General features: G+C 43.4%; 3 protein-coding genes across 7 annotated transcripts in view; 2 read left to right on the forward strand and 1 right to left on the reverse strand.

Annotated features, from left to right (window-relative positions):
- The window catches only part of Marchf4 (membrane associated ring-CH-type finger 4), a 103,892-nt gene extending 99,871 nt beyond the window's left edge, over nucleotides 1-4,021 (reverse strand). Inside the window, exons 1-2 of one of the 2 annotated variants that reach the window (XM_047542837.1) lie at nucleotides 3,585-4,021; nucleotides 1,412-3,298 (exon numbers count right to left, since the gene is read on the reverse strand). In XM_047542837.1, coding sequence (XP_047398793.1) covers nucleotides 1,412-1,933 — 522 coding nt within the window. In that variant the 5' untranslated portion in view covers nucleotides 1,934-3,298; nucleotides 3,585-4,021. Of the gene's footprint in view, nucleotides 1-1,411 lie in introns of both variants that reach the window. The other variant, XM_047542838.1, reaches the window with a different exon arrangement.
- A 36,036-nt stretch (nucleotides 4,022-40,057) lies between these two features.
- Nucleotides 40,058-106,996, forward strand: Smarcal1 (SWI/SNF related, matrix associated, actin dependent regulator of chromatin, subfamily a like 1). 4 transcript variants are annotated; one of them, XR_007107699.1, is made up of 19 exons: nucleotides 40,058-40,226; nucleotides 41,242-41,276; nucleotides 41,683-42,569; nucleotides 43,249-43,299; nucleotides 47,532-47,744; nucleotides 50,407-50,457; nucleotides 53,897-54,080; nucleotides 57,661-57,811; nucleotides 59,269-59,427; nucleotides 62,458-62,523; nucleotides 70,173-70,313; nucleotides 74,078-74,293; nucleotides 86,024-86,094; nucleotides 89,163-89,265; nucleotides 93,637-93,819; nucleotides 95,026-95,126; nucleotides 96,085-96,181; nucleotides 99,691-99,949; nucleotides 106,869-106,996. XR_007107699.1 is itself a non-coding variant. In XM_047544655.1 (18 exons), exons 3-18 carry the CDS (start codon nucleotides 41,741-41,743, stop codon nucleotides 99,895-99,897), a joined length of 2,823 nt encoding a protein of 940 aa, XP_047400611.1. In that variant the 5' UTR covers nucleotides 40,058-40,226; nucleotides 41,242-41,276; nucleotides 41,683-41,740; the 3' UTR covers nucleotides 99,898-100,282. The 4 variants fall into 4 exon arrangements, 3 of the variants coding, with proteins under 3 accessions (XP_047400611.1, XP_047400614.1, XP_047400612.1); XM_047544655.1 differs by lacking the exon at nucleotides 106,869-106,996 and having other exon boundaries at nucleotides 99,691-100,282; XM_047544656.1 differs by lacking the exons at nucleotides 40,058-40,226; nucleotides 106,869-106,996 and adding an exon at nucleotides 40,381-40,507 and having other exon boundaries at nucleotides 99,691-100,282.
- Nucleotides 106,918-109,552, forward strand: Rpl37a (ribosomal protein L37a). The gene is made up of 4 exons (XM_047544659.1): nucleotides 106,918-107,059; nucleotides 107,409-107,537; nucleotides 107,917-107,999; nucleotides 109,442-109,552. The coding sequence occupies exons 1-4, from the start codon at nucleotides 107,057-107,059 to the stop codon at nucleotides 109,503-109,505; spliced, it is 279 nt and encodes a 92-aa protein (XP_047400615.1). The 5' UTR covers nucleotides 106,918-107,056; the 3' UTR covers nucleotides 109,506-109,552.
- Nucleotides 109,553-143,841: the final 34,289 nt, after the last annotated feature.

Consider the following 143,841-nt stretch of genomic DNA (forward strand, 5'->3'; position numbering starts at 1 on the left):
CCCTGTAGCATTGCCAGAGGCTCATCATTGGCAGTGGAGCAAAAGGCTGGAAGAAAGGTGTGGAGCAGGCATCCTGGACCTTCTCACCTAACAGGAGTTTTCAATTCTGGGCAACATTTCAATTGGTACTTCAGGTAATCCTAGTGACAAGGAGGAGGAACCCAACCCTCAGCTCTTCAGAGACATTTATTCATCCTGAGATTTATTTACTTTCCCTGAAAATTCCCAGGCTAGGCAGCCCCAGGCATCATGGGTCCTTGAAGTGCTTTGTCCATTCAGAGCAAAGAGAAAAAAATGAATGAAAATATCAACTAAGCCTGCATTGCACAGAGCAAGCCCTCAACAAGAACCAGGACTGGTCAGGAGCACTAAGGTGGCATTCTATTTCACTTGTTCAAGGCACACCCAGAAGTCTTCCCTCCACTTCAGGAAACTACCAAAGAGGAGGCCGAGGTGAGCAAAAGACCCTGCTCATGTTGGAATTGAATGTTCCTTTTCCTGCATCACTAATGAGATCAGGTGAGCCTTTTCTATCTGGGATTATCTGGAAACTATTTTCACAATTCATGACTTCTGAAGATTGTACACATGCTATCCAACATTTCAGACACTGGATTGTAAGTGGAGTAGCAAATGGGGTGTCTGCAAAAACCTGAATGGACAGAGTAGGGAGGACCTGCCAGATTTGAGAAAGGTGTCCTTCATGAGCTGCTTATCGTACCCTATCCTGGGTGGGGAAAGTTTAAAGGTCACTCTTTGTCAATGTACATTAGGCCTATGAAGGGGAATCAATATGACAGGATTCCCCACTTCCTTCTCCAGGTCCCTTAAACTCACTCTTACCCAGATTTGCCTACCCACTTTCAATATAGGAAAACTTGAGACCACCAAGAAGTGTTTTAGAAAACTGAGATAGTCTCAAAGTGGGAAAAAAAAGACTTAACTGGATATCAACCTATGATAACAGGGAAAGAGAACAAATTCTTGGCACACGTTCAGAGAGGGAAGAAGTTTGAAAGGATGGCTGAAGATGATCTGGGGAAGATGTTACTGGCAAGAAATCAGCAAAAAGGATTTCTTGGCAACAGGCCTGAACGTACCACCAAGTCCCTTCATCACATTGCTTTTGGATCTTTGATTAAGAGTGATGTTTATGGAATTTTTTGGATGCAGTTGAAGTCACTAGTATTGAGAGGAAAATGCAAAAACCCAGAGAACACAGAGCCACCAAACAGCTTCCATCAGAAACCAGACATCTATTGGACAAACTTCGCTACAAGAAACATCACTGAGGAGCTCTTAAAACTTACAGTCCTTGACACTGGCAACAGCATAATGGCTCCCAGAGCAAGCAGGTGAGTAGCAACCTGCAGGACCTGGAGATGTCACAAAGAAGGGGGAAAGGACTCACCTGTTCTGGTCCCTGGAAGCAGATGCGGCAGAGCGGAGTCCTCATACCACTGTCCAAGCTACTGCCCAGTGAGTAGCGGTCCTCAGCCTTCTTACAGAAGTCATCTGAGGAGGCACTGCTGAGCAGCGAGGCAGGTGGCTCTGTGGCTTGGCTACCCCAGTCATCTTCCACAGAAGAAGGTGGCAAAGGTGGTGGAGGTGGCAGAGGAGGGGTCTCCCTGCCCACCACTTCTCGAGGGCCCCTCCAGCCTGCCCACCCTCCGGTGCCCAGAGCCGGAAGGGTGTTGTTGTTGGCCGCCACACCGGGGGGCTGGGGGTCGCCGTGCATGGGCAGGGGCGCTGGAGTGGGGCGCCTCAGTAGGAAAACCTTCAGGTCATTGAAGAGCATGCGGCAGCGGCACTTGAGGAGACCCTGGTGGCGCAACATCTGGGGAGCTGGGGTGCACAATCCACAGCAGTACCAGCCACAGAAGCAGTAGCAGCACCACCACCACCAGAGCAGCCCACCCAGGGGCATCAGCATGTGCCCACAGAAAGCAGAGAACCCACGAGGGTGGCTGAAGTCTTTGAAGAGGTGGATAGGATGGGGCTTGGGGTCCACAGTGTTTCTGTGTTACTGGAGGAATCTCCTTTCTTACTGGTTCTTCTTACAACCCCTGCAAGCAGCAAATAAATTGCTCCCAAGACTGAGAACTGTGAGTCACTGATTCTGAACTCTACCTGAAAAATGCAAAACAAAAAAGTTTTCTTGCCTTTGCAGCCCAACCCCTCCTCAGACTTTGCTCAAAGTGTCTCCTTTCTGTCTTTGACCCCAGGACTCTGGAAGGAGCAGGGGGACTGAAGAAGTGTTGACGCTAAGCTGCTAGAAACTTAGGATCAATGTCTAATTTTTAAAAGTTCCCCAGGAAAAGATTACTGGTTTTTCTCGAACCCCTAGGCAGTGGTAAATCCCTTTCTTTTATATAAAAGGGTGGGGAAGATTATAAATCACATTTGCAGTGGACTGAGCTGGGTTTCCAGAAAACTAGCTCAATGAAGAATTGAGAGCTGCATGTGTGAGAGAGAAAAGGTAGTTTTCCTCAGGTAGTAGGAGGGAACTGGTTGAGGGGGAAAGGTGGGTGAGGAAAGGAGGCTAGAAGAAGTTTTAATTCTCCTGGGCAGAAAACTGGGGCAATTAACCCCCCGGAAGCACCAGAGTTGCTTTAAGAACAGTTGGGTGGAGGAGAGAAGGTTGCAGGCTAAATTGGGCAAGGGGGTTGTGCTTTGCCTATGCAGCCAAAGGCTACACAGAAGAGGGGAGAGCCAATTTGGTGAATAGAGGTGGGAAAATAGGGGGTGGGGGAGAGGAAAGGAAGGGAGAAAAAGAAAAGATCCTTTAACCCTCACAGGGCCACGTCCTTCTGAGAGTGAAGATCCTGGCTAGAGGAAGGGTGTGTATGGGGTTGGGAGAAGAGAAGGGGTAGAAGAGGGGCGTGTGGGAGGGGACGGGAGAAAGAAATAGTTACATTATCTCAGCCCCTAACCCACTCCTGCTGCAGTCTGTAAATCCGCGGCCCCCTCCCCTTGGTTCCATCAAAGGTCCCTTTGGGCGAGGTGGGAGAAGGGCAGATCCCGGCGAGCGAGTGGCCTCGCCTTCTTCTCCTCTTCCTCCTCTGGGTCGTTGTCACCCTCCTCTTGCTCTTGGTCTGCCCGCACCCGCCGCTGCTGCTGTGGCGGCAGAGGCGACTGCTGGTCGACGTCCGGGTGTCTCCGGGGCGGGGGCTGCTCGGGCTCGTCCTCTGGCTGCTGCCCGCCGTCCGGCGCGGTCGCGACTCCGGGCTTCATGATCCTCCTCCTCCTCCTCCTCTTTCCCGGGGGGCCGGCCCTGAGCCCCCGCGCCCGGGCAGTGCTGCCATGCAACCAGAGGCGAGGCAGGCGTGGGGGTGGGGGCGGTTGGGGAGTGAGGAGGGGGGATGATAAAAAATGAAATAACACTAATGTAATAATTCGATTCTCAAATAATCAGGAAAGAGTGCTTCTGGTGGGTGGGGGTGGAGGGCGGCTGCCAAGTCTTCTCGGCAGCTCTGCCCCCGCTACCCCCACCAAGGGCGGCCTCGCCGGCTCGGGGCCCCCACCCCCACCCCGCCCCTCCCTCCTTTCCGCTGCCTCTGGCTGGCTGGGCTCGCTGTTGCTACCTCTCCTCGCAGATGCAACGAGGTAAGGCTTGTTTGCGGTGCCAGCTGAAGGTGGGGAGGGGGAGGCGAAGCAGTGTGGCCGAGGTGGGAGGCAGCCGGCACTTGGCTCCAGCTTGGTCCTCGAGACTCCCCCAAACCGTGTACAGATATATCTCTTATAAAAGCTGAAAGGAAGCAAATCAGATTCCAGGCTGCTGCCAGGTGTTGTCTTCCGCCGTTGCTCAGCACCCGCCGCCGCGACTGCTGCCCCCCTGGCTCAGTTCCCAAAGGGGTGGTGCTGGCAGAGAGGTGGCGGGGCGGTAAGCTGGCGGTCCGAGGACTGGAAACAAGGTTGCTGGAGCGGAGAAGGCTCCCAGCGATCTCCACCGCCGCGGCCGAGGCCGCCGCCGCTGCATTCAGCACCCGGGGCGAGTGGACAGCTCCCACCCAGACCCCGCGCGTCACGCTAGTGGGGGCCTGACGCAGACGCCGCGGAGGGATGGAGGAGGGAAAGGAGACGAGAGGGAAAGAGGCTAGAGGGAGAGGGAGCAGGAGGAGGAGAAAGGAACTGTGCGAGGGAAGGGGATAGGGAGGGACCAAGGGAAAGGGAGGTAGCGAAGAGAGGGAGGGATTTAGGAAGGGAGGGAGGAGGGAACGAAGTGAAGAGTGAAAGGTAAAGGCAGAAAGGTAACTGGGATGGGGGGAGTGATTCAGGTACCAACTCCTGCATTTCCATCCAGGTGGAAACTGTCAGTATGGATGGTGCCGTTTGTAGGATTTCTGCCCATTTACTGTCACCGCTGCCTTCAATGCACGCACACAGAGACAGCTACCTCTCAACCAGAGTCCATGTCGGTGTTCATATAAACATTTAAAGTAGATATCCGTCTGCAAGCTTCGGAAAAGATAAAGTTTTGTGACTTCGGTATTGAAGCTGGGACTTGATGGAGACTAAGCCTTTCATGACTAAGACCTCATGAGAAAGAAACTCTTCAAACCCGCAAGCAAAAAGGACAATGCTAGCACCATTTTTGACAGTTTCTCCCTTGAATTTAAGTTCCAAAGGACAGGCTATTTATTTTGTTCGTTTGTTTTTGGTCCGTTTTGAGCCCATGTGGCATATAGTAAGGCAAATATTTGTTAAATGCCTTGTGGCCACCATCATTACAATCATCATTACTCTAAATCTAGTCCTTTTTCAATGTCAATCATAAGAAACCAGAGCAATATCACAGCCTCATCTTAACCAATATCCCCAACCTCCCCCAGATCCAAGCCTTTTACTGAGCCACCTGCAAGGAGTAATTTGAAATAGATTTTAATTTCCTCTCATTTTTCTACTTCTGACTCATGTCACCCTACCCTATCTCTCTCAAGGAGTTTATAGTGAGCAAAAAATTATCCCTCAATGTGCAGAGCTAGAGCAAGAAGGACACTTAAAATGGTTTGTGTAAATAACCCATATTTGTAGCTGTAGACGTTGGTCATTTAAAACTTAAAATTACTTCTTGACCTTTCTCATAAATCTACCTCTCTCTCTCTCTCTCTCTCTCTCTCTCTCTCTCTCTCTCTCTCACACACACACACACACACACACACACACTTCTAGGGTCATAGACTTGGGGAAGATATTCTAATGAGTCATCTATACAGCTGTGCTAATGTCTCTAGAAATACTGAAGCCAAAGACAAAGTGCCATGCAAAATCTCTGCACCAAAATATCATTGGCAAGAAGTTCAGCCCAATGAATCATAAGAAAACTATCCCTTTGCTGACATCTCCATGAATGATTCATTCCTTATAAACTCTAAGGAACAAGAATCTACATCTGGGTCTTGATTAACCCTGCATGGCTGCTTATCTGAATCATGCCCCAGTACCCACTATGGATGCTAAGACCCTGCCTAAGGTGAGTGGTTTGAGAATGATGGTGATGCTTTTAATAACTACAAAATAATGCTTAAATTATTGACATCTGTATGAACACTGTGCTGCAAAAGCAAACTTCTTTATTGAAAATCACCTGTGTTCCACATCACCCTGAATCTGCCTCTCGCATTGTGCAAATCACTATAAAAATGATCTCATTGTACATTCACCCTCCTTCATATGACTCAGAGCTCCTTGAAAGGATCAGTATTTATATTTGTATGAGCAGCACATAGCACCACACCTGGAGTCCAGTAGATGAACAAGAAAATAACTCTAAATGAATAAATATTTTTTTTATTCCACTGAAGTTACATATTTCTCCCCTTCGGTTTAGACACATACATGTGAGTGCTGTCATACATGACAGAATATCTGCTTTGTCTAAAATTGATGTTTATGGTTATGCTTATAAAATGCTAGTTCCAAATGTGTTATGCAAGTAAATTGAAGCAGGAAATAGAAAAGTCATATAAAGCCTACCTTCAGAGTCATGGAAATGGGTGATGCTCATAAGAAGACCATTTCTCCCAACACTTCCCCTGAAAGAATAAAGATTTGCATAAACAGAAAGTTGATAGGGATAAAACAATAACATTGTTTTTGGAGAGACTTAGAGGCTTGAGAGTTCTATTATGAATATAATGGGAATCCTGAAAAACATTTCACTGAGTTAGACTCTCCTTAGGTTGGTGTTGAATCATGAGCCCCAAGAGTAAAAACAACCATAAAGAAAATGTTAAATCAATGAATCTCCATTTAAACATTCAAGCAGTATTTACTGAACACCAATCATAGGTAAGGAATGGTATTGGAAGATAAAGAGAGTACAAAAATGAATTTGTTGGAATTGCATCTTCTAGCATCTAGTATTATAAATATGTATGTAACCATAACAAAAGGCAGATGATAATAAATGCTACAAAATATGAAAAGTTTTAGGAGTTCTCAGGATAGGGAGGTAATGCTTATAGTTTGGCAGCAATTAACAGAGGTAGGAAGGGAGGTGGAAGGAGGGCGGTGCAGATAGATGCCAAATCTCTAGGAAAGCTTTTTTCAAGAAATGACATTTGAACTGAGTTAAGATGTATAGAATTCAGAGGAAGAAAGCATATTCTTGGCAGCAGAAACACTGAATACTTTAGATATTCCATGTGGTTTGGCTGGAAGGGGTTGAAGCTAAATAGCTAGAAGTAAAGGCAGAAGGGTAGGCTGGAGCCAGATTATGGAAGGCTCTAGATGCTACTCTGGGGGGAGATTTATTCATTGACCAGGTGCTTGTTTTAATGGTTTTAAAGATTTGGAGCTAAAGGTGAAGGGCAAAAATAAACTTTATCACTGAGCAGGTTAATTAACTGGATGGAATTTCGTTGCTAACAGGTGGGAAGCAATCAATATTTTTCATTTCATGCCAGAAAGTTCTCAGTTCCTTAATAGATTTATTCCTTTAAACAAAGTTGTTTTCAGATATATTTCATTACATACAGAGATGTCAGGGTCATATAAATTAGAATACGAGTAGAAGAATGAGAGTCTGCAAGGAATTGTCTACAGGAAGAAATATTAGAAGACTCAAAGATTCAGACCCAATGACTCATTGTGAAGGCCACTGCACTTGATTCTCCAAACTCTAAATGGATTTCGGGCTGGTTGTTCTTGTTTCTTCTTTACCTATACAGATAGTACGAAGGTTACAGGGAATTTTACAGAGACTTAAAAAAAAAAAAAAAAAAAAAAGAGGTCAGGAAAGATTAGACAGTTCTGATCCTAAAATCCCACAGCAAAGGGTCAGACAAAGGCTAGAAGTCATACACCTTCTAATCCTCACTAAAATTGGCTTTCCCAAATTTTACTATACCCCAGTTGACTCTCCTCAAATATATAGCTCCTCAAGAGTAATTGCATAATTACTGTTAATAATAACCAAATACTGGACCTCATACTCTCTCCTAATGTACTCAGAAATGCCTGGGTGCTCATTAAAAATAGAAATTCTGAGGTGCCACCCCCAAGTCTACTGAATAAGAATTTCTCAGGGAGCAACCTGGGAATCCGTATTTTGACAAGTTACCCAAGTGATTTTTTTTTATCTTGAAAACTCCTTATGTGGCAGTTGTTATTTTCCACATTTTTCAGATAAGAAAAAGGAGACTTGAAATCTAAGGTCATGCAGTTGGTAAACACCAAAGATGAGATTCTAACAGAAGTTTCCCTGAACCTGAAGTCTGTGTTCTTCTTACTGTTTGACATTCCCTTTTAAATTAAATTTCCAAGTGCCACATGAAATCCCCATATAGTTATTTGTTGGCCATACTGAATTCCATGTCAAAAGATAGTTCAAAAGGTGGGTAAAGGAGCTTCTAAAATGTACCCCACAGATCCCTGCCTAGGGACATTGATGTCCTTATTTATTCCTCTCTTCTTGAGTGTTGTTGAACCTTATGACTTGTTTTTAAATAGAGTAGCAAAAGTGATGGGTGATACTTCAGAGATAAGGATGCTAACTTTGGTGACTTCCACCTTGCTGGCACTCTCTCTCTGGCTCTTCTCACTTACTCACTGTGATGGAAGCCAGTCGTCGCCGTGTTGGGATGGCCCTATGGAGAGGACTATGTAGTGAGGAATAAAGAACGTCCTTCAGCCAGCAAATGACAAGGAACAAAAGCTCTAAGTCCAACAGCCCGTGAGGGCTGAGTCTTGTCAATAACCATGTGAGTGAACTTTGCAGTAGATCCTTTCCCGGTTGAGCCTTGAGATGACTATGGCATTGGCCCATACACATCTTGACAACACCCACATGAAAGTGATGGAGTCGGGGAACCCAGCTCAGCCGTGCCTGAGTTCCTAACCCACAGAAACCATGGGATAAGTGAAGTTATTTTAAGCCCTCTGAACACTGTCACAGTTCTCACCACCAACACATATACAAAGATAACTACCTCCCCACCTGAGTGCATTTTGAATAGATATCAGTCTACAAACTTTAGAAGAGTTAAGGTTTCCAGAATTCCTCATTGAGCCTAAGGACATGGTGGAATCCCGAATGACTACAAACTCATGAGAAGGAAATGCTCAATAGGAAAGGAGAATTCTAGCACCATATTCATCCATTTCCTTTTCTAGAATTTAGAATTCATGGAGTAGGGATTATGTTTTGACATTAGGGCCTAGGTCAGTGATGGCATATAGTATGTGCTCAATAAATATTTATTGAAAAGATTATGCCCAGTATCACCACAGTCATCATTACTCCAAGTCTAGTCTTCTTTTACTTATGGATCATAAGAATCCAGAACAATATTACAGCCTCATCTTAGCCAATATCCTCAGCCTCCTCCTTATCTAAGCTTTTCACTGAGCCAGACAATGGGCAATTTGAAATGGATTTTAATTTCCTCTCCTAATTCTGCTCCTGACTCATATCACCCTACCCACATCCTTCTCAAGGAGTTTCTAGTAAACATAAAAGTGTCCCTAATGAAGTAGCACTCTGAGTTTTGGGGTCATTTGTTCCACTACAATTGATAATTCATAACTCATACATGAGGGCACGCAGAACATCAATCACTATGCCCATGCTTTCTGTGCCTCAAGGTACTTTACTCAGAACTAGGACAGAATTTGATAATTGATAAGGCAATGTGGGGGGCTGGGGAGATAGCTCAATTGGTAGAGTGCTTGTTTTGTAAGCACAAGGCCCTGGGTTCGATCCCCAGCACCCCAAAAAAAAAAAAAAAAAAAAGATAAGGCAATGCAATGTAAATGCAAGAACTCAACAGGAAGAAATAAGTATTTTGGTATACTTAATGGGTGAACTTGAATTCATGACCTAAGAGTGTGTCTTAAGGATCACCCCTAGAGCTTGTTAACAGTACAGATTCCTAGGTAGACCCTCACCTTCAGAGATATGGATTCAGTTTATCTAAGATTTAAGATATGCAGTTTTGGGCGTTCTTTGGATGATGTTTGAGGCATGTGGTACTTCTCTATTTTTCAGAAACTTGACAGAGGATAAAGCTCAGAGTCAGGGTCCCACCCTCCAGTTACCAGCACCCCCACAAGAGCAGGGCTAGCCACTCCCCTACCACAACATCTCAAGATACGAGTAAGTAAAGAGTAATTTATGAATCAGTATCAACAAGAGCTAACGTAGTGAAATGGAAAAGGTGCTGAATAGAGATGTGTTTATCCACCACTGGAACCCTATACTATTCCTAAGGATAGGGGTGCAGTAGGGAGCAAGACAGAGTAAGTCCCAGTGTAGAAAACAGATAAGCAAGTTAATAGAATAAGTTAATTTCCTATGGTGAGTGCCATAAGGAAACTAAACAGGGTAATGTGATAGGGAATGATTAGCATGAATATTGATGACTGAACATTGAAGGCAGGGAAGACTTTGCTGAATTTAGACCAAAAGGGGAAGAAGGAACTAATGACATAAAGATCTGATACAAAGAGTTCCAATCGAGAAGTCAGCAGCAGAGATGGGATGGCATGACGTATTAGGGGAACAGAAAAAAGGTAGGCGGGGGGAGGCAAGAGAATGAGGGAAGGGATGATGGAAGGTGAAATCAGAGAAGAGGGCTAGAATCCTGGGTAAGGTACTCTAACAGTGGGGAAGGAGGTGGCGATTAATTCTAAATGAGCGGGGAAGTCATGGAAGGATTAAGTCATTGGTTTCTGTTTTTTAAAAGACAACTTTGAAAATGGACTGGAAGTGAGCAAAAGTAGAAATATTTTTGCCAGTAATCAGCTCTGTGACTCCAGAGACTCGTTGCAAACATGGCTCTAGTTCCCCAATTGGTGAAACACTTGCTGGGGACCAAAAAGGCAATGTGATTCCTTCTAGTTGTCCCTGCTTCATGAAATACTCTGTGGTAACCTGAATTTGAACCAAGTTCTTCTACGTGAGTGGAACATAAGTCTCTGGTTTCCATCTCACCACATGCCATGGTCACTTGATAGCAGTTCTGTTCTTCCTCTTCCCCTCTAAGACTCCTGACTGGTTCCTGAAACCACCCAGATGGCTTTCTTCCCCCACCACATCCCAGACCAGAGCCATCTCCTGGGGGTTCCAGTTTGGGGATGCTCCTGAAAGGGGCATGATTGCTTTTTGTCAGCACCGGCCCTGATGCCCACCTCCTGTACCCACAACGTGTCAACTTCTCTAAGCTCTTTTTCTGGAAAGGCAAATGATATTATTAAATATTCAACAAGCCTGCCTGAGACAGTGGACATGATAGACGGAATTGCTTCTCAATTGTGCTGAGAGGGCAGCTGCTGGCTCATGGTCAGGCTGGGATGCAGGAGGGATGGTCTCAGCCAATGCTTCCCTGGTCTCTTCTGATGTGTCCACCCCACAAGTGGTTCCAGAATGGGAGGGCTTTTGTGCTTCATGAGGACAAAGGCCTCCATCTGTAGAACATTCCTCATTGATGACATTATCATCTTGTCTGAGTGACATGTGACTGTGCAAGGAAGTGTAAGTGTCTGAGAGGTACGTGTACACTCACATCTATAGTGCTTGGTTAAAATGTAATCCATATTTACCTCAAACTCCCCCAGCCGACATATGTATGACACCCACATCCTACTAACTTCAGCCCTGTGAACTAACCCATTGTAACAGGGCCCACTTAATTCAACATAGCTTTAAAAAGAGCCTGTTTTAAATGGCTACCCCATGTGCACATGTAGATCAATACCTAGACAGATAGAAATATTGATTTTTAGATACTTACATAACAATAATAAAACCTTGAATTTATAGACCCTCTTCTCCTGGGGAATTCGCAGGATGTGTCTAGTATTCTCTATGCAGAGAGCAGAAAGAATTTATGCATGAGATGTGAAGCAGAATTAATATAAACACAAAATCCTATAACATTCTTGTTTATATACCTCATGTATGCTGGGAATCTGAATCATATGCCATCTAAGATAAGAGAGACTTGGATTCTATAAATGATAACAATAATTTGTATGTAATACACACACATGCATTCTCTATAACTATGATCTAAACAACATTACCTGGAGGTTAAAATATCATAATTGCATTTTCTGCAATGTTTATCATTTTACCTTTTTGGATTAGATATAGTTATTAAAGTAGAAAGCTATTATTTTATGGATATATAATTGGTTAAAAATCCACTAAGCTATCCATTTAAAATTCATGTATTCTACTATATATAAGTAAATATCTCAGTATAAAAATGTAAGAAGAAATGAAGTTGCCTCTTAAACTCCAAGATAGAGTTTCATAAACTAGTGTCAGGGAAACAAAGTGTCCTTAGTAGATGGACCCATCTCAGAATTCTGTTAGTCCAGTCTTGATATTTGATAATTTATGATTGCATCATCTTAGCTGCTTGACTTAACCTGTGTTTGTTTCCTCGCCTGCAAACACAATGAACCCACCTCATAAAGCTGCGTAAAGATTAAATGGGGACGTTAATGTCAAACACTTTGCATGGTATCTGGAACATAACTCTCACCAGGAACCAGCTATTTCCATTATGATCATGGTTACCCCAACTCTTGCAGCAGCCTGAGACCACATGACACATAGCACCATTTATGGGCCACAACCTCTGCTCCCCACAACATCTGTGAAAGCAAAAAACAAATTCATTGTAATCAGAGGCCTAACTAATGATTTTTAATGTCCCAGTTGTCTAGCTCCATCCACAGCAGCCAAACCAATGAATTTTGGTCATTCATCTCCCCTGTGAGGCGCCATGTTTTCTAACTTCCCCAGCAGACAGTACAGCCTTTTCCTGTTGCCTTTTCCTTCCTGCTCTAGAGACTCCGCTTTCTGCCCCCGACCCATCCAGAAATTCCCCTTTGTTTACACCCTTGCAGTTATGCACACAGGAAAACTGGCCCAGTTGATGTTCTTTTCTACGTCGGTTGTGTGGGGCACCTGGGTGTGAGTGGGGAGTGTGTATGTGAACAACACCAGATCTGGATCTGCTTCCCAGGCATCCTAGGCATGCTCCTCAGTGCAAGTCACTTGACCCCTCACAGGTCTAGCTGCCTTATTTAGAGAATGGGACTGCTCCTGCCTACCTTGGAGGATTGTATGAGAATGGAAATAGAACCCACTTGCAAGATAAGTGCCTTGCACAATGCTGGCATTAGCACTATTGAAGAGAAGCAAAACGTAGTGCTAAATGAGGAACTTGCTGCAAATTCCTTACTTAGGTTTGCAGTTCTATTGGTCAGGGTAACTCCTTATTAGCTAAAATAAAATCCCATGCCTTCTTGAGAATGATTTTCACTCAGGGTTGGCTCTAGCTAGGGCTGGTAACATTTGTGCAATTTTTCACATACTTGGGAAATTTGAGCACATTATCTCTTACTGACAGACCATAATGACTGTAATAAACAGGGAAGCCTCTGTTCTAATAAACAAGTAATTATGGTTGACAATAAATGTGTAAACATGATGCTAATTAGCAGTTCTTCTCATAGCTGTTCATGGTTTGGGGACGTATGTACACATGTCTGGAAATCCAGGTAGGTCTGGTCACTCTGTGTTCTCATCCATGGATACATGAATATGTGAGCAATAGGTACCACCTTGTCAAAACACTTTTTTCAACACAAGTAGTCTTTACTCAAGAAAAAGAGGTCATTTTGGCATCCTGGTTTCCTATGTAATTCCTTTAAACTCAGGTTTCCTAGTAACCTTGTGTCATTCATTACACAAAATGCCTTTAGGTAATGTGGACACTGGCCTCCTTACGTTGGTTATTTATCTTTTTTGGAGGAAAGATACTTGAATTTTATTTTATTTTTATTTTTACAGACTACATTTTGATTCACTGTACACAAATGGGGTACATCATTTCGTTTCTATGGTTGTGCACGATGTAGATTCATACCATTTGTGTAATCATACATGTACATAGGGTAATGATGTCTGCCTCATTCCACCATTTTCATACCCCCCTCCCTCTCATTTCCCTCTACGTAATCTAAAGTTCCTCCATTCTTCTCTCACCCCCTACTCCCCACCCCATTATATATCATCATTCACTTATCAGGGAAAACATTTAGCCTTTCATTTTTTGGGATTGTCTTATTTCACTTAGCATGATATTCTCCAATTCCATCTATTTATCTGCATATGCCATAATATTATTCTTCTTTATAGCCAAATAATATTCCATTGTGTATACATACCACAGTTTCTTTATCCATTCATCTGTTGAAGGGCACCTAGGTTGGTTCCACAATCTAGCTATTGTGAATTGAGCTGCTATAAACATTGATGTGACTGTATTACTGTAGTGTGCTAATTTTAAGTCCTTTGGGTATAAATCAAGGAGTGGAATAACTGGGTCAAAAGGTGGATCCATTCCAAGTTTTCTGAGGATTCTGCACACTGCTTTTCAGAGAGGCTGCACCAAATGCAACTCCACCAGCAATGAAAAAGTGTGCCTTTTCCCCCACATCCTCACCAGCATCTTATTTGTGTTCTTGATAATAACCATTCCAGTTGGAGTAAGATGAAGTCTTAGAGTTACTTTAACTTGCATTTCTCTAATTACTAGTGATGTTGGACACTTTTTGGTTCTTTCCAAACTTAGATACAAAGACCTGGCCTTTCAGTTCTTGGGATTTCAGAGTGGTGGGTGATAGAGACCTGATAGAAGAAAGTGACTAAGATTTATAAACAATCTTAAAGTAACAAATTGTCCTTATAGCCCCAGGATAGAGAAAAACCACACAGAGAGACAATGATCCGAATGGCAGTTCTGTCCTGCTTTCAGCAGAGCTGTGGATTGGCACTTTTCTTCCAAATCACACAGCATTCCCATTTATGCATATGTAGAGATGGGCTGCAAAACTATGTTCAGTGAGGAGCAATCATAATTAATTCCCTGGCCAAGAGCAAACATCCTGGAGGCCCCATCTATAAATATTTCTTAAAGATGCCTCCTTTTAATTTTCTGTATTTTTTGGTTAATATGGAAACAAAGGAAAGATAGGTGTGATTCCCTAGACTCCCTTCCCTAACTCTTTTATTCCTCTAATAATAATAATCCTCACTGCTGTCACTTTTTATTTGTGTGTTTGTTTCCTTCTCTCATCCTTCCAAGGCTGTAACTTCAAGAAGTCTCCTTGGATAAGGACATGAGGAAAATCAGTATTGCCCAGTGGTGAAAGACACTGACTTATGGTTCAGAAAGACTTGGTTTCAATCCCAGCTCCTCCACTGTTTTCAGTTGGTACCAATTATGTTTTGCTGTAGTAACAAACAGCACCAACTTTTCAGTTTCTTAACATAATAAATGTTTAGTTTGCCTTCATACCAAGTCAGTGCAGGTCCAAGTGACTCTAGGACAGCAGCCTTCAAGTGGTGGATCAGCAATCCACTCCTCTTATGGCACCTCCACTTTAATACCTGCTTCCATGACCACGGTGGCACAAAAGCAAAGTTCTGAAACCACGCACCAGTTCTGAAATGTGTCAGTCCAACAGTGCCTCATCACCTAAAGTCACAACACACTGGCAAAACTAGACCCAAAGAAAAAGAGGTCATTTGGACCAATTGCAGAACCCGATTGCAATGAGAGATGGAAAATGTAGTTTTTCAGGTGTCCAGGTAAGGAAAGAGAATAGAAAATGTCTGTGACTACTAGTGATAACTACTGTAGCCACTGACCAGCTATTTGATCTTGGGCAACTTACTCAGTGCTCTGAGCCTCAGTTCCCTTATCTATAAAATGGGACAAGCAATAGTATCCTCATAATAGTTTGTTGTGAAAATTGAATGTAAGAAAGCACATTAAGTGTTTGGTACAATGTCTGGCACAGTGTATAAGAACTGCGCACCATGGTGCACACTGTCATCCAGAGACTTGAGAGGCTGACGCAGGAGGATTGCAAGGTCAGGCTCAGAAATTTAGCCATACATTGTCTCAAAATAAAATTTTAAAAGGACTGAGGATGTAGCTCAGTTGTGGAGGGTCTTTTGGATTCAATCCCCAGTAACACACACACACACACACACACACACACACACACACACGTAGGAAATGGTAGGCACTCTCATCAAATACAGTGTGGTTAGCACACTTTTTACTCGCTTAGATAATAGGGAAAAGTTGGCAGAATTTGGAAGGAGAGAGGAAGCATAACCCTCAACTCCATCGTTTTAACTATTAGGCATCTCAAGAAGGCCAGGTCCTAAAGAACAGGTATAAGTGTCTATTCTTTAGGTTCTTGAAGCATAGGGTGTGCTCACAGAAGTTTGTTTGTTTTTGGTACAAGTGATTGGACTCACAGGCAATTTACCACTGACCAGTGAGTGGACCCATGGGTAATTTACCTATAGCCCAGTCTTTTATTTTGAGACAAGTTTTCACTATGTTGCTGAAACTGGCCTCAAACCTGCAGTCCTCCTGCCTGAGCCTCCCCAGTTGCTGGGATCACAGGTGTGTGCCACCATGCTGTCATGGTAGTTTAGCATGAGTGGCCTTTGCCTATCACCTGCCCACCATATCAGTCAGGATCCTTGTAGGAACCAGATGACAGATATACTCAGAATTTCTCATATAGGTCTGTGCAGGTAACATTAAGGGAACCAGTGAGGCATCATCAAGAAGGTGCCATCAGGGCTGGGGATATAGCTCAGTTGGTTCAACCCCCCGGGTTCAACCCCCAGCACCGCAAAAAAAAAAAAGAAAGAAGCTGCCTTCAGGGAGTTAATGCCACCTTTAGCTCCGAAGGATGAAAGGAGAAAGTGATGCTATGTTCCTAACCAATAGAAGCACCAGTCATGGTGGGATGTAGCCACTGCCGGAACACTGAAAACTCGGAGGAAGCAGGAGGAGTAAATATCCCAATTTCTCCTTCCTTCCTTGATGATGCTACCCATTACCAAATCCAACTGAAAGCCACAGAACAGGGGAGTCTAGGTCTCTGGGAGACCAGCTTCCAGGGCAGAGGAATCATTTGGGTTGGGGACAAATAGTACACCTGCATCCCAGCTTCCCCTCTCTGTTCACTCTTCATAGCTGCCTCCTCCTCCTCTGCTCCTCCTGCTTTTACTTCCCTAGGTCAGCTGAGCATCTTCTTAGGTGAGAAGTACTACCAACTGGAGAAAATTAAAGCCACAGGACTTCCACCCACCAGGTGGAAGGAGCAATTCCCGGGTGTCATCCTCTAGCATTTCCAGACAGTCCCCCTAACCTTCTGCTGCTGCTCCTGCCATTTTGAGTCCAGGTGCAAGCATAATTCCTGTCCATGGCTCTCAGTGAGGGGTCTGGGTTTGGGAGGTGCTGTGTCTGGCCTCTCAGTTCCTGCTCTCCTTATGTTGACTACTAATCTTGGTTCTCTCCAGGGTAACACCCTTTCTCCCACCACTCTCAGCTCAAGTGCTCTAGGTAGAGTTGACTTAAGCCCAATCCAGAGGAGGCCCTAGGGTTCCTCAACCTCAGCACTTCTGACATTCTGGACAAGATAGTTCTTTGTTGTGTGGGGGAGGGACCGTCTATTGTTATGTGATGTTTAGCAGATCCCTGTCCTCTACCCATTAAATACCAGTAGCATCCTTCTTGGTGACAAAAATGGCTTTGGGTATTGTCAAGTAGCCCCAGTGGGACAACATCACCTGCTCCTGATTGAGAACCATGAGTTAAACTAACCATGGAAACTTTTATCCCACTTGGTAATGGTTGATTGAGGAACAGGCATGTGATGCAATTCTACTCGACAAGATATAAGGGAGATCTGCAGGAAGATTCTGGGAGATGTTTCCTTCTTAAGAAACAGCAGACGGAAGAGGTACTTTTTGTCTGTTTTGTGTTTGTTTTTGTTGTTTTGCACATTGTGGTGTCTTTATATGCCACTGGAACTTCAGCAGCTATTGTGTGAGTATGTGGGAGAATGGAGCTGAAAGTGAAGGAATGGAAAAATCCTGGCACTTTGATGACATTGTTGAGGCACTTAATTAACCACCCTGGATCTTACTCCATATTTGGATTTCTTGTTATGTGAAGTCAAGATTTTCCTTATTAAGTTACTTTGAATCAGATTTTCTGTTGTTGGGAGCTCAAATTATCCCAACTGGCATAGACTTCAGTATGGATATATGTAGGCCTGGGAGTTCCTGCAAGTTCTCTTCTCATCACAAAAGAAGCTTCTAGCTAAGACCTAAGAAAATACAGAGGATGCAGAGCTGAGGAGAGAGAGAGAGGAAGTAGGTTGTAGCAAAAATCACTTATATATATGATCCAATACATTTTCTTTGTTTAGTTCATTGGAGTTGGGATTTTTGTCTCTTGTAACAAAAGGTGATCTAACTGATGTGGATGGAATAGGAATAGAGCCCCTCGTGTGAGAAAGTGATCTCAGAGTAGACGAGGTATGTAAGTGCTTTGCATGCCAGTCTACTCAAATTAATCTAAACCCATTGTCTGTGTCTATACTGGCAAACAAAGCAGAATGAAGCACTAGTAACCCTCTCCCCGACCCCCAGCTTTCCCAAATAGGGCAAAGTACTTCTGCCTAGAATATTAATAAAATTGAGGAAAGAAGGGCCTCAGTTTTGGATGCTTCTCACAATTTCAAGTTCCACTGAATCACTGTAGATATTGCCTGAATGCTCCATATAGATATTTGATTGTGTTGGGTCACATGGAATCCATAAAAGGGTTAAAAGGAAACTTAGATGCAGTCTAAGTGATTTAATCTAATTACTTCATGGGAAGTGATTTCCAAGGTCACAAAGCAAATGGCAGAGCCAAGGCCAGGAACCACATCTCCTGACTGTTCATGTCCTACTCATTCTCCCTCAGCTCCTGTGTGTGATATTGGGTCCTATTTTCTGAACAGTCGAGGACATGTCCTAGTTATCCCAAAGTGTCTAAAGTCACTATCCCAGCACCCTTATCTTCCCAGGGAGTAGCACCCAGGGCAAACATGCTTTAAAATCTTCTCTCTGGAGCAGCTGTGTCTGCAGCCCAGGGAGGTACTGGGATGGGCAAGACCACTACCCTCAACTTGGACAGATGGCCAGTACAGAGAGACTGGTCCAGCAGCCTGCTGTCCTTCAGGCTCAGTCAAGCCAGCTGGATGCTGTAGAGGCAGAATAAGCAGAGACAGCACGGTAGGAGAATGAGCCCTCCTGGTGGCAGGAGGCACAGAACCTTTTCTGCCACCAAAAATTTAATCCAAATTCAAAGCTGACACACAGGTGGAGTGGGCGGGCCTCTGTGATTTGATGGGTTCTCTGAGGCTCTGCCTGCCTAAAAATATCTCCACTACCCACCTGCCTAGGACACCCTCCTTTCTTATCAGACCTGCAGTTCCTACCATTGAGTCACTAAGGTTTTAGATGATAAAGGATGGGGCCATGTTCCCCAGCAGGTCACCATTAAAAGAGGTTTCCTGGGAGTGAAAGGGAGGCCCTAGAGTGTGCCCCTTTTAGCACAAAGAGCTAACACTGCCAGGAGCTCAGAGAAGACTGAGTGGCCTGCTTTATAAATTTGCCTCCTCCTGAGGCACCAGTCACTCAATTCATTCATGCCCTATGGCCTGAGCCTTGAAGAAATTAGGCAGCAGGCTTTAAAGAAAATAAGGTTGTGAGCTTACAAGGAAAGCGCCAGGTTCTGCCTCTCCTCTGCAGTCCCATCTAGGGCTTGGCTTCTCCCCACTCTGGGAATCTGGGTCTGAGTTGCAGAACCTTTCCCCACGGGTCATGCAGCGTGACATCAGGGTGCTCCCGAAGCCGAGGGGGGCCCCTCTGAGTAGTTGTTTCTCCCTCAGTTCTTTCCCACTTTCTCTCACCCCTTGGCCAATTCCAGGAGGAAATTTTAAAACCGGCTGTGTTCGTTCCTGGAAGGCTACCCGAGGAGTAGAGAATGAAATACTGCAGGGCATGGGAGGGTGGTGGGGGAGACTCACCACCCTGTTGATTGGTTTTGTCCACACCATTCCCACAGGTGTGAGCCTCTGCTCTGCTCTGTCAGAGGCTGGAGCAAGGGAGAGAGACGGACAGGGTGGGTCAGAGGGGAACCGTTGCTGACAGAAACGGCCTGCCAGGAAGCAGAGTGATTAATGATCTTGGACTTGGGGAGCAGATAATGGCCAAAGGAGGGGATGGTGTTGATGGGGTTGGGAGTTGTGCTATGAATGTTTAAGCTCTGGTGTGAAGGGGAAGCTGTCTGAATACTCTAAAAGTTACTTAGTATATGACTTGTCCATGGGAATCAGGGTGGGCACCTTGATTTTGGTCAGGTTGTTCATTCATTCATTAACAAAGTGCACGTGGATAAGACTGGAGAAGTCAGTCAAAGGGACTGATTAATGCCAGACCATTTTGTGATTGTCTTATCTGAGCCAGACATACAGTAATGGGGAGGTGGGGGTGGAGTCTTGCCCTTGAAGCAAATAGATACTCTCATTGTCTGTTGTCCTGGCAAGAATTTAATTTGATGCTGGCTACAAGGATATAAAGAGAAAGTATTCATTTTCTCTAGAGTAGGGTATCTCTTCAGCTGGTGCCCCAAGGCCAGGAGAGGTCTGGGACATTTCCAGCATGAGTGCATGTTCAGGCAGCAGGAAGGCTGTCCTTTGTCAAATATAGGCAGTCTGGGAGCCAGGCAAGAAAACAGATCCTAATGATGAGACCCATACAAGGCAAGACAAGAGATTTTTGCAATTCTCAGTTTTCATAATTTCCTTCCCTTAACCCCAGACTTAGAGAAAAGTCTCTTTAAGATTTACAGCTAGGTCTCAGTGATGCTGTAGTCGCTGAGAGACTGACATCCATTTGGGACCAAGCAATGGATCAATGAGTAGTGTTTCGTTCCTGTAGGTCAAAGAGTAGAGTCAGTGGCGGTGGCGGTGACTGGGCAGCTGTACCTGGTGGGACTATCACGAGGATGGATGGATGAAGCTGTGGCTGAGAGATAAGATGGAGTGAAATACTCTCATGAACTTGTTCCCAGACGTCGGGGAGGCAGCACCCTGGGAAGCTCTCTGAAATGGTATGAGGGTCTCAATTCAGGCCACTGTGGTCTGAGGAGCTTTCTCTTATACATCCAACATGTCCTGAGGGGCCTGGCATCTTGTTGGGCTTAGGGACAGAGATGAATTAGACCCAATCCTGCCCTTCAGGGACCTCCCCCTCTGATGATGTTGCCCTGTCACTCCAGGCATCTGGAACAAGAGGCCCTGCGTCCTGGGCTCAGAGAGACTGCTTGCTTTCCTGTGAGTTGTTCATGATGCTCGGGCCCAGTTCAGGATCTGATTTCAGGAGCCAGAAGTTTGTAAAGTTTAAGGGTATCTGGATCAACCCTATGTTTTCATAGACTTGAAGATATTTGGATCCTTAGCAAAGGGGGCTCTATCTGCAAGTTGATATTGGAGCATTACCCTCATTCAGATGTTGAGGAAAGGAGGCGAGCCCTGTGGCCAAGAGAGCAACTCAGACCCCAGGATTCAAGTCTTGGTTCAAGCTCTGTTACCACAGGCACATTTCTGAGCCTCTCAAAGCCTCCATTTCCTCATCTGTAAAATGAGGACTGTAATGGCTTCAATTCCCAGAGAGTCTACTGAAGTTTAAATGAAGGAGATCAGGGTTAGGATTTAGTTCTTCATGTGGTACATTTAAGACACTCCATGGATTGTCATTATAAAAAGAAAGCATTTTCTTAAAACCTGTTGGAGTCAGGGTTAATTTACCTTTTTGTCCTGCTTCAGAGTACATGTCAGCTATGAAGACCACTGGATTTAGTAGCATTAGTCATTGGCAGTGATGAGATGATGCTTGTTGAAGCTCCTGATGCTCCCATTTCCCTGCTACTCTAGTGCTGTTCCTGTATCTCACAGAGTAGTATAATTCTGTTATAATACTCCAGGAAAGAGTGAGCATTCCACTTGTCTATTTTTGCATAATAAACTACCACAAAATTTAATGGCTCAAAACAACAACTGTATATTTATATTTCATGAATTTATGGGTCAAGAATTTGGGCAGGGCTCAGCTGGCTGATTCTTCTGCTCCACTTAGTGTTGACAGAAGTTACCTAGTGATACTCAGTTGGCAGATAGGCTGAGATGGACAGTCCAAGGTGATTTCATTCACTTGTCTGATGCCTTGGTGCAAATGACTGGAATTCTGGGCTCAGTTGGGATAATCAAATGCTAAAACATAACCTCTTCAGCATGGTAGCTTAAGGTAATTAGGCTTCTAATGTGGAGATCTGGACCTCTACAAGCTTGTGTTATAGGAGTATGAACTAGCTTCAGAATTCCCAAGACACTACTCTTACCATATTCTATCATAGGCCAATCAAGTCTCTAAGCCACCCTACTCAAGAAGGGAATTAGACTTTCAAAGGAAAGAGAAACAAAGAATGTTCAACCATCATTTAATCTACCAGAGGCAATAAGAGCATAAAGGTCAATATTTTTATATTAAAAAAATAAACAAATTATGGAGCAAGGTGGAAATATGTAATTGTTTATTCCCTATATTAATGAAGAAACTCTTGAAAGAAACCAGAAAGACAAATGTTGACAGGGTTTAGATTTCAGTATTTCAAAATTCATTGTAAACTAATGCAAAAAAAAAAAAGCTAGCCAGCCATAGTGGTGCATGCCTGTAATACCAGTGACTTGGGAGACTAAGGTGGGAAGGTCAGAAGTTTGAGGCTAGCCTGGACAAATCAGCAAGACTCTGACTCAATATAAAAAAAATAAAAGTTCTGGAGAAGTAGCTCAGTGGTAGAGCTCTTGCCTAGCATGTGCATAGCCCTGCATTCAATCCCAGCACAGAAACAAAACAAGAACAAAACTCGTTAACCCCAACAGAAAACTCAGACCAGACTTCCAAAGAAAAGAGTTTATTTGGGAGCATGTTGCAGAAGATTGCAATCTAGGATTCTAGTGCCTTGGTAAACTGTAGAGAGGTTGAAGCCTACTCTGGGAGGCAAATGAAAGCTAGGGTCTTTAAAGGCAAAATGAGGAGGAAAAGTTGTTTTGAGACAAAGAGAGTTGGTTCACTGCAGGAGGTGATGTCAGTTCACTAGGCAAATGTTTTTGCACATCTGACTAGCTGTCCCTGTGACTGGTACAGAGAGCTGTGGTTTGGTGCATTCTCTTGTGACGGTTCCTGTTGTCAATCAAATCAAGCATGAGGCCTCTCCTTTCATGGCCTCCTATTTCTGTTTAGCTGGGGTCTGACAAAGTTGTCTCTATTTCAGTTCTAAAAAGTTTATAAGCTCACACCAATAAACAAACAGCAACAACATGTAAGAGTTTAATATCTGTAAGGTAGAGAATTAAGACAAATTAATAAAAAATAAATTTAATGGAAAAATTAGGTGAAATAAATGAATAAAACAATTCCTCAAATAAAAAATATACTAATAACTATGCAGAAATATTCAACCTTGCTCCAAAAATAGAAACTAAAACCACTATAAGGTATTTTTTAATCTTATCAATTTAGACCAAACAAAAATATTCTATTAGATGCTGGCAAAGAGGTTGGGATATAGGCATTCTCCAAAAAATCCTGGAAATCAGCTCAATAAAGTATATTAAGATGTTTAAAATGTCATTTTACTCAATCCTCCAATTCCACCTAGAATTTATCCTAAGGAAATAATTATCAGTGTGCCCTAAGATTTAGGGACAAAGACATTCACTTTAGTATTGTGTAAAATAACAACCAAAAATATCAGAGGAAATCTAACAATCAAGAATTGCTCAAATAAATTATATTTTTACATATATATTTCTAGCATCCAGAACCATGAGAAAAAAATTTCTGTTGCTTGACCTACCCAGTATCTTGTAGTTTACAATATCCCTAGCAAACTAATACAGATCTGACCTTGTTCACCTGACAAGGATACCTGGCCTTAGCTGGCAGAATCAGTCTTGTTGGAACTGGGAATTGGACAATGAAAGACTGGGCCAGTGAGAATGCAAAGAATCATGGTGATTCCAAGGCAGACATGAGAACCAGGTGTAAACTAATGAGTGAGCAAAAGAAAGTGATCTGCAGGGAGCATACTGGAACAGATGAAGAGAGGAAACAGGGATGCCATGGGAGGGAGATTCTAAGGCCCCATGAGCCAGAGAGAGTAACTTTGGTGTCTTTTGGAGTTTAGTTCCCTGAATGTTCAGAGGCACTTTGTGCCCTGCAGGTTTCCCTGGAGTCCGCTTCAGCCTTTGATAAATACTCCCCTGGTCTGGGTCAGAGTGAATTTTCATTGTTTGCAACTCAAAGGGTATTGATGAGAGCAGTTAGGAAGAAAACACAGAAAAATGTTAGCACTGGATCTTTCCAAATGGTAGTTCTTATTTCAGCCTAAAACTTATCGCAGTTTCTAATTTTTCTGAAAGAAAATCATGTGTTTAATGTTCTAAGTTAACTAGACTAATTCACTTATTCATTCATTTAGAAAATAGTTACTGAAACAAATTTAAAAAAAAGAAAGGAAGGAAGGAAGGAAGGAAGGAAGGAAGGAAGGAAGAAAGAAAGAAAGAAAGAAAGAAAGAAAGGAAGAAAGAAAGAAAGAAAGAAAGGAAGAAAGAAAGAAACTAGTTACTGAGAACTTCCAGTGTGCTAGGCACTGATCTGGACCCTAGGAGAGCAAAGAACAAAACCCTCAAAAACCTTCACCCTCATGAAGCAAATGATAAAGAAGATGGACAAGTAAAATATATAGAATGTTAACTGGTGATAAGGATAATGGAGAAAATAAAGCCGGTGTGGGAGATGAAATTTTAGGTGAGGGAAAGGGTTTTCATTTTTAAAAAGGGTGACCAGAGAAGACTTCACCAAGAAGGTAAGGTTTGAACCAAGACTTGGAGGAGGTGAGGGTAGTGAACCGCTGAGTGTTCAGGAGAAAATACTCAATGTACTGGATGGTATTCACATTTTTGTTTCATTCCCTTACATATTGAGTAGGAGGGACTTGTATAACCAAAAAAATATTGTGGAGTATGACTTCTTAGACCAGGTCAAAGAAGCCATGGAGTCTTGCATCTTGTTCTCCTGGGTCACTCACTGAGGAGGGAAGATCATGCCTGGGTATGAGGTGTCTCATTCAGCCCCGTGGAGAGAGCCACATGGAGAATGAGAAGAATGGCCCGGGCACAGAGATCAACACATACTAAGTGTCTGAGGCAGGAGCGGGCCTGGCATGCTCCAGGAGAAGTAGGGTGGCCAGTGAATCTGAAGCAGAATGAAAAGAAGGGAGAGGACCAGGTGATGAAGACACAGGTAGAGAGAATGGGGGGCAGGCAGATCATCTAGGGTCTTGTAGGTCTTGGGAGAAGTTTGAGTTTTGGATATTTTATCTCCTGGGAGTAAATTTTCTCAAAACATGGTGACTTACAATGACAACAAACATCTATTACCTTGCAGTTTTAGTAGTTCAGGGTCTCTCGTGAGATTGCAATCAGGATGTTGGCCTGGGGCTATACCCATCTGAGGATTTTTTTGGCTGGTACTGGAACATCAGCTTCCAAAGTGAGACACTCAACAGGCCTGACAGGTTGGTACTGGCTGTTGGCAGGAGGCCTCAGCTCTCTCCATGTGACTCTCTCCACAAGGCTGAAAGAGAGACTTTTTGTAATAGGTATGCTCTTCCCTCCTCTGTGACCCAGAAGAACATGGATGGAAGCCTCCATGGCTCTTATGACCTGGTCTTAGAAGTCACACTCCACACACAATGTTCAGTCATATTTCTTTAGTTACACAAGTCAGTTCTATTCAATATGGGAGGGGCCTAACAAGAGTGTGAATACCAAACAGGAAGACCAAGACCCGTTTGGAATCTGGTTATCATAGTTATTCTGTTCAAATGATGATTTTCAAAAAATGCAAAGAGAAACAATTTGCCAAGTTTGATTGCATCCCTCTTCAGAGGGTTTAACGAGTGCAACCAAATTCAGGAACTTAACATTTCTCCAATTTTGACTTCCAATGAACCTAATCTATGGTGATGAATCTTCAGACTCTAAACCCTTTCCTGATAGATGATTTGCTCCCAAGTTGAGGGAATCTCATGGAGATTCTTTAGTTTCAAATAACAGAAACCAGCGTTAGTTGGTTTGAGCACACACACACAAAAAATCGAATTTTGACTGTTTCTATGATGTCTCACAGAAACCATGGAAGATTAAATTACTAAATCTCAAAGAGGCAGGAAATGAAATGTCCCTGGAGATCTCAGCACCTTTAGCTTGAAGTTCTTTTCTAGGAGGTGCCATTAATGTGACTCAGTCCTCATACCTCAGACTCCCTTCTATGGGTCAGGTATGGTTTGTTCCCCAAAGTATATCTGCTAGAAGCTCAGTCCCTGATTTAATGGTATTGAGAGGTGATGGAAACCTTAAGAGGTAGAGCAATTAAGAGTGTACAGCAACTGGGCCATTGAGGAAACCATCTGTGATGGGACTAATGCTCTCTCCCTGCCTCCCTTTCCCCCTTCTACTGTATGATACCGTCTACCATGAGATCCTCACTAGAAACCAATGCTGGCAACATACTCTTGGTTCTCTAGAACTATGAGCTAAATAAACCTCTTTTCTTTATAAAGTATTCAGTCTCAGGGTATTTTGTTAAGGCGACATAAAACAGACTAAGACACTCCCCATCTTTTCTTTCAAAATGCTAACTTTCTGTGAAAAAGCATATGATGGGCTTGAGTTGAGGCCCCACTTTCACCTAGACAGTTCACCTGTGGACAGGGAAGAAGTGACACAATTCTACAGTCGAGACTTACCTTGAGAATTGAATTTAAAAAGTTCCCAGACAGGAGTGAATGGGAACTGAGCAGCTACCCAAGAAATGTTTTCTTTTCTTTCCTTCTTCCCTTCTCTCTCTCCCTCCCTTCCTTTATTCCTTCCTTGTTTTTGGTACTAGAGATTTAAATGCTCTACCACTGAGCTACACCCCCAGTTCTTCTTTATTTTTATTTTGAGACATAATCTTGTTAAGTTCCCAAAACCGTCCTCAAACTTGTGATCTTTCTACCTCAGTTTCCCAAGTCACTGGGATTACAGGCATGTGCCATGACACCCAGCCACTTAAGAAATATTTTTATAAAGCTCATAAACATATTGTATGCAGATGGTCACTATTAAGATTTTATTGTGAAACTTTCTTTTTTGTATCAGCATGTGCATGTTTGTGTGTTTTCATATAAAACTATCTAATTATCATACTTAACAAAATGAACAAAAATTACTTCGTTTCTTCTATCCATTTAAATTCAGAATTTCTTGATTGTGTCAGGGCTTTTTGAAAAAAAAAACAACATCTAATTTAGTTTGATTTACATTTGAGTTCTTAGCCTAGCACAGGTCACTCCCTGGGAGGCATTTTGGAAAAGCCGTGGAGCGCTCTGGTTGCCCCAGTGATGCAAGGGACCGACTCCTGGAAAGTGGAGGTGGGATTCCAGGCAGGTCAATATTCTGCAATGATCTACCCCACACTCCACGCAGCTTCAAAAGTCCCATGGCTATTTATTGAGGTGGAAAAATTATCTATAGTCATTTGAGCTTCAGGATCTTTGCTTTTGTATATTCCTCCCTGAAATTGCTAAGAATACACAAAATTGAATTTCTTATATTTAATTTTCATATCTTCCTCCCTTAATTTTCTTTTATTATACACAGAGTATACAATAAGAATGGAACTTCTTGGCAAATTAAAGGAGGGATATACATTCCTTGTTTGGTTCAGTTCTTTGCCAGAGTTGTCTGCCATTTTGGAAAATCACATCCCTGACAACCAGGCTGTTCATGGTTATTGAGTTTCCAATTGCCTGCCTTAGTTTTCACTTCTAGTTGTCTTATTTGTGCTGGTTTTACTTTTAGAAAATAGTCTGTGACTGTTCTTTGTGTCTTCCAGCGTTGTCCTCCCTGGGCTGTTACCCATTGAAATGCATCCCTAAGTTTGATTCTGCTTGCTAGTCCTCTAAGTCCTTCTGGCCCTCCCCTTACCATGCACCGTTCTCTCCAGCTGCATTTGCCCTGGGGTAACATACTAGCAGTCAGGTTTGGTGGGAGGAGGGGCCAGGGTGGACATGGATTTTCTGAGCTTGCCTGGGCTTTGGCAGAAGGGGGCTAGGGAATACCCCTTCCGACCAGGTGGGGCTAACAGAGAGGAAGCACCTGGCAGCCCCAGGAGGGCAGGGCGGCCACCGTCATCCATAACAAAGCTTCTCCTTTGCAGCAGGTTTCATACTTGACTCCACTTCCCCGGCACCTCCACTGCACCAGCCACTGCATCAACTCTCTCACAAGTATTGAGGTCCCTTTATCACCCCCATTTTACAGGCAAGGAAACCAAGACCCCACCTCCACAGTGTGGAAAGGACACTGAGGCGTCTTCAGTGCCCTCATCCTGCTTCCAGCAAGCACTGGGTGGTCCTCGCCAAGCCCAGGCAGACAGACTCCTCCTCTTTTTTCTGTCCTCTCTGTCATTTTTGATGCAGGCTTGGAGAAGGAGGGTTGGGGGCGGGCAGAAAGAGTTCTGGCCAGATGGCAGGGTAATAAATGACTCTGATTTAATAATTTGTTGCTCTCCTTTTAATTAAAAGGCTTTTCCCTAAATGACTTGCTGATCACACAAACAGCACACACTGGTTGGGTGAGGACTGGGGGCCCAGGGAAATCTAGACTGAGAGGAAGAGTTGGATAAAGAGGTGCCAGATGGACAGAAGATGCCCACCCTCGAAGGGCCTGGCTCCAGGGACTCCCCTCTCTGCAGCTCTGAAAAGAGTGTGATCCATGACAGAGCCTTGGGGAACTGATTCTTCTCTGGGGCCTGCATTTGTGTGGAAGCTGACTTCGAATAGGGCTTTTGAATTTCTGAGGTCAAGATAGAGCGTCATTTTATTTATCATGTGACTCTGCACTCGATTTCCCCAAAGCCCCATCTGGCCTTGGGGAGTGATCAGATGGCCTTTGGAGTATTTTACATATATAATGTAACTTAGGCACCTGAGGTACAGGGGAGGTAGCGAGAGACAAGAGTGGGGTCCCCTTGGTTCAAACATCATACTGTTGATATCTGCAGCTGCCATCAAATGACAGTAGTGACAAGCTCCCTATTTCTTCTGAGCAACTGCAATTCATAAGTTCCTGTGACTAAAATCTACAGAAACGATCATACAGAGGCTTATTTTCAAAGCCTCAACTGTAATTAGAACACGTGATTGATAAAGTGCTAGCTAAAGACTTAGACTTTGAGTTTGCTCCTGAGGCATGGATTTTGTCAGTATTGATACCTGCCCCGAACTCTGAAAAGCATGGGAGAGTTAGACGGAGATGCCAAGCTCCACCAAGACATGTAGAGCACCTCACCGAAGGACTTCCAGCTCTTCTTCACAGATTCAAACTTGTTGAAAAGACCCCAAAGGCCATGCCATAAAGGAAAGCACCCTGTCAGTCTAAAATCCTCTGATAAATAATAAACTTTCTCTTTCAAGCATTATTTCATTCAGTTAATGGAATTTTCCTCAGCATCTGCGATTCTGTCAGATGGAATCATGCTTGTTAGGATAACTGCCATTTCCCTTTTGACTTCTGGAGGTCAAATTCCTACTTATCCCTAAAGGCCTGCTCCGTGTCACTTCATCCTCTTAGACAGACCCTCTTGCTCCATCCTCCCAATTCACCCTCCATCACAGCTCCTCACTAAATCCCATAATTTTGGGGTTTGGTTCTAGGGATTGTATCCAGGGGAACTCTACCACTGACCTAGATTTCCAGCCCTTTAATCCTTGTGTTTTTTCAGACAGGGTTTCAAATTGTTGAGGTTGGCCTCAAACTTTCGATCCTCCTCCCTCAGCCTCCTAAGTAGCTGTGATTACAATTATGCACCACTGAGCCCAGCTCCATAATTCCTTTGGTATTTTACTTTTGATGCATGCCTTCATGTTTTTTAGATTTTATTTGTTCTCTTTAGATATACATGACAGTAGAATATATTTTGACATATTATACACACATGGAGTACAACTTATTCTAATTAGGATCCCATTCTTGAGGTTGAACATGATGTGGAGTTACACTGGTTGTGTATTCATGTATGAACACAGGAAAGTTGCGTCTGTATTGTCTTTCCTATTCTCATCCCTCTGTCTTTCGCTTCATTCTCCTTTGTCTAATCCAATGAACTTCTATTCTTCCCCACCCCCCTCATTGTGGGTTAACATCCGCATATCAGAGAGAACATTTGGTCTTTGATTTTGGGGGGTTTGCTTATTTCACTTAGGATGATATTCTCATTTACTGGCAAATGTCATATTTTCTTTCTTATTTATGGCTGAGTAATATTCCATTGTGTATATGTACCACATTTTCTTTATATATTCCTCTGTTGAAGGGCACTAGGCTGGTTCGATGGCTTAGCTATTGTTGATACGTGCCTTCTAATCTATCAAGACAAACTTTATCTTTTTGGTGCTTTTTATTTGACCTGTGGGCAACAGTATTTTGCACATTATTATAGCTCTGCAGCATATTTTAAACATTAACAATAGAACAATGGCTTGCATTTATTGATTACTCATTGTATTCCAGAAAGTGAGTTAAGTGTTTCATATTATCTCATTTAATCCTAACAGGAAGTCTATGGGATAGGTATAATTATTTCTACATGGAGAAACAAAAATGTGAAGAGATCAACTTACTTTAAGAGAAATGCAAAGAAAAAAGTGCAGAGCAGTGTGTTCAGCATGCTGCCATTGGTACAAAAAGGAAGGGACAAAAATGCATGGCTTTTAAAAAATGGGCATAACATATATGGAAAAATACACAAGAAATGGATGGTATTGGTTAGTATTGGGAAAGGCATAGTAAGGCTGGGAGCCAGGGATGAGAGCAGAGCAGATTCAAGTTTGGGAGGCAATAAAGCTCAAACACTTGAGGACTTGCTTTCACAGGAAAAAATAACACAAAATTATAACTATAAAATTAGGTGCAGGACCTCGACTGGGTACATGCATCCAAGCAACTCTGAAGCCGCGCCCCTGCAGCTTCCTGCTTCACCTCTGTCTCCTGGGCAGACCTTTGTAAGAGTGTGGACTTTGAAGCATGTAAATGTATTCCCTATTCAAAAAATATAGTTTCTTAAATTAATATTTTTAAGGGTCATTTCTTCAATGGACAGTATAAAACAGCCCTTTAAAATGTTTCAAAAGGCAAATAACTGCGGGATTTGGGGGTACATGCCTGTAATTCCAGGTCTGGGGAGGCTGAGGCAGGAGGATCACAAGTTCAAAGCCAGCCCCAGCAACTTAGCAAGGCCCTAAGCAATTTAACTAGACCCTGTCTCAAAATTTTTTAAAAAGGTGGGGGGGCAGAGTGCTGGAATGTGGCTCAGCGGTTAAACGCCCCTGGGTTTAATCCCTGGTACAACGAAAAGCAAATAACTGAGTGTTTCCACTTGTCTACAAGCATGGAAGGGTGTGTCTAGAGCAAGCTGGAGGGGCCACTGGGAAGGAGTTCTGGAATTGTCCATTTAACGGAAGCAGGGCAATGGGAAGTGGGGATTTGCTTCCATAATCCAGAGGAGACTTGTGCTGGAAGTCTGAAAGGCTTTGAATATGGACTGGGTTACATATGATTTCTTTCACATATGGGGTTAAGAAAAAGCCAGTATGCTTTTCCAGAAGCTTACAAGAGAAATATAAAATAAAAACTAGAATAATATTGAGCTGATTGCTAAGAGGGGGCTGATTTCCTGGAAGCCAGTGCTAAGGACCAAGGAGGTGAGCAGCCGGGATGCTAATGCTTCTTCCCAAACGGAGCTGATGGCCGGTGGTTTTCTATTATTGCATCCAGGAGTAGGAGGCTCCTTACTGTAAGCTACCTAGAAAGCATTCAGGCTCTTAACTGCTCGATTAGGGTGCTTTACATTCGTGATGAATGGAATGGGTGTCTCTCCTTGAGTTAGTCGAGGTGCCTCCATCAAATGCAGATGTGAAGAGTTCTGCCGGCTGGGGAGAGTTGGCTCTGTGTCCTCACCACCCTGATGTGGGAACTGCAGCTCAGAGTCTGGCTCTGCAGGGCCCCCAGGTCGGGAGGGACATGAAATAGCCAGCAGCTCCCTCCATCTATCTCCCTCCCGTGGACACATCAAATCTGAACTTGTGGAGAATTTGGAGTGGACACTAAGAGAAATCTCCTGACAGTAAGAAATGCGAAATTCTGGAGGGAAGGAAAGGAGCTGCCTTTTCCTCAGATCCATAGAATCCCACTTCGGATGGGTATCTAGATGTCTAATTTAGCATGAATGCAGGATGCAGGCCCTAAGGCCTCTTAAAATATCTCCTATTCTTGAAATTCCTCAACAACTGAATGTCTTTTTGTTTGTTCCCGTCTTGCTTCATTTCGGTTAAGGGTAGATACCCCTTTCTTCTATTGAATATCATTCAGATATAAGGGGAGAAGGAAATCAGTGACCATAGAAATAAAAATCAAACAACTAAGGTTGCAAAAAGACTAGGAAAAGCAAATACAAAGTGTTTTGCTTGTACTCCCATTAAGAGCTGAACTCAAAACCAGGAGAAATTCAAAGCATATAGCAAACCACTGAAAATAAGCTTTGATTCCATGCTATGGGTAGACTGAATGGAGAGGAGCAGAGAAGGATAAAAAATAAATAAATGCAACATTAAATGGAAAAGAAAGCCACAGGAAGAGACAAAGCATAAGCATATAGAACCAAGAAGAGAGGAGCCCAAACAGGCTCAGGAGAGAAGAGGGAGAGGGAGGGACGCTAGCAAGCTTTCATGGAATATTATCTGCCCCCTTGTGGTTTTCAGGGACATTGCAGTTGGCCAATGACATCTAATCCAGTGTTAAATTCTCACATCTGTAGACAAATGGGGTATTACCACTTGGGCAATTTTTAATAGAATGAATAAAATTATATCAAGACAAAAGCTGGTGGCTGACCTCTGTCACAGGACCTAGAGAGCAGCATACTGTATCAGTGTAGAAACTAGGACATCTGAGATCCAGTGTAGGCTCCAATGTTAGCTATATCTTCGAACAAGCTACTTGACTTTCTTTTGCCTTCCTGTTTTCCTTTCATATTCATGAACAAACATAATTTTTATAAATTTTTTTCTGGTACTGGGGATTGAACTCGGGGCCCTCGGTCACGAAGCCACATCCCCAGCCCTATTTTGTGTTTTATTTAGAGAGAGGGTCTCACTGAGTTGCATAGGGCCTTGCTTTGTGGAAGCTGGCTTTGAACTCTCCAACCTCCTGTCTCGGCCTCTGGAATCACTGGGATTACAGGCATGCACTACGGTACCCTGCATGAATAAACATAATTTTTTGAATTCATATTTCTGTAAAGAAGCTGTCTAGTATATGAAAAAAAAGTAACAATCTAAAAGAAAGTTCCATGTACTACCTCAACTTTCTAAGGCAGGTTCATGTCCAGCACAGACAATGGGAAGGTCTGCGACAGTGTGTGTGGGACTCAGATGTTGGTGCTTTCCTAGGTGGAGATGTGGTGCTGGAGAATTCTTCTGCTACGGCTTGAATATAGTTTGTCCCTTCGAAAATTCGTGTTGAAATTAAATTCTCATTATGAGATATTAAGAGAGTTAATAATTATTAATATCAAAATAATATGATCATAATAATTAATATTCCCTCTTAAGAGGTGATGAGGGCCCTGCACCCATGATTAATGATTAATGAGATTAATGGATTAATGATGAGTAGGTTATGGGTTCTTGAGAGTGGGTCTGCTCTACAAGGCCATTTGGCATATGCTCCCGTCTCACCGGCTCTGTCCCAGGACTCTGCCAGCAAGGTCATCACCAGATGCAGCCCCTTGAACCTAGACCACAACTGTGAGTCCAGACAAACATCTTTTCTGCATAACTAACTCCGGCTGTGGTTTGTGTTGTTAGCAACAGAAAACAGATTAAGACTCCATCCAGACAGCCTCCCACCTGGCCATCAGTGCAGCCTTGGCTCTGCTCTCCGGGCTCCTGGTGACTCCCCCAGGGTCCTCCGGTTGGCCCCCTGCCTTCCTCCTTGCATTCTCCACTCCAGCAAGAGCAGCTTTCTGAGGCCACATCAGATCACACCATCCCGGTTAATTCCTTCAGGCGGCTTCCCACTGCTCCAAGCAAAAGCTAGACTTCTTTCTAGATTTGCAGGACCTGCAGCTTACCTGTCCTTCTCCTCCGCAGCCTCCCCTGCGGCTCTCCTGCTCGCACATGAGCCCAGCCATGCCAGCCTCTCAGCTTCCCAAACATGCCTGGCCTCGCTTGCTTGTGCAGTTATGCTGGCCTCTGCCTCTTGGGTCTGCTCGGCTAGGTCCTCCGTTCCCCGCCTGCCCTCGGGCCACCTTCCCTGAGCACTCTGAAGTAGCTCCCTCTGCAGTCCCTACTTGGGCCCTCTGCTTAGGTCCTGCACACCACTGTCACTTATCTGTTGCCTCCCCCTCCTTGTCCTTTTTTCGGGTCTGCCTTCTCAACTATACTGAATTCTACGAAGAAAGAGTGACAATTGGGGTTTTTTGGTGTGTGTGTGTGTGTGTTTTTTTTCTTTTTTTGTTTTGTTGTTGTTGTTGTTGTTGTTGTTTGTTTGGCTACTGGAGATTGAACCCAGCGCACTTTGTCACTGAACCACATCCCCAGCGCTTTATATTTATTTATTTTTTCGTATTTTGAGACTGGGTCTCGCTAAATTGCTCAGGGCCTTGAACTTGTGCTCCTCCTGCCTCGGCCTCTCAAGTTACATTAAGTGAGTAGATGAATGAATGGATGCATGAAGTGAAGTTTACAATATTGAAGGAACCCAAAAAGTGACACTTGGCAAGTCTAAGAACACTGGAACAGGGTGCAGAGGGGCTTGTAATTTGGCAAAGGCTGTACAAAGTGGTGAAAATGTGCCGGATTTGAGAGGGAGACTTGTGAAATAATCACAGTCACGAAACCCAAACAGTCAGAGGAATCAAGACGCTCGGGGACCCTGACACCAGACGATATTCTAGTGCGGCTCTGTCGTCGCACCACATTGAGAACGGGGGCGGGGCGCAGACAGGAGGAGGGAGGGGAACTGAACTGTCAGACCCTAAGCAATTAAGTCCATCAGGACGGAACACCCGCTAAGGAAGGTGAATTTCTTGGCTTATAAACCACATGGCTCCTCTGTGCTTTGGATATGCAAATGACGTTGCTGACAGGCGGCGAGGAAGGAGGGAACTGCCTCCTTCTCCCCCCAAAGCCGCGCATCTGCTGGCAGCCGCGTCACCGCGCTCCAGGTGTAATTAGCTGGGAGACGGCGTGCCCTTGAGATGGCTGTCAAAAACTCCCTTCCCAAAGGCTGTTACCCCTCTAGGGAATCAGCAAAGGAGGAAGGGGGAAGCCCAGCCCTCACATCGCCCGCAGGGAAGCCCCAGAGGGAGGTGTCATCTGTTGGAGGAGCCCAGACACAGGCTGTCAGGCAAGGGCAGGCAAGTCTGGACCTTTAATTACGGACTAGAAAGAGCCCTACTAGGAGACTGGGGTTCCTCTTTCCTGCCTGGCCTCTGCTTGGTCTGGTAAATCAGAGGCCCAACTAACCTCTCCGGGCTCGTTTGTTTACCTCTACAGGGAGATTAACACTCTTTAAGGTCCCTCCGAATTTTACTTTATGGATCAAGAAAAGAAAACTAGAAAGATCTCTGGAAATGTATCAGCAACACTGCTGTTATACTTTGTGGGCCTCAGAGTATACAAGGTGGAGAATTCAGAGTCATAGACAGGAAAGAATATGTCTTAGACACAGCACTTGTTCTCCAGGGACCTAGAGTCCCAGATAACCCCAAGATGATGCTGTGGAGTCCTGAGTTGAACCTGAGAATGACAAAGTCACACCACTTGGGGTCCTTTCAAAATCATTGCCATTTTGTGCCTGTAGTTTCATAGCAAAATTTCAGCAGGCTGTTGGAAGGAAGGGAAGCAGGGGCACTCTGACCTGAGAGGCAGAGGTGTTGCCGCACAACTGGAATCCCAACCTCTTGGGAGGCTGAGACAGGAGGATTGCAAGTTCAAGGCCAGCCTCAGCAATTTAGCAAGGCCCCAAGCAACTTAGTGAAACCCAGTCTCGAAATAAAAAAGGCTGAGGATATAGCTCAGTGGTAAATTGCCCCAGTGACCCCAGTATCCCCTCCCCACAAAAAGAGGTAGAAGCCAGTGATCTTTGGATGTAAGTAACAGACTTTGGTTAGTTATGCTCCTCCTTCTCCCTCCAAAATTAAGAATTCACTGTAAGGCTAAAAGTAGTTCACAAGAATAGCAGAATCAGGGCTCAGGAATGACAGGGCCAGGGGAACTCTGGTGGCAGGAACCAAGGAATAGTTCCCATTCCAAGTCATCCTGGCTGCAGCAGCACAATTGTTGGCTTCTGCCCCTCTTGTCACATCATCTCTAAGACCGAACTCCGGAAAGAGAGTCTAGTTCTTTCCACTTGATTCCTGCACTCCCTGCTTTGCCAGAGGGTCAGGCCCCTGGATTAACACTCTCCAAAGACTGTCTAAAATGGGGAGGGATAGTTACCCCAAAGAAAGATTAAAAAAAAAAAAAAAAAAAAAGATGCCCTTCTCCCTAAGCAGCTGGCGTTGGTGGAATCATGTCATTTCTCTGGGGTGGCATCCGGACTTCCATTGTCATTTGGCCACAGTGTACCCTCCCCAAGGGCCTTCTGCTGGGGACTGGCAAATACAGGCTGAAGAACCAACCACCTGTGCTCTGCCTGAAGGAAGCCCAGGATCAAGCTTGCTGAAGGCTGGAGGCTGCTGCTGTGAGCTGAATCGTCCTCCCCAAATTCATAGGTTCAAAGTCAAGGCCTCAATGTGACTGTATGTGGAGGCAGGGCCTACGGGGAGGTAGTTAGGTAAAATGAGGTCATAAGGGTGGGGCTCTGACATGACAGCATTAGTTTTCATAGGAAGAGACATCAGAGGGTGTGCTTTCTCCCCTCTCTTTCCCTCTCTCTTCTCCCTCCCTCCCTCCCTCTCTCTCTCCTGCCCTCCTGCAAAGTGAAGATACATCCAGGAAAAGAGTCTTACCAGAAACAAAATCTGACCTTGGACTTCCCTGCTCCCAGAAGATAAATTTCTGTTGATTAAGCTGCCTGGTCTATGGTATTTTGTTACAGCAACCTGAGCTAACACAGGTGCCATAGGAACCAGCAGGTGATCTGGGTTAATTCCCTTACTTATGAAACCAGGCCATAAAAAGCCCTGTAGGTTGGGGGTGTGGTTCAGTGGTAGAGCCCTTGCCTAGTATGTGTGAGGCCCAGAACCACGGAAAACTAAATAATTTTTTAAAAATAATAAATCCCTTCTAGCTTTAAAATTCAATGTACCCACATATCTGTGAATCATCTGTCAACGCATATGTGTTTGCTGCACAGCTTAATCCAGAGCCACTCACAGTAGGAATGGACTGCTTTTACGAATGCAGATAAAACACAGAACACCCAGTTAAATCTGAATTTCAGATGAACAATGAATCCTTTTTTAGTATACATATGTCCTGTGCGAAATGTGGGACAAATATTTGGGACATTTGCTAAATCTGGCAATTCTAGCTATTTGACTTCTATTCTCCAAATACTGTAACCCGAGGAAGGGACAGAACTGAACTTGACTTATCTCTAGATTCTCTTACAATAGTGTCTGCTACATTTTCAGGTTTACGAATTGAACATAATTGGATTTCTTTTTTTAAAGAGAGGAAAATAACTTTCTATTTTGCCAGAAAAGTGTGCTTATACAACTATTAGCACTTTGCTAAAGAAAAACCAGTTGAACATTAAAAACTAGAAAACTCTATAAGATTTTACATTTAATGATAAAAATTTAGCTTCATAAAAGACTTTGTGTGTGATGCTGGGGAACGGAACTCAAGACCCCACACATGCTAGGCAAGTGCTCCACCACTGAGCTATGACCACAGATGACTTCTTGACTCTTTTGCTTTAGCTGCCAGGAAACTCAGAGGTAAACTGGAACTCAATATACAACTGTAAATTATCTTTTTGATGGGTGGAATACTAGGGATTGAACCCAAGGGTGCTTAACCACTCAGCCACATCCTCAGCCTTTTTATTTTATTATTATTATTGTTTATTTTGAGACAGGGTCTTGCTAAGTTGTTTAGGGTCTTGCTAAGTTTCTGAGGCTGGCCTCCAACTTACAATCCTCCTGCCTTGGCCTACCAAGTCACTAGAATTATAAGAGTACACCACCACGCCCATCTCATTATAAATTATCTTAAGAATTTCTGAAGTATAGAAAAATTTTTTTAAAAAGAAAATAGTATTACCTCAACCAGTGAAGCTGTTAATAGAGCAAAAAATGTGGGTATTTGAGTGGGGTCTTATTACTTTCTGAAGATGACTTTTATACTGAAATTTTTTTTGTTTTTTGATGATGGGGGTTGAACCCAGGGCATTGTGCATGCAAGACAAGCACTCTACCAACTGAGCTATATACCCAGCCCCTGAATTCTTAAAGGTAGAAATGTAATCACAGTTTTAGTTCAATCCCAGACTTACCAAATTGGATTTCTGGGGGTAAGATCCTTGAATTTATAGAAATTCTAGCATCCAAGATTAGGATCCACTGATCCTCATGTCCTTTTAGAATGCACCAAAGGGCATATTTTATAGGTGAGACAACTGAGGCCCAGGAGAATGAACGAACTGTCCTGTGGGTCAGTGGCAGGCATGGCTGCAATGCACAGCACTGTTTTCTTAGCAAATGAACTGATTCTGTTGGGGCAGGAAGGGCAGTGGCAGGAACTCATGGTTTAGTTTCTATTCACATTGTATAGCAGGAAATGGGTGATGGATGTGGAGAAGGGAAAGATCTAAGATTATCTTGAAAAATAGCAACATCCCTTTCCCATGGATTCTGGGATTTCACAGTTCACTAAGCATTTCCCCCCATATTACCTCGCTTCAAATCCAACTCTAATAATGAGATTTAACAGGTGGTATTATTTTCTATGTTTTTTTTTTTTTTTCCACCTAGTACAGGGGCTTGAACCCAAGGGTGCTTTACCACTGAGTCACATCCCAGTACTGAGTCACTGGATTACAGGAATGCCACTGCACCTTGCTTGTTTTATACCTTTTCAAATAAGAAAATGAAAGCATAGTCACTGTGGTTCCAAAACCAATGAAAGAGAGTTGAGAGCCAGGTACAGTGGTGCACACCTGTAATCCCAGTGACTTGAGAGGCTGAGGCAGGAGAATTACAAGTTTACAAAATCAAGGCCAGCCTCAGCAACTTAGCAAGACCTTGAGCAACTTAGTGAGACCCTGTCTCAAAATAAAAATTAAAAAGTGCTGAGGTTATGGCTCAGTGGTTAAAAAAAAAAGGAAAACTGAAATTTGAATGCTTTCTCCTCCAGAACCGTAGGATAGGCCAATGTCTTTGCCACTTAAAAAATGATTTGTTGTTTCAAGTCACACAAATTCTACATGATTATCAAAGAAAATTCAAATAATTCAGAAAAATATAGTTTAAAAGGTTGCATCCCACACTACCCTGTTTCTGAATAGCTTGATGAGCTTTTGAGTTTCCTTTCCCAGGCTTTTTTTTTTTTTTAATGTTTACATGCATTTATAGAGGACTTCTTTTCTACTTTTCTTTTTTTAATGGATCAAACTGCATACATTGCTGTGCTTCCCTTTTTAAAATATGTCTTGACTATTTTTCAAATCTTTAAGTAGAGATTTATTTCTTTGTTTTAAATTATCCATGTCTGAAAACAGAATCAAAGCAATTTTTACAGGTGTATAAATGATAGAGGAATAAAACACCATCAATATATAGTAATGGAGTTGATTGCAGAAGGAAAAGGTGCTTGTGCTCAGAAATGAGGTAAACTAACTTTAATGTGTCCAATAAAAGCAGGGGCTTCAGAATCAGAATCACAAAATAGCCTAATAAGGCTTTGAGATAGTTTCGGAATAGCTCTGGTTCCATTTTCCCTATCTGTAAAATGGGGATGACAATAATCTGTGTTCCATAAATTGAAGTATGGATTTAATGAGATAATCCAAATTAATGTTCAACACAATGACTGATGATAACAATGACAACAACCATGACAATGATAATGACGATGCTAATTCTCCTTTGGTCCAGGAAGGGCTGGAGCAGCGGATGGAATTTAAATTGCTAAGATTGCAATACTAGGAATAGATGTTCCGAGAGATACTTTTGTTAAGAGCTACCGAATCAGTTTGGTTGTCTGGGATGCCTTCTGAAAACAGCTCTAACAGCGAAACTCCTGCTTTGGAAACCTCAACATCCTAAGTTTTCAGGATTCTGAGCTACTTAACCTTTCGAGGAACTAAGAACTACAACTCCCAGGGTGCACCACTCAGGCCCAGCCCCCGACGCTGCGATTCTTCTTCTTGCTAGGCTCCTGGATGAACTACAAATCCCAGAAGGCCATGCAGCACCCGTCTTATCATTCTCACTATCTGAGACGGAACTGCAGCCGCATTGCCCTCTGGGAAGAGTAGTTCGGTCGTAACCAAGTCCGCCGGGCCTGGGTGCTGTAATAAGGCGGCAGGACTGGCAGTGCTTGAGTTCCAGTTCCCCTAACCGTCCAGCCAGAGAGTAAACTGGCTGGGGAGGGCTCTGGAGACGCGCTTGGGCCTCGGGTTCCGCTGCGAAGACGGAGCGTTCTAGGCCTCACCAGGTGAGAGGGTGCACCGGGAAGAAAGCGACGGAGGCGGACGAGACCAAATGTCAGCCTGGAGGAGGGAACGGACCAAGGGCAAGGGAGAATCCAATTGGAAAAATAGGGCGGGGTGGGAGGCGCACCTAGGCCGAGACTCCGGCCAAGGGAGGCAGAGGGGCTATGTGGTGGTATGGCTTTATGAATCGGGGCTGCTCGGTGGCATCTCATCCCAGGGCCTCACCTCTCGGGACCAAGGGAGGCAATTGACTCATCAGGCCTTGGACCTGGGGAGTTCGGAAGTGAGGAGAGCCCCTGGTTGGAAAGTTAGGCAGGGGGCTGTTACCCAGGAAGACAGCTGCTGTGCACAGGGAACAAAGTCTTTTCCTAATCCTTCCTAAATTTTTGGTGAAGGAGGTGTAACGTCTCAGAGGGTCGATGTTTTGGGGGGTCCTGGCTAAAGGGAGCCACAGCAGTGAAGGAAACCTTTGAGCCCTCCAGCTCCTCTCATAGGCCTAACTGTGCTACCGAAGTACTCCCGACTTGGTTTGAGCACTGCATGGCTTTACGCTGGCGGAAGCTTAGTCTGAACTGAGCAGAGAAATTGGTGTCCAGCTCCTTGGTTCTAGGATATTGTAAAACTGCCCAGTAGGAAAATCTGGAGTGTAAACTCAGAGTGTAAATTACCAACGATCCTCCTTGATAATAAATGCCTATATCTCTGGAGTGTGTCATGGAAATAGAACTGTACTGTACCCTGAATTAGCAGTGGGTTACTGCTAGTGAGATTACTGTTGGATTTTCCTTTTTTCTTTGTCTTTATGTGGCATCTGGATTTTGTAAAATGAGCATTACTTTTTTTTTCTCATTTTTCTGAGTCACTGGGCTTTTACATTTTGGAAGTCAGATACTAACACCAGTGGCTCTGTCTTGCACTCGGCCACATACAAATTGATACCAGGGATAAGAGAATTGAATGCAAAGAGGAAGTTAGTGTGTGATCTATGTGAGACTAATGCTCTTTTCCTTCTTCCAGGCTGAAAAGAGACTAGTAGCAAGTGTCACACCATGGTATGTGGTTGTTTGGTCTATTTCAGTCAAATCCATTATCCTTTCTAGTTTAAAATGTCACCTTTCTCATTATCTGATGGATTTAGATTACACAGAAGAACTTTCTTCAGATCTGATAACTCACTGGCTGGGAATGGGAATGAGAAAAATACTGCAATTGAAATACCTTTTTAGCTTTGAGCTTGCTTTGTCTTCAGGATCATTACATTTGCATATACTACCTACTACCTGTGTGTGTGTGTGTGTGTGTGTGTGCGTGTGCGCGCGCGCGCTTTTTTAAAATTACGAAACTGTAATATACACTTTAGTTGTGCTTCTTATGCATTTCCTGAGACAAAATCTTGTTAAAATAAAGGTTAGGAGTATAGCATACTTAAGTGTTTATTTCAATCCTTTTCTTTCACAGCTTTTGCCAATTTTCCAATTGAAGCTCAACGTTCCTTCATAAGCATTTCCCTGTTAAAATGTCCTTGACCCTTACAGAGGAGCAGAGAAAAAAAATTGAAGAGAATCGACAAAAGGCTCTGGCCCGCAGAGCTGAGAAGTTAATAGCAGAACAGCCTCCAAGCACAGCAGTGAGCTCCTCTCTTGCTACCAACCCTTCCCAGTCCAAGCAAGGCTATTCCCAGAATCTCCCAAAAGAGCCTTCTAAGCCAGTAAGCCATGGTGTCATTTTCAAGCAACAGAATCTCAGCAGTTCATCTCAGGGTGACCAAAGACCTCATAATTCCCAGCATTTGCAGCTCAGCACACCAGAGCAGCCTAAGGGGACATGGAAGAACCAAGAAGGGATGTCCACAGCCTGCCCAAGCTACAGCCCACCAAATCAAAAAACTCCTGCTGAACTCTCTCCACCTTTGGCACAAAGCCCTCCAAATGTCCCTAACCAACTCCTCTTGGGCTGTAAGTTAGGTCCAGGTCACCCTCAGACTGCACATAAGATTGAATCAACACCCCTTGCTAACTCAGCTCATGAACCTTTGGTTGAAGCAAAGAGGTCCCAGGAGACACCAGCTTCCTCCTCTGGACAGCCTCCCTGGGATCCTAAATTAGAGGCTAAGGCAGTGAAACCTTCCACCTCGAGGCAGAACATTCCTAACATCCATTATGGCTCAGGGGGTGTGACACCCAGAACAGAAGGAAGATTCCAACAGAAATTGGGGACCTCACTCCAAAAAACAGTAAGCTCCACAAAGGGAAAGTGCATAAGGAATGGAGATCGTTTCCGGGTACAGATTGGCTATAATGAGAAGCTCCTCGCAGTGTTTAAGCGTCTGCCCAGCAGAAGTTATGGTAATGAGGCTTTTGTTCTGCAGATGTTTTTTCTATTTTTGGAGTCTCTTCTAATCTAACAGTTTCTCATAAATATTAAGAGTGCATTGGCACATTCCGTCCATCCAGTTATTAAAACTTGTTCTATTTTTGCTATTGTTTCCCTGTATAATAGACATTGCCTCAAACAGCTGCCAAACTTAGGAGCTACTGCATGGCCATAGGGAGAACAGCTGAATATTTACCAAGAAGCCAGTTTCTTTGCCAGGTGTTTTGCATGGATTGCAGGATTTAAGCCTAAAACCATTTGTTTCAAATATGTAAATCCTCCACCCCCCATTTAAAAAGCGATGGCACGGCTAGGTTGATTGATGTGGAGGGGAGAGCCGGGTTGTGGCTCTCTTGCCCATATCTGAGAGTGACTGGTCTTCGTGTTGCTTGGCCTGACTTACACTAGGATGCAGAGGAACTGAGTTCTCATCCTCACTGCCCTCAGCCTTCTTAAGTAAGGCCCAAACTTCCCACGTCCTGATTTGAAACAAAATAATTACCTTTATTTGCTACTTCTGCAGAGATTTTGTGAATCAGTAGGGGCTTGCAGCTCAACTATTTTGATCTTGGCATTTGTTTAGAAAACAAGCTTATTGAGTGCTCAAGTGCAAATTAAAATAAGAATCATCAGCCTTCTGTTTTATTTCAGATGCTGCCACCAAGACGTGGGACTTCAGCATGTCCGACTACAATGCCTTGAGTAAGTGAGTATGTCATTGTCCCCGGTGGGCGGAGATCCCTGCATCAGAAGGTCTAGCTCATGGTGTGCACCTCCCCATTCTCCTTCCCACTATGGCCAACCTAAGAAGGTGGCTCCTTGGGCAAAGTTCATTGTTCATATTAATAAGAACTAACTTTTTTTTTTTTTTTTTTGGTACTGAGGATGGGCACTTTACCTTGGAGCTACATCCCCAGTCCCTTTTTTATTTTATTTGGAGGCAGATTCTCATTAAGTTCCTGAGACTGGCCTCAAGCTTGTGCCCCTCCTGCCTCAGCCTCCCAACTCACTGGAATTATAGGTGTGGGCCACCACACTCAGCTAAGAGCTATTATTTAATGGTACCTTCTATGCATTGGGCTGTTCTAAGTCCTAAGTTATGCTAACTCCTTATAGCAACCATTTTACAGATAAGAAAACGGTTCCAGAAAGGATGAGCAACTAATACAGGGTCACACAGTTAACAAGTTTCCTCTGGGATTCATACCATAGAGTGCATGTTTCCACTGGACAGTGCCAGCGCCAGCAGTTACAGGCAGCTGTACAGCGTCCTGCTTCTGGAAAGATCACAGTTCAGCACACAGCCCCAGATCCTCTGTGGCCAGAAGGCTGGAGAGTGCTGAGAGGGGTTGCCTTGGCCAGAGCCAGCAGACGCCGTGTCTGCTTGTTATCAACCTCTGGATTCACCTCTCTCTTTGGAGCTTTTGTTGACTATATTATGTAAAAGTTTTTGTCCCCTCTTCCTGGTGCCTGCAGCCTACTCCTGTCCACAAAACAGCCCCAGGTCCTTTCATCTCCCATTTTACTCATCCCTCCTAGTAGCATTTCTATACTTACCCTTCCCCTGCCCAGCTCAAAAAAGGGAAAGGTAGGATACATGCTCAGATCACTTCTGTGTCCATTTGGGGCATGAGGCAGAACTCTTTGAGGTCAGCAGTACAGTTTCTGGGAGTTGATAGGACAGCCCCTGCAGAATTTCCTGGTTCTCTCCTTGGCCTTGGCCTCTTGAAATGCATGTTTTGGTAGTCTCTGGAGCATTAGTTTTCTAGGGCTGTCTTAACACAGATAGAATAGGGGTAGGGATGGAGGGCTTACACCTAGAAGTATATTTCCTCACAATCTGGGAGAAAAGAGGTCTGAGATCAAGGTGTGTGCAGAATTGATTTCTTCAGGGGCCTCTCTTTGACTTGCAGATGGACAGCTTCTCTCTGTGTCCTCCCATGGCCAAATCTCTGGGGTCTTTCTTCTTATGAGGACACCAGTCATACTGGATCAGGGCCCTCCCTGATGACCTCATATAACTTTAAAAGCTCTATCTCACAGTCTTATTCTGAGATACTTGGAGTTAGGAACCCAGCATAAATTTTGGAGGGACATAATTCAGCCCATGACGTGGCTGGTAGGAAGCCCACTTTTTAATCTATTTGTACCATGTTGGAAGGAGAGTCACTGATCTGGGCTAAGATTGTTGGTCTTGCCAGTTGTGCAGTAATCCCAGTGATTCAGGAAACTGAGACAGGAGGATCACAAGTTCGGGGCCAGCCTTAGCAACTAGTAAGGCTCTCAGCAACTTAGTGAGACCCTGTCACAAAATTGAAAATTTTAAAAAAGGGGCTGGTACAAAAAAAAAAAAAAAAAAAAAGATTGCTGGTCTTGACATCTGGTATTTTCATAGTTGCTCTTTTGAAACCTGTGATTTCCGCTGCATCAGTTTTTGTTTATTTTGTTGTCTTTTTGCTTCTATTTTCTGACCACAATGCTTGGTGAGAGATGACTCTGCTTTTGCAAATTCATTTAGATTTTCTGTGTGGAATGATTGCTTTTGGTGTTGATGCTCATATTTTTGTTTTGTTTTTGCAGCACTGGGGATTGAACCCAGGGAAGCTCTACCGTGGAGCCACATCCCCAGTCCTTTTTGTTTTTTATTTTGTGCTAGGGTCTTGTTAAGTTGCTGAGACTGTCCTTGAACCTGTAATCCTCCTGCCTCTGCCTCTGGAATCATATTGTATTTTTTGAAAACAGTGTTTATTGGGTCCAAAATTCACTATGTAACTTTTAGGTGAAGTTTCCTGAATTATTTGGCTTTTCTGCCTTGAAATCTCCTGCAACAATTTTGGAGTTGTGAATTTGTCCTTGTATGTCTAATTTTCCTAAAGGTTCATGGTTGTTCTGTCATTTCAATAACTATACATTGTGTGTGTGTGTGTGTGTATTTTTCCCCCCTGGACGAGGGATCAAACCCTGGTCCTTGCACAGGCTAGGCCAGTGTTCTACCACAGAGCTACATCCCCAGCCCAGAGTTCGCTTTTTTAACCCTACCACACACCCATTGTAGAATAGAAAGATAGAGCATTAACACACAGAGAAGAAAAACTGGGCCTTGTAATCTCCCCACTCAGCCACTATTAACATTTTGGTTTTGTTCCTTCCAGCCTTTTATTATGGATTAAAAGAAATAATTACATTTATATGTAATTTTTATCTTGCCTTTTGATTTACTATTTTAGCATAAGCCTTTTTATTTTTTATTTATTTCAGTATAAGCCTTTTTATTTTTAATTTATTTATTTATTTTGGTACCAGGAATTGAACCCAAGGGTGCTTAATCACTGAGCCACATCCCCACCCCTTTTAATTTAATTTAATTTTTATTTTTTATATTTTTATTTTGAGAAAAGGGCTCACTAAGTTGTTTGGAGCCTTGCTGCATTATTTTAATTAATGTTAGCAGTTAATTGTGAGTGATGTAAATGCAGGTGCCTTTACAATAATGTGCCCTTGTGACCTTCAGAAAATGATTTCATAAGCCAGGCGGGGTGGTGCATGCCTGTAATCTCAGTGGCTCTGGAGGCTGAGGCAGGATGATCACTAGTTCATAGCTAGCCTCAGCAACTTAGAGAGGCCCTAAGCAACTTAGAGAGACCCTGTCTCTAAATAAAATATAAAAAGGACTGGGGTTGAGTGCCCCTGGTTCAATCCCTGGTACCAAAAAATAAAAACTACAACAACAAAATGATTTTATATTATTGATCCTAATAGTGTTTTTTCAACTTTTTCGTGTTTTCCAAAATTTCTAAAAAAATTACTTACTGCTTAGTATTCAGTTGTATGAATGTGCCGTAGGTTATTTGAATCATTTTCTTACTGTTTAATTTGCTCCCATTTCCCCCAGTCTTCCAGCTATGAGGAGCACCTCTGTGCACAAGAATATGTCTGTGTTTTCAGTTGCTACTTGGCATAGATTCCCAGAAGTTGGATCATTATGATCACTTTTTAGAGCTCAAGTGTAACTGCCAAGTTTTCCCCAAAGGTTTTATTCCCAACTAGCAGATGTCTGATTGTTTTTTCTGCAACTTTGATAAATAAAAAACAACTTCTTGTATTTCCTAGTATTTGTGGAGTTGGGCATTTCTTCAAATGTTTCCTGCCATTTTTCCTGCTTTATTGAGTTGGTTACATTTATATCCTTTTATTTCATGGCCTTACTATTTTTCTAAGTGTGAGCTTGGTTCCTGTTTCTTGGAAGTGTCTTTCCTCGGTTGTCTTGCCTTTCGGTGCAGTTTGTTTCTGTCAGTTTGGTTGTATGCAGGCAGATCCACAAAATGCAGCAGTGGTACATGAAATTATGTTCTGAACCATGTGTTCTGTCAGTGACAGAGCAGTGACCTGGGAATAGGGTTAAATCGGCGATTTGTGCTGTGTTGACTTCAGTGGCTTCTCCAATACTATGTCAGAAATTACCCAAGGTTACTCATCAGTGAACTGCTTCCCCTTGTTCATTTCTGAATTCTATATTTTTTAATTTAAAAAACTTGATTAGAAGAATTATATTCTGTGTGTGTGTGTGTGTGTGTGTGTGTGTGTGTGTGTGTGTGCGTGTGTGTATTTATTCTAAGAGGGGTCCTGCTGCATTGCCTGGTTTGGCCTCAATCTCCTGGGTTCAAGAGATCCTTTTGCCTTTGCTTACCACATAGCTGGGACTATGGGTGTGCATCATGCAACTGTCACTTTCAATAAGTATGGAAATTCCTAAAGCCCCAATTAAAGGACCCTGGCAAACCTTCCTAATCTAACAGTATCTCTTCTCATCTCTCTGCTGCATACCCTGTCCCTAACTACTTCTCTCTTCCTTTGCTTGCCCTGTCACCCTAGGCCACATGAAAGTTGCCCAGAATTGTCCATCTTGTCACTTCTGTCTTTTTCTTCTTCCACAGTGAAAGCTGCTCAGTGCCTCCCCACAGTCACCCTGGAGCCATTGGAAGGGGTCAGTGGCAGCAGTGGGGGACAGGCCAGCCTTCCTTCAGCTCCATCCCTTGCCTTTGTCAAAGGGAGATGCATGCTCATCTCCCGGACCCGCTTCGAGGTAGACGTCAGCTATTCAGAGGACCTGATCGCGGTATTTAAACAGATGGATTCCAGGAAATACGGCAAGTAATTGGTCTCCATGTTATTCCTAGGATATAGGGTGGTCTGTGATCCCAGCAAAGTGTCTCCATTTTTATTAAAAAATTACTTTTTTTCTTTTTTTGGTGCTAGAGTTTGAACCCAAAGGTGCTTTACCACTGAGCCATATCGCCAGCCCTTTTTATTTTTTAAATTTGAGACAGGGTCTTTCTGAGTCACTTAGGGCCTTGCTGAGTTTCTGAGGCTGACCTCAAACTTGCCATCCTCCTGCCTCAACCTCCCAAGTTGCTGGGATTACAGGTGTGTTCCAGTGCACTGAGCTCAAAAATGACTTTCTTGATAGAGCCTTCCTATTCTGCCTCTGTCACTATAAAGATGATACTTCACTTGTTCCAGATGGTGAACACATAGTGGGGACTGTTTTATTCTTAAGGTCTCCTGAGAGAAAACTCACCAATTTTCCCCAGTCACCTGGTCCGTGCCATCTTCGTAGAAATAGGTAAATTCCTGTTTAAGCCATTAAAAAGCATGTATTTCCATTTTAGCCTTAGCTGAGCACAAAAACAGTGGTTGCCCTTAAGACTATGCCTTTCCGTAGATAATGACAGTGGTTTGCAAACCTGAGCATTCATGGTAACCACCTGTACTATTTGTTAAAATATGGCTTGTTGGACCCACATTTCTGATTCTGTAGCTCTAGAGCAGGGAAAAGAAAAAGGAATATTTCCAACAAGTTCCCTGGTGCTGCTACTGGTCAGGGGCCCACAGTGCCTTTGTCTGCAAACGCTGCTGGGTCTGCACTCTGGCTGCTCATGAGCTTCTCTGGGCTGCTTCAGAAACACTGGTGCTTCCTTCACACCCAGAGATGCTGATTTAATTGTTCTGAGTTGGGGTCTAGGCCTTGGTGTTTTTAAAAATCTTCAAGCAAACCTAATAATCAGACCAGACTGAAAACCACAGGCCAAAGCAGAGAACTTTTGCTTTATTTTTTGTGACGTTCTTCAAAAGCTGCCCATTCAGAATAGGTCAGGGGCAACTTTGGAATCTGGACTCCTGGGGCTCATCTTGAGTTTCATCCTCAGCCCAGCCCATAGTGTTTTTAAAAAAAGATTTGAATTTTATAGATTAATGTTCTCCCATTCTTGGGAGGGTTCTAGTCTTTTCTTAGGCTAGTAGAAAGCAAACCCTGGAAACGTGCCTGTGAGGTCCACATTCAGAGAAGGTCACAGAAGATACCACTGTGGAATCTCTGCTCTTAAGAGCTTAGATCAGAACCTGGGCTCCAGGGAGCCCATGGTGCCTACCAGGTTTTAGCTGAGGAGCCTGGCTGCTCAGCAGGGCATAGGTCTGGGGGTGCCAAGCCCTGTCAGGTCATGAAGTGAGCTGCTCACGTGAGACCTGGGATTCCCCGCGCCTCGTCTGCTCAGGTGTTTGGCTGCAGCTTGTGGTGATCCTTAAAAGGGCCATGATCTGTGTCTGCCACCCACCTGTGAAATCACATTCCCAGCCTGGTTTGCTATAGGTGAGTGGATAAGACTGAAATGTCAACAGCTCATCCTGTGCACACCCAAACGTCTAGAAACTGTGGTGGGATTCTTGGCCACAGCTTTCACTCCTGGGTTTTCCCTCTTGCTGCCCTGCCACCATCAGAGCAAGCTGAAATCAGACAGAGGCTTCCTCTGCTACCCCTGCATTCAAGATCATCTGTGTCTGGTTCTCCCATCGGTGACACCTAGACTTCCTCACTTTTTCCTTCCTCAATTTTGGGCCTATGTCCATGGTGCTTTTTCCTGACAACCTTGCTTTAGAAGTGACAGTGGAGGGAAAAGTTGACTTTCACTGCCCAGATAACATTTACAAAATCCAAGCCTTCTTGATTTTCTCAAAGGGTAAATTATTAGGGAAACCCCTCTAATTAAAAAATTAGCCACGGCTGGGTAGTAAGGTGCTCCCCCTTTTTAGTTAGCATTGTGTGTAATTAATGCTACACTGTACCATTTAGCAGAAGACACAGTAGTAACAGTAACCATATCTTAAGAACCTGCTTTCTGAGCGTCCATTGTTTTCCAGGCATACTTTGTAAGCATTTTATGTGTAAATTCCATGTAATCCTCACAGTAACCCTGTAGTGGCCTCACTTTTCAGATATAGGAACTGAGGCACAGATGTGTTACAGAGCTTGTCCAAGATCACACAGCAGTAAGAGGCAGAGTTATAATTTGAATGTAGGTGGTTTATTTCCATCATGGAAAATGGAGCTAATATCAGCCCACATGGAGTTGTGAGGGCAGGTGAGATGGCACCAGGGTTTCTCTTGGCACAGTGTCTGACTTGATGTAAGTGCCAAGTAAGTGTAAGCTACAGTTGTCACCCCCTGTTGGGTATTCAGGGCATTTGTGACCTGGGCTATCCTTAGTCATGTGTCCTGTGGCACCTTTTATCACAGCCCTTGTAGCCCAGGATCCTTGTCGTCTCTGCTCGTCCTTCCTCTTAGTGTTCATGGATGCTTCAAGGGCAAGTGTTCTTTGTTCCTTTATTCCGGGTGCCTAGCGCAGGACCAGCCACGTCACTGGAGTTTAGTGGAGGCTTAGGAAGCCAGGGAGGGAGTGAGTGAGTGAGTGCTGACTTAGCAGGAGGGCCATGTGTCCTGTCGGCTTGCTTATTTATTTTCTCTTCTCATTGCAGATGTCAATACCAGGAAATGGAACTTTCTCTTGGAAGAGCACAATAAACTGAGTGAGAAGCCCACCTTGCTGTTTTTATATCGTCCTGTTTTTAAGATTTAATAGTCTTTAAATTTAAGTCTTTGAAGAGTCTCCTTCTCCCTCTGCTGTAGTAACCTCAGTAACCCTTCCTGAAGACAGGGTAGGTGAAAGTGAGATGTTCTCAGGCAACTTTGTTCACGTCCAGTGACAAGCGGCTTTGTGACAGCCCACCTGGATGTAGGGCTCTTCATCCCTAAGGGCGAGATGCTGCTGTTAAAATCCCTGAGGCCTGAGAAACGGTGCCTTCATAGAAGTGGCATGGATGTGAGGAACCAGTGGTGAGCTGGGTTGCTTAGCCTAGGTGAGAGTCGTCTTAGATGGCCTCCAGGAACAGGCTCTCAGCTTACTTCTAGAAGAAGCAGCTCAAGCAAGTAGGAGAGTCTCTGTGGTCCTCAGCTTTGTAACAGGCTGCATTCTGTAGACACGGGAGTTTAGACCAGGGGACTTCAGCATTTTAACAGATGCCGCAGAGGCTGACCAGAAGAAGGAGGTGTGTATACTGGTGAAAGAATGGGATGCTTGCTGGGCACAGTGGCACATGCCTGTAATCCTAGTGGCTCGGCAGACTGAAGCAGGATGGTGAGTTCAAAGTCAGCCTCAGCAATTTTGCGAAACCCTGTCTCAAAATTTCAAAAAAATGGACTGGGGATGTGGCTCACAGGTTAAGTGCCCTGGGTTTATCCCTAGAACCAAGGAGAAAAAAAAAAAAAAAAAGAGAGAGAGAGAGAGAGAAGGGGATGCAGTGTGGCTTCTCATTTTTCTTCTGTGTGCCCTGCTTAGATGGGACAGTAAATTCTAATGCGCCTGAGAAAGAGGGGCATGGTCATGTCTTGACCTGTCCTGGAGCTGACGTGCCCATGCTGCTCATCTTCCAGGCTGTGAGGATTCTGCAGCGGGGTGCGCTGGTTCCCTCTGCTCGGCCCCCTGTGGACTTGCTGGGCCTCCCAGACAGTGGGAGGAGGTGTGCGTTGGCCATCACAGAAGAGACCTGACCCACCCCTGGGAGCTGGGGCCCCCTGACCTTCTTGCTCCTCAGACTAGGGCTTTAAGGAAGAGGGAAAAGCTGAGTTCCTTCTCCGTGTCTCCTGTTTTGTGGCTTAATGTGTGATGTGCGGTAGATATTTCAACATCCTGGGTCTTATTTGTCCCTTCCGTTTAAATAAAAAAAAAGGAATCTAAAGGAATCTAATCTTTAATCTTTATCTGTCTTACTGACAGGCATTACATGTAAGGATGTAAGGAAAGGCTTTTGGGTCTTTGAGGAAGGATTTGCTATAAACTTCAAGGTTAATTTTGAATATGAGGTGATGCTATTTAGTATCAGTAAATGCTGACCGAGGCAGGAGGATGCCGTCCGTCCAGCTCTCTGGCTGCTGCTATTTTCAGTTTGTGACTCGGCGGGAACTATTTGACCAAAGTTAAATTTTTGATGAGAAATAAGAGTTCTTTCCTCTTACCTCCATCTTTCAACCAAGAAAGATACATAAATATGTTAACTAAAAAGACTGACTTTTACGGAATGATGAACAGCAGGATACTTCTAGCATTTGCAGATGAACGTAATACTAAAAAACCATGACTTCTGACTTACATAGCATTGTGTAGTAATTCCTAATCTTTTGTGGGCTGTAGAGTCCTTAAACTATCTAATAAATATGGTTGGTTCTTCATCCAGAAAAGTGCACATATTGAGCACAGATATAAGTTTGCATTGCACTTTAATAATTCCATGGATTTTGTGTTAATAATTCTGATTTAGAGTTTTTACCTGCTTTCTCAGCATTATGAAGTCTCAGGGAGATAAGACTGATCCTCTCCATTTCACAGATGGAAGAAAGCTTAGACCCAGGAAAGAAAGGAGTTGCTTTCCTTCTTGGGAGCATTGAAGGGTCACAGTAAAGTCAGTGTCAGAAATAAGACTAAAATCGCTATCTGCATTTGTAATAACCTGACCCATTAGGAAATTTAGAAGCCATCCCGTGAACTAAGAAGCCAGGGAGGGAAGACACTGCAAAATGTAGCAGTTCCCAGTTCATTTCCAATTCCATCATTAACACTGTAGGCCTGGGAAATGTGATCTTCCCTCCTCACCCTGAGTAGTCTCCTCCCTCATGTGTGAAATTAGATCACTGACCCGAGCTAGTGAGCATGTGCTTGTCAAACTAATGCAGAAATGGCAGTGAGACCTGAGTATATAAATGCCCTTCTGTGGCATGGTAGCAGTTATTTTCTCCAGTAAAGTGAATCTAAAAGCTGTCCTGCTCTCCTTTCAAGTGCCTTGTGTCCTTCTGCCGGCAGTGAGATTGGCATGTGGCCTCTTGTTTCCCCCGGCTGTCACAGTCCAGAAGGGTTCTCAACAATCTTGTCTTGTCAGCTGCTATTTGAAAACATTCACATCTCTCAGCTGTGTGGCTAGTAGCATTCTGCCAAAGAGCTTTTCACAGAAATGACTTCTAGGTGACTCATGAGGCCAGGCACACATGCTTGTCATCTCTCGGCACCAAAGAAAGGGCAGTAGAGACAGTGGTTCACAGGAATGGCAGCCTTCTCACAAACATACCCAGCTGGCTGAACTAGCAGCATGGGATTTTGGAGACAGTAGCTGGTAGGAAACAGTAGATGTGTCCCCCGCCTTCCCCCACACCCCCATTTGGAATAGCTAAAAGAACATAGTGCTTACAAAGTACCACATTTCACATCAGCCCTTAGCTTTCATCGGGTATTTGAGTTCTGAAGATCTCTAGGATTAAAATGAAAATGGTTTTTGCAAGTACATGGAGTGCTCAGTCTCCTGGAGAGTGCAGAAATCAGCATGCTCAGATTTAATTTGGAGATACAAGATGTATTTCTACGTTAATATGGATAGCCCGTTTTATATTAAAGCTGCCAGCCTTCCCTAATTTCCTATAATGGTGATTCTGTTCATGGAAATGGTTTCCAGAAATAACAGGTACTTAGGTTTAGTGAAGGACAGAAATGGATTTAAATATATTGAAAATACAAAGCAATTGAAGGTAGCGGTGACAGCTCAGCCCTCCATCTTTACTTAGGTATTTTGGGGAGTGATGAGCTAATGGTTGGGCCTGAAGACTTGGACCACCTGTGAGGATATTAAGAACACATCTGATCATGCCTGACTGTATGGAATAGAGGACCAATAACCATAGAATTTCAAGTAATAGTGGGTAGAAATAAAATACTTCTTGTTTCTCTTTTAGTTATCCTTTCCTGGATACCTAAGGGCAATTAGCCCACTGGTGGGTTACTGTGACCCCAATTTGCATCTAGCCTTTTTGAGAAGATGACTTGTAGCAGAACCTGTTCAGCTATGTATCTGAAGCCCTTTTTCCTTCATCATGTCTCTTGGGCTTGACCTTCTGGCTCACACGCCTCTCTGTTCTTCTTTCCAGTTACAAGGGTACGCGGCCTCCCACAGGTTCAGCTGGATCCTCTGCCCAAGACTATCACCCTGGCATTTGCTTCTCAGCTTGAGAAGACATCTCTCCATCCTGCTGATGTTCCTGATGCAGACCTTTCTGGAGTGGACACCAAGCTCGTGTCTAATCTGATGCCCTTTCAGAGAGCTGGAGTCAAGTAGGTTCTTTCGCACTCTCTTGCACAAATTTCATCACTCACCAAGGACTGGGTTCAGATGCTTCCTCTTTTCTGGATACTCATCTTGCATGGTTGACTAAAAACTCCTAGGCATTAAACAGTCAGTTGTGCAGTTACCAGAGCCTTGTTATAACCATTGATTTCAAATTCCATGAATTAACCAGGACTCTGGATTGCAGGTGTGCAGAGACCCAATTCAAAGTAGTTTTAACAGAAATGCATGTGATGGAAAATCCATCATCTCTAAAGATCTCATCGGGACTCTCTGGTCCTCTCATCACTCTGCTTTCTTCTTGGCTTGCACTGTTCTCACCCAGACACTCCTCTTAGTGACAATTAGTGATATTGTGGACTTCCAGCTTGCCTTCCATTAGCTCAGCAACCCAGCCCAAGCCTATTTTTCCTGGTGGATCTGACACTGCAGTGGGTTGGTTTAATGTTGATGCTGGAACCAATCATGTGGCCTTGGAGGCTTGAAGTCTTGCTGGGTAGATCTTCCTTGGATCCAGTGGGTAGGGCCTGTGACACCTGAATTACTTGGTCTGAGAGCGGAAAGTCAGGGTGACCTTATTATGGAAAGGAAAAAGATCAAGTCATATCCTGACCTTTTTTCCCAGAGTGTCTTGGGAGAAACAAGTGATAGTTTTCAACTTACCTTCTCATGAAAATATGGGATTTGAAGGAGAGAAAAGAGGAGATCTTGATGGTCTGTCCAGAAGTAATAGGAGTTAGAGCTATTATTCGGCAGCATAGCTGGAGACAGAGCCCATGCAAGGGAGGGAACCCAAGTTCTCAGTGGAGCTGACAAACTGCAGAGCTGCTCGCCTGTAACCCGAGTGGTGCTCAGGTACAAGCTCAGCTATGCTCTGAGCAAATTCTCTTCTCTCCGTACTCTTTGGACACAACTGCCCTTGTATCCCCGTGGTTTCAGCCCTGCCTGTCACCCCTGTTCTCCTTTCCCCTCCAGCTTCCATCTCTCTTAGAAGAACTGACTTCGAAGAACTTCTTGCTTTGCCATTTCGGTCCTTCATGTGTTGAAGTGTCCTTCAGGCCTCGTTTTCATGAGGCTCAGGGTGGTTTATTCTTTGATATTTCTTCTTCTGGCTTCTTCACCAGACCTGAGGCAGGTGGCTGAGCCCCACCCTCTGAGCAGCCCGTCTGCTGTATCCACGTTCTTCATGCTCTATTAGAGATCCTTTGGCACTTGGTGGATGCTGGTCTTGGCAGCTCACCCCATTACCCTGAGGGAGGCATATGTGAGAGACATCAAGCCAGATGTGCATGCGACCACAGCTGTAGCCACAGGACTGGACGGGTTAGAAGCTTTCATCTTTTTCACGGTATATGGTTGTAAAGCTACTATGGTCCTTGTAGCCTTTCTTCAGAGCTTCCTAATTAAATTCAGTTTTTAACTTTCAGTCTCTGAACAGTTAGAGGTGTAGTTTTGGGGGATGTGAGCTGTCCATTCCTGTTCTGTTTTTTAATATAAGGACTATGTTGAACATACCTTGATATTTACATAGCAGAACCTCTTAGACATATCAGCTTCTGCTAATATATAACTGATCCCATTCAGCAGATGAATGCATCCAGGACCAGAAAGAGTCCCTTACCTAAAGTCACTCAGCTGCAGAGTTGGCATTGAGACTCAAGTCTGTGGCTTCTGATGATGCATGGCATTTCTTTTCCTTTCCTACCAAATTAGAAAAGACGCATGTGGCTGTGTTGCTCTGTTATCCAGACCTTTTCTTTGTTCTCGTGTTTTGGAGACTTCGTTCCTTAGTTGGGCCACCTCAGGGCAGGGGAGGGGGAAGAAAGTGAAGTTTGGGGGTCTGTTCTGCTTTGAAAATGACCAGATGGACCAAGCCATCTGGAAGTTGTGGGTGGCACAGCCGAGGAGGCTGAGACAAAAGGCACTCAAAGGGAGCCGGGTTCTCCGTGGATTTCGTTTCTTGGGTACTGCCTGTCCTTCCTGGCCACCAATTTTGCAAGTCAGAAAATGAAGTGAAAAGATGAAATTTTCACACCCGCCCTCCTTGTTTATCTGTGCTGTGGGTAGATCCCAGAACTGGCCGGGAAGATTTTATAAAGCAGGTGTGCGGGAGGCAGCCAGTCCTGTAGGGGACAAGAGAGTGGCATCCTGCTGCCTCCTCCCAGCAGCCAAGGCTGGGGCTACAAGAAGGGTCACTCCCTCTCACCCAGGTAGCTGTTGTTGGGAGGACAGGGAAGTCCCATGACATGGCATGTAGGAAGTCCCATGATTTCCCTCATCCTACATGCTGCTGGGCTTTGGGCATGCTAACCTCAGGTCCCCAGAGAGCTACTGCTTAGTTTCCAGGAAATCAGAAAGGCCAAATGCAGCTTAGAATCCTTACAGACTCCACCAGATGCAGGTTAGAAGACATTACTTTCTCTTTTTCCTACATGAGAATTAAATAAAAAGCTGTTCTACCTGCTGTTTATCATGTTTCTGAGCAAATGGTTAGTTTTTAGGAATTAGATGAAAGAGGACTGGGGTTTGGAGCAGGGGACCAGATGCCTGGCATTTGGGATCCTTTAAGCTTCTCACTGATTTGTCTAGTGACTCAAGCAGGTCTTTTTGCTGTTTGTGCCTTGGACATTTTTCTCGTTTTTGTGGAATAATAGTTATAAATTGACCACTTCTTGGTGCTTATGAAGGTACCAGACAGTATCTTAAACACGATGAATATCGTCTCCGTCGGTCCTCCCCGCACCCTGTGTGCGGGCACTCCTGCTATTCCCTCTTCACTGCCAAGGGTGCATAAAGGGGTGCAACTGCTAAGTGGTGCAAGTGGGATTCCAACATAGACCAGGGTGGCTCCAAAATGGTGAAGTCCCCCTCGTGTGCACACTCCTAGCGTTTGTAGAACCTAAGGCTTCAGGACCTGGCTGCTGCCAGTGGAGGAGAACCCTGCGCTGAGGCTGAGCTCCTTCTTCGACACTCACTCTGGCCCCCACCCTCTTCCCGGTGCACCCTCCTCCTCTTCAGCATTTTCCGTCTCTGCCAGCTCTGCCCTCTGCTTATATGCATATGAAGCGCACTCAGATCTTCAGAAAGCTTTATTTTTAACCCCTCTGACTCGTCTTTCTTTCTGTTCTTCCTGGGCAGATTTCCCAAGTGAGTCACTGCCCTGGTGATGGATGGCTGAGCTTGCCCCACCTTCGTGTTCCCGTGGGCTGACTCCTTTCACTGAAACCTTCCCTCCTCTGAGTCTTCCTCCCTCATGAGTCCTCTCTTGGAACCCTTCCCCTCGGCTCCCACAGCCAGATTAAATTGCCTTCTAGGTCTTCTCCTCACCACTTGGCCACCATTCCATATTTTCCCTTGGTTGACTCCCTCTCTCTTTTCATTTTATACTGCCCCCAGATCCACTCCTGCCCTTTCCTCTTCTGGGGGCAAATCTTGCTGCAAGTAGTGCCCGAGCTGGCCAGGACAGCCTGCACCATGTTTCCTGCTTTTGGTAGTGGCGGGTTGACGGACATGGGATGTACTAGAACACATGTACTGAGCTGCTGACTCTCCTTTGTATGCTTGCAGTTTTGCCATAGCAAAAAGAGGTCGCCTGCTGCTTGCTGATGACATGGGACTGGGAAAGACCATCCAAGCCATCTGTATAGCGGCCTTCTACCGGAAGGAATGGCCACTCCTGGTGGTGGTACCGTCCTCTGTGCGCTTCACCTGGGAGCAGGTTGATTCTCTTTGTATTGGAATCTTAAGAAAGAAGGTTTTCCTTGATACGAGAATAACAAAAGAATGGGTTGGAAACAAGGCCTTGAATCTCTGAAGGTCTTGTCTCAAGTGAAGATCAGAAGAAAGATGAGCTGGCAGCCTGCAGGCAGGCTTATATTTTCTGAATTAGTCAGGTTGTACTTTAGGGAAGAAAGTCAAGGACTCATCACCTTAGGGGCATCAGCTGGTTCAACAGTGGACACTTCCAGTACCTCTGTTCCCTCTGTATGCAAATTAATATGTTCCATTTGTACCACACTTTATTCTAAAATAACTTTGCTTCCTTAATCCCATGACACAAGACAGTGACCCCCTTTACAAATGAGCAAACTAAATCTCAAATGGGTTAAGCACCATGCATCCTGTTAGTGAGGGGCAGAGTGGGACTCGAAGACCCCTCTTGACTTATTGGCTCAGTGTTTTGTACTCAATAGAAGGCGGTATGGGTGGGATGTTCCCTGTCACCCAGGTCACCTTATGGATGGAGAACCTGACATGAACGTTGAGTTATCGAATCCCTGTAAGCAAACACAGCAAAGAAGGAAGACCTAGCTCATTAGCCATAGCTTTTCCTGACTTTGTCAGCCTTGTGCTTCCTTATACATGCCTTCTTCCTGAGGTCTCTGTGAGCTGTGATGGAAGGAAGTTGCTCTTCCTGCTGCTGGTCAGCCTAATGCCAGATGTGCCATCCTTACCAAAGAGAAGGCAAAAACTTTTAAAAATGTGTGTTGAGACAATACATTTTTTTGCTATCTATATGATCTGAATTCTGTCAACACCTGCGGACAGCAACCATTCAGTCAGTACCCTGTGTGTGTTAGATTCCCTTAGTACCCCAGAAGTTCCAGGGAAGAGTCAGGTAGATGGTTACAAGCAGGACCAAGACTAGGGAAAAGGCCAGCACCCCCATCCTCAGAACAGTGCAGCCCAGGCAGTGCCGGGACGTGCATGGTCACCCAGCATTGATGGGGTGCCCAGCAACCTTCCACTGGCTCCAGGGAGCAAGTTTGACTAGGGTTGCTGGGGAGAGCAGGTGGTTTTGTAGAAAATATTTATATAAACACTTCCGTCATCATCAGTAAACGCTTAAGAGTTTGCCTTCAGTGTACCAGGCTCTCCTAAGTCCTTTATAAAATTCTTAGGAAGAATCATATTCTTCCCCAGCAGAAACTTCCTGTCTGTTTAGACCACAGAGATGAAACCCAGAGGCATCACAAGTGCTTGCTGACAAGGGAAGGGGCGTTTTATCAGGGGCAATGAAGGGGCATGGAGGGTTAGAGGGAGGTGGAGAAAGCAAGGAGGTGGAGAAACCAGATGTGCTTTTCAGGGAATGATAAAATCGGTCCATACTGAGAGCTCTGGAGAGGGCTGGGTAGTCACTATTTATTGGGTTTTGCTCTCCCCTGTCATCCACAGGCCTTCCTTCAGTGGCTGCCATCTCTGAGCCCAGATAGCATCAACGTGGTAGTGAATGGGAAGGGCCACCTGACAGCTGGCTTGGTCAACATAGTCAGTTTTGACCTTCTTAGCAAATTGGAAAAACAGCTAAAGACCCCTTTCAAGGTCGTCATCATTGTAAGTGACTTGCAAAGTCTTCAAGTACTTTATCTCTGTGGAATCGCTTGGAAATTTCTAGAGGGATCTGTAATCTCATTGAGCCTTTCTCAGTTTCTAGAGGACTAGAAATCAGTGTTTTTATTTTGTTAGAGAGCTGACATTTGATTCCTCTCAAATAGCAGTTCTCAACCCTGGTCGCATGTTAGCATTTACTGGGGAGCTTTTTTTCTCCTTTTTTAAAATGTTAGCAGTTTTTTAAAATTTTGTTTTGTTTTTTTGGTGCATTATAATCGTACATAATGATGGGATTTGTTGTTACATATTTGAACATGCACACAACATGCTGATATAATTTGGCTAATATAATTTCCTGGGTAGCTTGTTAAAATTGAGGTTGAATGCATCTGTGCTAGGGTTTCTAGCCTATCTCTCCTATAGCTTGAGTCTGCAGTTGAGGCCAGCACCTTGACATCTGGGGCTCCAGGACAGCAGCCTGGACAGTTAGGGTGTGTGCCCTCAGTGGTGCCATTTTGTCAGAGTAACTCAGAGATACTGTTCAATAATAAGTTACCTTTCAGCCAATATAAAGACACCCTGCTTCCCCAAAACCAAACCAAACCAAACAAACAAATAAACATAAAAAGCACCTTTTACTGGAGTTGGTTTTTAAAACAAAGTCTTTGCTAGAGCCTGCTCCCAGATCCCACAGCACATCTTTCAGTTCCTGCTTTCCTTCCTTCGCAGCTCATGCACTCATGAGGAAAGTCTGGGCAGACTTGGTACCCAGCCAGCTCTGTCAGAACTGAATGTGTCAACATAGTTCCCAAATCAAAACATCGTGGGAGCTCAGACAAGGGAAGGAGAAGACAATTGCTGACCTCAGGGGCTCTCTTCCCATGTTCTAGACATGAGAACCACACTGTGTTCTTGGCATAAGCAAACAGAAATGTACATTTTTTTTTCCCCAAAGCTATAAGGTGACAAGTCTTTGGGGGAGCCATTTCTAGTTTGGCACAAATTCAATGGCTTAAAAACTGTTAGCATCCAAGTGAAATGAAAACATTAGAAAAATATCCCACTCGTCTAGCATGCACAAGAATCTGGGTTCAATTCCTAGTAGCATAAAAAATTTTTTTTTAAAACAAAAAAGAGTATTCCAGGGTGGAAGGCGATGGGTCTGGAGCGTGGGGAGCAGAACACCTTCATTTCTTGTGTGCCCCCTTGTATGAGGTGCTTCATCTATAACCATGGATCTTCCCAGAGCCCCTGAGCCAGTATCATCTTTTATTCTTGAGTTATCCCTTCACAGCTAATGGAACTGACAGCGGCAGTGGGGGATCATTCCCTCAGACAGAAAGCTAACAATGTAGAGAATCATTGTTTAAAGCTGGTTGCATCTGGCTTCAGAATTTGTTTTTCTGTTTCTGCCATGAATTTTTTGGCAAACATTGGTTTGTTCTTTAGTGAAGTAAGAGCCCTGTCCTCTTGTGACTTCAAAGAAACATTGTAGAAAGTAATATAGTGACAACCCTGTCATGTCATGCTTCTTAGAAGCAGTTTGGTTTCAAGCCATTGCTTAGGACATGTTTTCACCCATTAGTCAGAGGGCCTGGTCCCTTTATGTCCTTGCACTTTCTGTGATTCCTCTCTATGAAGAGAGAAGTCCCATGACTGTGCCAAGGACTTGTCATGAAACCAGAGCATGACTGTTTCTAGAGACTGTCTTGACACTTTGGGGGGCATCTCATGCTTCCCTCCATTATGCTGTTGAGGCCCTCTTTGTTCATCGCAGCTGAAATGGAACAGGAGTCCTCATAGATTTCATAGAGACAGAGCTGGAGTCTTTTTAGTACCCCCTATTCATAGGACAGCTGCAAGGAATCTAAGTGTCAGGACTGATCCAAGGGCTGTGTGTGTTAGCCCATGTAAGACAGCATGCATGAGGCTCTGGGTTCTGTCACTGATGCCATGGGCGCAGAAAATATGTATATAACACACACACATATATTTTAAATATATGTGTGTGTGTGTGTGAGTGTGTGTATGTGTGTATCAACCTCATACATTAAGAACTATCATTATATCCATTTTGCAGGTGGAGAAACTGGCTCCACAGAGAGGTCAGTTAGTTTTCAGAGTCACGTGGCAAAGAACTAGAATGTGTACCAACCTAGAAACTTTTCCCTCAGGTACTAATAATGTAGTAGTATAACTCATTTGACTTTAGAAAATATGACAAATTCTGTTTGCTTATGCACAGAATGCAGAGCTGTAAGTAATCATGCTCCATGTTCTGAACATAATAGCGAGTTCCTGGAGGACAGGGCTCATCCTCTTCTTTCTCAGTCCCCACAGGGCTTTATTCACACCCACCCCAGTGATAGCACTGACTGATCAGTTGTCAGTGTGTCCAACATTCTCGCTGTACTGCTGGCCCCTGGGGCAGGTGCTGGACACACGTTGGGTCTTTAGCATTCTTTAGTCCTGTGCCACATAGATATGTGGTGCCTTTTATGAAACAGTAAACCAATTTTCAGGGGCTTGTTCATCCAAGTAGCCTCCAAGGGGGCAGGGATTCACTAATCCCACCTTGTTAGTGGAAAGGGTCCCCAGAAAGATATAAGTGACTTGCCAAGACTACTGTAGTAAAGAAGCCACCCCAGGGCCCTGGGTCTTTCCCTGGCCCCCTGTGCCGTCTCCTTGAATGAGAACGTGCCATGGCATGTGTACACATGGAAAATGCCAGGCCAGCCAGCGGTGCATGCCTGTAATCCCAGGGGCTCAGGAGGCTGAGGCAGGAGAATCATAGTTCAAAGCCAGCCTCAGCAAAAGTGAGGCACTAAGCAACTCACTGAGACCCTGTCTCTAAATAAAATATAAAATAGGGATGGGGATGTGGCTCAGTGGTCAAGTGCCCCTGAATTCAATATCTGGTACCAAGAAAAAAAAAAAAAAGAGAGAAAATGCCAGGCCAGGGTCAAGCTTGAGGTGGGCTTGCTGTGTCCCTTAGGACTGAGCCTTGTTCACCCACATGGCTGTTTCTTTCAGGATGAATCTCATTTCCTCAAAAATATCAAGACTGCCCGCTGTCGAGCAGCTGTACCCATCCTAAAGGTGAGTGCTGATGAGAAGAGTTGGGGTTTGTGCCCGCTGGGCCTGAGACCTGCAGTGTTGCTCAGATGTGTGGTGTTGCTGGTAGAGCCATTGCTGTCCCGGCCTGTGAGCTGTGGATGGGTGGGATTCAGGATTGTCTGAGGACATCTGTCCTTGGGGTTTGGTGCCAGTTCCATTTTCCTTCCTGATGTCCTTCTAAGGACTCAGTAGTCCAGTTGAAGACCCGTTGAAGGTCACAGGCTAGGTTGGGACAGGACTCCAGCATTCTCCTCTGGCTTCCTTCCTGGGTAGGGGAGAGCCTGTAGCAGCTTATCCACTAAGCATCTCAGAAGAAACTGAGTCACATGTAGTGGCACAGCTGTCAAGGTGTTGGGAACCGAGAAGTTGACTTAGCCAAACCTAGGACCAGCCAGGGCCAGTGGGTATCAGCAGGAAGCCCTGGCAGAGCTGAGACTTTCCTTGTAAGCCTGTCAGTCACCTTTCAGTGCTCTCTGGGCTTCCTTGGCTCACAGGAGGGCTGGCTGTCCACATTCTTTTCTGTGGGGTTCTGCACTAGTTCCTGAGCACCTGGATGGCAAGAGTTGTGCTTCAGAGCAGGAGGGGTGGGAATGAGTCGAGGGTCAGGCCTTTCCCTACTCACGTCTGGCATGCTGTGTAGGCTGTGTTCCTCTGGCACTCTTGTCAGTCTCTTGGTCCCTTAGCCCTCACAGAGGAGGTAGGCGCCAGATTTCCTTCTGTCTTCTTAGGGTGAGTTCTTTTCCCAATGTGAAGTGTGGATTATGAAAGTAGTGTTTTCTCTCATGCAAGTTAGAAGTCTCACAATGACTTTGGAGGAACCTACTGTAGTTGATGTAGACTGAGCAAGTTTATCATGTACTCTATTTAGCCAGCCTTTATGTTACTCCAGTGTTTTGAAACTGCAGCTTTTATTGTTTAAAATGAGTTACCTAAACTAAGGAAAACAAATTTGCTGATTATTAGTCAAATTTAGCATTTGACAATTAGTTTAATTTCCCCACCTGTTTTTGTTAGCTTTGTGTCATTATGACGAAAAGACCTGACAAGACTAACTTGGCAGAGGAAAAGTTTATGTTGGCTGATGGTTTTAGAGATTCAGTTCATGGTTGGTGGACTCCATAGCTCTGGGGCTCGAGATGAGGCAGAGGATCATGGCAGAAGGGTGTGGTGGAAGAAAGCAGCTCAGGATGTTGCGACCAGGAAGTATAGCGAGAGCTCTGCTCACTGGAACAAAATATAAAACTCTCAGTGACCTTTTCCTCCAGCCATACCCTTCCTGCCAACAGTTACTACCCAGTTAATCCATATGTGAATTAATCCATTTATTAGGTCAACAGCTTTAAATTTAATCATTTTGCCTCTGAGCATTCTTGCATTGTTTCACATGAGCTTTTGGGAGACACCTCATGTCTAACCTATAATACAGCCACCCCCAAAACACAACATGAATGTCCACTCATTTCAAGATTTAATTTTATTAAGGAGTAACAGGTAATATGATGCATCTTCCAAGTCAGGGTTATGTCATATGCTTCAAACCTAAAAATAAAAGTTTTTTACTTTAAAAGGCTTGATTTTCTGCTGACATTACCTAAAAATATGTATATATTGATAGCCATTTATGGACATATAATGAGATGTCTTTCCATCTTTGGAGAGGCTTTAATATGTTTTATTTATAAATATGTTAACAGGTCTTGGTACCGTGGTTCCAGTATTACAGACAAAGCTAAAATTAAATCTGTACCCCTGATGACAAAAGGATTGCACAGTAGTTAGATCATGTCATTAAAGTGGTAGTATGAAAGCTTCTTGCCCATGTGGCCATTGCCTGGTTGGGCACTTAGAACTATGTAGTAGGTTCCGAAATAGGTGTCGCTGAGCCAGACCTTTGGAACATATACATCTTTAATATCTTAAGCATATTTCAAAGTGACATATTTAAAACAAATCTTTAAACTGCTGACTAGTACACATTATTCTACGTTGGCTGTAGACGTGGGTGAATTAATATTTTAAAGTAGGAGCTATGCACATGACCTGCTGTCCATGAAGGTGTCTTGAGGTAACATTGGCTTCATATAATGCTGGGCAGTGGAAGGATTGGGGTAAACGAGTCGGGCGTGGCTTCTTCCGCATTCTGTTCAGTAAACCTTTTGCTCTCTTTGCTATATTTTTGTCTAGATCAGAATTGCTCAGTCTTGGTGCTATTGGTACTTTGGGTTGAATGATTCTTTGGCTGTCCCATTTATGGTAGGATGTTTAATAACATCCTTGGCCTCTATACACTAGATTCCAGTAGGACTTCCGGCTGTGATAATCAACATTGTCTCCAGATGTTTCCCAGCATCCTACTTCCAAACCCATTGAGAACCACTGACCTAAATGCTCTAAGAAATGAAACTGAATGCTTTAGGAATAAGAAAATAGTTGGGAGGAAGCAAAGTATGTCTTTGAAAAGCCACCTAATGTGCAAATTTAGTGCCACTAGATCGTTCCTCTAATGGTACATCTCTTAGAACTATATTCTGGGCCTGTAATTCCAGCGACTCAGGAGGCTGAGGCAGGAGGATCTCAAATTCAAAGTCAACCTCAGCAACTTAGTAAGACCCTGTATCAAAATAAAATATAAAAGGGCTGGGGATGTGGCTCAGTGGTTAAGTGCCCCTGGGTCTAATCCCCAGTACTAAAACAAAACAAAACAAAAAACCCTGTATTCTGATAATGAATATCACAATATATTTTCAGAACATGTGCTTCATATTATCATACAGCCTGTGAGGTAGCAGGGTCAGATTGTGCCAGAAATGTGAGTTTTGTAAGTGATGACAGCAGTCAGCATATAGAGGTTGTGTTGTTATCTCATAAGAAACTGGTCTCATTGTCCCATGGGAAATGGGACCTCTTTCTTTCCCCAAAGCACTGTTTGCCTGGGTTACTATTACTAAATCAAGTGGCTTAGTCTCTAAGTAAGTATATAGTGTACATAAATGTATGAAAGTAGGCAAAACAGAAAACTCTAAAGGACAATATTAAAACCTGAAAACCACTGTTAACAGTGTGGCTGTTTTTGTGACATGCCGATTGTAGGGCAAGATGGTGGTTTTTAGTGATGTGGAGCACGCCATTCCGTAAACACGTCCTGTAGTTTAACCTTCAGCATCAGCCTTGGTCCTTACCCCTCTTTGTTGTTACAAATAATTGAGCAATGAACGTCTTCCATCTATGTGTACTTGGCATGCTTATCCTTCAGGACAAAGTCCCACAAGAGAGTTGCTTGGTTCTCAGGCCTTCTGTGGAGCCTCTGAGTGCAGCCTGGCCAGGCAGAACCATTTTCATTCCCATTCAGCCTGTGTCCGGGCCCTTCCCCACAGGACACCAGCTCTGAGGCTTATCAATGCTCTTTTGAGCATCAAGTGTGTGTGCTCAGGTTTTTCGTTTGTTAGTTTAATTGGTTTTGTTTACACTGATTTTGTTGCTGTTGCTGTTAAATCACTATAATAACAAAATTCCATTTTTTAAAGAGGAAAGGCCCCCAGAACCCACTACCCTTTTTTAATAAATACTGTTTCTCTTTCCTTTGAGTAGAGTGCAGTTTCTAATGATGAGCTAGATGAGAGATTGGCTAAAATGGTCAGTCTTCTTCTTTTTCCTTTTTTATTTAAGTAGTTCAAATAGATGATAAGTTCAAATGTATGAAAGGAAGGATGGTGAAAACTACACCTTTCTCCTGCCTCGGGCTCCCGTCTCTCATCCCTCTCCCCAGGCAGCCACACCAGATTTCTGTGGAGGTGGGTGTTTCCTTCCTCCCGCAGGCTGTCTGTCCCATAGCCACTGCTTTATACCTACCTTTTTCCCCTTAGTAACATGTCTTGAAAATCATTCCTTGTTATTCCAAAGGATTCTCCCTCTTCCTTACAAATAGCATTATTGTGTAAATCCATCAAAATATGAATCTTGTTCCCTTTGGATGGATTTGTAACTAAATCGTAGCTCTTACAATGCTGAAACTTGTTACATGATACAGAAGCAGGCAGTAGAGAACTCAGACCCCTGCATCTGGAAGAGATGGCTCTCTGCTTCCTTCAGGCCAGAGAGGAAAGGGGCATCAGCTGAAGGGTTCTATTTTTTCCCCCTGGTGTGACAAGTCTACAGGTGAAGTCCTATTCTGGTTTATTTCCTTAAGTTCATTACAGAGCCAGACTTAAAAAGGAAATTATTGGCATCTGATACTTAAGGAAAAAAGAGACTGTGTTTTCTAGAAAATCCACCTTAGTATTTAATTTTCACGTGTGTATTATCTTAATACCTGTACACAAGTGGTTTGCAGGCCTTAGAGCTCATAATAGCATAACTTTAATCAGCTATAATTATCATTTTCTGTATTATCATTAGAGCAACTTGGTATTTTGAATCAGTACACCTGTAGTCAGTCTTCATTCTTTCCTGTTCCAACCCAAGGACTCCCTTAACTGTGGCATCACGATTTCTTTGTTAGCAGAGTGATACTATGTAGCTTGAAATCATTATCATGCAAGTCAGTTTATTCATGTCAGTACCTTTCAGGCTTTTTGGAACATGGGGGAGGACCTAGAGCAATCATTTCACTTACATGAAATATGCTGACCTAATCAGAGGCTCAGAAAGACTGATCACTAGGTGTCACTGAGTGGTAGGTGGACTTTGGCTGGTACCAGGGGTGGCTTCTGGTCAGCAGTGGCCATAACTATGCTGTTTGTCTTGGTTTGGTCTTGTTTGTTCTGGGGAGCACTGCTCAGGGTCAAAGCAAAGCACAGAACCCAGTCCCCTTCCTAGATTCCCATTTTTGGGTCCATCCTGCACCTCAGGCCTTGAATTTTGCTGTTTCTCCTTGTGGGGGGTCATTATCGTCCTGCATGTATTTTTGATCTGGGTACTTTTGGTCACGTGCCCTAAGTTTTGCTTGCCATTGTCCTTATTTTTGAAGACTCTGTAATGACTTTGGAACGACTTTAATGGCTGCATTGTTCCTGCCTCATCAGGGTTAATGAGAGTCGGACAGTTGGGTGTCATGGACGTGGTCTTCTCTCTGATGTTACCTGCCTTCTTTGTGTCTTATTTCTAAATTGAGAATATTGCATTAAGCTTATTTAGAGGACTATTAGGAATAATACGGAGTAAAAGAATGGGACTGAGCTTTGGGGAGCATGACTTTATTCCTGCCCTAGGTGTTGGTGAAGGATGCTATAAGCCAATGAGAATAATTCAGCAAACAAATTACTGGATCAGTTGGAATGAAAAAGAGAGATAACAGTGGAAAGTGATGAATAGTTTTAAACTGTTTCTTGTATGAACCTAAAAAAACTTTAGCACCTTTCTCTGCAGTAGAAAATTCTCTGGCCTCATATTTTAAAACCTATGTAAAGGTTATCTATTTGAATAACCACATAGGATTCTCCTTGTTAATTTGACTTACTGTCCTGCTAGCAACCTGTTCTGCAGGGCTTTCCCACACCCAGCCCAGGAAACCAAACCTATCTTTGAAGGTTATCTGCCCCCAACACTCTGCTCATGAATCACACCAAGCAGAAATTATTTTTTCCCATTGTTCCATTGTAGCTTTCTAGATGCTGCTTTTCCTTAGCCAGGGGTTAATTGTCACGTTCAGGTTAGTGTTGATTTATCTGGCTTTATGCATTTATGTTTTCCTAGCTTGAAAGTTCTCTGAGATGGAAGCATATAAATCATATAAATCATTTGCAGCTGAGTGTGTATTAAAGGCCTTATAGGTGACAGCGACGATAGGACAACATGTTGAGGCTGAGCAGGGAGCAGGCTCAGTCAGTTGGTAACAGATGAGATGCTGTTCTGCTTTCTTTTCCAAGCCGACTTTTTTCTCTGTTCTGCTTTTTAATACCCACGTCCATTGCACGGCTCCTGTCACTCTGGTCTGGGACGTGTGTGAGAGAAGTGACTCAGTATTATATCAACTGCATCCTATAAATGTTCCCCAGGAGATCCTGGAATTAGTCACCAGGAACACGAGCTGGTTTGGCCCAGGCTCCATCTCTGGGCAAGCACAGTGACATGGCGAGTGGGTTTGGGATGATGGCAGGTCTTTTCTTGTCTATAGGACCTTTTCATCTTGTCCCTTTCATTGAAATGGTCTTACGCCAGGGTGAGAGATGCTGCAGACATCATTGAGGAAACCCATTGTTATTTTAATGAGGCTGCATTAAACCGTGCAGGAAATTAGAAGGTCCGAGTAATTGAACTGTAGAAAATTATGGCTGGAGAAATGCGTATCTCTCCCTTCAAAATGGAATTTGTTTTGGCAGTGGCTGAGAGGGCAAAAGTGCATTTTGAGAATTGTGTATATTGTATATTTATACGGAATCATTTTTCTTCCCACTGCTACACCTTTATTTATTTATTTTCCTGAGGCAGCATATCCATTTAAAAACCTAATTTCCTCCCGGAGGAGATTTACTTGATGCCATTGCCTTCTATTACTGTCATTAGCTCAAGGTTACAGTGGTTAACAAGCTGTTTCTAGACAACTGTACTCCAGGTAGGGTCCCTTCCCAGAGCTGAAATGAATTTTCCCTCAGGTAATTTGTGGTGATATTAAATTCCAACAGAGCAGAAGTGTCCCCTTGTTCAATCTGAGAAGCACAGGATTTGGGTCTGATCTCCTTGGGGCAGGTTGCTGTTAGGGTAGCAGAGAACTTGGAGTCATCATTAAAATTTGACTATTTCCGTCCTGGCCACACTGACCATGCTGCTGCAGACCTGGGCTGAATGTAAGGAATGTGGATCTGGGTACTGCCGTTTAAAGTCCCTATTAATTGCAAAATGAGCTGGAGTCAAGGACCTCTAGGCTTGAACCAAGGTGAAGATAGGGGGTCCTTTTATTCCTTAAAGAACATCACATGGAGGCTATACACAGGCAATCTCTGTCACTTCCTCCAGGTCCTAACAGTGTCATTATCTGATAGTAAATTCAACTTGAATATCAGAAATCCATTCTTCAGAAGTTCAGACCTGTTGCTCTTACCCACTTCCAGTTCCAGTGCTGAGTTCTTTGTGTTTACTCCACGTTCCCTGTGACACTAACTAGCTTCCTTCTGAATTTCTCTCGGCATTCAGTGAAGATTTGATTACTTAACTTTGTGCCAGGCACCAAATGCTGCAGGAAATAAAGGGAACTCAGCCCAGTCTTTGACTTCCAGAAGCTTCCCGTGTAGTCGGGGAGTCGGAAAAGAAAATGTTAAGTGCTGTGATGGCAGCCAGGAAGGTCTTAGGGAAAAGGAGGAATGTCTAACTGTATCAGCATCTCCATTAGGTCCTCACAACTCACAGGGACTCTTTCTGGTCATTGTGCCCTTACGTCGGGATCCCAGGTTGTCCGCCACACAGAGTTCTGGAGTAAGACTGATCCTCAGTATCTTTGGAGTCTAGATCTACCCTTGTTTCTGTGATGTTTAAACTTGAGAACTGCCAGCAGTGAGAGGCCAGGGAAGGTGGTCAGACCGAATTCCAGGGGAGTTTGCTCTTCTTGGTGGCATCTAGCTCCTGCCTCATGGACGCTTTGGACACTCCCTGCGTTCTTCTTCCTGTATTCAGGGCCTCTCTGGCTGTTTTTCTTCCAGGTTGCCAAGAGAGTGATCTTACTGTCAGGCACCCCAGCCATGTCCCGACCTGCAGAGCTCTACACGCAGATCATTGCAGTCAAGCCAACTTTTTTCCCTCAGTTTCATGCCTTTGGACTTCGCTACTGTGATGCCAAACAGGTATTTATTCTTTCTTTCCTCCAAGCCCACCCATCCCTTGCCCTGGCTTTGAAACCTACCTTTCTGTCTGTCTTTCTCTCTCTCTTTTCCTGGTACTGGGGATCAGACCCAGGGCCTTGCACACTTGTACTCTGCCACTGAGCTACATCTCCAGGCCCTACCTTTTTGGTTGTGCTGGGTATTGAACCCAGGCTTTGCACATGCTGGGCAAGTGCTCTACCACTGAGCTACACATCCAACCTCAGTTCCTTTCTTTGGCAGTGGTATGAGTGAGCCAAGGGAAAGGGACCAGGGAACAAATCAGGATTTGAGTTCATGTTTGCCTCTAACCCCCACCTTGGAGTATTCTCAAGGGTAAGATGAAATTGATATCTCCTAGTTTCAGTGTTTGTGGTGATTCCAAGGCAGTGTTTTCTAAGAAAGGGGCCAGAAGCTAACGTGCAGGTGTGAAGCTCTGAGAGCCAGCAGCCCTGGCCTGAGCTCACAGCTCCTGCACAAGGCGTGGTGCTGGGACTGTAGAGGAAAAGTCCATGCCAGAAGTTAGCTCCAGAGAAGGACACTAAGGTGAGTTAGAGGTGAGGCCTGAGAAGAGACAAGAAAGTAGGTGAGGTGGCAAGGTTGCTTGGCATGGGAGGAATATGAAGTGAAAAAAAGCCTTATCTGTACAGAAAGGGGAAGGAGAACCTTTGAGCAGGTAGAGTAGAAGTGTGATTCCAAGATGCCTTGTGAGGGCTTTTCTCAGTGAGCCTTTGCCCATAAGTGGTGACTCAGTGCATTGCTGCCTGGTCAGTAGGCAGCAGCCTCTCATTGCTTCTATGAATACAGAGGTACCTCCACACAGCTTCGGCACAACCTCAATTTTCCAGAAATGGCAGGGGCAGCCTTGTAAACAGAAATGCATTGCACTCAATATCTCCATTTATGAATTCATGTTTTCAGACCTTAATTATTCTTATTTTGTGATCAAATCAAAATACACTGAGCCCCTGTTTGCATCAGTGACACTGATACTTGGAGAAATGGTTGTAGCTACTCACCAGCAATCTGTGAGGGCAAATCCCTTCTATGCAAGTTCATGATTGTTTGTTACATCATTATTATGATTATGATTATGATTATTTTGGTACCAGGGTTTGAACCCAGGGGCGCTTAACCATTGAGCCATATCCCCCAGACCGTTTTTTTTTTTTTTTTAATTGAGACAGGGTCTCAGTAAGTTGCTTAGGGGTCTCACTAAGTTGCTGAGGCTGGCTTTGAACTTGGGATCCTCCTGCCTCAGCCTCCTGAGTAGCTGGGATTACAGGCATGTACCACTGTGCCTGGCTGTTAGCTATATTTTAAAAATATTTTTTAAGGGGAAAAAAATTCAGATATTTAGAAAATATCCACTTACATGCAAAGTACTTACATTGTCAATTGTAGTGCTTTGACAAGTTAATTGCAAAACTGGTTGTTGAGGCAGGAAATTTCTCAAATTATTAAATGTATTTAAAAGTCATATACTTTACCAGGTGTGATAGTACATACCTGTAGTCCAGCCCTTGGAAGGCTGAGGGAGGAGGATTGCTTGAGCCCAGGAGTTCAAGATCAGCCTGGACAACAGAGTGAACAGAAAACAAACACCATACACTTCTCTAACAAAATCTGCAACTCACTTTGCCCATGGACTAATCCAGATTAGATTGCTGGTGTATAATTTTTTGTAAATATATCTTTTTAGTTGTAGGTAGACACAATACCTTATTTTATTTTTATGTGGAGCTGAGGATTGAACCCACTGCCTCACATGTTCTTGGCGAGCACTGTACAACTAAGCCACAACCCCAGTCCCTGATGTATAGTTTTCATGTGTGATTTGCAAATATTCAACTTCTAAAGCTATTTCCTTCAACTAGCTGGGTCTGTAGCTGGTGATGGAAGGAGCCAAAAGTGGGATTTGTCATTTTCCCTCTCTAGACTCTTCTTACCTGAGTTCTCATTATCAGGCCGGCCCCTGCCCAGTTTCTTGCACCAGAAACAGGGGCATCATCCGTGACCACTCCCATTCCAGTCTGCTCTCATCCCACCCCTACTTCGGAGAAGGGCAGTTAGTTCCTTTCTCTTCATCCTTCCTTACCCAGCCCCGTGTCTGGGATTAGGAAAGTTTTCAATATGAGCTTATTGGATTATGATTATTCCAATGTCCAATTTTAAATCTATCGTATTTGGAATTTTAACCTACAAGATTAAAAGGAACAACATTAAACTTAGGAGCATGATATGCAAGTTAATTATGATATCCACTTGTTCCCAGCATTTTTTTTAATGCAGTCCAAAAGGCAGGCTGCTTTTTTTCCCCTGCCAGCTTCATGCATTAAGATGGACCCATGCTGAGCTCATTTGCTGTCTCCTGGCTGTCCTAGGTATTTGCTGAGAACTTCCAGTTGATTTCAGAGGGGTGGATTTTTTTGTTTTTGTTTTGTTTTGTTTTGTTTGTTTGTTTGTTTGTTTTGTGGTACTGTGGTTGAACTGTGGACCTCACATATGCTCTGCCACTGAGCTACAGCCCGAGTCCAATTTCAGAGGTGCGTTTTTTTTTTTTTTTTAAAGAAGAAACATTTTTTTAACATACCTTTATTTAATTAATTAATGTATTTTTAAGTGGTGCTGAGGATCGAACCTAGTGCCTCCCAGGTACTCTACCACTGAGCTAGGACCCCAACCCAAGAAACAATTTCGAGTCATTTATTTCTCCACCTTTGAACATCTCTTTATTCTCTATTTCACATAGATCTACAGGACCCTACCCTGTCTCCACCATTATGGTAGACCCTCTGACCATCTGAAGCTAGCAAGCCTACCCTCTCCCCTCAGGAAGCTCACAGTCCAGGGGATTATAGAGCCAGAGGGGATGGAGCAGCTGGAAATGCAAAGCAGCAGACACACTGGCTCACCAGAGTTGTGCAGTCTGTGGAAATCAGCCCTGTCTCTAGCAATATTATTAGTGAAAGACAGGGTCTCTTATTTTATTACTGATTTTTTTTTTTCCAGTGCTGGGGATTAAACCCAGATCCTTATGCATGCTAGGCAAGTGTTCTGCTGAGCTACACTCCCAGCCAGGGTTTTTATTTTAATTGCTGACATCTTCTCTAGCCATGTGAGAGGGAATAGACATTTGAGTTCACTGCCTCCTAGGAACTACAGAATGAGGGACTCATGTTTGTAAGGGACTTCCCAGGTGCTCCCAAACCCTCTGATTTCAGCCAACCTGGCACAAGCTTGTGTTCTGGCCCCTTCTGCCAAGATGAGCCTCCATCACCCACAGCAACACCATAGTTGCATTCGCTTTGTTGTACTTGGTTGGGTGCTGAAACCCATACTGAGAAATAGTAGTTTTTAGATCCTTCTAAGTTTCATCCAATAAAGATATTACTGACATTGTTCATTGCACTGTGCAGTGGAGTCTGAAGGGCAACCTCGGGGAAGACGTATGACTCTCTTTAGTTTACAGTAATAGTCGGACAAGCCAAGGTTTTTGTCTTTTAATAAAACAAACACCGAGTTGTTGGACATTTTGTATTTGTAGCTGGCAAGGTTAGTGCCAGATTGTGGAATGATTTGTGTTCACCTCATGCCTGGCTTTTTCCTTTTCTTTTTCTCAGTTTTCTTATCTAGGGTTCATCTATCTCTAGAAGTTCTCTGAACAAAGAGCAGGTGGTGAGGAGAAGACAGTCCTGCCTTTTGCTCCTGGCCTGTGAGCAATCTAACCTGGTCTTTGTCCCCAGATGTCCTGGGGCTGGGACTACTCAGGCTCCTCCAACCTCGGAGAGCTAAAGCTCCTGCTGGAAGAAGCGATCATGCTGCGACGCCTCAAGTCCGACGTCCTTTCCCAGCTGCCAGCCAAACAGCGCAAGACGGTGGTGGTCTCCCCTGGGCGGATCAGTGCCAGGGCCAGAGCCACCCTGAATGCTGCAGCCATGGAAATGACCAAGGGCCAAACTGTGAGTGTGGGGCTGGCGAGGGATTTGGAAACAGACATGTCCACTGGGATTCCTTCCTGTAAAACACTTGCTGCACAGGATCCCAAGTTCTCTGAACTTACCTTTCCAGCACCATTTCCACTTCCCTGGACGGGAAGAGCCAGTCCAGTTTATTTCTCAGCCTGCCTGATCTGTTTTGAAAATCTCTTATTTGTGGTTTTACATGTGTGTGCATCACTGTTAACCTATGGTCATACAGATAAACCCAGAGCAGTGGCAGAAGGGTGATATGTATTTTGAATATTTCAAAAAAAGTTGGAATTTATGTTTAGTAAATTTTGAGAATGCCTTGGTGTGGTAACAGTTGTTAGAGAATTAGTCCTACACGTATTTGATACGTAGTTAACCCTCTAGTCATTCTACTTTGTGTTAGAAACACAAATGGACATTTACATAACAGAATTTTCAAACCCTCTAAACCTTTGTGTGTGTGTGTGTGTGTGTGTATGTGTATGTATGGGTGTGTGTGTTACTGGGAATTGAACCCAGGACCTTGCACATACTGGCAAGTGTTTTACCACTGAATTACATCATCAGCCCTTCTTTTTTTTTTTTTTATTTTTTTTTATTTTTTATTTTTTTACATTTACATAGGGTAATGATGTTTATTTTATTTTTCCCCTCCCCCCACCCCTCCCACCCCTCTTTTCCCTCTACACAGTCCTTCTTTCCTTCATTCTTGCCGCTCTCCTTAGCCTAACTCTAAACCTAACCCTAAACCTAATGCTAGCCCCTCCCACCCCCCATTATATGTCCTCATCCACTTATCAGCGAGATCATTCGTCCTTTAGTTTTTTGAGATTGGCTTATCTCACTTAGCATGATATTCTCCAATTTCGACCATTTGCCTACAAATGCCATAATTTTATCATTCTTCATTGCGGAGTAATATTCCATTGTATAAATATGCCACAGTTTCTTTATCCATTCATCAACTGAAGGGCATCTAGGTTGGTTCCACAATCTGGCTATGGTGAATTGAGCAGCAATGAACATTGATGTGGCTGTATCTCTGTAGTATGCTGATTTTAAGTCCTTTGGGTATAGGCCAAGGAGTAGGATAGCTGGGTCAAATGGTGTTTCCATTCCAAGCTTTCTGAGGAATCTCCACACTGCTTTCCAGAGTGGCTGCACTAATTTGCAACCCCACCAGCAATGTATGAGTGTTCCTTTTTCACCACATCCTCGCCAACACCTATTGTTGCTTGTATTCTTGATAATCGCCATTCTAATTGGGGTGAGATGAAATCTTAGGGTAGTTTTGATTTGCATTTCCCTTATTACTAGGGATGTTGAACATTTTTTCATATATCTGGTGATTACTTGTACATCTTCTTCTGTGAAGTGTCTGTTCATTTCCTTAGCCCATTTGTTGATTGGATTATTTGTATTCTTCGTGTAGAGTTTTTTGAGTTCTTTATAGATTCTGGAAATTAGCGCTCTATCTGAGGTATGGTTGGCAAAGATATTCTCCCACTCTGTAGGCTCTCTCTTCACATTTCTGATAGTTTCCTTTGCTGAGAGAAAGCTTTTTAGTTTGAATCTATCCCAGTTGTTTATTCTTGCTTTTATTTCTTGTGCTATGGGAGTCCTGTTAAGGAAATCTGATCCTGAGCCAACAAGTTGAAGATTTGGACCTACTTTTTCTTCTATAAGATGCAGGGTCTCTGGTCTGATTCCGAGGTCCTTGATCCATTTTGAGTTGAGTTTTGTGTAGGGTGAGAGATAGGGGTTTAATTTCATTCTATTGCATATGGTTTTCCAGTTTTCCCAGCACCATTTGTTGAAGAGGCTATCTTTTCTCCATTGCATATTGTTGGAACCTTTGTCTAGTATGAGAAAATTGTATTTATTTGGGTTTGTGTCCATGTCCTCTATTCTGTACCATTGATCTACCTGTCTATTTTGGTACCAATACCATGCCGTTTTTGTTACTATTGCTTTGTAGTAGAGTTGAAGATCTGGTATTGCAATACCCCCTGCTTCGCTCTTGCTACTGAGGATTGCTTTAGCTATTCTAGGTTTTTTATTCTTCCAGATGAATTTCATAATTGCTTGCTCTATTTCTGCAAGGTACATCATTGGGATTTTAATTGGAATTGCATTGAATCTGTATAGAACTTTAGGTAGTATAGCCATTTTGACAATATTAATTCTGCCTATCCAGGAACATGGGAGATCTTTCCATCTTCTAAGGTTTTCTTGAATTTCTTTCTTTAGTGTTCTGTAGTTCTCATTGTAGAGGTCTTTCACCTCTTTTGTGAGATTGATTCCCAAGTATTTTATTTTTTTCCGATGCTATTGTGAATGGGGTAGTTTTCCTAATTTCTCTTTCTGAAGATTCATCACTTATGTATAAAAATGCATTGGATTTATGAGCATTGATCTTGTAACCTGCTACTTTACTGAATTCACTTATGAGTTCTAAAAGTTTCCTGGTGGAATTTCCAGGTTCCTCTAAATATATAATCATGTCATCAGCGAACAGGGATAGTTTGAGTTCTTCTTTTCCTATTCGTATCCCTTTAATTTCTTTGGTTTGTCTGATTGCTCTGGCTAGAGTCTCAAGGACGATGTTGAATAGAAGCAGTGAAAGAGGGCATCCCTGCCTTGTTCCAGTTTTTAGGGGGAACGCTTTCAGTTTTTCACCATTTAGAATGATATTAGCCATGGGCTTAGCGTAGATTGCCTTTATAATGTTTAGGAATGTTCCCACTACCCCAATTTTTTCTAGTGTTTTGAGCATGAAGGGATGCTGTATTTTATCAAATGCTTTTTCTGCATCTATTGAAATAATCATGTGATTCTTAACTTTAAGTCTGTTGATATGGTGAATGACATTTATTGATTTCCGAATGTTGAACCAACCTTGCATTCCTGGGATAAAACCCACTTGATCGTGGTGCACTATCTTTTTAATATATATTTGTATGCGATTTGCTAAAATTTTGTTGAGAATTTTTGCATCGATATTCATTAAGGATATTGGTCTGAAATTTTCTTTCCTCGATGTGTCTCTGTCTGGTTTAGGTATCAGGGTGATATTGGCTTCATAGAACGAGTTTGGTAGGGTTCTCTCCTCTTCTATTTCATGGAATAGTTTGAGAAGTATTGGAATGAGCTCTTCTTTAAAGGTTTTGTAGAACTCGGCTGAGAACCCATCTGGTCCTGGACTTTTCTTTGTTGGTAGGCTTTTGATGACCTCTTCTATTTCATTGCTTGAAATTGGTTTATTTAAGTTGTGTATGTCCTCCTCGTTCAGTTTAGGTAGTTCATATGTCTCTAGAAATTTGTTGATGTCTTCGAGGTTTTCTGTTTTGTTGGAGTATAAATTTTCGAAATAGCTTCTAATTATGTTTTGTATTTCACTCGTGTCTGTTGTGATGTTTCCTTGTTCATTCCGAATTTTAGTAATTTGAGTTTTCTCCCTCTTTCTCTTTGTTAGTGTGGCTAAGGGTTTATCAATTTTATTTATTTTTTCAAAGAACCAACTATTTATTTTGTTAATTTTTCCAATTGTTTCTTTTGTTTCGATTTCGTTGATTTCGGCTCTGATTTTAACTATTTCCTGTCTTCTACTACTTTTGGTATTGGTCTGCTCTTCTTTTTCTAGTGCTTTGAGCTGTAGTGTTAAGTTGTTTATTTGTTGATTTCTACTTCTTTTTTTGAATGCACCCCATGAAAGAAATCTTCCTCTAAGTACTGCTTTCATAGTGTCCCAGAGATTTTGATATGATGTGTCTTTGTTCTCGTTTACTTCTAAGAATTTTTTTATTTCCCTCCTGATGTCTTCTGTTATCCATTCATCATATAATAGTGTATTATTTAGTCTCCAGGTATTGGAGAAGTTTCTGTTTTTTATTCTGTCATTTATTTCTAATTTCAATCCATTATGATCTGATAGAGTACAAGGTAGTATCTCTATCTTCTTGTATTTGCTAACAGTAGCTTTGTGGCATAAAATATGGTCTATTTTAGAGAAGGATCCATGTGCTGCTGAGAAGAAAGTGTATTCGTTCTTTGTTGGATGGTATATTCTATATATGTCCGTTAAGTCTAAATTGCTGATTGTGTTGTTGAGATCTGTAGTTTCTTTATTCAATTTTTGTTTGGACGATCTATCCAGTGGTGAGAGAGGTGTGTTAAAATCGCCTAGTATTATTGTGTTATGGTCTATTTGAATTCTGTAATTGAGAAGGATTTGTTTGACGTACGTGGATGAGCCAATGTTCGGGGCATAGATATTTATGATTGTTATGTCTTGCTGATTTATGCTTCCCTTAAGCAGCATGTAATGTCCTTCTTTATCCCTTCTGATTAGTTTTGGTTTGAAGTCCACATTATCTGAGATGAGGATGGATACTCCAGCTTTTTTGCTGTGTCCGTGTGCATGGTATGTTTTTCCCCATCCTTTCACCTTTAGTCTATGGGTGTCTCTTTCTATGAGGTGAGTCTCTTGCAGGCAGCATATTGTTGGATTTTTCTTTTTAATCCAATCTGCCAGTCTGTGTCTTTTGATTGATGAATTCAGGCCATTAACATTCAGGGTTATTATTGTGATATGATTTGTATTCCCAGTCAATTGACTCATATTTGTTTTTGACATGATTTGGTTTCTCCTTTATTTGGCTATTCCTTTAGGCTAGCGCCTCCTGTTGCTGATTTGCATCGTTGTTTTTCATCTCTTCCTCATGGAATATTTTGCTGAGAATGTTCTGTAATGCTGGCTTTCTTTTTGTAAATTCCTTTAGCTTTTGTTTATCATGGAAGGATCTTATTTCATCGTCAAATTTGAAGGTAAGTTTTGCTGGGTATAAGATTCTTGGTTGGCATCGTTTTCTTTCAGGGCTTGGTATATGTTGTTCCAGGCCCTTCTAGCTTTTAGGGTCTGGATTGAAAAATCTGCTGATATTCTTATTGGTTTTCCTCTGAATGTAATTTGATTCTTTTCTCTCACGGCCTTTAAAATTCTGTCTTTATTTTGTATGTTAGGTATTTTCATAATAATGTGCCTTGGTGTGGGTCTGTTGTAATTTTGTATGTTTGGAGTTCTATAAGCCTCTTGTACTTGGTTTTCCATTTCATTCTTCAGATTTGGGAAATTTTCTGTTATTATTTCATTGAATAGATTGTTCATTCCTTTGGTTTGTTTCTCTAAGCCTTCCTCAATCCCAATAATTCTTAAATTTGGCCTTTTCATGATATCCCATAATTCTTTTAGATTCTGTTCATGATTTCTTACCATCTTTTCTGTTTGGCCAACTTTGCTTTCAAGATTAAATAATTTGTCTTCAATGTCTGAGGTTCTCTCTTCCACATGTTCTATCCTATTGGTTATGCTTTCTATGGAGTTTTTAACTTGGTTTATTGTTTCCTTCATTTCAAGGATTTCAGTTTGGTTTTTTTTCAGTATCTCTAACTCTTTATTGAAATGATCTCTTGCTTCCCGTATTTGGTCTTTTAACTGTTGATTGGTGCGATCATTTAATGCCTGCATTTGCTCTTTCATCTCCTCCTTCAATGCCTGCATTTGCTCTTTCATCTCCTCATTAGCTTCCCTGATCGTTTTAATTACGTACATTCTGAACTCCCTTTCTGACATTTCTTCTGTTGTGCTGTCATTGGGTTTTATTGATGTAGTATCTAGGTTTGTTTGGGACATTTTCTTCCCTTGTTTTCTCATATTGGTCAGTTGTCAGTGGGACCCTGAGATATTGCAGTTTTCCGCTACTGGCTTATAGTGTCCTGGTAGATTTCCAGTGTATCACCTCCCAGCCTTCAGTAGCCAGATGTCTTGGAGGAATCTGATAAAGCAGCTCATCCGAAGAAAACTGCCCCTAGCCCCCTACTGGTTCCACGGTTTGGAACTGGCTCTGTGCGGAAATGCTCTCACTGTGGGTCTGCGCCGTGCAGCTGGCCGTGTGGGAGGAGCCCACTGCCGGAGTGTGGAAGGCTACCTTGGGAAGACTCTAGCTGCCCTGCCCAGCTCCAATAAGCCACCTCTATCTGGGCCTGCCACCCAGGCCGAGCTTTACCCAGTGGGCAGACTCACCTGTGGCTCTATTTCAGTCCGAGTCTCTCAATGCCTCCCCTTCTTAACTCCAGGGTTCTGGAGCGACTAGGGGTGCAGTCTCCCTCTAGGCCGCCATCTTGGATCGCCCCGTGAAGAGAGCCTGCAGCCGGAGTGGGCAGAGCCGCCTGAAGAGGTCTCTGGCTGCCCTGCCCTAATCCCAGAGGCTGCTTGCTGATCGCGGCTCTCCACTGGTTCGTTGCCGGAGTACGTTGCGCTGCACTGGCTCCGGGACTCGGAGCTTGTTCTGGTCAGAAAGGCTCTCACTAGCGGGCCAGTTCCGTTCCGAGAACCTGGAGAAGCTGGCTGTGTGGGCGGGGCCCACCGCTGGAGTGCGCAGGGCTGCCTGTGAATGACTCTAGCTGCCCTGCCCGGCTCCGATAAGCCACCTCTATCTGGGCCTGCCACCCTGGCCGAGCTTTACCCAGTGGGCAGACTCACCCGTGGCTCTATTTCAGTCCGAGTCTCTCAATGCCTCCCCTTCTTAACTCCTGGGTTCTGGAGCGACCGGGGGTGCAGTCTCCCTCTAGGCCGCCATCTTGGATGGCCTCGTGAAGAGAGCCTGCAGCCGGAGTGGGCAGAGCCGCCTGAAGAGGTCTCTGGCTGCCCTGCCCTAATCCCAGAGGCTGCCTGCGGATCGCGGCTCTCCGCTGGTTCGTTGCCGGAGTACGCTGCGCTGCAGGGGCTCCGGGACTCGGAGCTTGTTCTGGTCAGAAAGGCTCTCACTAGCGGGCCAGTTCCGTTCCGAGAACCTGGAGAAGCTGGCTGTCATCAGCCCTTCTTAAATTTTATTTCAAGACAAGGTCTGACGAAATACTGCCCAGACTGGACTTGAACTTGTGGTCCTCTGCCTCAACCGCCCAAGTAGCTGGGATGCAGGAGTGTGCTAAGACTTTAAACTTTAATCCTACTTATATACAGCTATTTATGATAGGAAGTTGACACCCCCATTTTTCAGAGAAGGAGAACAGCTCACAGAGGCTGCAGTTTGCCTACGGTCTCACGGCTGCTCCACAGCAGCACCAAGGCTAGAACCAAGTCTTTTACCCTGTGATTAGGGCCCTTCCCACTGTAGTGTTTCATCTTTTCAAAATACTTTTATTTCGTCTCCAGTGTCACACTTTACTAAGTGCTATGTTATCCATACTTCTTTCATTTCTGTCCTCTTGGGATAAAACTTTGTAATTTTCATTGGCAAGAAAGTAACGATAATGTATAATTTTTGACATAATCACAAAGCATTACTTGGGCTTGATATTGCTCCATACAAAGAAACTTAAACACAGATGAGATCTCAGCCCTCTGGGATATTACAAAGGAAATAAGAATGACAGCAAATAATATGTGTGATGTTTTAGTGTTATTTTATCAGGTCATGGGCAAAACTAACTGTTTTAAGAAACGATAGGATAGAAGATGCGCTCGTAAATTGTCACACCATTTAATTTATGCTGTGTTACATATGATAATCTGGATGGTCCCAAGGAAATGAGCAAGCATAATCTCCTTGCTGTGAAGTTTTCAAAGTTCAGAAGAACTGACATGGACATGTAGAACTGTGTTCTCAAATTATATTTCAGTAGAACCAGGTACTGTATTGCTAAAATCAATCTTGGAGGTCCTTTCCTGATTGAGATAAAAATTCAGTGAATGGGGACTGGGAATGTAGCTCACTGGTAGAGTGCTTGCCTGGTATGCATGAAGCCCTGGGTTCAATCCCAAGCACTGCAAAAAAGAAAGAAAATAAGAAAAAAATTTAGTGCGTGGAATTTTTTTCTCAATTTTTTTCTTGTACAGTTATATTATTATTCTTATTTTTTACTTTACCACTGATCTACATCCCCAGTCCTTTTTATTTTTTTATTTTGAGACAGAGTCTTGCTAAATTGCTCAGTTGGTTAGGGCCTTCCTAAGTTGCCCAGGCTGGCCTCAAATTTTCAATCCTCCTGCCTCAGCCTCCAGAGTCACTGGGATTATAGGCATGTGCCACCACACCCACCTATCACAGTAAGTCTATTATATTAATGGAAAAAATTTCAAAAAAATTCAGACATGAGCTGATGTGAAGATCTGAATAGTTAAAAAATGCTGTCGTTTGCTAGTAAAGTTGCTCCTTTTGTATGTGGGGATGAAGGAAGTCTATCTGTGTTTTTTGGGAATCCCCAGAAAATACCCTTGCTTGTACCTGGCCCACCTCCTAAGCCAGTTTGGGAACAGCCACTGTAGACAACTAAAAAAGCAATTAGTGAACATTTGAATCAAGAAGGAAAGTTGCATTTACTAGCTGGGAAGCATTGTGTATTACAGCCAAGATGAAAAAGAAAAACACAAGCATTGGGAATTCTGTACTTGGTACAGCAGGGTTTGAAGACATTTTTAAAACTCCTGCTGTTTGTATAGTTTTTCAAGTTACGTGAGTGACTCTTTCCAAAATGATTTCAGATGCAACCTGAAAGTTTAATATTAGAGTTTATTGGTGATATGAAGTTAAGGTAAGCCATGAAAATGAAGACTGTTGGGTGTTTTACAACTTTTGATCCCTTAAATTTGGGGGATGTTTTAATATTTTTATATCTAGGAAGGGGAGCCACACCTGCCTTTGTGCTGAGGAAGAACATAAGAATGAGCCAGTTGCTCAGGGTCCTGCCTATTGTGTGATTATCATCTTTGTCTTATAAACTCCCTGGAGTCTTTACTTTGTTTTGCAGATTATGAAAATAAAGCCCAAATTGCAGTGTCATTTTTTAAGACTCCAGCTGAGAAAGAGCCCAGTGCTCTTCTCAATCCCGCACTTGAGAGTTGCCGTCTGCTTCCCTGGAGTCTTAGACAAATTGCTTCTGTCTGAAAGATAGAAATTGAGTCGGTACAGATTCCCTTCAGTGTCTTACTAAAACCAGATACTAAATTCTTTTCGATAGTAAGTCCTTGAAATCTTGATGCCCTTTTGTATTCTTTAATATAAATTCATTTTTATAATGGATTCGAGTAGAAAGTGAACTTGTGGGGTTTCTGGTTTGAACCATTGAAAACTTTCTGCTTCTAAAGCCACTGATGTGGTGCACTTGTAACCCATGAATCCAAGCAGGAGCATCGCCCTCACTTCCTGCAGAGACTGGAGCTAGCATTGGCTGGGGTCGGACTGGATGACCAGAGACATCCCTTCCAAACCCTGGCCGAAAGAGTTGAACTGGGTAATGGTGCTTTCTTGATTGAGTCAAATAAGGAGGCCCTGTCCTCTACTGAAGCTCACCCCCCCCACACACACTAGTCTGTCTCTCTCTCACACACATACGCACACACACACACACACACACACAAGTTCTTGTTGCTACTTTTTTTTTTTTTAAATACTTTTACTTTATTTATTTAATTTTATGTGGTGCTGAGGATGGAACCCAGTGCTGCTAGGCGAGCACTCCCCAACTGAGTGACAACCCCAGCCCCTACTTTTTTTAGCCCCATTTCCCTGGAGCTCTGCTGAGCCCTGCTGATCAGCCTGTCGGGAGTTAATTCTTTGTTCTTCACATCTTTCCATCTGGAGGAGGACGTTAAAAAAAAAAAAAAATGTTTCAAGTCACAGAAGCCAAGGTGAAGTGCCAATTTATAAAATGTAATGTTATAATGAAAGCTTTTTCTCATTTGTCAGCTGAAATAATAGATAGCACTTCACAGGCTAAGGAAAGCTGACTGTAATCATCTTTTGTCTAAAGCCATTTTTTGATCAGCAAGACCAGAAGCAGAAAAATAGAGCAAGTCCACACAGACTTCCTGGTGGCAATATCAGTTCACCCTTGTCATTTGGCAATCCATTCAAATTTCCAACATAGAAAATAAATTTGAAAACTCCAGTGGATCTAATTTAATAAAAGTCTAGGCGGCAGGTACAAAGAATTCAGGTTATTTAAAATTTCCTGGCCCGTAGCTAGCAAAAGAAGTGAGATCATTAATGAAGGTTGGTTTTTTGTTTTGTTTTGTTTTGTTTTTGGCAAGATAAAGCTATTATTTCTCCCACATTCAAAATATGATAGTACAGGGCTGAGAAATATCACTCAGTGGTCAAGCACTTGCCCAGCTTTTAGTAGCAGTGCAACAAGATCACTTGACATTTTGCCTCACTTTCTTCATCTCTGCAGATGGGGATAATATACCTCATAGCAATGTGGATTATTAAATGAGTTAATGCACTTATATATCTTAGAACACTCTCTGGCCCTTAGTAAGTAATACATAAATGTTATTGTTTTATTGCTGTATTATAAAAATATATTATCACATAATTTTAGCATATAGTATAAGATACATTATTGTGTAATAAGTTTTATATGTGTGTGTGTATGTGTATATATATATATATATATGTTTGTATTTTAAAAGCAGGATCATACAAACACACATCAAGTGGGGAAAAAAAAAAAATCATAAAACTTCCAGGAAGACTTTTCTGTATTATTAAGTGTTCTTTTAAAGCATAGTTTTTGTTTGTTTGTTTGTTTAGCTCTCAACTTCCCTTTCAACAGAAACATCAGCAGAAAGAAGCCCTCATTGTCTTCAACAGAGCGGCTGAAGCTAAAAAATCCCTTTTTTTTTTTTTTTTTTTGGTAGTACTGGCGATTGAACCCAGGGACACTCTACAACTGAGCTACATCCCCAGACCTTTTAATTTTTATTCTTTGAGACAGAGTCTGGCAAAGTTGCCCAGGCTGGCCTCAAACTTGCAATTCTCCTGCCTCAGCCTCCCGTGTCACTGCTATTACAGGCATGCACCACCCCATGTCTGGCTAAAATATGGTATTTAAGGACTATTGTGTTTTCTCACATAGCAGTATTATATTTTTGCCAATCATTTTTAGTTGAAACTTTAAGTTATTTTCAGTCACTCTTTGAGTAGTACTTCACTAAAAAGGACCACAGCACTGCCTTACCAGTTGTGGTAAGAGGAGCTTTGCTGGGAGGTCAGAGTGATCACAGCTGTCCCCTGTGTTAGCACCTTTATATGTGTATTTGGCACTCTTTATTAGGATCCATTTAGATATAAATCGTAGAGAGAGCATGGTTTCTTCTCCCAGGCAGGGAAGTCCCTTCTATGGGAGGCAGACTAAAAACACAGGAGTACTGGTTTTGAAATGGTTTTTCAACAGTCAAGGCCAGATGAGGTTGATTTTAGTAAGTTGTGGACAGAGGTGAGCCTGGTGGTCAGTGGGGCACAGACATGACATGACAGAAGAAAATGAGGGGGCAAAAATTAATTTGGGCAAAAGCCACATGTAGTTGTCACTGCCCTGGAGTAAATAGGTGTGAGTGGTCACATCTCAGCGGATCCCATGAGTCTGATGTGTGCGGTGAAGCCCCCCCTGAAATGCCTTCCCAAAGATCTTTTATATTCCTTGTCTCCTTGGATTTCTACAGCAGTTCTCAGAGAATGACAGGTAGGTATAATGCTGACTCTGCCAGAGCCCAGGCAGTCCCTAGGACTTGGCAGAGGAAACAAGTCAGTCAGAGTCTGGGGTCTCTGACTCGATGACTGGGGGTGAAGATCGGTAAAGCTGGGTAGCAGTAGTTGGGTCAGCTTATCCCAGAGCCCCCTGGGTGGGAGCTGAAGCTCTCAACTTCCGTTTCCACAGAAACAGCAGCAGAAAGAAGCCCTCATTGTCTTCTTCAACAGAACGGCTGAAGCGAAAATCCCATGTGTCATGTAAGTAGTCACCGTGTGTCAACCTGTCCTTTTCTTTTCACTCTCTTTTGTCTTAAAAGAAAAAAAAAATTATTCCCTCAGTCTGCCAGGATGGTTTTACTGCCAAGAAGTGATCAGAGATTGGAATTATAGCTGCCTTGAAAACAAGTTTCAGGCCCGTGGCCTCATCACCCTCAAGACGTGAGTCGCCCAGTACCAGAGCCACAGCAGGCTGCGCCTGGAGTCCCCAAGAGAGCCTGTCTTGACCCAAGTGGACTGGGGTTACTTAAAAGGAGGGTGGACTTGACACACGTGAAAAGGCAAAGTTTTTCTTTTGCTTGAAGAACTGTGGTCACTTGCCTTTAGGAGAACAATTAGAGGGAGAAGCAGCCTTTGGGGATATTCTGGTCTCCAAAGACATTAGGTTTCAGCCATTATAAAAAAAAAAAAAAGGACAAAAGTCTAAGTTTGTTCAAAAGATAAAGAGTGAGTGGCCGTTGTCACACTTAGTTCTCTTTCTGCCTAAACTAAAGCTGAAGTAATAATTTCTATTTTTAGAATGGTTCACTGGGTTTAAAAAAAGAAAAAACACCTCAATTGTCTGCCTTTCTTAAAGAAACAAAAGCCCACTCATGTTCAGATTTCCCTGTTGGTAACTTGAGGGAATTCTAATGATGTGCAGTTTGCCTGGTTTTCTTTCTTCCTTTTTTTTTTTTTTTTTTTTTTTTTTTGTTTAACATTCATGTGGAGCTCTGGCAGGATAAAGCCCAAGTGATTAAATTACAATCAAAATGAATTTTGTGTGGGTCGAGTGGAGCCAGTCTGGCTGTGGAGACTGAGACGGATGGATAATTGAGAAACACACCCCTGCCCACACTCTCCCTTGGCCCTTGGGTCCCTGCCCTTAACTGTAGGGGGAGTCCCTACCTCACTCAAAGCCAGGCTGTCCCACGGGAGGCCTGCTGACCATCTCCCCTTCACCCCTGGGCGCTATCCTTTCCATTTATGATCCTGTTACAAGCCTCATGAACTCCAGATGTGGTTTTTAATGGCCTGGAAACGTCTCTCTCAGAAACCAGTCTGAATTCCCCCACCGCGCTGCTCTCGCGTGCTTCTGAGTAACGGGGTGAGGAGGTGAGTTCTCCGCCTGGTTCCCTCAGCCCGTGACCTACAAAATCCAGGGTCTGTGGGTGCCTCTCTCCGGAGGCAAAGGGCCGACAGCCACATGCTCCCTTAGAGTTTTAAGTCAAGGCATTTTACCATCTCGCCTTTTACTTTGGCCATACCTTACACATACTTCTTCAAAATTCCTGTGATGAGTTGTACAGTGTTTTATAGTTTCCAAACCATTTTACCTGTATTAAATCATTTCACATTTACAGTATCTCTGTAGAATTGGTACAATAAATCACATTGGCCCTGTTTTTAAAATGCAGAGTATATCTCCTGTAAGTCACTGGGACTCCAAGTCACACATCTGGTTAGTGGAAATTAGACTGTAAATTAAAAAAAAAAAAAAAAAAAACCCTTAGTTCCCTCTGCTTGCTGCCCCCGCCCCTGCTGTTGTTGGTTTTCACTTTAATGGGCATCTTTAGTATAACAGACCAGCTTGTTGTGGGCAGCAGATAGTTCTAGTCTGGTAACTGAGGGATTTGTAGTGAGAGCAATAATCGTGTCAGATGTGGAAGGAGAAAGGCATTAGGGAAATTGGGGCCAGAGGTTTTTGTAGGTTTACCAAGGTGATTTCATGGCCCTGTGACTCTTGGCTCTGTAACAACAAACTTTTTTACTTATATCATGGCAAATTTTATGTCTCTCAAAATAATTAAGTAGATTTGGTTTGTTCATCAGTTCATGAGTTGAACTCAAACCTTGGTCCATCGTAGTATTATTTGAAAATAATTCTTGGGTGTTTAGAGGACAGTCGTACCCTTCCACACCTGCCGGTATTAGGAAGCTGTTGGGATTTGCCCTTCCTTAAGGAAGGCCCCAGACATGCTCTTGTGCCCTTGTCTGAGGATGACCTCAGGTGGGGCAATTGTTCCTGTGACCGGGGGAGCTCACTTTCCCAGCACTGTGAGCAGTGGTCACCTGTGCTGGCTTTCCTCTTCTTTGGGTTATGAACTCTCTGTGGGCAAGCCCAGTGAGGATCTGGTGACTGGGTGACTCCCTACTGTGTAGCTCCCCAGGCGCAGCAGCTTCCTTTAAGCCAGGGCTTAAAGATAAGAAATAGGAAGTTAAGATAAGTTAAGCATAGTGGATATAGGAAGAAGTAAAAGAAGACCAAGCAAATGAAATCCTCTCCACCATATTTCTTAGACTTGGATAATTTAGTCACCACAGACTTAACTGTGGGCTCTGTCATCTGAGGTATAAGTGGCAGAGAGCTGGAGAGTCTTTCCTGAATGTCTCTTTAAGTATTGCTATTTACATCTCAGTAAGCTTCCAGAAACTTTCATACGGTCAAGAATCTCTGCACTCGCAGTTTGGGAGGCTGAGGCAGGAGGATTGTGAGTTCAAAGCCAGCCTTGCAAAAGTGAGATGCTAAGCAACTCAATGAGACCCTGTCTCTAAATACAATACAAAATAGAGCTGGGGATGTGGCTCAGTGGTCAAGTGCACTTGAGTTCAATCCCCAGTATTCCCCCTGCAAAAAAAAAAGAATCCCTGAACTCACTACCTAGGTATTTCACATTTACTTTGCATATTTGTATTGAAAACAGGTTATCGTTAAAGTAGCAGCTTAAGTTAAAACTGTTAATTATCTTCCATGACCCCTGTTAGTAAGAATGTGTCCATAACATGCCCAAGACTAATGAAGCATAAGAAAACTTCCATTTATTTACGTATGTGAGATGGCTAAAAGTACAGAGCTCTCCCTGCACATGGCAGAAGATGGCTTCACTGCCGCTGCTCATTTACTTCTGTTCATATGAGGGAGGCGGGCAGAGGTCAGCTCTCATCCAAGGGAGTGGGTGAGCTGGGGAGGGCAGGTACCTTGAAGTTATCTGTTCTCAATGTGGCCTCTTCAATTAATCTCAATTGATCAGTTTGTGTTTAATCTATTTTCTTGTCATTATCGAATGCAGTGAATACATCCTGGACCTTCTGGAAAGTGGAAGAGAGAAGTTTCTAGTGTTTGCACACCATAAGGTGGTTTTGGATGCAATTACCAAGGAACTTGAGAGAAAGGTAATCCTTTTGAAATTCAACACAAAGAATTTATGTGCCAAGTTGTTCTGAGCTTAGTTCAGGTTTAAGCAAAGAAGTGAGGTGATGGTCGAGACATTCTGAAGAAGAGTGCTTAGTTATAGGAATACAGTGGGGTCAGAGTACTTGCCCAGCTTGGTCACTTAACTTACTCTGTGCTCTAAACAGTCTTGCTTTAGGAGCATCCCCAGTGACTCTTCCTTTATTGTATGCACAGAACTACAGAGCTTGCCAGAAAGGAGAGGGCAAATAGTGTTCTCTTCTGGGGCGATAAGAATTATATGAATATCCTTTTTTCTTTTCTCCCTCCTCATTACTAAGTGCTTTTATTAACCACATACAGCAGCGTGAAGACTTCAGTATGAAGTTCTATGACTGTCATGAAAGTGAGCAAAAGATACCTAGAGGGATTTTTTAAATTTTTTACTCTGAGACAGGGTCTCACTAAGTTGCCCATGCTGACCTCAAACTTGCAATCCTCCTGTCAAGGTTATTTTCTAACTAAAATATTTAGGTCCAGCCAGGTGTGGTAGCACATGCCTGAATCCCAGAGACTGGTGGAACTGAAGAAAGAGATTTGCAATTTTGAGGTCAGCCTTGGCAATACAGTGAGACCCTGTCTCAAAATTTTAAAAAAATAAAAAGGGCTGGGGATGTAGCTGAGTAGTAGAGTGCCCCCAGGTTCGCTCCCCAGTACCACAAAAAATAAAGTAAAACATCCCCTTCCTTCTTACCCAGAGATGATTTCACTATTGTGAAATTAGTGTGGATTCTTCCTCTCCATATTGGCAAACTTTACTCTGAAAGTTTGTATCCTCAGAGAATGTATAGTCTCCTTTTGTAGATGTTTTTAAATGGGCATGAATGGTAGCATAGTGTAGGTGTCCTGCAGTTTGCAGTTTGCTCTTTTGCCTGACATCGTTCTTGAGATTTCTCCCCACTCTGTGACGTGGGGTTCCTGCACTTCAGCTGCTGAGTAGTATCTCTTTGGATGACTGCACAGCAGTTTACCTGTCCTCCTGCTGAGGGACATGGCAATTTTATTTATGGTTTTTGCTATTGTGTGAGTATTTGTGTGTGTGTGTGTGTGTGTGTGTGTGTGTGTGTGTGTATCTGTGTATTTCTGTTGCCATCTGTATGACCAGGCATGATCTTGCATGGCCATTGGATAGGCTTATGTTCAGTTTTACTAGATATCATCAAATTGTTCTCTAAGGTGGTTACTCAGAGGGGCTACATCCCCAGCCCATTTTATTTTTTTTTATTTTGAGACAGTGTCTTGCTAAGTTGTTTAAGGTCTCCCTAAATTTCTGAGACTGGCCTTGAGCTTGCCTCAGCCCCCCGAGTTGCTGGGATTACAGGTGAGTGCCACCATACCCTGTCATTACTCACATTTATAATCCCACCATCAGGTGTAAGAATACTTGCTGTTCTGCATGTACATCAGCACTTGATATTATCAAACTTCTACTCTTACCAATCCAGTGAAATAAAATCTTATTGCATTCTTGCTTTAATTTGCATTTCTCTGACTACCAGTGAAATATGTGTCCTTTATGTTATTAGTCATCTGGTCTTTCTTCTCTGAGTATTCTTCTTGGTACCCTTTGCCTGTTTTTCTGTTGGACTGTTTTGTCTTTTTGTTGATTTAGAAAATTTCTGTATAAATTCTGGATATTAATCATTTGTAAGTTCTTTCTTATTTTTTCATTTCATTTAAGTTTCTATTTAACCAAAGTTTTAAAATTTTACTTTAGGTTTTAATTATATTTTATTTTACTCATTTTTTCTTTGTGACTTGTGCTTTTTGTGACTGATTTATGTAATCTTTCCCCATGTGAGGCTATGAAGATATTCTTTTATTTTTTTTGTCTGAAAGTTGTAGAGGTGGATCTTTAATGCACTCGGGTTTGATTTTTGCATATGAAATGATGCAAGAAGCAGGCCAGTAAGATTAAAAGCTATAACCCTTGGGTTAAAACTAGAGCCTTGGGTGTCCTCAAGAAACCCAAGACAATTCATTAGAACACTTAGAAGGCATAAGAGTTTTGTAGGCTTCTTGGATTCCAAATAAATATAATAAAATAAATTATTTTTTTAAATAAACCAGCTGTATCTGGTTAGTAAATGTAATGGGGAAGGTAAGTTCACAGCAACAGAAAATAGAAAGTGCCTATTAATCTCACCCCAAAATTACAGAAATTAATGAAGACTTGGAAAGACTTGTGCCAGGCTCCTCTTTGAAAAGCCTAAAAAGTATAAAAATGCCAGTCCTTCCCAAATTAATTTTATCAGTTTAGTTTAGTTCTAATAAAACTCCAACTGGATTTGTTTAAAGAGGGCATCATACTACAAGACTGAAGTACATCGCAAAAAACAATCAGGAGAGATATCTGAGGAAGCTTTGAAAAGAACAGTGTTAGATTTGTCCCTCCAGATATATACAGTCTCTTAATGGTTTTTAGCACCAGCACTTAAAACTGAATCATGCAGGTCCAGGAACTGGTGGCCATGTGGGTGGAATAGTATGGAGAATTATATAAATGGAAAGCAAAGATAATAATCAAGGAATCATCACAAATCAGATTTAATTTACTCAATACATAAAGTTTGTGTATTTGGCTAGGTAGTTGAGGAGGGAAGAGGACTTAAATGAAACTCACCTCAGGATTTACCATATTAAATTCCAGATGAATCAAGGATCCGAAAAACCCTAAGTATAGAAGAAGTTATAGATGAACATGTAACTAATCATGGGATGGGGATAAAGTTACAAAGGAAAAACTGACTGAAGTTATCCAGATGTACAAATTCATTCTGTCACACACAGCAGTGTTAACAGTTATTTTGTGTATTTGGCATATTTTGGTAGGGCAGTTTGGAAAAAAAAAGTTAATATAGGGAAATAAGAAAGGGAGATCTATATGACAGACAAATAATGACAATTACATGTAAAAATAATGCTGACTCAGTAGAAAGTATATGACTAGAAAAGTATAAGACTCTGAATTAGGTTGTATTTCTTAGAGTTTTATACAAATGTGCAATTATTGAATATGTACTCTTTTTTGGCCTGGTTTCTTTTTCTCAGCTTATTTCGGGATTATCCTTGTTTTTCCCTGTTTAGTGCTGAATCCATTGTGTAGCTATCCCACAGGGGGTTCTGTTTTGTTTTGTTTTGTTTTTGTTTTAACTCATTCACCTGTTGATGGCCATCTGCCAACCACTCATTTTTTGGGGAAAATTAGAAACCCACTGTATTTTTAGAAATAGAAGAATGGCTTAATCATGCCATTGTTGCATAATGAAATATAGCCATTAAAAATAAGAATTTAGGAAACTTTTAAGTAGTTTACTTCATTTACAGTATATTTGTTGGGAAAAAATAGTATGGTAGTACACATTGAGAAAAGAGAACAGAAAAGAACAGCTTTGAAAGATTAGTAATACCTGTTTCCTTACAGTGTTTATCATTTGAAACAAATAAATGTTCCTTAAAAGAAATGCTAAACTAAACAAGCAGTTACCAAACAATCCAGCAGTTGATCCCTGGATATTTACATAGAAAAATGAAAACTTATGATTGCACAGAAACCTGTATGCAGATGTTTTTAGCTGTTTTGTCTCTAGTAGCTCCAAATTGGACCTGCCCAGATGTCCTTCAGCAGATGAGATTTTGAACTACGGTACGTAGGTACCTTGCAGTACTTTTCTGCAGACTGCCAATGTGGGCAGCAGCATGGATGAATCTCCACAGAATGATGTTGAGTCAGCAAAGTCCCCCAAAGTAACACATTCTGGTTGCGTTTCTTCAACAGTCACGAAATGAAACATTGTAGAAATGCAGGACAGATTAGTGCCTGTCAGAAGTGGAGGGTGGGGAGAAGAGAGGTGAGTATGATTCTCAAAGAGCCACAAAAGGATCCTTATGATGTTGGAACCATTCTGCATCTTGACTGTGGAGGTGAATACGTGAAAACCTACTGGAGTGGCAAAACTGTAGAACACAAACGCACGTGTGCGCACGCGCGCGCACACGCGCGCACACACACACACGCACAGGGGGGATCTGAAGCCCAGCGGACTGCATCAAAGTCAGATCCCTGGTTGTGGTATGTACCACAGTTTCACAAAGTGATACCACGGCAGGAAGCTGGGCACAGAGGATCTCTGTATTCTCTCTTATCATGGCGTATGAATATATAGATTTTCATTTTAAAAGCAGCAAAGCCCTGAGAGCAGAGGGCTGAACATCAGCGTAGTGTGGCCCGTGGGGCCCTGGTCAGGTGTGGCTGACTCAGCAACCACTGGGCACTGTAGCAGCCTACCTCAGTCTCCCCCTTGTCCTCACAGCACGTGCCACACATCCGCATCGATGGCTCCACTTCCTCGGCGGACCGAGAGGACCTGTGCCGGCAGTTCCAGCTGTCTGAGAGGCACGCAGTGGCAGTACTGTCCATCACTGCTGCCAACATGGGCCTTACCTTCTCCTCTGCTGACCTGGTGGTGTTCGCCGAGCTGTTTTGGAACCCAGGGGTGAGGAACAGTAGCCCGGACCTCCCGTGGGCACGCTGGCGGGGCAGCCAGGGAGCCAGCACCGGTCGGGAAGACCTGGTTTCTGCGCACCTTCCCCAGTGCCACTTGCTTTCCTTCTGTTTCCACTTGTCCTCCTAACGGTGTTTATGCTCTCACAGGTCAGTTCTCACTCCTTTTAAACACAACACATCTGTTGGCTAGTTTTTAGGTCTTCACAGCAACCTGTCAGATTGTTGACTTCATCTTATCAGTGGACAAATCAGAGTGGACAGAGAGCCCAGTAGCAAGCCAGGACTGCACAGCTGTACGTCAAGGGGCATGTGTGGCGCCAGGAGCAGCCCGGGCCTCTAGTCTTCCACCTAGGCTCCTTTTATTAACTGTCACTGTGAGCTGCTATAGCCAAGAGGAACTCCCGATGATGCCCTGGTGCTCCCTGAACACCACCGTGTATCCCTGGCCACACCTAATCAAGGGGTGGCTCTAGCAGCAGATATGTCATTTGTTTGAACTCAGAATTTCCTCCTAAGCTTCAGAAAAAAGTGATTTCCTCTCTGATGTGGTGTGGTTTCACTGGCCGCATCAGCAACTTAATGGACTTCTAGATTGAAGCCATTCATACCAAAAACAGTAAACAGTGCTCTTGATTTTAGTTATTTATTATGGGGCTTCCTGTTATATGAGAACACCACACCACACTCTACTCATGTATGGATGTGATGTTTCTAGCTATTGTTTTTCCTTTTTTCTTTTCTTTTTTTCTTTTTTGGTTTGTTGCTAGGAACTGAACCCAGGTCTCACACGTAGTAAGCAAGCACTCTTACCACTGAGCCACATCCCCAGCCCCTGCTTCTAGCTGTTTAGAACCTGACTTTTCATTTCCCAGAGACAAGAAGTGGAAATGTGCCAGGCTTCTGTCATTTGCCCCTGCACACAGCCTATCAGCAGAGCCTCCGCCCTCTCCACTCACAGCACCTAGTGCAGTGCCCAACACCAGAAAGCCGCTCCCAGGTTCCCGCTGCAGGTTCTAGGTTCCACCAAGGTTGTTTGGTTCTCTTGTTAGAGGGCAGGTTGTCTGCAGTTCTAAGAGATGGCGAAATGCCTTGAGGAGGAAGGGGTGAGGTGGGGCTCGGGAACAGGAGGCCACCTGTGTGGTAGACTGGACTGTGTCAGGCCTTCACCTACCTGCCTTGATCCCCGTGCATGCAGGTGCTAATCCAGGCTGAGGACCGGGTGCACCGCATTGGGCAGACCAGCTCCGTGGGCATTCACTACCTGGTGGCCAAAGGCACAGCAGATGACTACCTCTGGTATGCCGGTTGGGTGGCCTGGATTTGGAGCTGAGCAAGGTTGGACACAGGATGTGTTTTTTTGCTCTTTAAGTGCTTCTGTTCTTGCTGAGGGCTTTGGGAATCCACAAAGATTAGCAACGCCTCCCACTTTCACAACCACGTTTGGCCTCCATCACTAGCATTCCCTGGGACTTGCAGGGCGTTGGAGGGAATCTTGCAGTAATAAAGGGAGCTGACTCCTTCATCACTGGCCTGAGACCCAGAAAGGAACTGATTAGGAATTGATTATGATGAAACAGATGGGATTTGGCTTATAAAATGTTCTGTTCGCAGCCGGAAGGGATTGTTACGACAGGGTCAACCTCCTCTTCTCTTTCATATGTGATATGATAGGCCGCATCTTACAGTACTGCTGCTGGACACAGAAAGGGCTCAGCCTGGATCATGTAGAGCTTCATTAGTGAATCTGGGGCCACATTTTCAACCATAGGGGTTTGTCTGTACTACCTGAGCAAAAATTCCCACCATGCTCTTTCCCAGTCCTGTTTCTCCCTTCCTGGTGTTAAGTTTCTTGATTATCTCATTAGTTTCCACTTCCCAGTTCCAGCCTTAGAACTAGTTCTCAGGTTTTGCAGTGTGTGGGGGCCACTCCTGCTCACCTCTGTTTCTTCAGTGGATTTGTTAATTGGGCAGCTCATAATATAACCAGGTTCAAATTTTTGTTGTAACTAGACAACATGTACTTCCTACACATCTTCCATTAGAAAAAAATTTGACCCTGATATTATGATCCCCAAATTGGAAGTGTTTTACAATTGAGAGGAGGCAAATAGTTCAAGAGGGAAGCTTGTGCCTTGAGAGATGCAAAGACGAAAAACAGTTAACACGAGGCAGTCCCACAAGAACGGGGAGGGCAGCCTCATCTGCTGCTGCTCTGAGCAGGTTGTGTTCACTGTAGCTTGTTTCTGCCCCACAGGCCCCTGATTCAAGAGAAGATTAAAGTTCTGGGAGAAGCTGGGCTTTCTGAAACCAATTTCTCAGAAATGACAGAAGCCACTGATTACATCTACAAGGTAACGCCGGCATGGCTCCTTGTCTCTGGAGCAGAGGGAGGCATTACTGTCTGCCAGGTCCTTGGGTCCCAAATGGGAAGATATGAATCACTCCTGGGGACCTCTCCCAGCCCAGCGCTGAAATGGATGGGCCTGTGGTCCACGTGTGCATTCCTGCTTCTCACACACCCTTGGCTTCTTAAAAACCAAGGCTGCCACAATGACTCTTCCATCAGGCCACTAGAAACTAATGGAACACTCCCCAGGGAACCGTCCAAGTATTGCAGAAGATGCATTATCAACCCATACCACGCAGCAGGGCTACTGCCCAATTTTCCCCAGCATAGAGTAGGGAGTGTTTAAAATAGAGTACCGCTTGGAAGAACATTTTCCCCTCTGTCATTTCATTTTATTCTCAGTGTCTCCCCATTTTATTGATGGGTAAACTGAGACATGGTAGAGAACAGGACTTGCACAAAGTCACAGGGCATGTGAAACCAGCCCCAGATACAAGTCTGCCCATCTCAGCCCAGCATTCCTTCTGTGACATCAGCCCCTCACAGCAGAGTGTAAAGAAGCCAGTGAACATCCTTCCATAGCCCGGTGTGCTTGGTCAGAGGTACCAAGAGGGGGCTCGTTGGCCTTTGGAGAGGACAGCCTTGGGCCCACCATGCCTGCCCTGACTGCACACTCCAGCCTGGTTACTGCCCTTGCCTCCTGCTCCTCCATTTCAGAGAAACACCATGGAACAAGAGATTCAGAAAGTCCCCAATTCTGATTTGCCTTCAGCAGCTCAGGTGGCTGATAAAGAAGGTATAAACTCAGGAGCTGCTGCCTGCTGGAGTGGGGCTCGTGGGTGAATAACAGGAAAGTTTGGGTGAACCTCATGCAGGAAGGTGGACTTACAGTGTTGCTCACAGGAAGGTGCCTTCCTCCAGGACAGTTGCTGAGCATCATTTGAGTTTAAGCCAAGCATAGTGGTGCACACCTGTAATCCCAGCCACTTAGGAGACAGACTCAGGAAGAGCACAGTGTGAGACCAGCCTGGGCAACTTGGTGAGACCTGTCTCAAGATGAGAAATGAAAAGGGATGGGGATACAGTTCAGTGGTAAGGAGTTCTGGGATCAGTCCCCAGCATCACCACCAAACAAACAAACAAAAAGTTGAATTAAAGAAACAAAATCTTATAGGTGACTCTAAGACTAAGAGTCTGAGAATTTGATTATTCATTTATATTTACTTAGCAAATAATTACTTAATTATTGGAATAAATAAGGCTCATACTTAATTTGTCAACTGTGAATAATTCTTTTAGGCAATAGCAGTAAAGCCAATTTTAAGACAACCTTATTTTTTAAAGATATTTTTAGTTGTAGATGGACAGAATACCTTTATTTTATTTGTACTTTCATGTGGTGCTGAGGGTCCAACCCAGTACCTCACATGTGCTAGGCAAGCACTGTACCACTGAGCTACAACCCCAGACGACCTTATTAAGCTCTTGAATGAACTTGAATTCATTGGAGTGGTGAATATACAAACAGAACCTAGGTGATTATCTGTCCTAGGAAAAGAAAGAGCCTTAGTTATGAAGGATTCTCATTTGAACTCATTTTCTCATTCTTGTCTTTCCATCAGTTACCCTGAATTAAGTAAGAATTTCTATCTAAAGTACAAGAGCAAGATAATGCAAATGAGATTTATCAGCATTTATTTTTATTAATAACTTCATAAACTTATTTTTCTTAAGATAGAAATGCAAATTTTCTTAAGTAGAAAAAGAAAATGTTGCCTCCTTTTCGGGAGATAAAAGCAAAAGAGGTTATGGATGTCTCAGTAAGATACGCTTCCTTCTGAGAGAGGAAATGAAATGTTAATCTGATCTTGAACTTGCTTCCAATTAATTATGCATGCTCCAAGTTAGCACATGGTGTTGCCATCATCATAATCAAATGGGCTTCAACAGTATTTCTACTTAGAAGGGGCCACCTCACAAGGCAGCACTTCCTTGACACTGCACTTCTTCAAAAAAAGACTGAGGAGTACATCCTTCAGGACAGCATGAGGAATGGGTTGAGATTGGCCTTAATGGTCTTTAATATCACTCACCCCCTGCTCCAAGAGACTGGGATTCTAAAAGGCCAGGAGATGTGGACATAGGTTAATGGAATAATCTAGAGTTCTTACATGATATGCTCCCCTAATCAGATTTCAAGGAACTTCACTTCATCAAAGTGGAGGGATTCTGTAAAGAAAGAGTGAGGAGCCAGGCATGGTGGTGCTTGCCTGTAATCCCAGAGCTCCAGAGGCTAAGTCTGGAGGATCACAGGTTTGAGGCCAGTGTGGGTAATTTAGTGAGACCCTCTCTCAAAGTATAAAATAAAAAGAGCTGAGGGTGTAGCACCCCTGGATTCAATTACCAGTGCCACCAAAAGCTAAAAAAGAATTACAAAAGACCTGCAAAGCCAGGGAAGCAATTTAAACTTCATAAGGTAGGGAAGATACAATGACATGACAAAGGAAATCTTGTTGGAGGATAGCCTGAAGGGGTGTCAGGCTGGCAGGAACCTGGGGCTGATGGAGACGGGAAGAAGCCTCAGTCAGAAGTGCAGTTGAGCTCTTGCTAACTTGGTACTCTGCAAGTACCAAGTGATGTAGTCTAAGTCAAGAGAGTGACTTTAGAGAACAGGAGAGAAACTTGTATGAGCTAAGGACTCAGGGTGCCCTGTGGTTTCAAGCAGAGGCACAGTGAGAATCTTGGTAGACTTTCAAAGGCAGGCTTATTGGGAGAGAAGCTGGTTGGGGGCGTAGGACGAAGCCGAGAGATCTTTTTTATTTTAAATGGTTTATGGATGTCAGTGGAGATGCTGGAAATGTACCTCTGTATTGGGAGATGGTCAGAGTTGGAAATTTAGACCTGGGAGAGGTGAGCAGGAGTGATGGCAAGCCCTTCGTGTGTGGTGGTGTCACTCCTGGGCCTGGTTTTAACACTGTACATTACCAATGATGGACAGATGCAGTTGGTGAGCATCTTGATCATTTTTAGCCGTAAGGCCATCAGAAACAGGGACAGGTATTCACTGAAAATGAGGTATAATCCATGGCTGAACACACAGATTTGGGTGTTGAATTACAGCTTAACTAACCCTTCTGTTTAGAAAGGCTTTGTAGGAAGTGAGATCTTGGGAGCTATTTCACTACTGAAAGACTAATGTGGGAAGTTAGAAGGGAGAAAACATACCAACATCAATTATAGTGTAAGAGCGGCTTCTTTGTTGCTGTCACAACCATTTCTTTTTTATTTCTAACCCAGACACAAAGACAGTAAGATGCCAGGAAGCAGGAAGGCACATTAGTGGTACACAGTTTGTTGATGGTCTATACTGGTTACCATGTATTTCCTTGATGGCCTCAAATATGCCATCTCTCACCTTAGAGCTTTCTCACCAGCCAAGAGGAAGAGGGTCAGTGTTACAGCCTGGAAGCCTGGGTTCTTCCTCTTACCTTTTCTTTTCTTTTTCTGATGAAGGACCCAAAGCAGCAGACTATCTATGACCTATTCCAGAAGTCCTTTGAGAAAGATGGAAGTGACAAAGAGCTCCTGGAGGCAGCAGAAACCTTTGACCCAGGAAGTACTTCAGGAGACACAGATGAAAGCACCTTGACTGCCAGTCCACCAAAGAAAAGGAAATTTGAATTTTTTGATAACTGGGACAGCTTCACCTCTCCCTTTTAAGAGGGACCCAAAAAAGCATTAGAAATCATGGAATTCACAAAAATAAAACAAGGTATTTTGTTTATAAAGCCTGTGTTTCTCTTGTCATCAGCAGTGCCTGTGTCTCTCCAAGGCCAATGGGACACCAGCATTTCCATTCCTGTGTAAGCAGGTAGGGGATTGCTTTGGGGCTTAATTAATCTTAGCTCGTCTGGCTTAGAAAAGGAGACAACAACTTGTAACAGTGGTAATTCACATTTTTAAGTAATGCTGCCTATGTATTCCAACATCTAGATTTTAAAAGTTGAATGACTATAAATATTTATAGAATGCCTAAGATGTGCCAGGTACTATCCTGGGTACTGGTGATAACTTGCTGAACAAGAGAAAAATATGTGCCATAGGAGAGCTTATTCAAAGGGAGAACCAATAGTTAAAAGTCCTCTTTTTTCCAATAAAATTCCACTTGTGAACACTGAAATTTGAATTTCTGTAATTTTCACGTGTCACAGATTATTCTTTTTAAAAAAATTTTTTTTAGATATTGATAGACCTTTATTTTATTCATTTATTTACATGTGGTACTGAGAATCAAACCCAGTGCCTCACACATGCTAGGCAAGTGCTCTACCACTGACCCACAACCCCAGCCTCCAGATTATTTGTTTTTTTTGTTTTTTGAATAACCATTTTAAATGTGAAGTACATTCTAAGCTCACTGGTGTTACAGAAGCAGGCAGAGGGCTAAATTTTGCACATTGCTAGCCCTGGTTTAAAGCAACATGATCCAATAGCAATATAATACAAGCCCATATGTGATTTAATTTTTCTAATAGAATATTTAAAAAGCAAAAAAAGGATAAAATTAATAATATAATTAACCCAATATATTCAATATGCTATTATTTCAACATACATAATTTTTTTTTTTGATTGAACCCAGGGCTTCACTAGGCAAGTGCTCTATTACTGAATTATATCCCCCACTCTTAAAAAAATATTTAATTAATTAATTTATTTAGGTACTGGGGGTTGAACCCAGGGGTACGGCACCGCTGAACTACATCCCAGCCTTTTTTATTTTTTATTTTGAGACAGGGTCTTGCAAATTGTCCAGGCTGGCCTTGAATTTGCAATCTTCCTGCCTCAGCCTCCTGAGTTGACGGAATTAAAAATTTTTTTAATGAGCAATATAACAATTTTTGATTTCTACTAAGTAATTGAGATCCAGTGTATATGTGTCAGCATCTCTATCTGGACTAACCATGTTGGAAATGCTCCAGAACCACGTATGACTGGTGGCTCCTGTGTTGGATACCTCAGGTTTAGAGAATGATAGAGGGAGTCAAATGTTAAGTGGGGTGTTTTTGTCTACGTATTTTTGTGCATTGGAGTTTTTTTTTTTTTTTTTTTTTCCTGTTTTTTGTTTTTTGGTTTGGTTTTTTTTTTTTTTTTTTTTTTTTTTTTTTGGTACTAGGGATTGAACCCAAGGGTAATTTACCTCTGAGCTGCATCTCAGCCCTTTAATTTTTTTTTTTTTTTATTTTGAGATACAGTCTTACTAAGTTGCTTAGGGCCCCACTAAGTAACTGAGGCTAGCCTCTAACTTGAGATCCTCCTGCCTCAACTTCCAGAGTCACTGGGATTACAGGCATGTGCCACCATGCTTGACTTTGTTGGAATCTTGATGCTTTAAGGGGATAGAAAGAAGTTCAACCTTATATTTACTCCATCCTCTCACTTCTCACCAAATTCAGGATTACCAATATAAGAGTCTTGGAAGGGGTTAATTGGAGGAGTCTCATGTACCTGTGATTTTTTAGTTTGTCTTTTCCTGTGGGTTCTCAGTGAAGGAAATGGATTCCTAATCATAGCAGAAAGCATTGAGACACCTGTGAGTCAAAGTCTTCGGGGTGTTATGGCAGCCAACAGTTATCTGATTTTGAAACATTATGCCCACATCTTTCCCTCTCTACTCCCATTCAATGGATTTTATTGAGTACCAGGCACTCTTTTTTTTTAACCCCTCCTTCTGGGGGATGAAATATAAAATACAAAAGAGTTCATAAAACAATTTACAGCTTAACCAAATATAAATAAACACCCATGCAACCCTAACCCCAAGGTTATAAAAAATTATATCTTCTAGAAGCTTTATTGTTTTGCCTTTAATTCTTAAATCTACAACCCACTTGGAGTTTGTTTTCATACATGGACTAAGATAAGGTCAAGGTTAATTTTTCCTGAATGGAGATGCAATTATCTTACCTCCACTTATTGAAAATACTTCCTTTCACCTGCTACTCTGCAATGCTTTCTTTTCCATATTCTGTATCCGGTGTAAAAATTAACCTAGAAATGTATATAAGTTAAAAAGTGAACATCCTGTGCTATTCTCCTCCTACCCTTGGGGCTTCACTTCCTAGAGGTGATGACTAATGTGAATAATTTAGGATGGAGCCGTGTGTAATTTACTACCTATATGAATGGAATGTTTTCACAAAAATTGTATCCAACTTGTCATACTTAAGCGACTCATTTCATATAACATCTGGACATTGTTTCACATTGGCACATTTTACATTTGTGATTTACTGAGCAACTGCTTCTACCTGAGGGAAGCACTGTCTGCGCAAATGCTCTGTGAAGTGCTCACTGACAGGCACAACTAGGAGTACTTTAAAGTGAATTTGAGGGGAAATGGAAGAAAGGGAAGCATATGTGGGCCTGAATCCACTCTCGGCACTCTGATTCCTTCTTAGTATTCAGGATAGGCTTTGAAGGCCTTGCCTCCTCTTCCTGTGCTAACTCTTGCCTGTGGCCTTTGGCCCACAGGGCTCTCGACAATGCTGTGCGGGCCTCACTCATGTCCACAGCCACCTGGCAGTTCTGTGATGAGGGCACCTGAGACTTGGGAATAAACCTTTGCATCTCCAGCATGAGATGAATTGGGATGATGCTTTCATCTCACATTTCTTTCAAGAACAGTGTTCCACATGGCCCAGGAGAACTGGTTGACTCAACAGTTAAAAGAACGTCCCTCTGGAGCCGACTTTAAGCTTATTTATTTTTCCAAGGCAAAAAGTAAACTTTGAATGTCCCTGAAGAGCAGAAGTGACTCAGCAGAGATTTTGACTGAGACTTTATGGGGACACATTATAACAAACATTCTCTACACTTGATGGTCTGCTAATGGGGATGGAGATTTATTGGCCTGTAGATAAGACAAATTGAGAGTTTATGAGAGGCACAATTTTCTGAAGTCATTTAAAACTGATTTCACGAGAGTACTATTTGTACATCCTCAAGCTTGCTATTTAAAGAGAATTGTTCAGTTTTGATAAAATTGCTCTGAACATGAGCAATTTCCTCCTATTATGGAGTGTCTCATTTTCAGATGCCGTTACATTCTTCCTCATGCACTCTCCCCTCTCTTGCTCTCTCTCAGACACCCTGCATGCCAGAGTTAGGAGACTATGCAGGAGGTGGCAATAAATTTACTAAATGATGATCTGAGCTTACCTCTGCTCCACCCGGGCTGCCCCACTCAGCACAAGGCCACTGCACTTGCCCACCCACCAAGGTCAGATGAGCATCGTGCACCCAAGGAACAGGAGGACCATTGCACGCACTTGTTTCTTCACTCTCCAGGCTCCGATCCTATTTATTTGCACCAATATTAATACAGTTTTGTTTTAATGTACAGTTTCTGGAGCAGGCTTATTGGGGTAGAGCACTTTCCAGATGTCATCCTCAAAAAGCAGTACATTTCCTTTCAGACCAAGTGGGGACTTGCCCCCTTGGCCCCTGCCATTATCCCCACCCTAAGTAGGGAAGGTGCCTAAGGTAGAAGGTGGAATTGAGATGACTTGAGCTCATTCAGCTCCCTTTGTGGGCCTCAGGAGGTCATTGCTGTGACTGCAGTAGTCTTGTGCCCAAGCTAAAGAAATTAAGGAGAAAGGAAATAGGTGTATTTTTAAGGAAGAAAGAAAACAGATTTGCTATAGTCCCTCACGTATGGCAGAGAGAAGATAGGATTAAAAGGCATCCAGAGACCTGGGAATCAGGTAGCAGCAGCATTTCAACAATAATAGTAGCCACCATGGAGAATGCCCGCTGGGTAGATTCTGAAGCTTATTTTATCCTCCCAAGACTCTGAAGTGCTATGGTATTTTGTACAGTTGAGGAAACAGATTGGAGACATGAGTCTTGCAGTACAGTAGGAAAAACATGGGTTTCAAAGTCACTTATTGACTATGTGGCCTTAGGCAAGTCATTTGACCTCCCTGGGCCTCAGTTTCCAGTTTGGGTAAAATAAAGTCTGTTTCAGTTCTGACTTAAGTGAATGGATCCAAGGCAGAGAAAACCTAAACATAAAACTCCAATAAATCTATGACCATTAGACCTTGCAAGGGAACAAGTCCCCATTCAATAATATTCATTACTCCTGACACGGCAAGGCCCTAGGATGCAGAGATTGACAACAAATTCAACCCAGGTCTTCATGGGGATTTTGATGTATAGAAAAACTGAGGAGGTAGAAGAGACAGTTTTAATGTATCCTTTCACCCAGGTTCCTCTGACTGACGTCTTATCTTGGTATGGTATATCCATTACAATCAATGAGCCAATATCCACACATAATTATGAATTAAATCCCATGGTTTACTCAGATTTTGGGTTTTACCTAGTGTCTTATTTTCTGTTCCAGGGTACCATGGTACATTTAGTCATCATGTCACTTCAGGCTCCTCTAGCCTTTGACAGCATCTCCTGCTTCCCTAGTTTTTGATGATCCTGACACTTCTAAGACGTTTTGGCCAATCTACAATTCTCCTGGCTCAGCCTCCTGGGCAACCATTGGGAGCTCTTTCAGTCGGCTCCCCTCTTTGACACTCCCATCAGTGCAAGGGTTTTCTGGCTTTTTAGTATTTCCTTACTTTTCTGGCACTACAAGACATTCCAGGCTCATACTGCATATTTCCTGCTGCAGTTCTAGAATCAGCCATTTCTCCAAGGACCTCTGGTTTTTATCGCAGGTGTTAGGTATACTAGTTGCTGATGCAGTTGTGGAGTTATGTTTAAATGGTAGTTTCTTCAGATTTAAAAAGAATTATGTGCTCATCATAAAAATAATTAGAAAATGCAGAAGTGTATTCACACAAAAATTGACTTACCTACTTCCACTACTCATTACCATCAACAGTACACTTTTTGCTTTTTTCCTTACTGGATTTACATAGCCAGAACTGGAGTGATAGACTGAAGAGGATAAAGGTAGAATTGCTTTTGATGCCTAAAATATACAGATTGACTGGAGTGGTTTATGCCTGTGATCCCAGCTACTCAGGCAGGAGGTTCTCAAGTTTGAAGCCAGCTTCGGCAACTTGGCAAGACCCTGTCTCAAAAAAAAGGGGGGGATGGAAATGTAGCTCAGTGGTACAGCTTCCCTGGGTTCAATCCCAGGGAATTTGATTGGTTCAATCAAAAAGGCCGGGGAGGTGGTGGGTAAGATGGTGGTAACAACACAAATTGTAGGGTTAGTCATTGCTCCAACAGTACTCAAAGTCTGGAAGCTCTTCATGGAACTATAAAAGATAGGAAATGGATGGGGCTTTGGAGGTTGTCTGGTTCATTCTCTCATTGTAAATAAAGATGTTGGTTGGATGGAGCTGGAGAACGTCATGCTAATTGAAATAAGCCAATCCCGAAAAACCAAAGACTGAATGTTTTCTCTGATACATGCAGATATGGGGCGGAGCAGGGAGGCAGGCTAGGAAAGAATAGACGTACTTTGGATTAGATAGAGGGGAGTGAAGGGAATGGTGGGGGGGGGTATGGAGATAAGAAGGACAGTAGATTGAATCAGACATTATTACCCTATGTGCATATATGATTATACAACCAGTGTGATTCTACATAAAGTACAATCAGAAGAATGAGAAGTTATACTCCATTTATGTATGATGTGTCAAAATGCATTCTACTGTCATGTATAACTAATTAGAACAAATGGATAAAAGATGTTGGCTGTTGGGAAGTTGTGGTGAGATTCTCTATTCAGGGACTGTGGCTAACCCAAAGTTCTACCTCAAGATAGTTTCAGAGCCTGACCTGAACTGGGGACCTGATTCCAAGTCAAGTACATTTTCTACTTTGCTTTTTCAGCACAATAAATATCATAAGCTGGATTAATACACACCAGCAATTAAGAGAACTAACTTTGAAACCAGATAGATCTAGAATTCAGTTCTAGCGTCATCATTTATTGCTGTATGACACTGGACAAGGTTCTTAACTTCTCCAGTCTTAGATTCTTTGTCTGAGTAATAATAGTAGTAGATACAATTGTATAGTGTTTATTGTTTCAGACACTGCAGCAAACACATTTCACGCATTTAATTCATTGACTCTTCATAACAACTTCGTAAAGTAGGTGTTATAATTATCTAGATTTTATAGCTGAGGAAACAAATATGCAGAAAAATAAAATAAAAACTTGTCAGGGTTGGTAAGTAGTAGAGCACTGCCTTGAAGCTGCAGTCTGACTCCAGAGTCTATGTTCCTAAACGTTACATGACATTTTCTCTCTTTATCTCAGTAACCGACTTTTCTCAGGAAAGTTCAGGCCCTTTCGCCTTCGGCTCAGGAGAGACCGTCTTCCTTTGCCCCAGAGCTCTGATCAGTGAAATTTCATAACTCGTTAATGGGACAAGGGGATTCTCACAGTGGGACTGCAACTTGTCTGAGACAAAGCCTTGGCTTTTACTCAGGACGCCAGCATCTTGCACAGAACTGATGATTTTAGAAAGTATAAGGTGGTGGGGAAAGCTATGAGGTTGAGTCATAAACCTAAGATTTAAGCACCACTTCTCTAATTCAAGTACCAGTAAGCGAATCACTTAAAACCTGACCTCCTGGCGCAGAGAACGAGCCGGTGATATGTGAGTTAATGTGAATGTGGTTCAGCTGGACGTTTGTCGCTCCTGCAGGTGGCACGCGGTAAGCCTGGTGGAAAGGAACAAGGAGGCCTCCAAGTGGAATTAACTTCCAGAGAACCTCCAAACCATCGAGCTCAGTTCCTAGCGAGGCCTCTAACGCCACTTCCGCTTGCCCACCTAAAATCGCGCCTGCGCACGGTGTCTCTTCCTCTCCCCGCTCGGGCCTGCGTCGCACCGACATGGTAAGTGCTGATCCTCTGAAGCCTAGATATTTATCCGTCCGCATCTGTCCTCTTGGTTTCTTCCTCCGCGCCCGCCTCAGCCCGCCAGCCCTGCCCCGTACCCTCTTCAGTCTTTAAGCCCTCTCCTTTTTTGGAGACTCGACTCTGGGACGCGCCAAGGCTGCGGGGCAGGGCCGACTTGACCAGGCCCTCCGAGCTTTGGGCGCGTCCGGGACGCCGGTTTCATCGGGTTGAGTGTTTGGAAAACTAGGTCACAGCGGAGGGGCGGGGGATGGTGGGGCTGTGTGTGAAGGCGCCGGGACTTGGGTCCCCACTCTAAATGGTCTTCCCATTTCCTCGATCCCAACAGGCTAAACGCACCAAGAAGGTCGGAATCGTGGGTAAATATGGGACCCGCTACGGTGCCTCCCTCCGGAAAATGGTGAAGAAAATTGAAATCAGCCAGCACGCCAAGTACACTTGCTCCTTCTGTGGCAAAGTAAGGAGGTCTGGGGAGGGACCTGCTTCCTCCCCAGGGGAACTTATAAACGGTGCTGGTGAGCACTGGGGATGCGCAGTCGATTGTTCCTTGTCAAATAAGAGTATTGATGGTACCTTTAGGTTTTGTGAAATGTTCTTTACATAAAGAATACCACTAAGGGACTAGAGGATAAGTGATTTGGCAAAAAGCCGCAGCCTAAGCCAAACCTGCTTTGTGGGAAATGATTGTTTTTACTGATGTGCCCATACAACCCCTGAGAAGGATAAGTGTTTTACTAGGGGCATAAGTTGGTTTTCTTGTGTAATTTAAGTTCCGGAAAGCTCGCAAGATAAAAAGAATTTTGTTTGGTTTGTAGTGAAAATTGATTCTTTTGCAGACCAAGATGAAGAGACGAGCTGTGGGGATCTGGCACTGTGGTTCCTGCATGAAAACAGTGGCTGGTGGTGCCTGGACCTACAAGTGAGTCCATTTCTTTGTTATTTGAAAGTTTGAACTATACATAGGCCCCTTTCCAGATTTGGCTCCTGATGGGCTAGGAGAGTAAAGATGCTTTGGGCACAATACCTTTTTTTTTTTTTTTTAGCTTTAATATGGTGCTGAGAACCATATATATGGCATATATAGTTTAAAACTATATGAGAGGTCATGTAGCCCCCAATACCTGTGTTGTTATAAACAGTATTATTTGATTTACCATTTTTACCCTACAGGGCCAAGTAATACTGTTGGGAAAAAAAAAATATGCTGGTATTGCTTGTTTTGACTCTTTTAAGTGTATCCATTTCCAGAAATTAAAGCTGTCCTTGAAGGACTCTAAAAGTAGAGTTGTTGACTAAATTCTGAGTCTTGAGGTTTTAACTTTTTTAGTTAGTTTTACACTTAAACAGTGGAAGATGTTGAAATGAAAATATGGATATATATTTAAACATCTTGTTTCAGAAGATCTTGTGATGGCAGAAGGTAAAATGGTGCCAAGAGTACTCTGATAGTAAAGTGAATTACCATTCTTAAACCCACCGTGGAATAGTTATGTGACTTTTCCTGAATATTGTACTAAATCTTTGTGGTCATTTTTTTGATATTTTTATTCTTGGGTTCGGGGCCTGGTATCAGGGATTGAGCCCAGGGGTGCTTAACCACTGAACCACATCCCCATCCCTTTTTTATTTTGAGACAAGGTTCACTAAGTTGCTTAGGATCTTGCTAAATTGCTGAGGCTGGCCTCAAAATTGCAATCCTCTTGCCTCAACCTTCTGAGTCTCTGGGATTACAGGTGTGTGTACCACCACACCCAGCAGCTTTAGTCATTTTAACACCTCTTTCCAAAAGTCTTCAAGAATTGCTTGAAGCTGGGTGTAGTGGCTTGTACCTGTAATCCCAGAGGCTCAGGAGGCTGGCAAATTCAGAGCCAGCCCAGTGAAAGTAAGGCACTAAGCAACTCATTGAGACCCTGTCTCTAAATAAATACAAAATAGGGTTTGGGATGTGGCTCAGTGGTGTTGTGCCCCTGAGTTCCATCCCTGGGTCCCTGTCCCACCCCCAAAAAAGGAATTTTATCTGGGCATGGCAAGGCATGTATAATCTCTGCTGTTTGGGAGGCTGAGGCAGGAAGATGCAAGTTTGAGGCCAGCCCCAGCAACTTGAGGTCCTGTCTCAAAGGGTGGAGTTGGGAGGTAATGTGGCTTAGTGGTAGTGTACTTGGCTGAAGTGTCGTTTTGTCAGCCCCTAATTTCTGAATAATAGTCTTAATATTAGTTAAATCTTTAGGTTAACTGAAGCATAGCAGTCTTTTTCCCAGAAGTTCAGAAAGTCTTCAGGATTATAAAGTAATGAGGCAGCTTTACTTGCCATTTCCTACACTAATGTGCTTAATTTGTTGGTAACTGAATTTTTCTCAACAGTACCACTTCTGCTGTTACAGTCAAGTCTGCAATCAGAAGGCTGAAGGAATTGAAAGACCAGTAGGAGTTTGAGACATCCCTGGCCTATAATAAATGGGTTAATTTATATAACAAAATTGTGGATGTTGTTACTTGTATTAATTGGATGTTCTGATGTGCATTTCATTAATATTCAAGAGATTTGTAAATTGAAGCCCTTCTAATGTGAATTGGGAATTTTGCTGAGGTTGTCATTCAGGGTTTTTTTCTTTTTTTCTTTTCTTTTTTTCCCAGTAGTCAGATGATAATGGTATGAAACTTAAGTCCTACAGGTTAGGTATATGCTTAGCCTTTTTTTTTTTTTTTTTTTTTTTTTTTTTTTTTTAGTAACTATTCTACTTCTCAAATACATTGACATATTGTGCAAAATTTGTTTTAAAGGTAAAATATGCTAAAACAAAGGATATAAATTGCCTCTTTTACTGATTCATTTGACTACACATTGTACAGTGCCTTTAGAACATGTGAAACAATTACACAACAAATTTTGAATGTGTCTGCCATCCTTTTTTTTTAGTTTGTACACAAATCTTCATAGGATTGAATTCAAGTTCATACACATAGTAACAAAAAATGTAAGTTCTTTGGAGGAATTTACCAGTTATGATTAGTTCTCTGATTATGATTGTCTTTCCAACAGCACCTTTGTTCAATTCAACTTAATCCTGTCAGTTGACTTTTCTCAACCATGTCTAAGTAATCGTCTGTGGTAGGTACTTCAAAACCAGAGTAATTTAAGAATGTAAAGCCAATTTCCTTTACTGTTAGTTTAAAGACCTTTGTGACATTTCTTGAATTGACCCTTTTCTGCCAAATCTTCCTTTTGCTGCTTAGTGACTTTTTTTTTTCCCCCAAATAGCTTATTCACAGATGTTTCTTTCATCTGTACCCAAGAGCTTGCTCTGGCACAAACATCACCTCAGAGCAGTATTCCTTAATTGGGTCAACCTTTTCTAGACCCATAGAAGTAACTGATTAAATTTTTTGTTTGGGTTATTCTTTCAACAGAATTTAGTTCTATGTAGTGTACCCAGTACCCAGCATAATTCCTTGCACTTGGTCTGCATAAGTAATGAGTAAATCTGATCTTGTTTTTATAACAAGTGGTGCCTTTACTGATTTTGTACTATGAAACATTTGGTATCGTGGTTCAGTAAGTGGTGGGACCATGAGGAACAAATTAGACTTTAATAGAGTGTTTGACCCAGGTCGTCCTAGGAGTTTCCAGATAGTGGCTAGAATTTCCAGTCAGCATTGGTAGTAGAATTAACTTAAGGTCCCCTAAAGGGCACACATTTAGCCAAACTGCCTAACCATGTTGCAGTTTGCTGTATAATGCCTGGTAGAATTGTGTATATATTAGGGGATTTGGAACTATGTTTGAAATCTGTGTTAACCTTGCTAGGACTTAGACATGATCATGTCGGCAATATAAAACTATCAGATTTTTGGAATCACTGAGGTAATGTTTGTTGATCCTGAGTCATCTAAGCAAGAGTATTATCTTGTTCATCAACTTGACAGGTACATAATACCCCTTTACATGTGAGAAAATTAAATAACTTATGAATACTTTTTTTTGATGAATCTATACATTGCCGGCATCAGTTGAAAGTAGACATAGAGTGGTAAAGCAAAGTTCTCCCAGTGACAGAACTTAAAAGGTAGTTTCTATTTTGCAAAAGGATGATTTGAGGTATAGCTTTATATTAGTTCTTAGGCAGTGGCTAATGGGTTGGCCAACAGGTCAGAATTTTAAAGAACAAGAGTGGAAAACAAGCTAATTCAAGGACCTAAATAGAATTATGAACATTGCTCTTAGTGAAATAACCATTCTGAGGATGTCAGCTATTTTCCCCAGCCATCATCTTGGTGCTTATTCAAAAAACCCTGAATAAAACAATCATGGTAGCAGAGATGGAGTCTGAGATCAAGAACATGGATGTCCCCTCACTAAGACTGAGCTGCCATGATACCATTCACTTTGGGTACCATCTAGTCAGGTGATTACATTGGACGTTTTTCATCATTGCAAAGGGCAACAGACTTTGAGCCAGGAGGTACCTCAGTGGGATAGTTCCTGCTTAGCATGTGCAAGGTCCAAGGTTCAATCCACACTGCCCACCCACTAACATGGCAATGAGCTTGTGTCACAGGTATGGATTTGTCTTTCATACCTGCAGTATGTCTGCAGAATGCTTTTATCATTGTGATATCCCATTCTATAGAGTCTGATAATAAACTCATGGAAAATCATTTCACTGTGGTCCATCCTGAGGCAGCTTGCTTAATAGACTTACCTTGCTCTGAAGATTTGGTTATACTACTAGCTGGAGCAAGTTTACTGAGGATCCCTTATAAGTGTCCTACAATATGTCTGTAATATGGTCTGCCAGTATGTGGTGCTGTCTTCCAGATAGCCGGGATGGATGGGTCAAATCAGATGGGAGATGGGACTGAATCCACTGAGGATTGGGCCAGTTGACCCACTGGAGTCATTTTTGTTTTCCTGGCTTGCAACCTTGAATTTAGTGAGCTTAGAGATTCTAGTACCTAATGCCTAGTTTCTTAGAACCATATTTTTGACTGAATTTAAAATGAAATCTTAAGGATCATTTTGGGGTCAGTACACCACTGAACCAACAGGCAGGAAAGATGGTCTCTAGATTCGTTGTCTTTACCACAACTTCGTGTTCCAGGAGATTCTCTGCTACATATGATTTGTAAGGATGGATTCCCTTGTCCTTTGACTTCTTGTTAGGTTTAAAGAGTGGGAGGCACCAGCAGGATATCTAGCAGATAAAAGTGAAGTCATAATTATTTTTCCTGTTCCTCTTTACAGAGTTTCTTTAGAGAGATTTCTGTTAAAGGCCTCAGCTCCCATTGGATGGTTTTTGCTCTGTGTACAGCTACTCCTGAGATTTACTCCTTTAGGTCTGGGAGTGTTAATGACTCTCATTGTTACTTGTCCGGGAAAGCTTCATCCACTGTTGACTCCCGCGCCCCACCACCAGAAATTGAACCCACTGAGCCACATCCCCAGCCATTTTTATTTTCTTTTAAATTTTGAGACAAGGTCTGGCAATAACAGAATCCTTTGGCCATGAAAAGATGATCACATGGAACGATCTGATATAACTGATGAAACAAATTAGGCAGAGTTGAAACGTAGAAGTGGCTGTCTGTAATGGAGTCCTTTAGTGAAAGTACATTAGGTAAAAAGACCATGGATTCCTGTCTCTACAATTCTCTGAATTACCCTGAGTCTTGCCTGGATATTCTCTCTCGATGTGGTTTTTGTGAGAGACCCAGTATGAAGTCAGACTCCTGAGGGCTGCATCCTAGAAGTAGGAGTAAGCAAGAAGTAAATGCCCTCATAGAGACTAAAGATGACTCCAAATCATCTTATTCCATGATTGAATTTAGTCTGGAATTACTAGTGCCCTAGCTACCTACAAGAAGTGAATGCAAATCCTCTGAAAATAAAATATTCTAAATTTCAGTTTGTAACAAATTTTTATATATCATGTCTGGCACTCGAGTATAAATAACCAAGCATTCAAGGAGACAAGACAATTTGATTTAAAAACCAAGAGAAATAATAGACAATTGAAACAGACACATAGGGTATCCAAAAAATGAAGTTATCAAAAATTGACTTTAAAATATGTTAATATGGACAAAGAAATAAGACTGAGAATTTCATTACAAAAAGAACGACATTCATTTTTAGAATCTTCTAAAAATGTACTTAGAGGGTACGATGATGATTTGATACAAGTATGTAATGTATATGATCAAATCAGGGTCATTAGCATTTTTATTCTCTCAAACATTGTGTTTAGAATCTTGAAACTTCTTTCAGTTCTTTATTAAATATATAGTTAAACTGGTCAGTCTGCTGTACTGTAGAACACTGGCACTCATCTGAAAAATTATCTTGAATTGAAAGATTTAATGACTAAAGTTAGAGTCCCTTGGGTGGATGGAGCAGCCTAAGAGAGTCAAATAGAGTTAGAAAGGTAGGTAGGTTAAAACAAATCCAGGCTGGGCACAGTGGTGCACACCTGTAGTTGGGAGGCTAAAGCAGGAGGATCACAAGTTCAAGGCCAGCCTTGGCAACTTAGCAAGACCCTGTCTCAATTTTAAAAAGAACTGGGTTATAACTCAGTGGTAAAGCACCCCATCACCTTCCCCTGAGAAAAAAAATCCAGAAAGACGTTCAAAAACAATGGAAAAGAACAGGTAAGTATAAGAGGCATATTGGGGCTACCAGGAGTAAGTTCTAGCAAGGAGGAAAGAGGAGAGATGATAATGACTCAGAATTTTACAAAACCAATGAAAGATCAAGATTCAAGAATCCTTTGATGACATTACCCAAAAGAAGCACACAAGCACACACATAAAAATCATGCCAAAGAACGTCGTAATTATTGAATACTGAAAAAAGAAATAACTTTAAAGCAGCCAGTAAAGGAAGAGCAGTGTGCTGGATGCAGAGGCACATGCCTGTAATCCCAGCAACTCTGCAGGCTGAGGCAGGAGAATTGCAATTTTGAGATTAGCCTCAGCAATTTAGTGATATCATAAGTAATTTAGTGAGACTCTGTCTCAAGAAGGACTTGGGGGGATGTTCAGTGCTTAAGCACCCCTGGGTTCAATCCCCAGTGCTAAAAAAGAAAAGAAAAAGCACTTAAGACAGATAATTGGCTTCTTGATGATGGAATCTAGAAGACAATATGTTTTACCTCCAGAGTGCTTCATGCTCTGTATTCAGTGATCATATCTTTAGAATATGAAATACAGTTTTCAGCAACAAAAAAATAGTGTGAATTTTATCACTAGTATACCCACACATGCCACGAAAAGTAATCCATGGAGGACACTGAAAATTTCAAGTAGGAATGAAAGTCAATGAAAAGGAGAAATACTTAAGTAAATACAAGTTAATATTGACTATTCGAATAATAGTAATAACAACTGGGGGCAATATTAAACTGCAGAAAAACAGCCTATAGATTAGGAAAGGGTACATAATGTTAAAATGTTTTAAGTTCTATATTCAGGAAGAGGTCCAACTACAAAGCAAATGTAATCATTGTAATGTGTGATAACCATTGAAAGAACAACAATGTATAACAATACATCAGAAATAGTATTAAAAAGTCAAGAAAAGAACTGGTTGGACAGGTGGTACATCATAAGATGTTGGATTAAACATACCTGTACATATATATGTAGTGTATTAATGTGTCGATAATAGCATTACATACAAATATCTCAAAAGATGGTCAAATTGAGTTTTATACCCAAAGTATAAGGATTAAAGACCTAAAGTATAAGGAATTGGATATAAGGAAGAAAATATAGATACCTCAAAATTGTAGAGCTACAGAAAGGTTGAAAGTAAAAGAATGGAAAAGGATGCCACAGGCAAACACTAATTTATGAAAGACTGTAGGAATACCTGAAAAAAGATTTTAAAGAAAAAATATATATACACAAACATCACTTGACACAAAGAGGGACATTTATATAAACATACAAAAATTGTGTGATTTTTCGCCATCTCTGGGTCATTGATGATGTGAGACACTAGGTAAGTAGGAACTCGTGTCTCTGAAAATGTTCTCGAGCAGCAAAGAATAATTAAAGAACTTAGAGAAACACTGACAGGAAATCAAGGAGAGCTGATAAATTCTACGAGGCCAATGCCAAAGAACAAGACCACCCAGCAAACATGATCATTTTAAGTTAGAAAATATGTGAATCAGTTCATTTCTAAATCATATATGAAGCAAAAACTTAAAATATCAAGAAATGTTTTAGCACTCAAGAAGTAGTAATAATAGATGTAGTCACTAAAAAAAAAAAAGTCATACTGAACTAGAACCAACCCTTTTATGATTTGACACTCAATTTTGTTCCCTGAATTGATGTTAAACATTGATGTATGGGCCGGGGTGGTGACTCAGTGGTAGAGCGTTTGCCTAACGTGAGGCACTGGGTTCAATTCTCAACACTGCATATAAATAAATAAAACAGGCCTATTGACATTTAAAAATATATTTTAATAAACACTGATGTCAGCAGAGAAAAAAATTATTACAGGTATATCATTAAATTCACAATTTTTTTGTCTACTGATTTTGAAAAATTCCTTTATAACGTCATAGTGTAGTCAACAGTTCCTCTAATTTTTGAAGATTTATTATAGTGTGATTTGGTCTTGGAATCTAATGAATTTACATAAATTCTTTGGAACCTAATCAGGAAACTACCTATCTGCAGAGATTATTCATTCCTTCAACGAAGCAGATAAATTTGTCAACATGTATTGATTGCAAACATCATATGTAACGCTAGAGGGTGGTACTGCATAAACAGAAAAAAGGAACAGCCTACTGAGAATAAAGTGGAAGGTTTAGAGGATTCATCTCAAGGACATAGACAAAAGGTTAAAAGCATGCGTAAAATCACAGTTTGGTAAGTTCATAGATCTTTTCAAATTTCTATAACTTCATATGACCAAGCTGACTAAAGTAAAGAAAAAAGGAGACTAAAGAAAGACAGGCAGACAGACTTCTGGGACAAAAGCCTCTCAAATGAACAATTAAAATGAACTGGGACATATTTTCTAGGATCAGCTAGTTAGAAGAGAAGAATGCTAACTGTTTTATTTTTGTTGATATTAAAAATTATTTTTATGAATTATATAAACAAAATTCTTCTGCATTGACAATGCATCATTAAAATATCATTGAATGAGATTTTGTCTGTGAAGTGTCTCTCAAAGTTAGGATTGTCAAGGTTTTTTCCCTTTAAAAAGATCAGTACAGAAGGGAAGTTTCAGGCACACTGTCATAAACACTGGACTTTGTAATTAAGTAACTAAAGCAATGAAGATATGAACCAATGGGGGAAGCTAAGTGAGAGCCTGGCACTCAAAAATGGGCCAAAATGTACCCCTGATGCAAGGAGGGAGGCACTCTAATGGCACTGCTTCTGAACAGCGCCAATGGGATGCATGACTTGGAGGGAAACCAGGAGGACAGGGGCTTTTCTGTCAAGTGGGAGCTCTGTGTGTGTGCACATGCATATGCCCACACGTGACATGGTATATTTTGTTCAGGTTGAAAACCAGTATTGTAAAGGTGACGGGTTTCTGCTTTACTCTCCTAATGTTCTTTCTTCTGAGTCTTTTGTACCTTTCCTCCTCCATCAAGCAACTATTAACTCATTAACTCAAGGCTCTTCTTCTCATATCCTTTCCTGTTTGAGTCTCTTAAGACATGATCAGCTTTGAGAGGCTTTCAGGAATACCGAATGGATCAGCAATACCTAGGGCATGCCCCTTGCTGTGAGCCACACTGTTTTCTATGGATGTGGACTTTATAAATCCATTTAATCTTCATAATGGCCCTGCACTGAGTAACCGTAGGACCATATTTTACAAGCTCTTCATGGCTTGACTCCTGCTTATCTCACCAACCCCATCTATTGTCACATCCTGTTTCTACTTTAAGCACCAGCCATACTGTGCTCGAACACTCTGTGCTTTAATATTATGGCTAATATTTATAGTGTTCTTTTCTGTTGCCAAGTCTCCTTTCCTCCTGCATTGTCTCCCTTTCTCCCTACACCAAACTCATGAGATTAATGTGATTGTTTTCCCCATTTTACAGATGATGAAAAAGAAGAGAAGTTAAATATTATATGTTAAATGTTATGGACCCAGAAGTTTTATTATCTAATTCCATCTCTGTCATTTACTAGCTTGAAACATTCAGAGAATGTTTATTTTCTTTCTACAGATAAGGAAACTGAGGTCCAGAATGCACATGGCTTTGATAACGGGAGGGCCAATTGAGGCAGGGGCCAAAGGCATAGATGAGAAAAAAATAACAGAATGGAAAGGAAATGTGTTCAAGAGATAATATTAACAAAGTACAACATTCCACTGATTAACCCAGGGCACATGCGCACTCTGTGCCTCCAACTATGGAATATGGGCATCGTGTTGTACATAGGAAGAGAAATGCAAGCAATGGGCAGCAGAGGGAGCCCTTGATAAATTTCACCCATCAAGGTAAGTCTGGATGAACTCAGAATGAGAAAGTGCCATTTCCCCTGGTGATCCCCAACCAAGACCTTATTTCTCCCACTCTTGTCTTCACTCAGTGCTCACATATTTCCCTAGCAGACTTGGCCCTGGCACAATAGTGGTCATGTCTGTCCTCAATGCCCAGAGTGAGGTTGCCACTTTCTTCCTCTTCACAAGGCGAAGCAAGCCAGGCCCAGCAGCCGAATGTCTGCCCCAAGCTCTGTTACACGAATGGTAAGTCGTTGTGTCAGGATTCCAGTTCTCAGGGCTGTAGGCTCCACAGTGCAGCCTTCCATGCCAAAGTCCCTGTTCTGTGGACCTACCTCTTTTATGATCCTCTATTTCCCTTAGATGCAATTGAGGTTTGGAAGACAGTATCTCAGAGTCACACAGTAGTCCCATTTTGGCAGGAACAATGTAGAAACACTATGCTTTTGCTCAGAGGAGTCACCCCATACTCAGCAGGCCTATGAGAGGGAAATATGGAGGCTAGCAGCAATGGCAATGCCTGGGGAGTGGATTTGGGGCTGGCTTTAAAATCCCCCATAATTTACATTCACCCGCTCCCATCCCTTATAAAACACTGATATTACTTAATCTTATGTCTAAAACTTTGCACATACAGCTTTAAAACCCTCCCTTGGCTGCTGCTGTCCAACCTTCCCTACCACTGGGTCAGCCTCCTCTGGCAGCAGACATCCCCCCTACTGTGAATGATGGTGGGGAAGGCTATGCTGTGCGTGAGGATCCCCAAAATGAAGGAGCTCCATCTCTGTATTCTTAGTTGCCACAAAATAAAGGCCCCTCTCTTTTTCTTTCTTCCTTTGGGACCCCCACCGTGCAGCTCGGCATGGGACCAAGTCTTCAGGGGGGCTCAGCAAAGACTTGGTGACAAGCTGATTGATGGATTCCCCGCCTCTGCCTGCCTTCTCGCCCACTCCTGCAGGCTCTGGCCCTAGTCCACCCTCAGGCTGCCCGAGGGGTCTGCTTTCCTTTGTTGAGTCAGCACCAATGAGTCAGGGCCAAGATCAGCTGGGGGCCTGGGGAGGACTGCAGGAAATTGGGGAGGGAGTTAAAACCTAGTGGCTCAGATAAAGGCATGGTGAGGAACTCTTGAGTGGAGGGCCCCGGGCATAGTCAGAGCCAGACCAAAAGGTTTTGGTGGTAAAGTGACCTCTCATCTGTGGGTGTCATTGATCACCAGCTGTCAGTGGAACACTTCTTTGGGAGAGAAGCAACAAGAGGTTGCTCAAATCATATTGCTTAGCTTCCTAAAAATCTCGTCTTTCCTTCCTTGTTCCAACTCTACTCTCTTAGAGATGCCAAAATGGAACCCAATCTCTATGAACTCTGCTAATAGACAAGAAGAAGGCAGAGGAGTGGAATTTGTAGATACTCTCCCCAAGAGCAATTCAGCCATGTTCCTTTTCCAGAACTGCTGAGGATCAAAACAAAGTAGCTACTGGAATTTGGTAGCATCCTTCTGTGCTTCCCCATCCACAGGTCATACACATGGGTAGTGGGAGCAGGAAGAGAATTGAGTAAGACTGGGAGGCAGGGAGACAGAGGTTAGGAGAAAGTAGCTTTCCAGTAGCTCTTAGGGAGAGAGGGGATGGGAAGAGGTAAACCAATGGTTCTAGTCTTGCTAATAGTCCCACAGATGGTTCTGCCAATGTTCTCCCCAGAATCACAGACCACACTTCTCAAGTCATGCTGCTGGAGGCGTGGTTAGAGCTCATCTTGTGCCACGCCATCATGTTAAGAGGAGATGTAGGTCATGGGAAGTGAAGTGACTTGCCCACAGTTAGACAACTAGATGATGACAGAGCCTCAATACTGGCATTTGTCCATCATCAGAATGCAAAGCCAACCGTCAGTGGGGGGAGTTCAGGGTTGCTTTAGCACAGGGTTGAAGATGAGGGATTCATTATTGCCCAGGAACAGACACAGAGTCCTTGGTTTGACATTTCTGTTCCTTTGAAGGAACCATTTTCCTCTCAGGTAAGTTGGACTTTTGGATCTTTTCATTTGCAAGAGATGGATCATCAAGACAGATCCAGGGCCATGGAGAATGAAAATGTCCTCTCAAAATATCTTGAATTTCTGCCTAGTAGAAGAAGGGGACAGGCATGGAAGGACATGGGAGTTTGCTTGTTGTGGGATCTACCTGGGCATAGGATATGGGAAGTCTGGGTGTGTTCCACCACTGCTGTTCTGCGAAAGGAACAGGATTTCCTTTCCTGGCCCATTCTTTTTTTTTTTTTTTTTTTTTTTTTTTTTTTTTTTTTTTTTTGGTACTGGTGATTGAACCCACAGGCACTCCACCACTGAACCACATCCCAAGCCCTTTCTTATATTTCATTTAGAGACAGGGTCTCCCTGAGTTGCTTAGGGCCTCCTTAGTTGCTGAGACTGGTCAAACTCATGATCCTTCTGCCTCAGCCTTCCACGCCACTGGGATTACAGCTCCAGATCCTGGACCATTCTTGCCTCTTGCTCCTGGGCTCTCCTGGGCCTGAGAAACACCTGTTGGGAGGTTTAGCAGGATAAAGTGAACAAAATTCCCTGCAAGCAGGAACTGCAAACCCAAGTTCAGAGCCACATGTTGAGGTCGCACCCCCAACACCCAGCCTTCACTTCTACCAGTGATTTTCATCCCCTTATACCAACTTTCCTGGCAAGAGCAGGAGGACCTTCTGCTTTGGTGGCACATTTCTCACAGTGAGACTATGACTTTGGAGAGGAGTGTAGCTGGGGTGGACTTCTGCCCTCAGCAGGGACATAGCCTCCTCTTGGACTAGAACAGTCACTCCATTTCTCTGGGATCTTCCTCCAAGTCATTCAGAGCACCCTGCAAAAGTAGGGCAGTTATGAAAAAAAGGTCTTGATTTCAAAATTGAAGACATGGGACAATTGTGACCGCATGGCGATGTTGGAGATTTTTAGCATTTTCAGGATAGATATAGTCTTAGACATGATCTGCTTCAGTGCAGAGGTCAAGAGGCTAGACTCTGGCACCAGACCATTGGCTTGCCTTCAAAAATTCTCAGTATCTTGGCTCATTCTTTATATCCAAGTATTTCTAGTATCCTTGGGCAAGTTTTCCAACCTCTCCAGACCTCTGTTTCCTGGTCTATAAAATGAAGATAATAATAATACCCACCTTAGTGGGTTATAAGGATAAATAGATAATTTTTTCTAAGATGCTTAGCTTGACATATAAGTATTCAATTAATATTGATATTTTTATCATTAGGTTATTATTCTCATTATTTTACAGATATCAAAACTGAGACCCAAAGAGGGTACGTATTTTTGAAAGTCACAAAATCAACTTATTATGTATGAACCCTTTTTTCATTGATTATAAATAAGAACCAAGTGGGCATCTGGACCTGAGTCAGGAAAAGCCAGGTATATCTCAGTAGCAACTCCCAAATATCCATTTCTTACCCATACTTCATATCTGCCGTGGGCCAGCTGTGGTCTCTACTATTATTATTGTCCCTATTCCAGAACCCAGCAGATGAAACATAACAACCAATCCTTAGGAAGTGACTCCCATCACTTCTGCCCATGTTTCATGGCCAAAGAAAGCCATCTGTGAGTTCAGCAGTGTGGATTAGCATGATGCTCCTACAGGGAGGTAACCAGATATTGACAAGAGGGATACAATTTATGGGCAGAGATGATCTTAATGTGAGTGATCCTCTTACATAAACCAATCAAAACACCTTTCCCAAGATGTCAAAATTGATATAAAGAACTAGAAGAGCTTCCACAGCATAAGGAGCATCTATTGATGCCTATTCTTTGAAATGCTTTCTCAAAATCCCCAAAGGCATGATTAAAATCAAAATTTCTGCTAGTTGAAAACCAATCTCACACAGTTAATGTGGCTCATCTTAGAGTGGGAGGGTCCTTGTACTAGAACATCACAGAGTTCACCTTCCTGTTCCCATATCTGCATTTCCCAACGCACCTGTGCTATTTCATCTCCTTTGGACTCTGCTGATCCATGGTCTAGATGGTAGGAACATAGAAAGACACTACTCTGTAAGGAAGGGGGAGATTTTCCCTCTAGTGGATGAAGGCTAGTGGTAAAGTCCACAAGTAGAGGTAAGGTAAACGCTGGTGTGGTCTGGGAGCTGAGGAACCCCACAGGAGGGTCACTTCACCTAGACCGGGAATGTCAGAATAGTTTGATCTGGGAAAGTTAATGTTGCTGGAATTTCATTCTTAAGGAGTAGGAATTATGCAGCTGGTTGAAGTACCTGAGGACAGGTCTTTATGAGTGACAACTCTGAGTCCAGTTGAGGATGTCTAGCTCATCTTGTGATGATCGTGAGCAAGGTCACCAGCTAGCCTCCCCAACAATCAGCAGACAGCTAGCTAATGAGGCAGCAGAGGGAACTGATTTGGCGGTTTGGCTCAAGCCACACTACCTGGGTTTCCCTGACTCTAACTCTCCCGTAGCTATGTGACTCTGAGGAGGTATTTAATTGCTCTCTCTGAAAATGGAGCAAATAGCAGTCTCCATCTCAAGGAGCTGAGTGGAATAAGATGAGTTGAGGGGAGCACTCTGCAAAATACTTAGTGAAGAGAGGCCCATGCACGTTAGCTGGTATTTTTGCCATTATTTTATCTGATTGCATGAACTAAGCAAAGGACATTGCCTTCTGGGTACCCACAGGGCCTGTGCTAGATGGGCCTGATGGGCACAGGCTGGGCATTGAGCAAGACAGGAATTAATTAAGTGGATAAACGGATGCACCAATGAATAATGCATTGACCCTTGTCCATAGCACAAACGGGTAAGTGCATAGCTGATTGGGTGGCTCTGTTCCCTGTGAACTCTCTGAGATGTGAGAGTAGGTTGGTCACATAGCAGTAATGTGCTGCCACATCCTGTAAAACAGAATCAGATTCTTTGTTTGCTTTGCAATCCTCCCTTGGGTCCCGAGAGGGAAAGAGAAGACCTGACTATGACTGCTAGCTTTTCATACTGACCATCTGGCCACTTTCAGCCTTGGTTCACCTTCATCTGTATGTATACTCCTAGCTCTGACACCGCCCCCCGCCCCCAGTGTGCTTCCCCTACACCGCCCATCACAAACGAGAATGAAAATGAGGCTCAGGAAAGTGGTTGGGCTGTGTTCTGGAACAGAGGTTGGGCCAGCACCAGTTCACACTCTCCAGCTTATGTCTCAGTTCCTCCCTACTCCTGCCTGGGCCAGCTTTTAAGGAGTACCCTCTTCCCATTTGTTTACTTACTAGTGATTCTCTCTGGGAACCTTGGAAAGGGGTTATATTTAGAGGCTTGGTGATTTATAGAGTTGCTGGAAGGACTGATGGGAGATGCTCAAAGAGGAAAGAACAGACCCTTCCCTGTGGGTTGTTTGGAGTGGGGAAGTTCTTCCTGTCCTATCATCTCTGTGAAGGACCAAAATCTGTATTGGAGGGGAATTGTAGGAGGCCATCTCTTTGACAGTGCGTGTGTGTGTGTGTGTGTGTGTGTGTGTGTGTGTGTAGGGTCCACACATCTCCCTTCTTGATTTCTCAGAGGGTACCTTGGTTTGGGAGGTGGTGGGTATGGATTCCTACCTCTGTTGTCATTGGCTACAGTGCCTGTTATTTATGAGCTTTTGAGGGTTTAGGAAAACTTCTTAAGTCCTGAAAAAAAAAAAAAGAGTACTGCAAGATGGAAATTAATGTATATTGAATTAAAACTTCCCCTTATGTCTTCTTTGTTATTAAACTTTGTATTTAAAAATTTTCTGATGAAAACTTTCAGCTGAGGTTTTTGTATTTTTCAGGAATCCCAAAGAACAAGTAATAAACACCCAGAGATTATAAGTGATTGTACATTTATAATTGTTTTTGCTGAGATGGGGTCTCACTGTGCTGTACAGGCTGGTCTCAAACTCCTGGGCTTAGGAGATCCTTCCTACCTCAGGCTTCTGAGTAGAAACCAGGATTATAGGCATTTGCCACAGTACCCAGCTAGACTGATATTCAAACTTGAAAAGCAAAACTTTCTTTTGAGGTGGCATGGACAAAATTTGGGTACATTTTGATGGGTTGGTATAGAGCTTCCCCCAAACAAGTATCTAGGACCTGCAGAGGTCTCATCTGCCTGTCCACAGCCTTCACCAAGGCTTTGCTTCCTCACATGCTCTTTCTTCAGTGAGGCACTGAGCTTGAAATTCAGTTTCTTCTTTATCTAACAACCTGCGAATACTTTTATTTTTCTTTTCTTCCTTGTCTTTCTTTCTTCCTTTCCTTTTATTTCCTTTCCCCTTCCTTCCTTCCTTCCTTTTTTCTTTCTTTCTTTCCTTTTCTTTTCTTTTTTGAGGTGGGAGTCTTACTTACCAAAAGCAGACACCAAATGAGATATTGCTGACTTTAATAAAAGACCTTCCAACAGATCCATTTTCACTGAGACAGAATTTCAGTATGTTGCCCAGGCTGGTCTGAAACTCCTAGGCGTGAGTGATTCTCCTCACTCATCCTCCTGAGCAGCCAGGAATATAGGTGCATCACTGCTCCTGACCCCATTTTTCCTTCTTCTATCTCTGTATTTTTCAGTTCATGAATTGGACATATGCCATTATGTTTGTACGTGAGATTTGAGAATTGAATGTTTGTGCCCCCATTCATACATGGGGGCCCTAACTCCTGCTCTGTCTGTATTTGGAGATAGTGAAAAGGTGATGAAGGTTAAATGAAGTCATAGTGGTAGACCCTAACATGTTAGGGCTTGTGCCCTGGTAAGGGAAGGTAGACACACCAGAGATCTCTCTGCCCTGTGAGGACACAGTAAGAAGGTAATGGTTTGCAAGCCAGGAAGAATATTCTCCCTGAGAGCTGAGTTAACCAGTGTTTTTAGTCAAGGTTCTCTAGAGAGACAGAACCAAGAGGAGATAGATACATAATAGGTAGCTAGATTGGCAAGAGGAGATTTGTTAGAGAAATTGGCTGTTGTGATTTGGGAGCTGAGAAGTCCCACAACAGGCTGTCTGCAGACCTTGGGACACCAGTAGCATGGTTCAGGCCAAGTCCAAAAGTCTGAGAACCAGGGAAGCTCTTGGAGTAACTCTCAGTCCAAAAGCCTGAGGACTGGGGGTTCACACGTAACGTACAGAGTCTAAAGGTCAGAGAGCGTGGAATTCTGATGTCCAAGGGTGGGAGAAGATGGGTGTCCTGTTTATAAGAGAGAGAAAGAGAAAAAGAGAGAGGGAGGATATTGCCATACTTCTTGCCTTTTTTGCTCAATCTGGGCCCCCACTGCATGGTGACCATCCACATTAAGGGAAGAGGTTCCCCATTCAGTTCACCAGCTCATGCACCAATCTCCTCTAACACCCTTCCCGGCAAACGCAGACATGGTGCTTTACCAGTTCTTCATGTACTCCCTGATCCAGTCAGGTTGACACTTAAAATTAACCACCACTGCTAGCACCTGAATTTTGTGCTTCTAAAGTCTCCAATTTTGAGAAATTTTTGTTGGTTAGGCCCAAAATACTAATCTGTGGCATTTTGTTCTGGCAGCCTGAGTTGACTACTACAATAAGTATATCTGAAGGTTAAATCAACAGGAATAGTAACACAGAATCATGGGGTCAAAGAGTGTATGCATTTACAAATTTGATAGGGAACACCCATTTTTATTCCCACCAGCAATAGACAGTGTGTGTTTACCCACATCATCATGCGACATCAAACTGTTTTCAAACTTACTTCTTTTTCATAAACTGGGGTGAAAGTGATCATTTAAAATTATTAACCAAATTTTTAAAAATGGGGTCAGGGGTACTGTGGTTTGAACCCAGGGGTGCTTAGCCACTGAGCCACATCCTAGCCCTTTTTATTTTTATTTTTTTAATCTTGAGACAGGGTCTTGCTAAGTTGCTGAGGCTGGCCATGAACATGCGATTCTCCTGCCTCAGTCTCCAGAATCACTGGGATCACAAGTGTGCACCTCCACACCCAGCTTCACTGAATTTATTTACCAATGAAATGTTCTATTGCTATTATAAATGAAAAACTAGCATGTTTTTCATAAATAGAATGTGACTGTGTAAATAAAAGCAAGAAAAACAAAAAACTGTTATATTGTGCTGCATGCTGTTGTCTACAGAATGGTCTGAGGCTGAGATCTGCCCTTCCTTGTTAAAAAGAGAGATAAAGAGGTCTTTGATTCCGCCCCCTTTCTGGTGGTACATGAGGATCAAACATGTTAGGCAAGCTCTCTACCCTTGAGCTACAGCCCCAACCAGAATGTGGAAGTTGAAAGGGACGTTAAAGAAGAGGCCCAAACTGAAGCTTCATGTTGATGCATCAGACATCACGGTCCCTACTTTAGTCCCAGACCCTTACCTTCTACCATCCTGAGAGAGCTGCCGAGGCCTGAGCAGCCCAGGGCCCCTTATTTAAAATGCTCAGGACCAGAAGTGTTTCTGGGTTCAGGTTCTTGTATTTTATTTCTTTAGTACTTGTGCATAATCTATGGGGAGGTTTGCTTGGGGACAGGGCCCAAGACTAAGCATGAGATTTATGTTTCATACACACCTGAAACACAAAGCCTGAGGGTCATTTTATACAATATTTTTAGTACATCTGTGTTTTAACTGTGACCATCACATGATGGCAGGTGTGGAATTTTCCACTTGAGGCGTCATGTCAGCACTCAACGATGTTTCCCATATTGAAGGGTTGGGATTTAGGGATGCTTAGCCTATCTGGTATAAGCAAGCAGATACATGGTGTTCCACTGCTAACTTCTTACTTAGCATACCGTATTTATTACCATTAATGAACCAATACTGATACATTACCATGTAATAAAGCCCATTGTTTATTCAAACTTCCTTAGCTTTTACCTAATGTCTTTTTTCTCTTCGTGGGTCCCATCTGGTAGTAATTGTTACCTATACACAATTGAGCAAAGTATATCTGCATTTCTGCCCTGGAAAAAAAGTTAGTTAAATGTGTCTCTCCCAACTGTCGCAGAACTACAAGTTATTTTTCCGGCATCCACTTATTTTTCTTTTTGCGTGACTGTGCATCCAGGATGCATTACATTTACCTGTCATGCCACTCAGACTTTTCTCAGCCATGACAGTTTCTTGGCCTTTGCTTGTTTTGATGATTCTCGAGACACAGAGGAAGAACTAGCTCAGTTTCTCCTACTCGCTCACGACACAGACCGCTTCTGTGATGCCACATGTGTGGAGACAGCAAGAAAGCAATCAAGTCTGCAGCGGACACCAGCTGGTGTCCTCTAATTCTGTTCTGTCCTGACACTCTTCCTGGAGACAGCATCAGATTCCATCGGCTGAGGACTCAGTCCCAAAGACTGATTCTACTCACTTTAGATGCCAGTCTCAAGCCTTAACTTGTGCCCTGTGCTTCTGACTGATCAACTATAAATTAGGGTTCTCACAACCCCCTCCTCAGGATTTTCAAATTTGATGGAGTACATCAAAGAACTTAGGGAAATACAGTTACCGGTTTATTACGAAGGACACAGATGAAGAGATGCATAGGGTGAGTGTGGGGGAAGGATGTGGAGGTTCTCTGCTCTCTCTGGACATGCCCACATTCCAGATCCTTCAGCTATTTAGAAATTATCTGAATCCTGTCTGTTGGGGGTCTTATGTAGCCTTCATGGCCTAACCATGATCAAAACATGGACAGCCCTGTAGAAATGCGATAGGAACTGGGTGTGGTGGCCCTTGCCTATAATCCTAACTACTCGGGAGGCTGAGGCAGAAGGATCTCAAGTTTGATCTCAGCCTAGGCAACATAGTAAGACCCTGTCTTAAGATAAGTATGAAAAGGGCCAGGAATGTAGTGAGTGATAGAGTACCCTGGGTTCAATCCCTAGCACCACAAGCACACACACACAGAAAACAAACAAATAAATGTGAATCGACACAAAGGGTGCAATGTAATGCTAACAGACTGCCTGGGGAAACCCCACCCGGCCTGGCTGTTCAGATTTTCTTGGCCTCTCAGTGCAGCATCCCTTTCTCAGGGGTATAGGGCAGGATCCTTTCTGAAATGAGGGTCTTATGACCTACTTGTATGGTAGGTCAGAGAATTTCTTTATGGCCAGGTGAAGATTAGGGTTTTTGTAACCTGCCTTGGGGAAGAGAAGCTGAGTTTCTTTGAGAGGGCGTTATGAGCCAGGAACGCACACGGAAAACAAAAGTTGTATCTTGATGGTCATGATGACCTTGACAGTTCTAAGAAGCACCAGTCAGGTATTTTGTAGAATATCCCACTTTGGGAATTTGTCTGATGTTTAGTTTCGTGAGTAGATTGTGGTCTTCCCGTCTCAGAACCCAGAATCCCAGAGGTTAAGTACCGTTCTTTTCACATCATAGCAACATGAGCAATTGCTATTGAGGTTGACCTTGATAACCCGGCTGAGGAAGTGCTTGTCAGGGTTCTCCACCGTGAAATCCCTCTTTGCCCCCTTTCCATGCTTTCCTCTTTGGAAGGAGGTCCTTCTTCACAGGCCACCCTTAAGGAGTGGGAGTTATGTTCCCTCTTCTGGAGGCAAAGTATCCTCGTAAGTTACTTGGGATTCTTCTGTAAGAGATTTTCTTCTTCTTCCCATTTATTTTTTTCAGTCATATATTTATATCAGTGTGGATTCAGGGACATTTGTTTTATATATACTACTTTATTTTGCTGCTCAAATTTTTCCAGCTTTGTCCAGTGGAGGCTCTTTCAGTTGGCACCTATTTCCCTTTGACATTCTCCCATCTTTGTAGGTTTTATTTATTCCATTTTTTGAGCACTCCATTACTTCCTGGCATTACAAAATACTCCAGGCTCATTGAACCTTTCTTGCCACCATATTACTCCAATCAGTCTTTTCTCCAAGAAACCTTACTCTTTTATTGTACAAAGGTATTAGAAACCAAGGTCCGAGTGCTTGGTGTTCTTGTTGCTACTGAGATGTCAATTCACACTTTTAATTTGTCGATAGCACTCATAATACCCATATTTCTAGTCTCTCCTTAACTTCCTGATAATTTTCATCAAAACCAACTGATAACCTCACTGTTTCTTCAAAAGACTTTTTATTTTTTTATTTAAATCTTTGCTTGCACTTTGCCTAAATCCTTCCCATCCTAAGGTCTCTCTCTTCTTTCTGCCACCTGATCCCCAGCTTCTTTGATGTCTCTACCTCAGGAGACTCTGAAAACTCAGATGCAACAGAAACCTGAGATACTTTTGGAAAGAGAATTCCAAGCAGGATGGATGAGATAGGGAAGCCAGCATGGACATAGCATCTTTGTCTTCATCTTTTCTTGTAACTGAGTTTCCAATGTTTGAACCCATACCGCCTAACTGCTGAGTTTTATTAGGACTTCTATATCTCTCTCTCTCCCTCTCTCTGTCTCTTAAAATTCCTGATGCAGTCCTCTGGGTTGAGTTTTGTGATTCAGAACCAGAGTTGAACTGTGAATCCATAAGCATAACACCCATGCATCAGGTACAGGGAGAAGCGATGGAAGTAGGTGGTGCTTTGAGATTGCTTTGTCCTGCTTCGTCATTGTAGCTTTCTTGATGGGGAAACTAAGACCTAGGGAGGGAAAAGAAATCACCCAGTGACATATGGGTCATTAAAATAGCTTGTTCTAGAAGAAGTTTGATTGTTGATATGGTGCTCTTCTTGCTCTGTAAAGGCTTCAATTAGTTTTTTTTTTTCCCCTACGAAATTATCTTTATCTCTGTCCTGTATCCAAACAGGTATTCAATGACACCCTGGTGGAGGGGGCAGCCCAGTTTTTCAAAGATAAACAGGTTTTGGAACTAGGGAGACCTGCACTGAGAGCCTACCTCCACCCTTAACAACCTTTTGATCTGTAGGCAACTTCTCTGGGTCAGTTTTCTCATCTGAAAAATGGGTCTGGGTCATAGGTCTGAGCTAAAGCTAAAGTGTGGAGATGAAGGCACCTGGAGTATCCCAAGCCTATGACCTGTGCTCAGCATTTGTTCAAGGAAACTGACTTTCCTGGGAGGCTTTTGTAGCTTCTCATCTGCACAGCTTGGACCCTGAAACAAATAGGAAGCCTCATTGCTTTTGCTCGTTTTGTATCTTTACAAAGCTGGACACATAGCAGGTGCTCAAAAGCACGCGCAGGATGAAGGAATGCCACAAAGAGCAAAATCTATCCTTGGGAATTCCTTCACAGGGAGACCCTGGCAGTGCCACCAGGGTGTTGCAGAGTCCTGGGAGTACATGCAGCTGAAGGAGAAGGCCTGCCCCAAGCAGGAGGAGGCGCCAGTGCAGGATGCGGACGGCTGAGAAGAGCTGAGTCAACCTCTCATTTTCTGCGTGAGAAGACTGAGGTCTCCGGCAGGAGCGGGTGGGGGCGGGGTTGCGGAGCTGGGCCTCTGCCCGTGCTCAGGGTGGAGGCTAGATACAGGATCGGGGGCCTGGAGCCCCGTGCTTGCATTCTTTCTAGCCTGCCTGTCCTGTTTGAGCCCGGGCACATCCACAGTGGAACAAGATGTGGCAGGAAACCATGAATCCTGGGGGCAAAGGAATTCATGAAACCAAGCTGGCTTCTCTGTCTAAATCCCTTACCCTTTGCTTCCAGGCTTGCTCTGGCCTGTCATCCCTGCCTCTTGGAGGCTGGTGGCTCTGCCTTCCAAATCCCATCAGGAGCTGGGTGACAGCAAGAACCAGGCTGGCTAGGCATGTATCAAGTCAGAATTCAAACGCCAACATTTATTGCTGCAGGGAAGGGTGCCTTTTTTGAAGCATGACTTTTATGGAAAGGGACTTTTTTTTTGCAGTAAGTTTATCCGCAAGACAGCATGACATGAGGCTGGGATCAGGAAGCTTCTGTAAAAAGCTAAAAAGTACATACTTCAGGCATTGAGGGGCAAGCAGTCTCTCCTGTGAACAACCCATCCTGTCTGTTCAAGCACAAAAGCAGCCAGATATCGTAGAAAGAAGCAGATGTAGCTGTGTCCTAATGAAACTTTATGGACACTAAAATTTGCATTTCATGCAATATTGAAGTGGTATAAAATATTAATCACTTCCCAACAAGTTAAAAATACAAAATACATCGTAGTTTGATGGACATACAAAAGCAGGCTCAGGTCAGCCTGCAGAAGGTAGGTTGTAGACCTGTGGCCTACAGGGTGGACTTGGGACTCAGATAGGCCTGGGCTCAAATCCCAGTTTAGCTACATGCTTGGCATTCTGATAGGTGACTTAATCTTGAACCTCAATTGTCCAATTCCTACATAGGGATAAGAATGTCTACCTTATAGGATTTAAGAAAGCAATAAATGAAATAAAGAGTAGCAGAGTCTGACATCGATCATTTGAAGTCCTCGATAGGTAGAGGTTATTATTATTACTGATTTTTCTCAGCCTAACCTCTAATTGCACTAGTAATGAGAGTGGAGAGTGATATGACATTCTTCATTGCCTCTCAGAATCTTGGAAGTCTATGGATAAAGGCAGTCATCACAGGCTTCCAACAAAACTATTATTTATTTATTTATTTATTTTTAATTTTTTACAGACTGCATTTTGGTTCATTGTACACAAATGGGGTACATCTTTTCGTTTCTATGGTTGTGCACGATGTAGATTCATACCATTTGTGTAATCATACATGTATATAGGGTAATGATGTCTGTCTCATTCCACCATCTTTTATACACCCCCATTTCCCTCTACATAATCTAGGGTTCCTCCATTCTTCTTTCACCCCCAACCCCCCACCCCCATTATATATCATCATCCATTTATCAGGGAAAACATTCAGTCTTTGGTTTTTTGGGATTGGCTTATTTCACTTAGCATGATATTCTCCAGTTCCATCCATTTATCTGCAAATGCTGTAATATTCTTCTTCTTTATGGCTGACTAATATTCCATTGTGTATATATACCACAGTTTCTTTACCCATTCATCTGTTGAAGGGCATCTAGGTTGGTTCCACAATCTAGTTATTGTGAATTGAGCTGCTATAAACATTGATGTGATTGTGTCACTGTAGTATGGTGATTTTAAGTCCTTTGGGTATAAACCGAGGAGTGGGATAACTGGGTCAAAAGGTGGGTCCATTCCAAGTTTTTTGAGGATTCTCCTCATTCCTTTCCAGAGTGACTGCCTTCTGCTCTTTGCTACAATTAACTCCTCTTTTTTGTTTCTTGTTCACTTCAATTTAATACACCCTCACAGAGTGCAGACTGTACTGGCTCAGGTGCCGCAGGAATGGAAAAATGAATTCGACACAGTTCCTGACGGCAGAGAGGTGTCTTAGGAGGGGAGATAGGATGCAAACCCAAGCAACCAGCAAACCAGCACATGCAGTAAGATGCCCTTGGAGCCATCTTGTCTCATTTTTTGAGTGCCAGGCCCTGTGGTAAATTCTTTCTGTATACATGTGAATCTTGTTTATAAGCCGTTGAGGAGGGGATTGTTATCCTTCCCATTTGAGAAGCAGGGAAGTGGAGACAGGGGATCAGGAAGGTCCTGGCCAAAGATCACAGACCCAGACCTGTGTGAACAAGGAACACAAACCCAGGCCTGGCGGATGCAGGGCTGGAACTTCTTAACTGCCTGGGGAGTTCAGAAAATCCATTCTGGCCCTGATGGTTCTGGAAACTTCACAGAGAGGGCACCTTTCTAGCTGTTCCCTGAAACCCAGGGAGAGCTTCTCTATGCATTGGCGGCAGGGGACGCGGGGAGCAGGGATGGGGGATTCAGGCTCAGGAACAACATCAGCAAACAGCCCTTGGTGGGAATGTGGCGTGTACAGGGCGTGTTTGGGGAACAGTGAGCGCAGGGTGCGATTCGAACACTGGACTTGGGTGTGCCGGCATTCGGGCAGGGAGGGGAGAGGTGAGGTCTGAGGCCTTCACCACTCACATAAATAGATCTTTCTCTGGACAAAGTAAGACCGTCTCGTTTTGAAGCAATTTGCTGTGCACCGCAGTGGACTCTCCAAATGTGCTTTATGTCCTTGGTTTCCCTGGCTTCCAGATGTGGTCTTCCTGGCGGAAGCAATGCCAGGCAGCACCCAGTAGGCACTGCAGGACCCTGGCCTGGTCATGTGCCTCCACTCGTTTTCTTTAAATGCAAAATTAGCAGTTAGGTGACCTCTTTCACTTCCACCCTTCCAAATTGTGGTGCACTAGGCCAGTGTCAGTAAGGAAAGCCTCCCCCACCTCTAGCTTCGTACAGGTGAGGCTGCTGTGGCAGCTCCGAAGGGTTAACTGTGGTTTCTGACATCTTGGGGGCTGGGATTAGCCTCGATTTGAATTCCAGCTCTACCAGCTCTGTGACCTTTGGAAATTGCCAGAATCTTTCTGTGCCTTAGTTTCCTCTTCTGTAAAACGTGGATAACAGTGGAGGCTGCCTAACAGGGTTGTGAGGATTAAATTGGTTAAATATATTAAGTGCTTAAAATCACTCGTGGCTTGCAGGAGGTTCAATGTAATTATTTGCTATTACTATCATTCAAAGCATTTCTCATGTGCTTGGTGCTATGTTAGGAGTATTTTAAAAATAGCTCATTAGTCTTCTCTAAGGTAGGTACTACTGAGCCTGCTTTTTATATGAAGAAACTATGGCTGGCACATACCTGTAATCCCAGCAATTAGGAGGCTGAGACAGGAGGATTGCAAATTTGAGGCCAACCTCAACTTAGGGGCCCTTTTTTAAAGTAAAAAAAAAAAAAAGGTGGGGTTTGCTGGGGATGTAGCTCAGTGGTAAAACTTCCCTGAATTTAATCCCTGGTATTACAAATAAATAAAATTCCAGAAAGAAAAGGAAGGAAGGAAGGAAGGAAGGAAGATAGGTGGGGGAGAGAAAGAAGGAAAGAAAAGAAAGAAACTAAGGTTTGCAGAGTTTATGTTACTTGCCTGAGATATACCACTGCCCCCAAGGCTGCAGGGGACAGAAGAGGAAGGGTTGGGAAGAACAGGCAGTTTCACCTCCTGCCCTGTCATTTCACTTAACGACCAGCTCACATTGCCTCCCCCTTGTACAGTTTGGTTCCTGCTCAAACCCGGACTCCTGCCTATGTCCTGTCTTGAACTGTTAGCACATAAGAAGCATTTGCAACGACTGGGGAGCAATGTGATTTAGGAGCAGGGGAGGGCAGCTCGGTGAGACCGGAAAACCGCTACTCCGTGGTTCATTTTGGAGCTGCCTCTCAGCCAGACCAAATGGGAAGCTTCCTGCGTGGAAACAGTCAGGACATTAATACTCAGATGAGTGAAGACACACATGTCGCCACTAATATCCCAGGTGGATCAGGCCGATTATGCTGCTCCGTAGCGCAATTTCCTCTCGGTTTTTATTTCTTCGGCCTGACACTGTACAGATGGCAAGCTCTGCTTACTGGAAGTAGGTAAGGAAATGATAAGTAGAAATACGAGACATCGGAGTATCACTTGGACTGAAACTTGGCACTGCGGGCCTGACTGGAAACCCAGCAGGCCTCTCTCATGACCCTTTGTCCTGGCTCCTCCTTTGCTGTGGAAGGCGCCTGTTGGACTCCCCCAGCTCCCTCCAAACCCCACTGTTGTTAGCTCTGGCTCTGTGAGCCTGACTTCTCACCAGGAACATTCGACCAAATTATCCTCTCCGCGAAAGTGCCAGGGTGCGTGCACAGGCACACACGCACACAAAACACCCCCTGCACATACACGTGCATAATGTGTGCACTCAGACCACACACGCACACGCACCGCACACCACACATTCATGCATGCACACAGATCACGGGCACCACGCCCACACACGTGCATATCTCACCCACATGTGCATGCCATTCACGTGCTGCACCAGACGGCACTACACACATGCACACATGTAGCTCCAGGTGCTACCCAGATTCCCACCTAGCGCTAACCTGCTCAGCAAGGATCTCCTGCTTGCTGCCCACTGTACCTTCTTGAGTTTATTTCCTGCACTTTCTACCGGTTGAAGCAACTTCCTCTGTCCTTGAGCTCTGTGTCCTTTCTCGTCAGATCCCAGCACCCAGAGTGTCTCCTCCAGAAAGTTCTTCATTCAGGTCCTTTCTGTTTGTCTAGTAGCCTGTCCCTGCTTTCAAATCTGCTCCCGACACAAATACAACTTCCTGAAAGCCACAGGATGCCCTTCCCCACATCTTGGGCCCAGAACCTTCCTCCTCTGTCCTTCTGGGCTGCCCGTACCGACTGCGGACTCTGGACTCCGAGGCAGCGTGGCTCTGCACGGTGCCTGTAGCAGGTCTCATGGGAAGTCTCGAAACCCTCTTCCCCACCCCGCTCCAAATAGGCCAATTTGAGTTTATCCAAACCTCAAGACTGTGTTTTTGCCTGTCCTCTTTAATGATTAACTTGCTTCGAGGAATCTGGGAGCCCAGACACGGTGGCTCCTGACCTGGTTACTGACCCCTCCTAATGATGGCTCTCATGCGGTTCATCCTCAGGACTCGGGCCTGTTTCATGTGAGAAAGTGACTCCCATTGGGCACTGCTTTGGCTTCTCAGGCCAGGTGGACATATTGGCCTGCCCCTTGACCCGACTGCACATGCAGTTGGGTGTATAAAGGTCTGTAGAGTAGAGAGGTTTTAGATTTGGGGTTTTAATCTCTTTAGACCCGTTTTTAAGCTCATTGCTTTCAAGACTGATCCTGTCAAGGAAGGCAGCATCAATTGCAGTGTCACTACACCACTCTGAGCCACCTGGGGCCGCCCCTCAGCGCTCCGCTGAGGATGGTAAGGGACGCTGGGTTCCCTAGTGCCCAGGGCAAGGCACAGACATGCCAGCGGCCGTGCTCCTGCAAGGCCCCTGTGCTCTGCAGGCCTGTTCCTCTGACGCTCTCCTGAGTTCCTGCTTTCCACACCCAGGCAGCCATATCAAAGCACCACAGACTAGGGGTTTGAAACAACAGAAATTGATGTTTTACAGTTTTGGAGGGGAAGTTTGAGATCCGGATATTGGCAGGATCGGTTTCTCCTGAGTCCTGTCTCCATGGCTGGCTATCTTTTCCTATCCTCACATGGTCTTCCCTCTGTACCTGTTTGGGTCCCCATCTCCTCATGAGGACACTAATCATATCGTATTAAAACCCTCCCCAGTAACCTCACTTTCACTTGTCTCCAAATACAGTCACATTCCATGGTGCTGGGGTTAGGACGCGGACATAAAAACTTTGTGGGGAACGCTGCTTAGCTCATGACACTCTGCTTATTTAGTACACACTGCTTGGTTTTGGGGCCTCCTGGGCCTTACTTCTGCCTTCTTCAGGAACATTTCCTCTGTAAAATGGAATTAGTCAGAATTCTGCTCTCTGGGGTTGTCTTGAGGAGCCCGTGCATGTAGAGCTTAGCACAGCCTGGCTCGGATGTGCTCGGTACATGTCAGAACCATTTAAGGAAGTAAAAGTGGTGATGGTGATGATGAGCACCACCATCAGGGCAGATGTCTTGGTCCCGATGGCGTTCCTTCTTCATAGCACCTGCTGATCCTTTGGCGTGTGTCATTTCCACTGTGCTCATTTCTTATCGGGAGTCTTCGTGGTGGCTGCCCAGCACCCCAGACTCAGGTCAAAGCCCCGCTCCCCCAGCCCCACCCACAAGAGGGCCGTGCAGTGCTCTGGCAGGATGAGACCCTGGGCCTGCCACCTCTCCCATGTCTTCTTGGTAACCAGGAGGCCCCAGGGCCCCTGACTCACAACTCTCCTACTCAGGCATCTGTTTTTGACCTTGGCACCTTCCCCTGGGCTGTACCAGGTCCTGGGGCACTTGCCAGACCTGCGGGCTGCCAAGCCAACTCTCTTCCATCATTTGAATGATGTGGGAAATCCCATCTTCCCTCCTGCATGGAGTCTCCCCGGACTGATGGCAGGAAGGTGCTGATGTTCAGGCACACGGCTCTGCACTCTCCCTTACACAGATGCGTGGCTTGTGCTTCGAGCCCCTTGTGACAAAGGTTCTCTGCTCAAAACTTTCCTCTCTCAACAGGCACCCGAGTGTCCAGCTCTGCCAGGATTTTTGACTCTTAACGTGTAAGCTGGGTCTCATTCCACCCTCTGTCTTTTGCATCACATGTGCATAAACATGCCCGGGGAGAGGCTGGGCCTTTACAAAGCCGTCACGCATGAGCACTTCCTCCCTCTCCGCCCTGTTTCGTGCTTCTATGACTTTGCATCTGCTGGTTCCCCTCTGCCTGGAAGCACGTCTTCTGCTCTGTCCCTGGGGGAACCCCTGTCCTAAGTCACGCCTGGGCCAAGGTTCTGGGAGATGCATCACTGACCCTGCGGGGAGCCGAGGCCTCCCTCCCCGATGGCTCCTTTGTGCCTTTGGGGGCATCTTGTCCATCTCTACCCACTGTGCTGATTGTCTGTGTGGCCTTCCTGACTGGACTGGGAGCTCCTTAAGGGCCGGGATAGCGATCCATTCATCTTTGTCTCCTCAGAGCTCAGCACAGAGTCTGGCTACAGATGAATGAAGCCAGCGAGGAGAGCTCTGGGCCCCGGCCATGCTGGGCACTGCCTTTCATGGCGCTTTCCGTTTGGCCTCACCTCTGCCTTTGTCTTGTTTTTAGCCTAATTCCTTTCAAGGCTCTGGCATGGGACTCTGAGCTCATTTTCATGATTGCTTTAAATATTTGGGGCTGTTGGCATGCCAACACGGGGACCCACGCTAAGGAGGGAGAGGAATTCTCTAGCTCTCTGGGTCCTGCCCAAACTCAAGGAATGTGCCAGAGGCAGGGGAGGTTCTGAGAAAGTGCCAGCTTGGGTCCAACTAAACAGCTTTCCTACCTGGCTTCGAGAGCCAGGAATTTGGGTAGGAGGCAAGAAAGTGGGAGCACACAGAGGCCTGGGGGAGAAGAGTGGGAGCAGGGGAGGGACGCTTTCCGGGAAAGCCAGGAGGAGTCCTAGGTGGAAGAGGAAGGGCGGCAGCAGCATGGCCTGAGCTGGAGACACAGCGTCTCCATCCGAAATGGTGAGAGCTCCCTGGAGTAAACGCCGGGACGCCGGCAGCTCCAGAAGCCACTTCTGAAGACCAGAGAAACAGGAGGAAACTCTGGAAGTCTTGTCACAGGAAAGCCAGGAAGCCACCAAAATGAGCTTGTGAACATTCAGCATAAGGAGGGCCTTGGGGTCGCCCCATGCAGCCCTGCCTTGGTATAGATGAGGAGGAGCTCAAAAGGTGACCAAGGCCATTGGTTCATGGTGGTGGCACTAGGACTTGCACCCAGGTCCCCCTTATCCTCTTTCCAAGGCTCCTATCTTCTCGAGTGTTGGAGAGGAACTAGAAGTAGGCTCTTCATGTTTCCTCCAACAGCTGGAGAACTTGCCCTCGGCTTGGTGGATTCTTGCTATCTGGCAGGCACAGTGTTGAGTGGATTATGTGTTTTATCTCATCTCAAAGCGGCTATGTGAGGTAGACATCCTTATCCCCATTTTAAAGATGGAGAAACTGAGGTTCAGAAGCTAAATGCTTTGCCTTTAGATCAACTACCGACTGAGAAGTTAGCCCTAGATTCTAAATCAGAGACTGATTCTGGAACTGTTTTCTAAAATCTTCCTGCTTGACCTTTACAGATCTCAGGAGACTGGGTCAAAAGAAAGATGGCCTCCAAGTTCCTGACGGAAATGCAGCATCGCAGCTCTCTTCACAGTAGACTTCAGGCATAGATATTTGAAGAAGGTGGGACATTGGCTTCCTGAAGACTCTTCAGTTCAAAAGAGGCTTATGGTTATGGGCAGTAGAGAGGGACAGATGACCCATGCTGGAGGTGTCAGTTTAAGAGTGGCATCAAGAGAGGGCAGCCCAGAGGCAGGAGACAGGGTTTTGGACTCACTCCTCCTGGCTCTGGAGCTTTTGCTTCTCAGAGGAGGAGAGCAGCCCCTGAGCTGCTGAACTCACAGCAGTCCACGTTTGCAGAGCAGTCTCCAGCTTGAAAGTGCTTCCCAAATTTGCTGTTGGATCCCCTACCCCATACTGGGGGTTGGACTCGGGGTTCCCTACCACTGAGCTACATCCCCAACCCTTTTTATTTCGAGATAAGTTCTTGCCAAGTTGCCCAGGCTGGCCTTGAGCTTACTATTCTTCTGCTGCGGCCTCCTGGACAGCTGGAATCACAGACAGGAGCCACTGCTCCTGGCTCAAGTCTCCTCAAGAGTTAAACACAAATCCCCAAAAGGTCTCCACTAGATACTCCTCATGACTTTTTGGCCTGCACTGGATCCATGGCTACACCAAACCAGGCAAGGACAAGTGGCGAGGGAATGCCATGATTGTCTGCATCTAGTTGGGGTGAAAACAATAAGTGCCCCAGAAATATGACACCGATTATGTGCCAAGTGCTGTTCCACGTGCTTCACACACATTATCTCATTTAACGTCATTAGTAATGCTTGGGGAGAGTACTATTAATGACTTCATTTTATACATGAGGAAATTGAAGTACAGCATTTAAATAACTTGCCTGGATGGACTACAAGGCTAGGAAGTGGCAGAACTAAGTTTTGAACTCTGGCTTCAGCACCTGCATCCTTAACTATTCACCAGGACTAGGAATGAGTCGGCCTCCCTACACCAAAGCCGTGCAGACTCGAACCAAAGAAAGGCAGACAGGAACAGAACTGAGCCTCTGTCAAGAAGAAGGAGCGGGATGGGTGCTGGTCGTCAACAGTGTTTGCTGCCACGTTCCCCTTCCGCTCTTCCATCTCTAGGTTCCCTCTGATGTGGGAGAACAAATACTTGAATTGTTGAAGCCATTTTGAGAGTTTCTCCAACTATTACCTGTAGCTCTACTCTCCTAATCACGATGGGTTATTGTTGTGGACTGGAGGGGTCAGAAAAGCCTTCAGGGAGGATACTTTGAAGGATGGTTAGGATTGAGAGCAAAGGGACATTCCAGACTAAGAAAACACAAAAGGTCAGGTTCAGAAGACACGGCTAGAAATAAAGGATGGGGTCAGGTCTTTGAAGTCCTTGAATGCCACAGGGAAGAGTCCGGGCTCTATGCAGCTGGTGGGGTCTGCAGAGGATCCTTGAGAAGAGGAGTGCTGGGTGTTTGGAAAAATCCATCTTCTAGCTGATCAAAGGAAGGAGTAGGTGGGGGACAGCTGGTTGGCAAGAGGACCTGCTTGGTGATAAAAGTTTGAATGTGGGGATAGTATTAGAAATGTAAAAAGAGAGAGCGTTCGGGGGGGTGCAGAGAAAGCAATGCACTGGACCTGATAACTGCTCAGATGCCGGAGGTTGATGAGGGGTCCAAGTGCCTTTGAAGTTTCCAGCTGTGACAGAAAGATGTGAACCAAGATTCTTCCTGAAAGAGGTGGAGGACAGGGAGCAGAAATGTGTGGATTTCGTGTTGGACTTGGAGCTTTGAAATGATGGGACATCCACCCATAATGAATAAGTAAGTGAGATGTAGGAGTAAGGCATTGGTGACAAGGGACAACAAGAGGCACCTATTAGGAGTGAGGGGATGGCTGCCGTGGAGGAGACCTATGAGACAGGATGCGGAGAAAGGACAGAAGACTGTGGAGGTCCAGACCTCAGGGACCACCCAGCCTCACCTGGTCCCAGGAAAGGGGGTGTCATGAAGTCAGGAAGTGTGTAAGAATTACAAGTGCGTTGAGTGCTTTCTCAGCTGATGACACAGTATTAAGGATGGTGTTGTTTTAAGCACTTCACGTTGAATAACTCCCTTAATCTTTAAGACAACCATATAAGGTAGGTACCATTAATACCTTTTACAGTAAAGAAAATGAGACACGGAGAAACTGCCTCATTTGAGCAAAGGTCTAAGAACTAATGACTTACGACATTGGAATTGAGATCGGGGAGAACAGCTCAAGGTTCTTGTTCTTAACCACCAGGCAGTCCTGCCTCTTGAAATGATTAGAAGGGAATACAACCCTCACCCTGAGGGTGTTCATTTTGATGTTATAATAACAGGAAATCATCTGAATGCCAAACAGCTGGAGATTGACTAAAGAAAATATGACTTTCAAATGAGGCCGTGCTATATAGATGTCAGAGCGCATCTTGTAAAAGAACGCTCAATGACATGGGGAAATGTCGATGATCCATTTTTAAGTGAGAAAAGCTGTTTTCCAAACAGTATGAGCCCAAATATGAAAAAGGAAGATATTTGGTATTATTCACACGTGTAGATGTTGGCAGATGAACCCGATGAGATCGTCTGTACTACACTCAGGTATCATCCTCTTCCATCGTCACCTGCCTAGCATGAGGATGCCTCTGTTTGTCCCTATGCCACTGAACTGAAGGGCTGCATATTTTAACAAAAGAAAGATAAGCAGGATGCACAGCAGAGCTCCATGCCCAAAGTGTCATCGTTTCCCTTCAGATAATTCCAGGAACTTTCCAGATGAAGCAGGATTCTTAGGAGCAGGGGGATGGAGTTCATAGGAGAATATTTCAACTCTACAGTGCCACTTGAGTGTGCAGGGAGAGGATAGTCTCTCAAATATAAAGGATCCTGCAAAGTGCCTCCAAGGAGGATGTCTTGGCCCACGAAGTGTGGAAGGTGGGACCGCTCCCCACCCCCATGGGGTCAGCAGCTCTCCATTGCAAGCAGTGGAGCCCCAGGGTGATTTAGAAGCCCCACTCGAAATCCTCTTGGTGTTCTGTCCCATGCTTCACCCCAGCTCTGCATCCTTGTTCAGGCAAAGCCCAGAACTGACTGCTTAGAAAAATATTTAATTGAGATTCCTCCTACAGTGCCTATTTCTGTCTCAATAAGGCCTTGGCATGCCATGGGTGGCTAAATATATTGGCTGTTTCCTCTCCAATGCCAACCTAGTTTTTTAAATGTTCCCAAGTACATCTGCCCAGCTTTCCCCTGAGAGAGAATTTACAGCATTGGCCCTCTGTGACCTAGAAGAAAAAACTCTAGAGAATGTTGGCTTACTTAGAGAAGAGAAAACAAGGGATTATGTATGTATCTGCATTCATTCATTCATTCATTCATTCAGATAAACGTCTGTTTAGCTCTGTGAATTATTATTGGCACTGCATTAACATTGATTAAATTAGACCTGATCTCTGCTCTCAAGGTGTTCATAGTCCAGTTCTACCAGCTGTACAGAATATTAAGTATGGAAGATGTGCAAAGCAGAGCTGAGAGAAGGGTCTTCAATATCCTGGAAGGAGGATACACATTTTCCTAAATAGCAGTATCTCTACCTTTCTGAGAAGTACCTAGGAGTCAAGAGACTGGGCAAAGCTGAAGAAAGAAACACTAAGTAAGCAAGGGTGGATGGATTTTACATTCATGTAACTTTGGTTTGGGGTCAATAGCTTGGGCACTTTTCCTGGTAGAAGTCTTCTGTTGGATTAGATATCTGATTCCAAAGAAATCTTAAGTATAATTAATTTTTCTTCCCTAGTCTTTTATTTCTTTACAAAATTTACTAGTGCAGACAAATATTTTATAAACTTTTTTTAGTGTCACAGAAACTTTTTTGCAAACAAAAGCATATATGGTATTCCAAAATTTAAGACCAGTAACACCAGAGCCACTGTGATTGAGTCATAGATAGGAGATCCAAAACTAGTCCCGATTTCTTGCCATCCCCCACCAACACACCTCAGTGGGACTCCAGGGCTCACTGGGGCTGCAGTTGGTAATCCACAGGTCTCTCTGCTCTAAGCCAGTTTCTTGGTATTCTCTCTAACCTCTATTCGGTCATATGGCTGGTCCTTGCCTTCAGGAGGAATCTGCGCCTACTTTACTACTTGGGAGCTCTGATGGAGGCTGGTGGAAGGTGGTCTTGGTCACCAAGCCCTGGGAGGAGTTAAGTCACAGTTCTATCAGTGGAAGAAGGTAGATTTTTATCTGATAGCAGGAATGCTGGCGGCCAAAGGATAATCCTGTCCGATGGCATGTTATGGATGGCACTGACCCAACTTACCTGCACTGCACTTATAGAGTGCTTCTGGAAGGTGACGTAAGGTGAAGGTCCTCATGTTCCCATCTCTTTGGTTGGATAACCTCTTAGTTCTTAGGTCTCCATGGATCTTTTCAATGTGCTAGGGTCTTTGGCATCTCAGATGGACTTTATTGTCTGCAGTGTCAAGTCAAGCAGTCAGGGAATGGTCTTCCAATTTTACAGATGTGAAAACTGAGGCCCAGTGTGATTGTCTCTTTCACAAAAGGACACTGAGACTCTGTTAAGACTATGTCTTTATCTCACTCTCAGACTCCCCCAAAATTCTATTCTCTTTCATCTATTTCATTGATGTAAACTATTTCCCATGTTTCTCTTTCCTTCAAATTGTCCAGAAAAAGTGAAATTGGACATCCTTTCCTACTCAATATTGCACAGAAGGTAGTAGAAATCTTAGGGAGCCTGAATGAATGACCCATAAGAGTCGTCTTCTGTTCAAGAACAATGCAGTGGTAAACTTGGCAGGAGACTGGATGGTAGACCTGATATTTTTAGGGTGAGTGTGATTTCAATCCTAGGGACTCTATAAATCTCTAATAAACCTTATTAAAATTGGGTCTGAATACCAGACGTTCCTTTGGCTCTATGCGCTGATATTCTCAGCCTTTTCTAGCAGCTTCTCTACTGGTCTGGAACCTTTTAGGGCATTCCAAGCCCCTGCCCCTCTCCCCATGTCCCAGGGCTGGCCTGCAGTCAAGCATCTTCACACTCTACTGCTTCCATCTGGAACTTCCTTCCTCGATTCCTGATGCTGGCTGCCTCTGAGCCTGCTTGCTATTCTGGTGCCCAGAAACCCACACAGCTTTGCCAGCCAAAGCCATGCTAATCTGCAGCAGCAAATAAGGGGGGGCTTTCCTGGAGGCAGAAAGCATAAGCAAGAAGATGGATTCATGGCATCTCTGACAATTCACCAAAGGGTAGCTTAAAGGAAGTGAAAAGACAATGCAAACTGGGAATACATATAATCCAGGAAGGGTATTATCAAGAGCATGCAAAGAACCTCTCCAAGTTACCTTTGGGCCCAGTGATTCTAATATTCTCTGTAGTATTGATTCCCCCTAAGACATGAGACTTTGCCAGGTATGGAGTCAAATCCTTTCCAGAAATTCCAGTAACTTAGCGAGACCCTAAGTAACTCAGTGAGACCCTGTCTCAAAAAATGAAAAGGGTTGGGGATGGAGCTCAGTGGTTAAATACCCCTGGCTTTAATCCCCGGGACAAAAAAAAGAAAAGAAAAGATGGAGGAGTCTGAGCACAGCATGAAGGGAACCACTAGCT

Source organism: Sciurus carolinensis, chromosome 3 (assembly GCF_902686445.1).
Source record: "Sciurus carolinensis chromosome 3, mSciCar1.2, whole genome shotgun sequence".
NCBI classification, from domain to species: domain Eukaryota; kingdom Metazoa; phylum Chordata; class Mammalia; order Rodentia; family Sciuridae; genus Sciurus; species Sciurus carolinensis.

Excerpts from the sequence above, each read along its gene's own strand:
- Smarcal1 (XM_047544658.1), top strand. The coding sequence starts at position 41,741 with ATGTCCTTGACCCTTACAGAGGAGCAGAGAAAAAAAATTGAAGAGAAT. Across the intron at positions 57,812-59,268 it reads TGCGCTTCACCTGGGAGCAG|GCCTTCCTTCAGTGGCTGCC; the intron begins GTTGATTCTCTT and ends TGTCATCCACAG. Across the intron at positions 62,524-70,172 it reads CAGCTGTACCCATCCTAAAG|GTTGCCAAGAGAGTGATCTT; the intron begins GTGAGTGCTGAT and ends TTTTTCTTCCAG.
- Rpl37a (XM_047544659.1), top strand. Across the intron at positions 107,538-107,916 it reads CTTGCTCCTTCTGTGGCAAA|ACCAAGATGAAGAGACGAGC; the intron begins GTAAGGAGGTCT and ends ATTCTTTTGCAG. Across the intron at positions 108,000-109,441 it reads GGTGGTGCCTGGACCTACAA|TACCACTTCTGCTGTTACAG; the intron begins GTGAGTCCATTT and ends TTTTCTCAACAG.